This window comes from Mesoplodon bidens (assembly GCF_964165515.1).
Source record: "Mesoplodon bidens genome assembly, chromosome: 15".
Taxonomy (NCBI): Eukaryota; Metazoa; Chordata; class Mammalia; order Artiodactyla; family Ziphiidae; genus Mesoplodon; species Mesoplodon bidens.
Window position 1 is genome coordinate 87,209,015 of NC_138171.1, and position 137,764 is coordinate 87,346,778.

Sequence of the window (137,764 nt, forward strand, 5' to 3'; positions counted from 1 at the left end):
CCACCGCCCACCCCCGCGCATCCCTTAGCCTCACCAGGGCCCTCGGAGACCCCACCCTCCCCAGGAGTGGTCGCAGCGGAAGCCCGTGTCTGGGGACGGTCTAGTGGTCTTATCACAAGAGGAGATATGGGTCCAGGGACACACACACCTCCCTGTCTGCGGGGTAGGCCGGCCCCACAAATGAGGAAAGGGCACCTGCCGTCCCCTCCTGATAGGCACCCCTATCTTTCTTTTGATTTCCCGTCTTGACCAAGATATGAGTAAAGAGAACTATTTCTCTTCTATTGGAAAGAGAACAACATAAAATGGTGATAAATGGCTTCAACCCATAGCCTCTATGTCTAGGGGTCCAAGACCCTTGGAACAGTGCCCACCTAAGGCCCAGCTGATGGTTGCCATGGGAAAACAGACCCAGCAAAGGCAGAACCAGGATGCTGCCCCGGCCTCAGGTCAGGGCCACCCCGGGAGAGGAGAGCCTCTGCGTGCTGTAGATGGAGGTCAAAGCTGGGGAGGTGACCTGTCCAGTCACCCGGCCTGGCCCACTACCCCCTTCCCAGCACTTGGATGGGAGGCCAAGCCCCTGGATGGTTTCTGGATCCTTCTCAGAAATAATAATGAGGCCGCAAGTCTGAGTTCTGAGTAGAGAACGGGGAAAAATGCCGAGGCTCTGGGAGAGGGGGGCAGGCCTCCCACCATCTCAGGCCCCTCAGGGAACAGAAGAAAGTGCTGAGAGGTTTGTGGGTCTTGCGTTTGCAGTCGGTACCACGGGTGGGCTTCCTTCTGAGAGACCTGCTCTGATGGGGCGCCCTGGCCTCATGGGGCAACCAGGCACACTGGAGCTTGCCGCCAGCCTCAACAGAAACAGCTGCCAATAAACACAGCGGCAGCAGCAGTAGCCCATCTCTCCAGGATGTTTTCAGAGCCGGAATTCGAAAGGTGTTTCCCCTTCCCTTAGCCCACACCCTCTGTCCTCAGAGGCTGTTGCTTTGTGGCCCTCTCAGCAGGACACCACAGTGAGTGATCAGTGTAACTGACTCCTCACGGTCCTCATTTCCCGAACTGGACTGTGGTCTCTTCACATAACCTTTGGTTACTAACAGCACCGTCTGAATAGTCTCATCAACACCATGAAAGCGGGGCCTGGAGAGGCTGCATTAGGTGGACCTGGGAGAGAGAGATCACACCTGTGCTGGAGCCATTCACGTCGGTTCACTTCTGGGTCTTAGTTTCCTCGACTGTAAAATGGGCTTGGTAAACAAACTTATTTACAAAACAGAAACAGACTCACAGACTTAGAGAAGGAACTTATGGTTACAGGGGGCGGGGGTGGGGCGTCGGGGAAGGAGCTGGGGAGGGAAAGATTGGGAGTTTGGGATTCACGTGTACACACTGCTATATTTAAAATAGATAACCAGGGGCTTCCCTGGTGGCGCAGTGGTTAAGAATCTGCCTGCCAATGTAGGGGACACGGGTTTGATCCCTGGTCCAGGAAAATCCCACATGCCGCGGAGCAACTAAGCCTGTGCGCCACAGCTACTGAGCCTGTGCTCTAGAGCCCACGAGACACAACTACTGAGCCAACGTGTCACAACTACTGAAGCCCACGTGCCTAGAGCCTGTGCTCTGCAACGAAGAGCAGGCCCCTCTCACCAGAACTAGAGAAAGCCCGCTCACAGCAAAGAATACCCAACGCAGCCAGAAATAAGTAAATTAATACATATAAATAAATAAAGAAATAAACTCTACTTATTCAATACAAAATAAAAAATTTTTAAAAAAATAAAATGGGCTTGATAAAATCAAATGAAGATGGGCTTTTTAAATAATGATGTTGAGACAAGATGATAACCATTTAGTAAAAGATAAAGTTGGGTCCACGGTTTACCCACACGGTACAGCAGTATTATACATTTTGAATGGATCAAAGAATTAACATTTTAAAAAAGAAACCATGAAATGATGAAAAGGTTCTGGAAATGGATGGCAGTGGTTGCACAACAATGCGAGTATACTTGATGCCACTGAACTGAAACACTGAAAATGGTTAAAATAGTGAATATCACGTTATGTGTATGTCACCACAATAAAAAAATAAGATTAAAAAAGCATTAAAATATTGAAGAATATGTGAGTGACTTCCTTTAAAACTTTGCAACGGGGAAAAGTTTTGCTAATCATGATTAAAAATCCAGACAGGGGCTTCCCTGGTGGCACAGTGGTTGAGAGTCCGCCTGCCGATGCAGTGGACATGGGTTCATGCCCCGGTCTGGGAAAATCCCACATGCCACGGAGCGGCTGGGCCTGTGAGCCATGGCCGCTGGGCCTGCGTGTCCAGACCCTGTGCTCCGCAACGGGAGAGGCCACAACAGTGAAAGGCCCGCGTACCGCAAAAAAAAAAAAAAAAAAAAAAAAAATCCAGACACATATAAGTGATTTAAGGCAAAAATCACCATAAGCAAGTCACAACACAAAGTATAGACTAGGACTGTCTTCCTCATGTACAGAGGGCTCCTAGAAATGTAAAAGAAAAAGACAAATAAAAAGGAGCAAAGGAGAGATTTCCCTAGTGGCCCAGTGGGTAAGACTCCGTGCTCCCAATGCAGGGGGCCAGGGTTCAATCCCTGGTTGGGGAACTAGATCCCACATGCCGCAACTAAGAAGTCCGCATGCCGCAACTAAGAAGTCCGCATGCCGCAACTAAGAAGTCCACATGCCGCAACTAAGAAGTCCGCATGCCGCAACTAAGAAGTCCACATGCCGCAACGAAGATCCCGTGTGCCGCAACTAAGACCTGGTGCAGCCAAAATAAATAAATATTAAAAAGGAACAAAGGATACGAAGAGATCCTTCATAGAAAAGGACACCTAAATGACAAACACAGGAAAGATGTCTGTCATAAGAGAAAACGCACGTGGTAATGGCGTTGCAACGCCATTGCTCATCTGTCAGAATCCAAAAGTCAGACCACTTCCTCTGATGGCAGGGCTGGGCGAATGGGCCCTCGAGTACACTGCTGGTGAGGGTGCAGGAGGGGCATCTGGCAGCTTCTTCCATACTTACCTTGGACCTTACTTGTCCTCTGACCCAGCCATCCCACTCCTGGAAATCTGTGCCATACGTGCACCTGGTCAAATGTGAAATTGGGGGTGTACGAGCTCAGCATTGGGGCAGCGGCTATAATAAAGGAAGATGGGAGACCACCAAGTTGTCCTCATCAAGGGACCAGCTAAATAAACTGTAGGACGCCTGTATGACAGAGTACTACACAGCCATGCAAAAGGAATGCAGGAGATCCCCGTACACTGATACTGAAGACCTCGGGGTCTGTTGTAAATGAAAAATCAAGGTGCAGAACTGGGGGTGTGATGTGCTACCTTTAGTGTAAGGAAGGGAGGGATATAAAAATGTATACTGTCCGTCCTCTGTGCCTTTGGGTTCCGTGTCCTGGGATGCAACCAATCTCAGACTGAAAATATTTGGGGGAAAAAATTCTGGAAAGTTCCAAAAAGCAAAAACTCGAGTTTGCAACACACTGGCAACTATTTACATGGCATTTATATTGTATTATATGTTATAATTAATCTAGAGATAATTGAAAGTATACGTGCATATGTTTCACACAAATACTGTGTTATTTTATGTAAGGGGCTTGAGCATCCTCAGAGTTTGGTATCCGTGGAGGGCCAGCGACTGTATTCATGTCTGTACCTGCAGAAGGAAGCCTGGGAGGATAAAAAGGAAACTAAGGAAAAGGGTTGCCTTTGGCCATTGGGGGATGGTGGGGCGCGGATAGAAACGAGATTGCTGTGCCAACTTCTTTATGTCATTCTGACTGCCAGACTGTGAAATGTATTAGCTATTCAAAACCACAGAATCAAATTAAAAATGAAATAAAATGGAGGGAACTATGCCGACCTCACAGGACTGGTGTGAGAATGCAGTTTCTAAATGGCCGTGAAGACCTTCGCACAGCACCGGGTCCCTGGTTGGCCTTAATAAATGGTCCTTTTATGACCGCTTTATGGCAGAGATGGCGCTGCTTACCCAGATACACTGCTCCTTTTTGCCCTGGGAAGAGTCTTGTGACCGTCAGGGCCCACGCCTGGGGGAGACAGACCTGCCCATCGCCCAGCTGGGCAGAGTTGGTTCTTAGGGAGGAGGCTGGGCCCCCCTCCGGGCCCACGGTCCACCCTGCCCCCTCCTTCCGGAGAGCTGGAGGTCGGGCGTGCCGTGGGTAGACTCAGGGGACCCTGGCCAAGGTCCAGGGAAAGGGAGGGACACTGGGGCCCCGAGATCAATTACTCAGCAGGGAGGTGAGGGGCAGCTCTGGCCGCAAGGGGCTCCCAGCACTTACTACCCGTCAGGATCCCCACAGTTGCCCCCAGAGTACCGGACCCCAGAAAGGTAGGGGGCTGGAACCTTGGATGGGCCGGACCATGGGGCACCTGCTGCAGGCCCCACCCCTCCGCAGGCAGGCCAGCGGAGCTCTCTAGGAACTGAAGGGCCGGTATTGGCACCCCATGCCCGTGACGCGGCTGCCTTTGCGGGGGGATGTTTGCTGACCCAAGAACAAATGACTCCTGCCCTCGGCCCGGCCAGTGGTGCCCTCCCCTTGCCCACAAAGCCGCCCTTTGAGGAAGAGGGACCTGAGGCTCGGGGAGGAGGGCACTGGCCGGGCAGAGCCAGGTCCCCTCCTTGGCCTTCCACCACGACGCACCTGCCCTCAGGGCCCTGCTGGGCTGCAGCCGTCCCTGTGCCTCCCTCCGGAAAGCTTCCCCAGGGCCAAGGCCCCTCCTGGGGGGCAGGGCTGTGGCAGGGGTTGGCGGAGGCTGGGAGCCTGCCTGCTCATCCCCTCCTGGCTTCTGGGGTGAAGGAAGTGGTGGGCAGGAGCGGTCTGGAGCCCTGAGTGCTGAAAGGGTCTCCTCCTCCCCTAGCCAAGGGGAAAGGGGCCCCTCGGCATCTCAAATCTAGGAGGGGAGCGAGGGGCCCTGGAGAGGGAAGAAGCAGAGTTTGGCTTCCAAAGGCTCCTCTGTGTGGTCATCTCTGGGCCTGTCTCGGCACCCTTCAACTGGGAATAGGATTGACTGAGGATCACATGGGGGGAGGGGAGCTCTTTGTAAACGGCCAGCTGTTCTCAAAGGAAAAGACTCCCGTTATCATGATTATGATTATTGTATGTTCATGTATTGTTAAGTAATACAGCCGATTCCCAGTCACAATTTGAGAACAATTCTGTCAAGATTCCTAACCTCCCTCCCCCCTGCAACCCCCTGCCCGACGGCCCGCGACAGCAGTGTCCTCTGCAAAGCGCCACCCTCCAGGTGGGGCTCCCCCTAATTTGTCCAGCCCATCAACTGCCGGCCGGCCAGTTGGAGAGGGCATACTGGCTGCTCTTGGGGTCTGCCGCCACTCCTCAAACTGGTACCCACGGCTACACAGATGCAACTTGGTCCCATTTTCTAGGTGGGACACCTGAGACCCAGGTGATGGCAAACTTGTGCTCGTGGCCACCAGTGTGTCACTGAACTTGCTCATTCCCTTGTCTGAGGGCCTGGGGCCCAAACCCTGTGAATTACAAAGGAGGGGGGGGCCAGCAGTGACCACGGCTCTGATACCAGGTTCTTACCAGGTACCCTTGGGGCAGGGAGACCCGTGCTGTGTTCCCTCCCCCACCCCAGGAGACACGCCTTTTATTCTTCAAATAAACAGCCTTTCCTGCCCCTGGAATTTAGAGACGCTGGAGGGCAGGGGTTCTCATCCAGGATGATTTGGCCTGGGGGACACTTGGCCGAGACAGGACACATTTTTGTATTCTTGGTTGTCACAGCTTGGAGAAGTGACGAAGACTGTTACCAGAAGTGCATCTCTCAATAATTGCACTTGACTTTAGGATCCAAAAACAAATTTTTTTTTTTTTTGCCAAATCGTGCCTTTCGTTCTGGAATCGTAAGTGAACACGATAATGGTACCTGTCTACACGGTGATGTGGATTTTGTTACAGAGAACACACCAGAGGCTCTCTCACCTGTGAAGCCAATAATGCCTTGTGTATGTGCGATCTGCGGAGAAACACCTGTAGTTTTCCCTGCAGATGCTGTGGGTTATTTAAGAGAAAAATCTGAATGGTTCTTCACCCTGTTCTACTGAGAAAAAAAATTGCTACTGGCATCTAGTGGGTCGAGGACAGGGATGCTGCTAAACATCCTACAATGCACAGGACGGCCCCAGAAAACAAAGAATTATCCAATACAAAATGTTAAGGAACTGCTCGGGGGAAATGCAAGCCACCTGCCTCCCCCCACCCTCCCACAACAGCAAGGATATTAACAGCTGCGCTTTGAGTCCTTCTCTGCCACAGACACGGGGGGGGGCACTTAGGTGCATTCATTAGCCACCGCCCACAACCCCCGCTGAAGAACCCAGCAAGACAGCTTCATCATCTCCACGTTAAGGAGGACAGAGACCCGCGCCTGGGCGCTCGGGTGCTGTGAAGTCGGTCCAAGGGACAGGCCTGTGCACAGGTGTTTATTCTGGCCTTATTCGTCATCTCCCCAAACTGAAACAGCCCACGCGTCCACCAACCCGCGGGCAAGGCTCATTACCGGATGCCGTGGTCAGCGGCGGGCCAATCGCCAAATCACGATTTCATGACTGTAGCGCCGTGTGCCCCGGGACAGCCCTGAAAACATCGTCCTCCAACTAGTGGAGCGGGTGTCCTCTCCCCGGAAACCGGGCCAGGCCTTCATGACAGCTTTGACCCACAGAGGATGGTGGAAGTGCTGTGCCGTCCAGGCAGGTAGGTCATAAAAGGAACTGCTTGGTTTTTCCAAACACCAGCCAATCCTGTGACTCTCCGACGCCAACGGGGCATCCTACGACTCGATTCAACTCCACCACTAACTCCCCTGGGTGAGAGCTCAGTCCCAAGAGGTCCCCCCACAATTTCAGGTGCCCTTTCTGAGCCCCGGGGTCCTCAGGCTCTCCCCAGTCTACCTGGCTGACTACAGATTCAGGGGTTCCCGTGAACCTGACCTCAGGTTCAATAATTCACTATATGAACAAAGCACAGAACGCAGGAAATCATTATACTCAGGACAGGTGCATCGCAGAGGCTTCAGCTCAGGAAGAGCCCAATGGAAGGGGTGCACAGGCAAGGTGTGCGCAGAGCCGGGTTGGGGTGTAGAGCTCCACATCCTCCTGGAGCAGCCGCCCTCCCCGCACGCCTTGTGTACGCCAACCTGGACGCTCCTAGGATCTCTCCTTCTAGAGTTTTCATCAAGTTTTTTTACATACACAAGATCGATCCAGCCACTGGCCATTGGCCATTGAACTCCATCTCCAGTGCACCTCCCCTCCTTGGAGTCAGGGGTGGGTGGGGTGCAGCTGAAAGTTCCAACTCTCTCATCACGCGGTCGGTTCCACCAGCAGCTGGCTAGGGGTCCCATCCTGAGTCGCCTCATTAGCATAAACTCAGGTGTGGTCCAAAGGGGCTTGTTAGGAATAACCAAAGACAGCCCTGTCCCTCAGGAAATTCCAAGGGCTTTGAGCTCTGTGCCAGGAATGCTGGAAGAAGACCAAACACATTCTTCTTACTACATTGTGTTGCCTGGCTCTGTCTCTCGGACCTTCTGACCTGGAAACCCGGTGCCATGCAGTGAGGAAGCCCAAGCCACGTGCAGGTGCCAGTGTGAAGGTCCCAGCCTGTGGCCAGACGAAACGCGGATGTCTGCAGCCCATCTGTCAGCACCTGCCTCTCCCCCGACCACGCACACACACAAGAACCGCCCAGCTGAGCCCAGTTAGCCCTGGACCAGGAGAGATAATAACACGGGCTGTGAATAATCCATCCCATGACCAATGCAGTCTGGATGTCACCCACCTGGAGGCTGGGCCTCCTCTCCCTCCATTGGCTGGCATTTCCTCAGCCTGAGAACGTCATGGTGGACCAAGACAACCTGGGAACATCTGTCCCTAATTTCTGAGCCAAAGTTTGAACACGTGACATAGTACGAGTTTGTAGCGGTGCTTCTTGAAGAAAAGTGTCGACAGGGAAAAGTGGGACTGGGATGTGTGTTAGAATCTCTGGGACTTTTATTTATGTATGTATTTGCTTTTAAGAAAAGTGCATGAGGGCTTCGCTTCCCTGGTGGCGCAGTGGTTAAGAATCTGCCTGCCAATGCAGGGTACACGGGTTCAAGCCCTGGTCCGGGAAGGTCCCCCATGCTGCAGAGGAACTAAGCCCGTGCGCCACAACTACTGAGCCTGCGCTCTAGAACCCGCGAGCCACAACTTCTGGAGCCCATGTGCCACAACTACTGAAGCCCGCGCACCTAGAGCCCATGCTCTGCCACAAGAGAAGCCACCGCAGTGAGAAGCCCGCGCACCACAAGGAAGAGTAGGCCCCGCTCACCGCAACTAGAGAAAACCCGTGCGCAGCAACGAAGACTCAACGCAGCCAAAAATAAATAAATAAATAAATAAATAAATAAATAAATTTATTTTTTAAAAAGTGCTTGAGGGTATTTTTCTAATTTCAAACCTAATATATGCTCTTTGCAGGAAACTTGACAAACCCAAACAAGGAAACTAAATCCTGCGTAGCCACCCCACCGGCAGTGTTGGGGAGATTTTGAGGGCGTGTCGGGACAGTGAGATGGAAGAGGTGAAATCAGGGCTGCCCTGTCCGGGAGGGACGCGGTCATTGTCACAGTGCCCTCCATCCCGCTGTACCAGCCTTAGGATGGGAGAAAAGGGGGGGCTGGGACTGAGGGTCTCCGTCTGCTGCCCCCAGAGGAAGTGCTGTGCCTGGAGAAGAGACCCTCCCCATCCAGGCCCCCTTTCAGTTGGCCGTGACCCCAGTGACCCCAACCCTGCCAGCCCCTTGCCCTTGACCTCTGACCTCCTCTCCCCACTATAGCTGACTGGGTGCCCCTGGGGCTTCCTCAGCCACCACAACAAAGGAAACGAATACCCGTCCTCCCCTCCTGCTGGGCCTCAGCCATTCTGGGGAGCCTGGGATCTGGTGAGGTGCTGGATGGGAGGGTGGGGCTGGGCCTGGGGGTCCCTACTCCTTAGTCCCCTTGCACTGGTTCTCCAACTGTGCCCCCTGTAACCCCAGGGTTCTGCAGGAAGAAAGGTCCAGCACCCGCCGCGCCCCCATTCAGGGGCACCTGGCTCCTCTGTGCCCCACTCTCTGTGGTGACACGAGCCTCCTGCCCCCTCGCGGTCTCTGGAAGGCGTGGAAACAGCGTGTCCCAAGGTGGATTGTGTCCCGAGGTGGATCTGCTTTTGCAGCAGAAGTGGGCCCTGGGCTCAGCCTCGTCCTGGGAGTGCCCAGCCTGGGCACTCCGCAGAGTGTGCCAGGCCTCCGGCCCTCACTGGACGAGGGGGCGAGCAGCGACACAGCTGGGGCCTGGCAGGAAGCGTGCCCTCTGCGCGATGCATGGGGGCAGGGGGCGGGCTGCACCCCAGGCCTGCTTCCTCAGCTCCACTTCCCCAGGCGAGAAAGAGGCCTCGGGGCCCCCGGGGGTGGGAGGCTGGGAGCCCCTCCCTGGTCGGCAGGCTTCCTGCTCCACGTGCTCCCTTCCCGGGGCAGGGGACTCCTTTCCTCGGGAGCCAGCCCGTTCTATTTTCAGACAATTGTTGGAAAGCGCTTCCCCACCTCCGGCCAGAGGCGGCCCCTGGGGCTTCCGCTCCCGGCCAGGATCTGCCCGGCACAGTCCCAGCTCTTGGCCCCCAAAGCCGGCTTCAGGCGAGGGGCGCTCGGGGCACCCGGCTTCCCGGCCCAGTGTCCCCGCAGCAGCATCACATGGGCAGACTCCAGGGCCACGCGCTCTGGACAGGACTGTTCATTCCCGGAGGAGATTCCCGAACGCTCCACATGAGAGCAGACGGGCACCCAGCTGCCCCTGCCCGGCCGCGGGTGTCTGAGTCCCACAAACACTGACTCATGGCTTTGAAACCCAGTCACCAGGCTGACGGGGCTTCCAGTGCGGGTGAGGCAGTTTCTAAATTTAGGAGACCAGGTAGCTGGGAGCCCACCAGCCCCCGGCCCCTCTGTGGCCGCTCCAGGGGGTACCCAAATCCCACTCCCCTCGCCGTGAGTGCTGGGAAGGGCCAGGCCTGGCTGGGCTGACCCGGGCAAGGAGACCTAAGCCCGGAGACACCGCCCGGGCTGGAGCCCAGCTTGGGGCCCAGGTCCCCAGCCGGGAGCAGCTGCTTCCTGCCCAGAGGCCGTTAGACACACACAGCTGCAGCCCTGCCCTCCGCACCCACCCCCCCGGGGGCCTGGGCTGGTCCCTCTCACCTCTGACTCCCATCTGCGGCAACCCCAGCCCTGGCGCCGGTGGGTTCCTTCCCCCCATGGAGCCGCGGGGGGCCCGGCAGACATGCGTGCCCCCCACGCAGTCGTTAGGTCCGGAGGCTGGGAGGCAAGGCTCTTGCGTGGCTCCGGGTCACAGTACAGGTGACCTGGGACTGCAGGGGTCAGAGGCCTGGGCTTGCCCGCCGGACGTGTCTCTCCAGGCTGAACCCAGCTCCTGACCATCGTGGCTTCTCTGCTTGGGGTCTCCCTCTGCTCCGGGGCTTTGCACACCTGGTCCACTCACCCCGCCCACGATGACAGTGTGGCCTGCGGCCCTGGACCGGGCAGGGGACACACAGGCCAGGTGCTGCTGGGGGCTGAGTCAGGTGGGAAGCAGGCCTTAAAAAGGAGACCAGGGGCTTCCCTGGTGGCGCAGTGGTTGAGAGTCCGCCTGCTGATGCAGGGGACACGGGTTCATGCCCCGGTCCGGGAAGATCCCACATGCCGCGGAGTGGGTGGGCCCGTGAGCCATGGCCGCTGAGCCTGCGCGTCCGGAGCCTGTGCTCCGCAACGGGAGAGGCCACAACAGTGAGAGGCCCGCGTACTGCAAAAAAAAAAAAAAAAAAAAAAAAAAGGAGACCGGTAGGTAAGGCATAGGATCTCGGGGGCGGCGAGGGTCCTAAAGGGAGCTTTTGGGGGCAGCAGTTCCCATAGGGCCTGGGCTGTGGTTCTGGGGGCTAGGATGGCAGCACCTGGGCTTCCTGACATAGAAAGAGCCCGAGCAGAGGCCCTGAGACAGGAGCCTGGTGTGTCCCAGAGAAGGCTGGGGTGCTGGGTGGGATGGAAGGGGGAGCGGCTGGCCACGCAGACCGGGGTCCTGCAGCTGCCGTCGATGGGAAGGAGGCCCCGAAACACACGCCACCAGGACCCTTAGAATGGACCTTGTCGGGAAATAGGGTCTTTGTGGCTATAATTTGGGCAAGGATCTCGAGCTGAGATCATCCTGGGTTAGCGTGGCCCTAAATCCACCGAGAGAAAAGGAGACACGCAGAGAGGGGAGGCCTGGGAAGCCGGCAGAGACAAGGACGCGGCCTGAGCCCAGGAGCCCAGGGCCCCCAGGAGGGACCCTCCCCCAGAGACCTTGGAGGAGCGCGGCCCTGGGACACCTGGTCTCGACGTCCAGCCTCCAGGACTGTGTGAGGAAATGTCTGTGGTTCTGCCGCCCGGCCTGAGGTGCTTCCCCAGGAAGCTAACGCAGTGGGGTCTCAGGGAGGTCTGCAGACCCTGCATCTTTGGGGAGACTGTGGAATGCAGATTCCTGGGCCTCGCTGGACTCAGGATCCTGGGTGGGCTGCTTGGTGGCCCCTCGCTGCCCCTCCTGGACCAGGCGTGGTCGATCCTCCGGGTGGACGGGCGGCGCCGTGGGGGACAGTCCTCCGACGCCGCTTGTGCATAGGAGTCCCTGGCCTGCTGCTGCCCCAGAATCTCCCGAGGGAAAGATCCCTCCATCTACTCCTTGACCTCTGACCTCCATGACCCCGACCCCAGCCTCGGGGCTTATCCAGAAAGTTCAGGCAGGCAGGAAGGCAGGCAGGCAGGCTGCATTCCGCAAGGGCCAGGCGCTGTCCCTTGGGGGCACTGCTCTTGAGCAGAGCCGCACAGGCGTGTGAATCGCTGTGGGAAGGTGCCATCAGGAGGGTGGCCGCCACCTGCCCTGGTAGGGGAACCCCTGAGGACTTCACGGAGGAAGCGACTGAGCTGGGAGGCTGGGTTTGGAAGGAAGAAGAGGCTGTGTCCGGTGAGAAAGAGGATGGAGGAAGCATTCCGGGGGGGACCCGCACCGTAAATGCCAGCCTGGACCATGCCTGTCCCGTCCTGGGACAGAGAGGGAGGCTGGGGCCTGAGCAGCCCCTGCGGGAGGATCCCACAGGGCAGGCGCACTGCTCTTCATTCCCTAATGGAAACTTCTTTTTCTGGGACATTCACATAATTGCAAAAATGAACCACACAGAGAGGACGGCTTGCATGGCTGCCCCACCCATCCCCGTAACCATGGGGACCACTGGGTGTGTTTCGTTCCGGACTTTTCCCACTTTTAGATAGATGTGGTCACTTCCTACATCCTGGTGCACGAATGGCTTCTTTCCCTTCACCACCGATTGGGCTGTTTCATCACAGAAGGGTCCATGTGGTCCTTTTGCAGAAGCTTCTGAGAAGTGTGGTGTCTGGATGCCCCATGGCTGCACTGATCAGTCCAGGTGGCTGGACACTGGGTCTCCTAGAAGATCAACCTGGTGCCTACATTTCTGCACAGTTGGGGTCAAATCCTAGGAATGGTGGCTGGGTCAGAGGTTGGCCACAGCTCACAGAGCCTCTCATTAGACGTCCCCCCCTCCCCACGACGGTTGTGAGTTCACACAGCAATGGGGGCTGGCTGGACGCCCCCCGGAGGAAGGCCAGCACTGGGCAGAGTCTCTGCCGGAATCTGGCCCGGTTTTTTTGTTTGTTTGTTTGTTTGTTTTTGCGGTAAGCGGGCCTCTCACTGTTGTGGCCTCTCCCGCTGCGGAGCACAGGCTCCGGATGCGCAGGCTCAGCGGCCATGGCTCACGGGCCCAGCTGCTCCGCGGCATGTGGGTTCTTCCCGGACCGGGGCACAAACCCGCGTCCCCTGCATCGGCAGGCGGACTCTCAACCACTGTGCCAACAGGGAAGCCCTGGCCCTGGTTTGATGGCTCCCTTTGACGGTCTTCCTAGAACCCAGCTGTCTGCAGCAGCTGCAGCCCAGCTCCCACTCGAAGGTTTGAAAGGAGGGTCTCTGCAGAGCCACCAGGGGCAGCCTTGATGGGGCAGGTTGGGGAGGCCGCCAGGAGGCTAATGCAGAGGGGGCATTTCCTGACGCATCCACCCAAACTCATCCCCTAGCGGTCCGCCCACCCCTGTGTCCTCCCCCCACCTGTCCTCCCCCCTCAGGTGGCGGGCACCGTTCTCCACTCGCTGAGCGTCACCTCCCTCGCTCCCTCCTTCGTTTGTCCTGCACTCTTTCCATCCTCCCTCTGAGTCATCTATATCAGTTATTCATTCCCGTGTAACCAACGACCTCAAAATTTAGTGGCTTTGAAAAGTAAGGAAGGGAGGGAAGCAAGGAAGTGTTTCAAGAGTCACATCAAAAGAAGACAGGAACCAGCTGGGTGAGGCCCCCCGCTGACCAAACCTAGGACAATCTGAGAATCAAATAAATAGTAATAGTAAAGGACTATAATCTGCTGAATAAAGAAGCCAAGCGTCCAAACCGATGGAAAAAATAAGTGAATAAATGGAGAAGACATGACAGCTCTTCCTGACATTAGAATGCCAGCTCAGGAATGCGGAAAGAATAAGGGAAGAAGAGCACCTCTTCCCGGTCATCACCATCACCACCACCACCATCATCACCACCATCACCACCACCACCATCATCATCACCATCACCACCACCACCATCATCACCACCACCATGGTCATCACCATCACCACCACCACCATCATCATCACCACCATGGTCATCACCATCACCACCACCATCATGGTCATCACCATCACCACCACCACCATCATCATCACCACCATGGTCATCACCATCACCACCACCACCATCATCATCACCACCATGGTCATCACCATCACCACCACCACCATCATCATCACCACCATCACCACCACCATCATCATCACCACCACCATGGTCATCACCATCACCACCACCACCATCATCATCACCATCACCACCACCACCATCATCATCACCATCACCATCACCACCATGGTCATCACCATCACCACCACCACCATCATCATCACCATCACCACCACCACCATCGTCATCACCATCACCATCACCACCATGGTCATCACCATCACCACCACCACCATCATCATCACCATCACCACCACCACCATCACCACCACCACCATCATCATCACCATCACCACCACCACCATCATCATCACCATCACCACCACCACCATCATCACCACCACCATGGTCATCACCATCACCACCACCACCATCATCATCACCACCATGGTCATCACCATCACCACCACCATCATGGTCATCACCATCACCACCACCACCATCATCATCACCACCATGGTCATCACCATCACCACCACCACCATCATCATCACCACCATCACCACCACCATCATCATCACCACCACCATGGTCATCACCATCACCACCACCACCATCATCATCACCATCACCACCACCACCATCATCATCACCATCACCATCACCACCATGGTCATCACCATCACCACCACCACCATCATCATCACCATCACCACCACCACCATCGTCATCACCATCACCATCACCACCATGGTCATCACCATCACCACCACCACCATCATCATCACCATCACCACCACCACCATCACCACCACCACCATCATCATCACCATCACCACCACCACCATCATCATCACCATCACCACCACCACCATCATCACCACCACCATGGTCATCACCATCACCACCACCACCATCATCATCACCACCATGGTCATCACCATCACCACCACCACCATGGTCATCACCATCACCACCACCACCATCATCATCACCACCATGGTCATCACCATCACCACCACCACCATCATCATCACCACCATGGTCATCACCATCACCACCACCACCATCATCATCACCACCACCATGGTCATCACCATCACCACCACCACCATCATCATCACCATCACCACCACCACCATCATCATCACCATCACCATCACCACCATGGTCATCACCATCACCACCACCACCATCATCATCACCACCATGGTCATCACCATCACCACCACCACCATCATCATCACCACCATGGTCATCACCATCACCACCACCACCATCATCACCACCACCATGGTCATCACCATCACCACCACCACCATGGTCATCACCATCACCACCACCACCATCATCATCACCATCACCACCACCACCATCATCATCACCACCATGGTCATCACCATCACCACCACCACCATCACCACCACCACCATGGTCATCACCATCACCACCACCACCATGGTCATCACCATCACCACCACCACCATCGTCATCACCATCACCACCACCACCATCATCATCACCATCACCACCACCACCATCATCATCACCATCACCACCACCATGGTCATCACCATCACCACCACCACCATCATCATCACCACCATGGTCATCACCATCACCACCACCACCATCATCATCACCATCACCACCACCACCATCATCATCACCATCACCATCACCACCATCTCCATCACCGTCATCCTCATCGTCACAAACCACCATCACCATCACCACCATCGCCATCACCATCATCATCACTGATTCTGGCTCAAGCCATCCAGGGCGCTGAAACTGAGCTGGTAAAAGTTTGAGGGGGAAGCAGACATCTGTCCAGTCTCAAGGCATGTTCCACTTATCTCTCATGCACTTCTTCATCACAAACGCAAAGTGGTAACTTGACAAAGGAGAAATCCAGCAGGCACCACCTTAACCAAGTAATCCAATTAACTTTGCCAGTAATGAGCTCAATTAACATCATGTAGCTCCTGATAAGACGTACAGAGAAGAATTTAGTATCACCACGACATTTCTGCCAAAAGTGCATAACCTGGACCTGTTCATGAGGCCGCATTGGACAAACCCGAATGGAGGGGAATTCTGCAGAACAGCAGTTCTGGACAAGGAGGCCTGTCAAGGTCGTGAACTACCAAGCAGGACTCAGAGACTGTTGTAGACGAAAGGGTCTCTGGGACGTATGGCAACGGAGTGCACTGCAGAGTCCTGAATGGCCTCCCGCCATAAGGGGTATTATAGGAGCAACTGACAAAATCTTTTTTTTTTTTTTGCTGTACACGGGCCTCTCACTGTTGAGGCCTCTCCCATTGAGGAGCACAGGCTCCGGACGTGCAGGCTCAGCAGCCATGGCTCATGGGCCCAGCTGCTCCTCAGCATGTGGGATCTTCCCAGACCAGGGCACGAACCCATGTCCCCTGCATCGGCAGGCGGACTCTCAACCACTGCGCCACCAGGGAAGCCCCAAAATCTTTTTTTGAAAAAAATATTTATTTATGTATTTATTTGGTTGCACCAGGTCTTACTTGTGGCAGGCAGGCTCCTTGTTGTGGCTTGCCAGCTCCTTAGTTGTAGCATGCGGGCTTAGTTGTGGCACGCAAACTCTTAGTTGTAGCACACGGGATCTTATTCCCTGACCAGGGGTCAAACCTGGGCCCCCTGCATCGGGAGCATGGAGTCTTATCCGCTGTGCCACAAGGGAAGTCCCGACAAAGTCTTAATAAGGCCTTAGCATAATGAAGAGTATTGTTTTGATGTTAATTTCTTGATTTGATAATTGTACTGTTGCTGTTACATAACAGAATTCCTTATTTTGAGAAAATATACACTCAAGAATTTAGGAGTTAAGGGGACTCTTATGCAATTCTTAAATAATTCAGGGGAAAAAATCTGAACGGAGAGAAATGAATAAATCAAAGATAGTAAAATGTTAACCTTTAGGGTACAGGGTGAGGGATATATGGGAATTCTTTGTACTATTCTTGCAAATTTTCCATAAGTTTGAAATTATGTCCCCCAAAGGTTTTTTAAACCTTAGTGACCTACAATAATAACAATCACGGTTTCGCTCCCGCGTCTGCAGTTTGGGCAGGGCTGTCTCTGCTCCACGCTGTGATGGGTGGGAGAACTTCCAAGATGGCGCGCTATTGTGGATGGCGGCTGGTGGGGGCTTCAGGGTGGAGAGGGGACGAGGAACACATTGCAGAAGTCAGGCCCTTCTGCACGCCAGGCTGCAGGCAAGCACGGCCTGACTCTTGGACTGGGTCTCAGTGGCTGGAAGTCGGTGAGGCCGCCTGCCCTAACGCCTCTGGTGGCCTCTGGCCCGCGAGCGTCACGCCCAGACGTCACGTCACCGGCTGCAAGTTTTCACCTGGGCCCACCCCCTCCTTCTCCCTTTAAAACGCAGCGCTTTCCCCGCCGCAGTTGTTACTGAGTAAAATCCATTTCACAGCTTTGGCCCACGTCCGGCTTCGTTTGTCTGCGATGCTGCCTTTCTGATGCACTTGGTCTGTGAGGAGCACCTTGCCTTTCGCGCAGGGACCCCGCTCCGCTCTGAGGGACCCATCAGGGCTGCCCTCGAGGGAGGCTGCCCGCTGCAAGTGGCGGGGTGCAGAGCCCCAGGACCGCATGAAGACCCCCAGTAAGAGGAGGACGCGAGGGTCTGAGCATGGACCCCAAGTCCTCTGTCCCTGAGCAGACCTGGTGAATATCACCGTGACCCACTGCGCAGGCCGGCACACTGAGGCTGATGGATGCCCTCCGTGCTGCTCTGATGAGGGCCTGGCCTCACCTGGGCCCCGCCCTTCTGCCGGCTTTGTCCACTCGCGGCCGCTGGGCTCCCTCCTGGACCCCACCAGGGGACCCAGAACCTGCCCTTTTACCCACAAATGGGAGAGAACTCTGAAGTTCCAGCACGTATGGGTTAGCATCCGAGGCCAACCTTCCTGGCTGTTTGTTCTTGGCCACGTCACTTTCTAAGGTCAGCCTCACCTGAAGGAGGGGGTGACAGCGTCCGCCTCGCCAGGTAGTGATCAGCGGCTGCGAGGCCCCTCCGGCCTCCCGCCGCCAGAGAGCGCCGCAGGCCCCTCGGAGCCTCTCGCCTCCTCGCCGTCCCGCCCCTGCCGCGCTGTTTTGCTGCCGGGTGTTCCGGAAGTCGGGCTCCGAGGGCGGCTTCCGGTTCCGGGGCGGCCGTGGCGGTGGCGGGCCGCCGGTGCGATGGGCCAGAGGTGGTCTCGCTAGAAGTGACTGGGCAGCGGCTGCCGGCGAGACAGGCCCTCCCGGGGTCCGAGGCGGGGAGGCGGGGTTGCGCGGCCCCTTCGGGATTGGCTGCGTGCGGCGGGGCTGGCCGTTCGCCCCGAACTCCAACCCCGGAGGGTGGATCCAAATGAATGGGCGAACGGCGGACGACTGACTTGCGCTGGTCTTCTCCTAAGTGAGGCGTCGGCAGCGAGCAGCGGCGAAGGGACGGGGACAGAATGAACCGGGCCAAGCCCACCACCGTCCGCAGGCCCAGCGCTGCGGCCAAGCCTTCGGGTGCGCGGCCTGTCCCGGCGGCGCGACTTCGGGGCTTCCGGCCCGGCTCCTCTGTCGGGTCGCGGCTTCGTTACTCCGAGCCGAACGCGGTTTCCAGGAATGGGGTCTCGAAGAGCAGCCCTTGGTCCCGGCGGCTCTGGGAGTCGCAAGCCGGGAGGAGGGGGCAGCACAAACACAGTGGCTAAAAGCAGGCTGGAGCCAGACTGGCCTCAGCCCCGCGCTTTGCCACTCCAAGCTTTGTGGCCTTGGGCACGTTACTTAACCTCTTTGTGCCTGGTTGTCCTCACCTGTAAAGTGAGAGTAATGTTGCCTGTTCCAGAAACTCGTTGAGGATTAAGGGACTGACACTTGTCCACTAGAGGTGGCCTGGTCTGTAGTAAGCTCCGTGTGACTGGCTGTTGTTGCCCCCGTCATACGGTCCCAGCTCTGCTGTGGACTTGCTGGGTGACTGGTTTCTTGCCTCCCCCAGCCCTTGTTTAATCCCCTCGGAAATCGCAGGAGGTTGGAGTTGGTCTCGGACACCCTTTCCACCTCGGCCGCTGTGTGAAGGTGCCCGTTTCTCCATGTCTCTTCTCTGCAGGGCACCCTCCTCCAGGAGACTTCATTGCTCTGGGCTCGAAGGGTCAGGCGACTGAATCGAAAACGGCATCCACCCTGCTGAAGCCTGCCCCTTCCAGCCTGCCCTCGGAGCGCAAGCGGGATGCTGCGGCTGCTCTGGCAGGTGCCTCGGCCCTGACCGGGCTCACCAAGCGCCCGAAACTCTCCTCCACACCCCCTCTGAGTGCCCTGGGACGCCTGGCTGAGGCCGCAGTGGCAGAGAAACGTGCTATCTCTCCCTCGATTAAGGAACCGTCTGTGGTCCCGATTGAAGGTAAAGTCAGCCCCTGACATCCCCCAGAGAATGTAGCCCACGCCTTGTCTGTGCACCAGGGGTTTGGAACGGCCACTTCCGGCTTAGCACTGTAGGTGGAGTGTAGGTTCTTTGGAGACTGGAGGACAAGAGTCATCTGTGAGTTTGTTTTTCAAAGCACCTCTCATAAGGGTGCCTTCACCCCACTTGTGCTTCAGATTCTGTGACAGCGATGGGAGGTGCTTATGTCACTCAGGGCAAGATGGCACAGGTAGGTCTGGGGGCCGAATGGCCTGCTGCCACGTAGCGGGAGCAGCGTTGACAGCGCGCGTCTCGGTGGCCTTCTCTGTGAAGCAGACGGGGCACGTGCCAGGGCCTCCTGGATTGGAAAGCCTTGTACGGATTTCCATTGTCCCAGCTCCAGGGGCGGAGCTGGTGTGAGGCTGATGCACTCCTGGGGGCCGCCAGCGCCTGCCCTCTGGGAGCGGGCTCGCTCCACTGTGACAGGCTCTGCTCTGAGCATGGGGGATACAGGGCAGCGCACCCAGACAGGTGCTGTTCTCGTGGGCTGTGCGTCGCGTGAGGACCCCGTCTCCCCCGGGACAGGGAGGTTTGTGTTGCCTCCTCCTTTCTCCTGACAATGAAGGGCTTACCTCCCTGCTTTTATCCTCTTAGCTGGAAAGGTAACACAACAGCATTAAAGACAGATTAGAGTTGATCCACAAGCCCGCTGTTTACACCAAAGCTTTGATTTTGTGTGCACCTAACGTTCCCTTACTTTTCTGTACCATCTTTCCGTTGATTATTTCTGGTGGCCCCACGATGCCCTGTAGATCAGGTCTGTTAAACATCACACCGGTCCCAGGTGTGGAGCGTACAGGTGCTCACGGGACAGCCTCGGGAGAGGGAAGACCCACCAGGGAACCGTAGCGTGAAATTGAGCCTGAAAGGCTGGATGGGATCTTAACAGGCTTGCAGGCTGTTGGAGGAGAAACCACCGAGGGGAGGCCCGCGTCCTGGAGCGGGACCTGTGCTTGGGGGACAGGGCACGCCATGGCCAGAGCCGAGGCGGAGGATGGGGCCGGAGCAGCGCTCTGAGAGCTGAGTCAGACCCTCGATTCAGGGCCCTCCCCTGGTGGCTGGTGCCGGTCAGGACTGGAAGCGCTTGCGGGGCCGAGTCCTGACTCAGGCCACAGTCCTCTGCGCTGCTGGCTGAGCTTCGGTATTGTTTTACCATCGCGTGACTCCCAGAAAAGGTGGCTTTGAAGGTTGGATGGAATACGAATACGAAAAGCACGTCCAGAATGATAGCGTAGTTTACAAACACCTTTAGCAAAACGGAGAAAGGGCTGGCTTGAGCTACTTCTAGTGCCTGGTGCTTGGAACATCTCCACGGCCAGGACCTTCCGTAGCTCTGGTCCATCTTTCCTGCCTATTTGTCATTTTCCCCGGCACATAGAAGGCACTCGGGCTACTGTTGAATTCTCTGTCATCAGTGCAGTTAAGTTAGAAATCAGTAATAACGCCTCCTTCCATTGTTTGGGTATCTAAAAACACAATCCTAAAAAACCAGAGAAGGTATCGTAATGGAACTGAGAGAATAGGTAAAACGGAACAATCACAAACGCAGCACAAAGCAAACATGGGATGGAGCCGAAGCCTGGCCGAGAGGGACCCTCAGAGGAGCGGGGACTCAAGTGCGGGCAGGGGCTGGGCAGGGGCTGTGCCAGAGCTGTGGTTCCCATCGGAGAAGGAAGGTGGGGGACAGAGGACGCGCGAGGAAGTGAAGAGGAAAGGAGTGGAGAGCAGAGCGGAGGGCAGCTGTGCCGGAAGAGGGTCGAAGCCCCCAGTGGGTTCCCTGCAAAGACTTAGCAGAAAAGCCTCTGTGGGACAGACCCGGGGAGGGACGGCAACGAAGCAGCCACGACAGAAGAGAAGGAAGGCTGCGGGTACATTGTGCTGGCTAACTTAAAAGCTTAGAAAAGATGTCCAACTTGTAGGAAAGTAGGTGTTTCAAGAACAGATCACCCTGGGGTAGCCATGTGGGTGTGGCGAGAGGGCTCTGGTGGCACCTGGCTAAGACCGACCCTTCACGGTCTTGGTCGTTCTCACGGGTCGGGGCAGCATCTGCCCGGCGTCGTGCTCCTGGGAGACCGGCTCAGCCCCGAGACCCTCGCTGGCCAGTCTCTAGTGGTTGGCCCAGTCAGCCCGTGGCCTGGGGCCCCCACGAGGCAGCCTCTGCTCGGAGCTGCCCCCCTGACAGGGCCCCGTTTCCCCCGCCAGTCCCGCCCACGGTGCTGCTGGACGAGATCGAGGCGGCCGAGCTGGAGGGCAATGACGACAGGCTGGAGGGAGTGCTGTGCGGGGCCGTGAAGCAGCTGAAGGTCACGCGGGCCAAGCCGGACAGCACCCTGTACCTGAGCCTCATGTACCTGGCCAAGATCAAGCCCAACATCTTCGCCACGGAGGGGGTCATCGAGGTGAGGGCCGGGCGTCCCCCCCTCCGTCCTGGGAAGGGGCAGGTGGAGGCGAGACGGGCCTCCCCGGCCACCACGCCGTCTCTTGCAGGCTCTGTGCAGCCTCCTGCGGCGGGATGCCTCCGTCAACTTCAAGGCCAAGGGGAACAGCCTGGTGTCCGTGCTGGCCTGTAACCTCCTCATGGCCGCGTACGAGGACGATGAGAACTGGCCCGAGATCTTTGTCAAGGTGGGGGGGCCTCTCCCAGGAGATCGCTGTTTTGGTGAAGGGGGCAGAGGGCCATGGGAGGTGGGGTGCGCTGCTGGACCCCCGGGGCGAAAGGGGGGCAACTGACCGCGTTCTTTCCGGAGGGCTGTGTCTGGCGGCCCTGCTCCTGTCCGCTGGGGCCCTGGGGAAGCGCCCGTCTCGCTCCTCCCTGTGGCGCCGCTGGGATGTGGCAGAGGGCAGGCGGGAGGTGCAGACCTTGTCCTCGCAGGTGTACATTGAAGACTCCCTTGGGGAGCGGATCTGGGTGGACAGCCCGCACTGCAAGGCCTTCGTGGACAATATCCAGACGGCCTTTAACACCAAGATGCCCCCCAAGAGCGTGCTCCTGCAGGGGGAGGCGGGGCGCAGCGGAGGGGAACTCAGTGCCGGTGAGAGATGCCGGGCGGCCGGGCCGGGGTTCCCCGCGGGAGGGGCCGGAGCGGGTCGCCTCCCTCCACGGAGCCCGGTACCACCGGGGGCGTGGGTGCCCGAGGGCCGGCTGGGCACACGTATCCACGAGGCGCTCGTGTGCAGGGAGCAGCCCTCACCCCTCCCTCACCGAGGAGGAGGACAGCCAGACGGAGCTCCTGATCGCGGAGGAGAAGCTCAGCCCCGAGCAGGAGGGCCAGCTCATGCCCAGGTAGGTGCGCCACGCAGCCCCCGGCCCGGCCCCGCCCCGCGGAGAGCCCACCCACCTGCCTTCCTGCCTGCCTGCCTGCCTTCCCCCCTCTGGCCTAGGTACGAGGATCTGGCGGAGAGCGTGGAGGAGTACGTCCTTGACATGCTGCGCGACCAGCTCAACCGGCGGCAGCCCATCGACAACGTCTCGCGGAACCTGCTGCGGCTGCTCACCTCCACCTGCGGCTACAAGGAGGTGCGGCTGATGGCGGTGCAGAAGCTGGAGATGTGGCTGCAGAACCCCAAGGTGAGGGGCGCCGTGCGCGCGGGGCCCCCCGTCCCGGCAGGTGAGGCCGCGGGGCTGACGCGTTTCCCCCCCGCCCCGGCCGCCCCACAGCTGACCCGGCCGGCCCAGGACCTGCTCATGTCTGTGTGCATGAACTGCGGCACACACGGCCCCGAGGACATGGACGTCATCTCCCACCTGATCAAGATCCGCCTCAAGCCCAAAGTCCTGCTCAACCACTACATGCTCTGTGTCAGGTGCGCCCGGCGGGGAGGAGCGGGGCGGGGGTGGGCGGCAGGCGGGGGCGGCTCGGCCACTACAGCGCCGCCCGCTTGGCCCGCGTCCAGGGAGCTGCTGAACGCGCACAGGGACAACCTGGGCACCACCATCAAGTTCGTGATCTTCAACGAGCTGTCCAACGCGCGGAACCCCAACAACATGCAGACCCTGTACGCCGTGCTGCAGCACAGCTCCGCGCTGGCACCCAAGGTGGGAGCCCGGCGTGGTGCCAAGCCGTGTGTGAGAGGCTCGGGGGTGGGGGGACCAGGGGCCGGGCCTGGGCGTGCAGCGGGAGCTGGCGGGGGCTTCGTCCGGGGGCTCTGGGAAGACCTCCTGCAACCTGGTGACGACGGAAGCTGGCGGGCGGCCCCAGCAGCTGCTGGCACTCTGTCTCCCCCAGTTCCTGGCCATGGTGTTCCAGGACCTGCTGACCAACAAGGACGACTACCTGCGGGCCTCGCGGGCCCTGCTGCGCGAAATCATCAAGCAGACCAAGCACGAGATCAACTTTCAGGCCTTCTGCCTTGGGCTCATGCAGGAGCGCAAGGAGCCCCAGTACCTGGACATGGAGTTCAAGGTGGGCAGCCTCGGCCCCCCAGTCCCCCAAGCCCGTGCAGGCTTCCTAGTGCTCAGGTCTCGCCCAGCGGTTTCCCCTGTGCCGTTCGGAGTGCACCGGCCTGTGATGGGTGTCCCGCGTGCACGGTGGCCCATCCCGGAGGCAGCGGAGGCTCCATCCTGCGAGGTCCAAGGAGGGGCTGGCCTGGTGCCCCCAGGGGAGCCGGTGACCTCGGGGCTGGGTGTGGAAGTGGGTAGAGCTGTAGCCGGCGGGGCTGGGGAAGCCAGGGCACGGCATCAGCAGCCAGGGCACGGCATCAGCAGCCAGGGCGACACAGACGGTGCACAGAGGACCGTAGATTTGGGGGTGTGTGGGGGCAGTGGGAGGTGCCGCTGGAGAGCAGGACCTGGGGCCGCGGGTGCAGGGTCTTGAGTGCCCCGTGGGCAGGTCGGCAGGCAGCCCGCGGGGTGGTCCTCTTCTCGGGAGGGTGGGCTTAGTCCAGCTCTGTTGGCTGAGCCTCCTCCCTGTGGCCCGGCCTGGCCTTGCTGCTGGCCGGTTCTTGGTCCCAAGGCCTCCTTCCGTCCAGCGTCCTCCTGTCCCGGCGGCTCGTGTGCCCAGGGCCTGGGCAAGGGACGCAGACCCCGCTGAGCTGCGCTGTGCTTGCAGGAGCGCTTTGTGGTGCACGTCACAGACGTGCTGGCCGTGTCCATGATGCTGGGCATCACGGCCCAGGTGAAGGAGGCCGGCATCGCCTGGGACAAAGGAGAGAAGAAGAGTAAGGCTCTGGGCCTGGCAGTGGTGGGTGCTTCCGTGGCTGTAGGCCGTCCCCGAGGCCCAGGCAGGGGGCGGGAAGGGGCGCTCCCACGGCACAGCTCCTAGAGACTGAGGGAGCTTCTGGAACCTGCTGGTTCCTGTTCCTCCCGTCTGGGCTGAGAACACCAGCTCCTGGTCCAGCCCTGTTCTCTGCTTGGACGGTTTGCTCACGTGGTTCCTGGTGCCATTGTGAAGGCGTTTTGGGCTCATGGCCCTTGGGCCAAGGGTAGGTGGGGCAGCAGGGTGGTGGTGTTTGGGGCAGCCGGCTTTGGTTCACGGCTAACCCTGGGGAGGCCTGGCTGCACAGGCCCCGTAAGCGATTGGCTGGAAGGACGCTTGGAACCTGAGGGTTTCCGTTCCCCGAGTCGCCCTGGGCCTGTGAGGATGGTCAGGTGTTCGCTGAGCCTCATCCTAGCCGAGTTCCCCACTCCACCTCAGGTCTGCCTTTCTAACCTGCAGACAGTGCAGGATGCTTGTGCTGTCCAGGCCTCCTGGCCTTGAACCAGACCCTCTGGCTGCCGTGGGGCTCTAACTCTCTCGTCCCCCGCAGACCTGGAGGTGCTGCGCTCCTTCCAGCACCAGATCGCCGCGATCCAGCGGGACGCCGTGTGGTGGCTGCACACTGTCGTCCCCTCCATCAGCAAGCTCGCCCCCAAGGACTATGTGCACTGGTACGGCCAGTGCTCTTCTGCTCGGGATGAGCGGCCACTTGCTGGTCTGACTGGTGACGAGTGACAGGGCTCACCACATAGGTGACGGGTCGCTGGCTGGCACTAGCCTCTTAGGAACCAGAGGGGCCAGTGGGCAGCCGACCCTTGTGTGGTGTCAGGGCCTCGGGCAGAGCCTTCTCTTACAGGGGAGGTAGGGTCCTGTCTGACCAGGGTTGGGAGCCCCCTGCTGGGGGGCTCTGTCACCTGCCAGCCCCCAGGCCGTATTGGGGGCGGGCTGGAGGCCCTGCAGAGGTGCCGTGGGGTTGCCGAGCGCAGGAATCGGGCGGTGCCTCTGCACGTGCGGCTTCGCAGCCCATGGGGGCTGACAGCGTTGTGGTGGGGGCCCTGTCCGCTCCAGCCCTGACGGCTCTCTCCACTCTGCAGCCTCCACAAGGTGCTCTTCACAGAGCAGCCCGAGACCTACTACAAATGGGACAACTGGCCGCCCGAGAGTGACCGCAAGTGAGCGTGCCTTCTGGCCCTGGGCCATGAGGGCTGCCCAGGCCGGGCTCGCTGAAGCCAGCCCAGAGACTCTGTCTGGTCTTGGTCAGGGTCACCATCCCTGTCCCGCCCCACACACCCTGTGCCGCTTTTTCCAAGGGTGCGGTGTCTCTGCTAAGTCACCTGCAACCCTCCTGGGGATTCAGCTGGTGCCTGTGCCCCGGGACTCCCCAGCTCAGCACCCCCGGGATGTTTCCAGCTCCCTGCCCCTCCTCGCTTTCAAGCAGCTGCACACACGTTTTTCCTCCCGCAGCCAGTGTCGTGCTCTGTCCCCTGAGCCTGGGGACACCCTGCCCTGTGCTTCTGACAGGTCGCTCCCGTCCGTCCCCACTGTGGGCCCGGTCAGCGTGCTCATCTCACACCCGCCTGTGCTCCACGTCTGTCTCGTGTCACAGCTTGGGGGCTGCGGGACGAGGCTGGGCTCCCCTCACATTCCTCCTTGGGACGGCGGGGCATCGGGCACAAGTGACCACAGGGAGGGTGGGCGGCTGCCCCCTCCTCGCCCGCCGTGGGGGTGGGCGGCCCCGGTGGGTTTGGGGTGGGCTCCCGCCAGCCCAGCCTCTCCCTGCTGTGCCCGCAGCTTCTTCCTCCGCCTCTGCTCAGAGGTGCCCATCCTGGAGGACACACTGATGCGTGTCCTGGTCATCGGGCTGTCACGGGAGCTTCCGCTGGGCCCTGCCGATGCCATGGAGCTGGCCGACCACCTGGTGAAGCGGGCTGCAGCCGTGCAGGCTGACGGTGAGGGCCTGGGGCTTTGTCCCGCCCCCTGTGGGTGATGGCCTCCCGCCACTGGGTTCCCCCCCTCCCCCCCCGCTGCTAACCTCATGGGCATCGGGCATCAGGCTGTGCGTGTGTCTTGGACGGCAACCTAGTCCTTAGGCTGATTCTGGAGCTCACCCTGGACTTGTGCCCATTCCCATGTGGTTGAACTTCGGCAGGAGTGTGTGTCTCTCGCGTGTCTAATGGGCCACCGCGGTGGCCTTACGCAGAGCGGTCCCTGTTCTAGAGCGTACGTATGTCCCGTCGCCGATGGGCCTGGAGCCGACCCCTCAGTGTGGCGGGGCTCGCTGCCTCCCCGGGCGCTCTGCCCTGGCGCTTCTGCTCCAGCCACGGGCGTGGTCACGTCTCGGCCCTGCCCCGAGCCCGGCTGTGCTGTGCTGCCCACGGTCCTGCCTGCTCCTCTCCAGCTCAGATGCCACGTGGTGGAGACGTGCCCCGGCTCCCCGGGCCAGCTCGCGCTGGCTGCGTGTCATTGCCTCCTGCGCTGTGCCCGTGTCGTCCCCGGCCCCCCCGCCCTGTCTCCTCACTGTCTGGCGTCCACAGCCTGAGAGAGCCGTGTGTGGTTTCTGGGTTTCAGACGTGGAGGTGCTGAAGGTGGAGAGGACCCAGCTGATCGACGCCGTCCTGAACCTGTGCACCTACCATCACCCGGAGAACATCCAGCTCCCGCCTGGGTGAGGCTCCAGGGGCCCGTCCACAGACACCCGTGAGGCCGGGCCGCGCGGCCAACGACCCAAGGCCTGGTGGGCTGCCGTCGCCTGGGTCTCTGTGACCTGCTCCCTTTTTGGTCTTTGTCACTCAGATGCTTGTTTCCTGTGTGTGTGAACACATTCACGGTGTTTTCTAGACAACAGTGAGCTCGTGCTGTGTTTCCTTTAAGCCACTCGCCTGAGATGCAGTTCTCATTGCTCACGTGCTTCACTCATTTAAAGTTTGTGATTTGGTGCTTTTAGTACATTCGTGGGGTTATGCAGCCATTGCCAGCCTAACTTTAGAAGCATGTCCGCTTAAGGAACCTGTTCCCGCAGGCTGCTGCTCCCCGTCCCCCCGCCCCCAAACACACAGCCCTTACACCCCACGAATCAACCCTGTCCCCGTGGATTGGACGTTTTCGAACGCTTTGTGTAACCAGAATCATGAAGCACGTGGGCCGTGTGGCTGGCTCCTCCCACTGAGCGTCACGTGCTCGGGGGCCCTCCGACTTTCAATTTTCACCTGTACTCTGTCCCTCTCTGTGGCCAAGTGCAGGCACCGCGTTCTGTTGGTCTGTTTGCTGGTTGACGCACACTTGGGTTGTTTCCACTGTTGTTAACCGTACTGCTGGGAAAGCCGCGGATGCGTTTTTGTGAGGATGTGTTTTTAGTTCTCGCAAGGATACCCAGGAGTAGAATTGCTGGGTCACGTGTTTAACCTTTTGTGGAACCACCCGACTTTCCCGCAGCAGCTGCGCCGTTTCACTTTCCCAGCAGAGGGTCCGAGGGTTCCTGTTTCTCCACATCTTTGCTGAGACTGATGGTCCATCTTTTTATTTTAGTCATCTTAGTGGGTGTGAAGTGGCATCTCATTTTGGCTTTTTTTTTTTTTTTTTTGGCCGCAGCATGTGGGATCTTGGTTCTCTGACCAGGGATCAGACCTGTGCCCCCTGCAGTGGAAGTGCAGAGCCCTAACCACTGGACCGCCAGGGAAGTCCCTCATTTTGGCTTTGATTTCCATTTCTGTAATCGCTAGTGTCATCAAGCAGCTCTTCACGTGCTTGTGGCCGTTTGAACACCTTCTTTGGAGAAATGTCTGAGTCCTTTGCCCAGTTTTAAACTGGGTTGTTTGAATATTTGTTGTTGGATTGTGAGGGCTCTTTATAGGTTCTGGATCGAGACCCTTAACATACCTATAATTTGTAGATATATCCCTTCTTAGTGCCGTTTGAGACACAAAAGCTTTTTTTTTTTTGCGGTACGCGGGCCTCTCACTGCTGTGGCCTCTCCCGTTGCGGAGCACAGGCTCCGGACGCGCAGGCTCAGCGGCCATGGCTCACGGGCCCAGCCGCTCCGCGGCACGTGGGATCCTCCCGGACGGGGGCACGAACCCGTGTCCCCTGCATCAGCAGGCGGACTCTCAACCACTGCGCCACCAGGGAAGCCCGACACAAAAGCTTTTTAATCTTGTTAAGGTGCAGTTTATTTTTCTTTGCTTTCTTGGGTCTTCGTGTCACGCATAAGAAACCATTGCCTCGTCTAAGGTGTCAAAGATCTATTCCTGTGTTTTCTCCTAAGATTTTTATAGTTTTCGCCTTAATGTTTAGGTCTGTTGTCCATTTTGAATTTATTTCTGTATATGGTGTGAGGTGCGGCTCTGACTTCGTTCTGTTTCATGCGGATGCATCATTGTCCTTTATGGGTAATCAGTTGCCCTTAAACATATGGGCTTATTTCTGGAGCCTCAGTTCTGTTCCATTGACATATAGGCCTGTCCTCACACCCATACTTCTGTCTTCATCACTGTAACTTTGTGCTGGGTTTTGAAATTGGGAAGTGTGAGTCCTCCAGTTTTATTCTTTTTCAACATTATTTTGGCTTTTCTGTGTCCTCGCATTTCCATGCGAATTTTAGGGTCATCTGGTCAATTTCCACAAAAAAGCCAACTGGGATTGTGGGGGGATTGCGTCCAAGCTATAGACGAGTTTGGGGAGTGTTGCCAAGTCATCACATCAGGTTGATTTCATTTTTCCCAGCAGCTTCTTAGCTGCTTTCTGTTGCGTCATCTGAAGGGACCGTAACCGTGGTAGCGTGACGCCTGGCTTCTGGAAGTCACGGTTACACGCCGACGGCTGCTGGGGTGTTTTCTGGTTTTCTGATGCGAAGACTAACAACAGTAGTTAGCGTTACCGAGTGTTCATTGCCTTCCCCTGTCCCCGTGCTGTGGGGTGGGAGGCCGAGGCTGAGGGAAGTAGGGCACGTGTCCCGGAGCCCAGGGCTGGGGTGTGGGCCTGAGCGGTGTGCTGGATACAGCCACGCACATCCCGGGGGTGCAAGTCCCAGAGAGGAGTTACTGAGGCTCCAGTACTGACATTTGGGTCTGTGAAGTGGTTGCCGGCCTGGCCTGGACCCGTTCCCGTCCAGGACCTCGTGGCCCGAGGCTGAGCCATCGACACCTTGCATCCCAGGTACCAGCCTCCGAACCTCGCCATCTCCACCCTCTACTGGAAGGCGTGGCCCCTCCTGCTGGTCGTCGCCGCGTTCAACCCAGAGAACATCGGTGAGCCCCCTCTGGCCAGCCGTGGTCCCCTGGGCCGGTGTTGACCTTTCCCCCTCCTGGGCGTCCTGCATGTCAGGACCTGGAGCCGAGCCCGGCTGGGGACTGGAGGACGGGCGGGGGAGGGGGCGGGTCTTTGGCCGGGAGTCCCAGCCACCACCTGCTGTCGCCTTGCTCCCTAGGCCTGGCCGCCTGGGAGGAGTACCCCACGCTGAAGATGCTCATGGAGATGGTGATGACCAAGTAAGTGGCTCGCCGCTCTGGGACCGGGAGGGCGGGCCCACCGGTGCCGTGCTGGGAACAGGGTGCACTGGGCCTCCCGCTGCTCTGCAGTCTCCCTGCTCTGCGGGGCTGCCCCCTCGCTGGGCTGGGGGCAGTGGCATCAGGTGGCGCCGTGTGCCTGTGGGGCCCTGGGCCCTCCTGGGCGGCACTCGTTTTGCCGTGGGCGTAGGAACGGTCAGGCTGATGATGCTGTGACATGGGAGGTGTAGAGCGGAGGGGTCCGGAGCCAGAGGGTGCAGCAGGATGGAGACGGTCCAGGTGGGGTGTGAGCGCTGCCCGGGTCAGCAGCAAGGGACTGGACGCGGCGGGCGCCAGGTGCCAGGGCCGCTGTGACCGTGCTCGCTGCAAGCCGTGAGCTGAGGAAGCGCCGTGGGCGCCTGGGCGGGTGGCATGTGTGTGCTGCGCTCCTGCGGCGGGGATGGGTGCAGCCTGCCGGTGTGCTCGGGGGCTGTGAGGGCCGCTGCGGGACACTGGCTGAGGTGGAGTGGAGCCTGAGGCCGTGGCGTGTGGGAACCGGGCGCGTGGGGTCTGGGTGCAGCCCGAGGCTGCGCGCGGCAGGGCCGTCCTGTGGCTGTCACAGGAAGCTAGGTTAGATTCAGAACACGTGACAGGAGTCCAGCTGCTCATGCCCCCAGAAAGCCACGTGTGTCTTTGAAGCAGTGAGTTGGCCTGGGGTGCCCTGTGCGCCCTGGGCCACCTGGCCTGTTGGAAAGGGTCCAGGGGTCCTGTGTGGCCATCCCAGACAGACGCCGCTCGGGTCCAAGATCCTGACACATGTTGGCTGATTTTGGAGGCGCCCGCCGCACTCGGCTGTGTGGGAAGAGAGCGTGGCCGGCTGCGGGCTCTGAGGGCTGCCTGGCTCCCTCATGGGGGTCTGACTGTGACCATGTTGCCAACGCCCCCCTGGGTCCCTTCCACAGCCTGACGGCTCGAGCTGGGCCTGGGCGAGGGACACCGTCCTAAGTTCTGACCCCCCACCCTGAGCGCCGCCTGGTGGCAGCCAGCCTCTGGTGGCCTGGCGACAGGTTCCTCCTGCTTGGTCCCAGCAATTACTCGTACCCGCCGTGCACCCTGACGGATGAGGAGACCCGGACTGAGATGGTCACCCGGGAGCTGCAGGTCTCGCAGCGGGAGAAGCAGGAGATCCTGGCGTTCGAGGGGCACCTGGCCGCTGCGTCCACCAAGCAGACCATCACTGAGAGCAGCAGCCTGCTCCTGTCCCAACTCACCAGCCTGGAGCCCCAGTATGCGCCGCGCGGAGCTCGGGCCGGGCCTGGGCTGGCAGGGGCGGGGTGGGGGGGCCCCGCGTCCTGGCCACTGTCCTGGTTCTCCGCGTGGCCAGGCTATGGTGAAGCCAAGAGCCCCCGTGCCTGGGCCGGGAGGGGAGGGACCGCAGGCCTCGGGGAAGACGGGCAGCTGCCCACAGGTGGGAGGCAGGCGGCCCCGCCCTCACCCGGCACTGTCGCCTGGGGAGCAGTGCGCATGCGGCTTTGACACGCTTGGGTCATGTGGAACTTTCAGAGGGCCACCCCGGAGGCCTCCCCCTCACGTCCTGGATCAGGTGAAAGGCCTCAACCAGTCCCTCCGCCTTGGGCACCTGCTGTGTCGGAGCCGGAACCCCGACTTCCTCCTCAACATTATCCAGAGGCAGGTGAGTCCCGCTGTGGCCTGGGAGGAGGAGGCTGGCTGCAGGCGGGCAGGCGGGGAACCTTCTAGGGGCGTCAATGGGCTGCGGTGTTAGATGAGACCGTGGCCAGAAGAGGGTACACCCGGAGACAGGGCTACACGGCCACGGGCTCCTGGGCGTGCACGTCGCTCCAGCACAGTCGGCGGCCGTGGCGTGTTGCCGGCGGGGCGCACACAGGGCCGCCTCGGGAGTCCCCTCTGGGGGCGGGCAGGTGGGTCGGGGGGCCGTGGCAGGCTTAGCCGGAAGGAGCCGTGCGGCTGCCGCCCCGCCCAGGCTTCCTCCCAGTCCATGCCCTGGCTGGCCGACCTGGTGCAGTCCAGCGAGGGCTCCCTGGACGTGCTGCCCGTGCAGTGCCTGTGCGAGTTCCTGCTGCACGACGCTGCCGACGAGCCCGCCTCCGGGGAGGAGGAGGAGGAGGAGGGCGAGAGCAGAGAGCAGAAGGCCAAGAAGCGGCAGGTGGGCGCCCAGCCCCCAGCCCCGCCCAGCCCCGCCCACCGGCCCTGGAGACCCACCCTGAGGGCCCCCTGTCCCCGCAGAGGCAGCAGAAGCAGCGGCAGCTGCTGGGCCGCCTGCAGGACCTGCTGCTGGGCCCCAGGGCCGACGAGCAGACCACGTGTGAGGTGCTGGACTACTTTCTGCGGCGCCTCGGCTCCTCCCAGCTGGCGTCCCGGGTGCTGGCCACGAAGGTGAGGCGGCCGCCTGCGCCCACTTCTCCCCACGCACCCCTGCTCTCCCTGTTTTTGTTAAGATGAGAATTTTTGCTCACCCAGGCTTGTATTCTAGCTGACTCCTGGGCACAGAAAGGATGCAGTCATGAACTTCGCAGGGCTCAGAGCCCTTTTTCCCCCGGCTGGGCCCCCTCTCCCTGGGTGGTACTGGGAAGCGTCCCGAGAGCAGCTCAGTGGCCGTCGTGCCGTGTTTCCCGAGGCGCTGGGGGCAGTTTTCCAGGGGAGCCGGCCCACGCTCCTTCCGCCCCAGGCGTGGTCGCTCCGGGAACACCACGCCTCTGCTGGGAAGCAGCCCTTGCGCGGGGCTCTGAGGGAGGGGTGGCCCCGAGACCGGCACGTGTCTGCGTGCAGGGCCTGTCCCTGGTGCTCTCGGAGGGCAGCCTGCGCGACGGGGAGGAGAAGGAGCCCCCCACGGAGGAGGACTCGGGCGACTCGGATGCGCTGCAGGGCTACCAGTGGCTGCTGCGAGACCTGCCCAGACTGCCTCTGTTCGACAGCGTCAGGACCACCACCGCCCTGGCGCTGCAGCAGGTGAGGGGCCGCAGGACGGGTGGCGGGCAGCACTGCCGGGGCATGCTCTCACACGCCCTCCCTCCCCCCACTCCCCAGGCCATCCACATGGAGACGGATCCGCAGACCATCAGCGCGTACCTGGTCTACCTGTCCCAGCACACGCCCGTGGAGGAACAGAGCCAGCACAGTGACCTGGCCCTGGTGAGGGGGGCGGGGCTGGGGGACACTGACCAGCCCAGTCGGGATTCAGGGCCAGCAAGGCCACACCTTGGCTGTGGGCTCTAAGCGCACAGCTGCCTTGCCGGTGACCTTCTGTCTGAAGCAGGGGTCGAGGGCAGGAGCCCCCAGTGCCCTTGTGATGATCCAGGCCTGGTTGCCTCTGTGGCTCTGTGGCTTGGCCAACCCAGGAGGCCAAGGGGCAGGAGGCCAGCCCAGGAGTCTGCGGCTGGGGCCCGCATCCCACTCTCTGCTGGGGAGGCCCTGTGAGCTGAGCACATGCCCGTTTTCTACTTCGTCTTCCTCTTTTCTGGCCATCTCTCTTCTGACCTTGCTCCCCTGTTAGCGTGTCGGCTGGCAGTGACGGAGGTTCTGGAGGCCCTGGGTCTTTGTAGAATGAGTCAGTGGACGGAGTGAGGGAACAAGCTGAAGACAGAGGTCGGTGGGCAGGGGGATTCTGTGCAAGCTTGGGTTCCTCGTCGAGGGGCTGGACACAGTAATAAAAGTCCGGGGCTGGAGGCCTCGCCCTTCTGAGTCTGGTCCAGGGGCCAGCCTGCCCCGCGTCACCGCTGCAGGTTTCAAGTAAATGTGGGGTCCGGCTGTTTGCAGCCGGCCTTTCCCTTCGGGTCTCGAGAAGCGTGTGTTGCTGCTGCTCGAGGGCAGGTGGCGCCTTGCCCCGGGCCTCGCTCTCCTCTCCAGGGAGCCTGTCGCTTCCTGCTGCCCCTCCCACCCGCTTGGCAGTTGACAGCCCTGCGCGGCTGCGGGGCTCTGCGTGTGGGGCCCTTCCGTCCGTCATCGGCCTGCTGCCCGGTGGCGGGGGGTGGTTGTGCAGAGCGGACGTGGCGTCGGGGCGGCCTTCCGAGGGGATGGGGCTGTCGGCCAGGCACGACCGGAGGAGGGCCCCGCACCCTCTGACGCCGTGCTCCCCCAGGACGTGGCCCGGCTCATCGTGGAGCGCTCCACCATCATGTCCCACCTGTTCTCCAAGCACTCCTGCAGCGCCGAGTCGGACGCCGTGCTGGCCGCCCTGCTCTCCATCTTCTCTCGCTACGTGCAGCGCATGCGCCAGAGCAAGGAGGGCGAGGAGGTCTACAGCTGGGTAAGGCGGGCGGGCACCCCGGGCCGGCCCCGCGGCCCTCGCCTCCGCCCGCTCACCCCCTTCCTCTCCCTCCAGTCGGAGTCGCAAGACCAGGTCTTCCTGCGCTGGACTAGCGGGGAGACGGCCACCATGCACATCCTGGTGGTCCACGCCATGGTCATCCTCCTGACGCTGGGGCCGCCCCGCGGTGAGCAGCCTGTGGGCGGTGGGGCCTGGGTCTCCCGTAGAGGTGGACACCCTTCCCTGCCCGTCCTGGGGGCACACACGAGAGCCTCCACGCGGCGGGACTGCATGCACCGCCGACCCTTCCGATCCACAGGCTGGGGGTTTCCAAACTCCTTGCCGCCTCAGCCCACATGCCGTCCTGTCATCGTGAGATGCACATGGTTTATTGCTGGGCACCTCTGTGCCTGCTCCTCTTTTTTTTTTTTTTGCCGTACACGGGCCTCTCACTGTTACGGCCTCTCCCGTTGTGGAGCACAGGCTCCGGACACTCAGGCTCAGCGGCCATGGCTCACGGGCCCAGCCGCTCCGCGGCATGTGGGATCCTCCCGGACCGGGGCACGAACCCGTGTCCCCTGCATCGGCAGGCGGACTCTCAACCACTGCGCCACCAGGGAAGCCCTGCCTGCTCCTCTTTGCACTGTGGTTTCTGGAGGTGGAGGTGTCCACATGGGGCTGCCCAGCTGAAGGGACACTGGTGCCCAGAGCAGTGAGCTCCAGGTCCTCCCCACAGGCCTGGGGTGTGGCCGTGGGCTGTGTCCAGAGCCGGCTGATCCTCCGGCCTCCTGGAACCTCTGCCTGGCAGCCTCTCCTTCCCTCCTCCGTGGCTGACGCTGTGGGCTGCTCTGCCACTTACTTGTGTCCAGGGGAGGCTGGCCTTGTGCCAGCCTGGCCTACTGGCTGCCCAGGGCTTTGTGCAGCCTGAGCCCTGGAAGGAGCCAGTTTGGCCAAGCCCACAGAGCCCAGAGAGCGTGCTGGCCCCAGCCTCACACTGTCCCCTGGGCGGCCTGGCCAGCTCTGCACCTCCATTTCCTCAACTGAGACGGGGCGATGCCGCGATTGTGAGGATTACACAAGTTAATTGTGCAAAGCCTCTGCCGCTGGGCCGCGCTCAGCTCTTGGTAGATCCTTCTCCATCCTCTGAAGCCCCAGTTCGCACCTGTAAACCAAGGACGTGCTGGCCTTGGCCTTCAGCCTTTGGTGCAGCCGGAGCTCCTCGGGTGGCGAGGTCTGGGAAGGCCTCGCTGAGCCGGCCCTGGTGCTTGCCCTGTTGTCTCTCCCGAAGCTGGTGACGGTGAGTTCCGGGCGCTGCTGGACATTTGGTTCCCAGAGAAGAAGCCCCTGCCCACAGCCTTCCTGGTGGACACGTCGGAAGAGGCGCTGCTGCTGCCCGACTGGCTGAAGTTGCGCATGATCCGCTCGGAGGTCCCGCGCCTGGTGGACGCTGGTATGGCCTGGGCGCAGCTCGGGCGGGGAGGACCAGGCCTTGTCTCCTGCTGTGGGCCTGGGCGTGTGTTCTAGCTGTTGCCGATGAGAGAGGACGGCTCAGGGGCCTCTGGTGGGTTCCGGGGCGTCTGTTATTCAGCAGATGTTTGTGGAGCTGTCAGTGTGCTGACAGCTGCCCGCGAGCCCTTGTGGTTAGGCGTGGAGGCCGAGGGCCTCCAGTGAGAAGCGGTGCTGGAGAAGGAACGAAGAAGACCAAGTGGTCCAGGAATTCGGAGGGGAGGAGGAGGGGCTGGGGCCTCGGAGCTGGTTCTGGGATGCAGAGTGGCCTCAGGTAGCCTGCAGCAAGGAGGAAGGGCATCCGGCGGTGGTCAGTGTGGTATCCAGGGGGGGTGGCAGGCCGGGCAGTTTGGGGGTGGCTTGGCTGGGGGTGGCTTGGCTTGGGAAGCACAGCAGGACACGCTCAGGGGAGCCTTGACTCTGAGCTGGAGGGAGCACAGGGCTGGCCCGCAGCCTCAGGACGCAGGGTGGGGGGCCCGAGGACCCACCACCCACACTTGGAGCTGCTCTCTGGGCCCTGTGCCCCGCCAGGCCCCGCAGGCCAGGGTCACCCGGTGGCAGTCGCTGAGTAAGAGCCACCCTCAGCCCTGCAGGACCTGGAGCCCCAGCAGCTGCTGCTGTTCGTGCAGTCCTTCGGCATCCCTGTGTCCAGCATGAGCAAACTTCTCCAGTATCTGGACCAGGCAGTGGCCCACGACCCCCAGACCCTGGAGCAGAACATCATGGACAAGAGTGAGAGCCGGGGTCCTCGCCCGAGCACCCTGGGCCCGCCGTGGGGCTGCGGATGGGGAGCCAGGCTGTGGGTGGAGTGGAACAGCCCCGTGGCAGGGGCTGCGATCAGGAAGCTGGAGCTGCGTCCACACCTCGGGTTGGAGGGTGGAGGGAGCTGCGGGCGCTGCCTGATTCTCTGCGGAAAGACCCTGTCGCCCAGCTTCCTGGGTCCTGGGGAGGCTTGGGGCTCTCCGGACGCCATGCGGAGGGCTTCCCTCCCCCCTGGGGGCCCGTGTTTACCCGTGGCTGCCCCCCCGCAGATTACATGGCTCACCTGGTCGAGGTCCAGCACGAGCGAGGGGCGTCCGGAGGCCAGACTTTCCACTCCCTGCTCACAGCCTCCCTGCCCGCCCGGCGAGGTACCCACCCGTCCCGGCTCGCACAGCCGCTTGGGAAGCATTGGCTTCTGGCTGGCGTCCGGGCTTCTGTTTATGGGCCCTGTTCCTCGTGGGCCTTGGCAGGCCTGGCGAGGCTGGGGGTCCCGGGGCGAGAGCCCTCTGCAGGGCCTGGGAGCCTGCTCCTCTCTGGGCGGTGGGCCGCCGGGCGAGCCTGGCCGTGGTCGGCATGGTCCCCGCCGCAGCCGGCCGTGACGGCTCCTCAGCCACCCTGCTCCTCCTTCCCTGCAGACAGCACGGAGGCGCCAAAACCCAAAAGCAGCCCAGAGCAGCCACCAGGCCAGGGCAGGACCCGGGCTGTGACACAGGTGCAGGTTCTGGGCCCCGAGGACGACCTGGCCGGCATGCTCCTGCAGGTACGGGACGCCCTCCCTCCCCGGTCCCTCCTCCCGCCTGGAATCCACGGCCAGGGGTTCCCGGGGCACGTGTGTTCTCACCCCCTCCTCAGTGACAGGCGCTGCAGAGCAGCGGTGCGTGGTTTCCGTCTTCACGCTTACACGCCTGTATGTGCACGTGTGTGCACAGGTCCACGCGCTCTTTCCTGGGCCTGTTGCCACGGGCCTCGTCCCAGTCCTTGGCCCCCACCCTACGCCCCGCTGGAGAGTCTGCTGGGGACCGGGCACGCCAGTGCCAACTGCCGGCAGCCTCCGTGGGGTCGGGGTGCGGGGTGAGAGGAGGGCTCTTCAGGGAAGGCCCCACCTGCCAGCCGCGCGGTCCTGATGGCTGCCTTTCACCAGATCTTCCCGCTGAGCCCGAGCCCACGGTGGCAGAGCTCCAGTGCGCGCCCTGTAGCCCTGGCGCTGCAGCAGGCCCTGGGCCGGGAGCTGGCGCGAGTCCGCCAGGGGAGCCCCGAGGTGCCGGGCGTCGCGGTGCGCCTCCTGCAGGCCCTCGCCACCCTGCTGAACTCCCCGCACGGCGGCGCCCTGGTCATGGTCATGCACCAGAACCACTTCCTCGCCTGCCCTCTGATGCGCCAGCTCTGCCAGTACCAGGTAGGCCCTGGCACGGCCCTGCGCCTCGCTCCCCGAGTCCCCGCGGCCCCCGTCCCCCATCCCGCCCCCCAGGCTCGGGGCTCCCGTGGCCAGGCCTGCTTGGGCCCCGGCTGACTGGGTGCCCTGACGCTGTCCCGTGGCCTCTTCTCTTGCTCCTAAGTGAAGAGACGCAGCTTTTGCTGCGGATCTGGGGGTACATCCCCCGCTTCTGTGACAGAAGCTTCCCGTGAGCAGGGCAGGAGCGTGTTGGGCTTTCACCACGCCCCCCAGCTGGTTTCAGTAGTTTTGCCACGTTCACCGTACTTGCCCCCGTGTGTGCCCGCGTGTGTGCTACCTCCTCGATCGTTTCTCTCTGAGCCCCGTGAGGACAGGCAGCAGCAGACCCCTCTCGGGCTGCGGGTACGGGTGCTGGAGGGGCCCCCGCTGTGGCCGGCGGGACGGCTCCGCCCGGCCCCGGCCCTGTCTGAGCCGTGCTGCGCTGTCCCCAGCGCTGCGTGCCCCAGGACACCGGCTTCTCGTCACGCTTCCTCAAAGTGCTTGTGCAGACCCTGCAGTGGCTGGACAGCCCCGCTGTGGAGGCCGGGCCCCTGCAGGCCCAGCTCAAGCTGTTTGCCGCCCAGTACTCGGCACGGCGCCGGATCAGTGATGGTGAGGCGGGGTCGATGGTGCCGGCGGGGGTCCTGGGCTCTCTGCCGTTGTGTCAGGGGGGACCGGGGCTTTGTTCCCAGAGGGGTCCCGGGTGGCGTCGGGGTGAGTGGGGCCCAGCGGTTTGAAAGGGGTTGGGGCACTGGGGAGGCCCCCCAGGGAGGAGTGTACGTGTGGGAACCGAGGGGAGTCGCCTGCCCGGCACCCCTGGCAGGAGTCCCGTGGGTCACACGGAGCTCCCCTGCAGTGCGGAGCGGGTTCCTGCACCTGGCGGAGGCCCTGACGTTCCGCGGGGACCCGGAAGTGGTCAGCTCCACCATCCGCGCCATCGCGGCCACCCTCAAGTCTGGGGAGGGGTGTGATGTGGAGCCCGAGCTTATCAGCAAAGGTACTTGGGCCCCGGGCGCCGTAAAGACCCCGCCTCCCCGCCCCACACACAGGTCCCTCTCCTGGGCGCCCCCAGAACAGGGCCCAGGGGCGGGGCTATCTGTTCTCACGTCCGGTGGCCCCCCGAGCTGGAGTGACACGGGTGCCCTCTCTGCCCACCTCAGTCCTCCGGGGTCTGGTCGCTGTGAGGTCGCCTCACCTGGAGGAGCTGCTGGCCGCGCTCTTCTCCGCTGCCTCCGCCTTCCCGGCCTCGGGGCCCGTGGCCGTGGTGAGCTCACTGCTGCTGCAGGAGAAGGGGGAGCCCCCGACCCTGGGGAAGCAGGACTCTGACGGCTGCAGGTGAGCCGGCGGGGCGGTGGCCGGCTGGGAGGGGGAGCGGGGGGCGGCCCTGGCCGGCCGCGTCTGAGCCCACCCCGCCTTCCCCGCAGCCTGGAGGCTGTGCGGCTGGGACCCTGCGCGGGGCTCCTCGTCGACTGGCTGGAGATGCTGGACCCCGAGGTGATCAGCAGCTGCCCTGACCTGCAGCAGCGGCTACTCTTCTCCCAGGGCAACAAGGTGGGCCTCACTCGCGCGGCACAGCGCCCTGGGCCCACGGTCCGCCCGGCAGCCCCAGGGTGGGGCTGGCTCTCTGTCGGTTCCAGCAGATCCAGGCCTGAGTCTCAGTGGCCAGACAGGTCCCATGTTTCCTCTGAGCGGGTCACCACAACTGGCCAGAGCTGGTCACGGAGGTGGGCGGGGGGTGGGGGGGCTGGTCCTTTGTGGGCTCAGGTCCTCACGGGGCACGAGGCGGTAGTGGGGGTGGAGCTCAGCACCCCCTGACGAGGGGTGGCGTCCTCGGAGGGGTCGGAGCCCATGTCAGGGCTCTGCGGGGGCGGCAGGGTCCCCCAGCTCATCTGGCCGTGGGGAAGGTGAGGAAGCCCTGACCGGGTCGCCGGGGAGGGGCTGGGCAACCCCTGTCTGTGATCCTGCCGCGTGCTGGAGGGTCTGCGCTTCTGAGAGCGGCCGTCAAGCTCCCGCGCCCCAAGCCCGCCCAGGCGTTCCCGCACTCAGGGTTTTGCTCGCGTGTCTCCTGGTCTCTGAGGAGTGGGTTCGGTTCAGCCCATGTTTAACCTGCGGAGTGACCGGCCGGGCTGGGTGGCTTCCCGGGCAGGAGCCTCGGATCTGCCTCGAAACGGACACCTTCCTCTGCTCTGTGCCGGCACACGTGGGCTGTCACCTGCTGACGCTACCCGGCAGAGCCGTCAGCCCGGCGGGGACCATCCCAGATTTCCTCCCTCCCCAGGGCAAAGGCCATCCTGGCCCGCAGGTGCCGTCTTTCCGACCCTACCTCTTAGCCCTGCTCACGCACCAGTCCAGCTGGTCCACGCTGCACCAGTGTATCCACATCCTGCTGGGCAAGAACCGGGAGCAGAGGTGAGTCCGTCAGACCTCTGTCCCCAACCGGCAGGTCTGTTCCTGCCACAGGCAGCGTGGGCCTTGGGGTGCCATGTGGCAGCCGCCCTACCCAGACTCCTCCGGGAGCCAAGTTCAGAGGGCACCGTCGGGGGCCTTGGGGGTGATCTGATCCAGCACCCTTCCCCCCGGCTTCCTCAGGAACCAGGGCTCTCTTGCCTGGCTCGGTGTCCCTTCTCTGGGTGACCAGCAGGCAGATAGTCGGTTTCACTGTCCTCCGGTCGTGTGAATGGCTGGCGTCCGTGCTGTGCTGCGGGGATGCCAGAGGCCCCTGTGCGTGGCTGCAAGCGTGGGGCGGGGCGGGGCCGACTTTAGCTTTGCCACCGTGAGCTGCAGAGAGGTCAGGTGGGGCAGCCCGCGTCCCCTGACAGCTGACCTGGGCCCTCGGCCGGCAGGGAGCGTCTCGCCCCATCCCCTGCCTCCCTCTGCCTGGAGACGTGCCTCGTGCTCAGCCAAGCCGCCTCGCTTTCTCCAGGTTTGACCCCTCGGCCTCCCTGGACTTCCTCTGGGCCTGCATCCACATTCCTCGAATCTGGCAGGGCAGGGACCAGCGTACCCCTCAGGCAGGTTTTGGGGTGTCCCCTGCCCGCAGGGTGGGGTGGCAGTTGGACGTGGCGAGATGTGGGCGCGCCCGTCGCGCCCGGGCCTGACGGGCGGTGCCCGGCTGCAGAAGCGGCGGGAGGAGTTGGTGCTGCGGGTCCAGGCCCCAGAGCTCATCGGCCTGGCGGAGCTGATCCTGGCGGAGGCAGAGGCCAGGAGCCAGGACGGGGACACCAGCGCCTGCAGCCTTCTCCAGGCCCGGCTGCCCCTGCTGCTCAGCTGCTGCCGCGGCGACGACGAGGGCGTCAGGAAGGTGACGGCGCACCTGACGAGCTGCATCCAGCAGTGGGCTGACAGGTGAGGGTGCTGGACCCCGGGCTCCGGAGCCCCCGCCTGTCCCCTGGCCCGTATGATGGGAGGCCGTGGCTCAGACGTGAGCACCGGGGAAATGAGCCCAGGCCGCCAGCGGGGGCGGGGTAGGGCTGAGGGGCCTGGCACGGCAGCTCGGCGCGCAGCCCGCGGTGGGCACAGCGGCTCCTCTGTCCCGCGGCCACCCCGACTCTGGTCTCTGGCCTCTCGCAGCGTGCTGGGCAGGCGTTGCCGGGACCTGCTCGTGCACCTGTACCTGCAGCGGCCAGACCTCCGGGTGCCTGTGCCTGACGTCCTGCTGCACAGCGAAGGGGCCGCCGGCAGCAGCGTCTGCAAGGTAAAGCCCTACGGGGTCATCGGGGCCGCCTTTATCCTTCACTTGAAGGTAGAAACGCCAACTGGGAGGTAGAGAAATCCCTTTTCTCAGATCTAAAGACAAAAAAAGGCACCTGCTGAGTGTCGATGGCATGTCTGAGGGCAGAGCCTGCCCCGCCACCCTCGCCTGTCCGACCTCTCGAAGGGTCTGGAAACGATCTTTTCCTCCTCCAAGAAGTCCTCTGGGTGTGGAGCTGAGGAGAGTGGGTGTCCCCCTCGTTCCCTGTTAAGGGACCGTTGACTACAACAGGCCGCGTGGTGCGTGTGTGACGGTGTTGCATGTGTCCCAGCACCCCCATCCCTTTCTGGCTGCCTGCCGTGGCGCCGGCCTTTGGCCCAGCGTGGGGCCTCCGTGCGTGGGTCTGTGTGGCATCTGCCTTCACCTCCCTTGGGTGATGGCGGGGGAAGGGGGGTCTGCTGGACCCCCTGCCCATGTCCCCTGGGCTGGACCCTGGAGTCGGATGTGCTGCCTACCCTGCTTCTCGGGATGGGGAGGGAAGTTGATGTTTTTCCAGCTGTGCTTCCTTCCACTCTTGTGTGTTACTTGTTTTACACACCTGAAATTATGCCTTATTTGTAAGGTTGGTTTTTCTCGTCCGAGCTAATGTAGGGCTTTTATTCTGTTTGTGTGGAGAGGGTGACCTCACACACCACGTGCTGAGATTGTCTGGGAGCTCTGGCCACGGCCTGTTTGACCCCCAGGAGTACCAGAAGGCACTGGGGGAGCAGGTTTCTCTGGGTCGCTGCATAGGTCCTTAGGGACCATGCCAGGGCCTTGGGGTCCGGGGACCTTGGAGCAGGGGTCCGCACACTGCCCGGTGAGCCCCATCGTAGCCCCTGCAGTGGCGGGCAGCGGACTCGGCGGGGGGCGGGCAGGTAGGGTGCGAGGGCTGCAGGCGTCTCCGGCTCTGACCACCCCCGTCCCTCTCAGCTGGACGGCCTCATTCACCGCTTCATCACCCTCCTCGCGGACACCAGCGACTCCCGGGCCGCCGAGAACCGAGTGGCCGACGCCAACATGGCCTGTCGGAAGCTGGCTGTGGCCCACCCCATCCTGCTGCTCAGGTACCGCCTGGCCTGTCCCACCTGCAGCCCGAGTGGGCAAAGCTCGCTGGCAGGGTGCCCTCCCTGCCCCAGCCTGGAGCGGCTCCCACACCAGGCGTTCCTGTAAGGCGGGCTCTGCGGCTAAGAGCAGGTGGACGGACACCGTGGTGGTGTCATCACGGGCGGCCAGGGCCTCAGCTGCTTCCTGACTAAGCTGAGTCTCGGGGGGAGGGGCCAGGTGGGCACAGGAGAGGGTGGGTCAGGTGAGTGGCCCAGGACATCGCGGTGGGGGTTAGCGGGCGCCGGGTGGTCTCCAAGTGCAAGTTGATGTCGGCCCTGGGGTCGGGGGGAGACGGCCCAGGACCACCGAGCACACGCGTCGCCCCCGTCGCCCCCAGGCACCTGCCCATGATCGCCGCCCTCCTGCACGGCCGCAACCACCTCAACTTTCAGGAGTTCCGGCAGCAGAACCACCTGACCTTCTTCCTGCACGTGCTGGGCATCCTGGAGCTGCTGCAGCCGCACGTGTTCCAGAGCGAGCACCAGGGGGCGCTGTGGGACTGCCTGCTCTCCTTTCTCCGCCTGCTGCTGGTGGGTGCCCCGCCCACCCTCGGGACGCTGGGCCCCAGGCATCCCCAGGAGTCGGGTGCCCCGGTCCCCCTCCCTGCGCCCTTCCCAGCCGGTGCCCCTGCTCTCCCTGCTGCCCCCGCCACCATTCTGAGCTCGTCCCCCTTCTGCTCCACGACTCTGGCAGCCCCGGTCCTCCTGACCAGGACTGAGGGTCCGTCCCCTTGTCCACCTGAGGCGGCTGGGTGAGGGCACAGCCCCTTGGCTGCATCAGGGGCAGGGCCAGGCCACCTGCCTGTCTGATAGCTTCACCCGGGGAAGGCCCCCAGCTGCTCACATGCCTGGGGAGACCCCACGCTCCTCAGGGTTCATGAGGGACAAGGCCACTCCTGACCCTTAGGGACCTTAACGTGCTGCCCGGCAGAGGGCGGCATGTTGGCGGTGTCCAGGGTGTACTGTGAGGCTCCAGAGGGAGCGACGCGGCCAAGACGGGGGATGCTTCAGGCCCTGAATGCTCCCCCCCCTCGCACTTCCCTTTGCAGAACTACAGGAAGTCCTCCCGCCACCTGGCCCCCTTCATCAGCAAGTTCGTGCAGTTCACCCACAAGTATATCACCTGCAATGCCCCGGCCGCCGTCGCCTTCCTGCAGAAACACTCCGACGCGCTCCAGTGAGTGTGCGCGTCTGGCACGGCTCCTCTCCGGCCAGGGTCCCGTCGTGGTGGTGCTCAGGGCTGGGAGCTCCCAAGGGGCGTGGTGGCGGGGATGGACACTGCCCATGGCGCCGGGGCCCGGGGCAGCAGGGCTGTTGACGCTGGGTCTGTGCCGGGGCCATTCTGAGCTGGCTTCCTCCTCCCTCGGCTCCCGGGGCACCTCCTGAGCCCCTGCCCACGGGGCCCTGCTTGCCTCCCTCCTGTGGCGTGGTCCTCACGGAGAACCTTGCTCCCCCAGTGACCTGTCCTTCGACAGCAGTGACCTGGTGATGCTCAAGTCACTCCTGGCGGGGCTGAGCCTTCCCAGCAGGGATGGCAGGGCCGACCGAGGCCTGGACGAGGAGGGCGAGGGTGAGTGGGGCCGGGGCTGCGGGCTGGACTGCACTGGGCGTCCCTCGGGCATCGTTGGCCCCGGGTCCATGACACGCGCAAAGCACCGAGTCGTGTTGTGGCCAGCGTGACCTACAGCACCTGCCTGCCGTCTGTGGGACCAACCAGGTCCCTCTGTTCTCTGTCCTCGTCCCCGTCCCCATCCTGTGGCCCCTACAGTGGGCCGACCCGGCACCTGCAGCATTGTGTCTGGCGGGCACGCGGTGGATTTGTGAATGGGCCGAGTGCCCGGGGGCCCAGGTCCGGTGCTGGCCCTTCACGGCCACTCTCCCCTGGTTTTGCCGAGTCGCTGGTGTAGAGTGTGACTCTCGGCCGTCCACGGACGTGCCTGGCGCAGGGCTCTGCATGCAGGCGCCTTTATTGAGCACCTGCTGTGTGCCGGGGGCAGCAGGGAAGGCCACGCGCACAGTGGGGTGGGTGAGAGGCTCGAGAGAGAAGTGCCGCGTCTCCCAGCAGCTCCCAGCATGCTCGTCGTTTCAGCGCATTTATTGAGCGCCCGTTGTGTACCAGGCACCGTGCTCAGCCCAGAGCAGGGGCCGCATCTTTGGGGGTCTGGTGTGATTCTGGGCACTGCTCAGCAAGGCTGTCCGTCGCTTACGTACATGGATCCTGCGGCCTCGGTGTCGAGTGTGTCCGGGGCTCTCAGGCCCTCTGGACGGTGGCCTGGGGCAGGCCATCCTCGTCTCCACCCGACAGCACTGGCCTCCTGTCTTGCAGACGAGAGCTCAGCTGGCCCCCTGCCTCTGGTCAGCATCTCCCTCTTCACCCCTCTGACCGCAGCTGAAGTGGCCCCCTATGTGAAGAGGCTTTCCCGGGGCCAGGCGGTCGAGGGTAAGTTTGGGGGTTTGGCTCCCCCAGGCCCTGTCGGCCCCGCGGTGGGTGGTGGCCTCCCTTTCTGTCCCTGCGGCATCCTGGGTCCCACAGCGGCCCTTGGCCGTCCAGGCTTCTCCTGGTGGGGGGGCATCCAGAAGACAGCAGGGCCCCTGCCAGGTCCCGGGAGGGGCTGGGCTCTTCCCTCAGAGCGGGAATAAGGGTGGGTAGAGAGGGGGTTGGGGGGAGAAGCGGGGCTGGAGACTGGGGGTGGCTCTTCTGCTGGCCAGTGGCGCTGGGGAGCCCCCTGGAATCCCCGTGGGTACCGAGGAAGAGGGGCCTGGCGGGGAGCTGGCCGACAGCCCCTGGTCCCCTACGGGGGAGCCAAGGGCCTGGGTGGCCACCTATGGGGAGGGGCAGGGCCATGTTTCTGCAGTGTGGCTTCGGGGCAGCTGGGGCAGACATCTGGGGAGCGTGGTGCAGATGCAGATCCCTGGGCCCCTCAGAAACCTCTGAAAGCCTGGTCGACCAGCACCTCCGGTTTGGGGTCGCTGGCTGGGTAGTTGGGAAGGCAGCGGAACCCCCAGTGCTTTCCGTCCCAAGGTGCTGGGGGCCCCCTGGCCTGAGCAAGCACTAGGGATGCTATGGAAGCTCCAGGAGGCACTGGCGCTGATGTTATGAGCAGCCATGCTGCACCTGTAGAACCAGGTCCCTCCGCCAGAGCCTGTGCTGAGGCCGGGCCAGGGTCCCTGCCTGGCAGGTGTGCTGTGGGGCAGCGGGCCCTGACCCCGGGACTCCACCACTCCTGCCTCTGGGCTGCGTGGGGGACAGGTTCGCCCCCGAGCCCAGCAGCTGCAGCCCAGCCCTCACAACACGCTTTCTACCCATCTTAGATCTGTTGGAGGTTCTGAGCGACGTGGACGAGATGTCCCGGCGGAGACCTGAGATCCTGGGCTTCTTCTCGGTGCGGAAGCTGCCACGTGTCCAGAGGAACTGAGACCGTGTCGGAGGCTGGGGTGGGAGGGCAAAGCCACGCTGGGCCCCCCGGGACAGGGACGCCGCCCCCACCCTCCTTCCTGCTGTGCACCCTGCTCAGCCCGCAGTGGCTGGGCTTTGGGGGCGGGCACCACGTCTGAGTGCGGCCCCGCCCCAGTTGCTCAGTCCCGCCCAGAACTGAGGCTGCAGCTCCTCCACTCTGCGCTGGGGCTCCTATGTGCTTCATGGGTCCCGAGGTCCCAGGGCCCAGCAACAGGGGTGTTGAGGGGCTGGGGACTTAGGGAGCGGGATCCCCTGGACAGGAGGGTGGCCCTGCTGACACCGCCCCCGCCCCCGCAGACCAGTCTGCAGCGGCTGATGAGCTCAGCTGAGGAGTCCTGTCGCAGCCTGGCGTTCAGCCTGGCCCTGCGCTCCATCCAGAGCAACCCCAGGTGAGCCGGCGTCACCTGCCACCACGGGCCGCCCGGTGCCCTGGGCCAGGCCTCCCACTCCTCCTGTCCGGTGGGGCCCGGCATGGGGCTCTGGGGAGGCGTCGGGGCCTTGGCCGTCTTGGCACGGGGGAGGTGCCAACCTGAGCACGTGGCTCTTTCAGCATCGCAGCTGACTTCCTGCCCACGTTCATGTACTGCCTGGGCAGCCGGGACTTTGAAGTAGCGCAGACGGCCCTCCGGAACCTGCCGGAGTACACCCTCCTCTGCCAGGGTGAGTCTGCCCCGACCCCACCCACCCAGGCCCTGGTGACCCCGGAGGCCTTGGTACCCGGGGCCGGGCTCTCGGGCAAAGACCAGAGGCTCCACTTCTGAGGGCTGCCTGATGACCTGGCTGCCGCGACCAGGATGTCAGGGCCGTGCAGCCTGACAGGGTCTTCGTCTGTCCCCAGAGCATGCAGCCGTGCTGCTGCACCGGGCCTTCCTGGTGGGCATGTATGGCCAAATGGATACCAGCGCCCAGATCTCTGAGGCCCTGAGGATCCTGCACATGGAGGCTGTGATGTGAGCCCGGGCCGCAGCCCGACTGCACACCTGGTCCACTGGTGGTCTCCTCCGGGAGCACCAAGCAGGCAGGGCCAGCACTCAGAGCCCACCCTCAGCCGCCCCTGGCCAGCAGTGCGGGGGCCATCTGCCCCGGAGGCTGTCCCGCCTGCGGAGTGACGGGGGCACAGCCCAGCTGGGAGGGGATGCTGACATCCTAGCAAGTCGAGGCGAGGGGCTGGGTTCAAATGAAACGTTTTGAACTCCTTGATGCTGCTGCCTGTGTAGTTTGCCTCCTTGGAGACCCTGGGAGTGAGTGGGACCTGGGAGCTTGGAGCCCTGCCCCCACGGCCCGTCCAGCCTGCCTGCTCCTGGGTGGGCACGTGGTGGTGTCCATCTGGAGACAGGAGGGCGCCTGCCTGCTGGGCACAGTCTCGGCCCTTCCTCCAGGCAGCATCGGGGGAGAGCTAACAGTGCCCGGGCGCCCCCTGCCCCTGAGCTCTCTGCCCACGGGCTCGGCCTCGTCAACTCCCGGAGGGAGCAGGGCTCACTGGGGGTCGGCAGAGCAGTCTTCTCTCCCACCCCAGAAAGGACCTCAGCTCCCCGAGACCCTCAGCTTCGGGCATCGCTCCAGGAAGCCCCCGCGTGCTGGCCGCGGGGTGAGGGCTGGCGCAGTGCAGCCACTGAGGGGCGCATCCCCTGCGGAGCTGCAGTGCTGGGGCAGGGGACGGGGGCTGGGCTCTGCCTGAGAACTTGGCCTGGGGACTCTGAGGGCAGGGGGCAGTGCTCCCTCTAGTGAGGGCCCCGGGGCCCCCCCAGGCGGCACTGGTTTCTCCAGGCCAGTGTCCTCGTTTCTGGGGCCAGTGCCGTCCCAGCCCCATCCAGGCTCGACGCAGATGGCGTCCCGCCCATCCCTCCCATTGCTCCCGTTGGCGCCCAGTGCTTGGCAGAGCCCCAGTCTCCCCGATGGCCCCTGGGTTCCGGTGCGTGACCCCCTCCTCCTTCCGCAGTGTCCCCGTCTGCCTGGCTCCTGCTCAGCTGGGGCCACCAGGGGGCGCTGAGGCTAAAGACAGACCCAGGCTCTTCAGTCCGGCCTGCTTGAGGCTGGACAGACCCTTGTGGGGTGGGGGGTGGTCACTGCTTCCATGCCCACCAGGGACAGGGCTGTGCCCCTAGCCCCACAGGCCCCTGGTCGGCCACGGCCTTGCCAGCCTCTCTTCTCCCCATCCTTGCTTCTCACCAGCCTCCCTGCTCCCCTGAGCCCCTGATGGGTCGGCCACCACGCCACTGCCCGTGCGACAGCCCTTCAGTATCCAGATCCTGCCCGTTCCTTGGTGGAGCCCCAGGATCCCCTGTCCCATCTGCCTTGTTTCTTGGCCCCCGTTGTGTGGCTCTTGCTCAGAGGCACGTGGAACTGGCCTTTGGCAGCTCCTGCCCCACTGCAGTCCCTGCAGAGAGGGACATGGAGCTGAAGGGCCCCCTCCTGCCTCCTGCCCTGGGTGCCCTACCAGGAAGTGCCGTGCCACTGGTAGGATGCCACGGTCCTGCCCGTCTGGGCTTGGGTGACAGCTGCTGGGACACCTGCACGCCCCAAAGTGCCACTGCCTCGCCCAGAGCTAGGGGAGCCCAGGCCCCCTGGGGTTTGGGAGGATGGAGGCTGGGGCAGTTCACCCATGATGCTGGGCTGCGTGAGGGCCCAGCAGGCAGCGAGGCAGGCTCTGGGAGAGCCCTTGGACCACCCTCCTGCCCAGTCCCACCAATGTCAGGGCCGGGGCCTGGCTCTGGGGGAGCGGGGATTCCAACCACCCTCCACTTTCATCTTTCTGCGGGCAAAGGCAGACATCCTGGCAGGGCTTCAGGTGGGTGGCTGGTGCACGGGCGGTACCCACGGAACCTGCGCTTGCCAGCCTGGGCGCTGCAGCATTGCCTGGCAGGTGGGGGCGGGGGCAGCGGGACCCTTGGGGACGGCCCGTGGGAATGGGCGGTGGTGCGTGGAGGGTGCGGGCAGGGCGGGTGTGCAGGGCAGCGCTCCTTGGATGGTCCCCGTTGGCAGGGACACCACCCAGCCAGCTCCATTTTACACAGGTGTGCCCAGCCCCGGGCCTTGGGGAGAAGGGGCCCAGGGGGCCCAGTGGATGGCGGGCAGGGGCGTGTGTGTGCACGTGTGTGGGGTGAGTGTGGGCTTGTGGAGGCCGGGTGAGCCCCCCTCGGGCTCAAGGCCACCTGACCTGCTCCTGTCTACACAGCGTGAATGGGGAGCTGGAGTGCCAGCTCCCTGTGTGGGCCTGAACCCGGAGCCTGTGCCCCGCAGAGCGCCATGGGGCTTGGCTCCTGAGCGGGGAGGCCCAAGGTACAGGAGCACGGCCAGGTAGAACCTTCTGAATCCCAACTCTTCTGCCTCAGCTCAGCACCCAGCCACGTCCACTGTGAAGCCCAAGCTTGCCACGTTCTCTCCTGCCACAGGGCCTTTGCACGGGGCCTTTGCTCTCCCCCTCACTGCCCCCTGTGCCAGCTCCCACTCCATCAGCTCTCAGCTCCTGTGGCACCTCCTCCAGGAAGGCTTCTGGCACCCAGGGTCAGGTGCCTTCTCCCTGCAGGTGCTGTGTGTTCTCAGTTTGTCGCTCTATGCCACACTGGGAGGTGGGGGCTCTGGCTGGGTGGTTGGAGTTGTCTATCCAGCCAGGGTCTGCCTGGCCTGGGGTGTGCAGAGCAGGTGAGGGAGGAAGCGAAGTCCAGTCTCCTCCAAGAGCCCAAAGCCCCGGAGGGAGCCGGGGTGGGGTCGGGCCGGGGGGCTGGGGCAAAGACGTGAGGTCAGCCCGTGTGTCCCACCCCAGCCCCCAGCCCCGGGCTCTCCACGGGGGCTGCTCTGGCCTGGCTCGCAGCCTGCGAGGCCTGGGAAGTTGACCCATCCAAGGTCAGGTTGGGGAAGGGGCTCCTCGAGTATCAGGAAGGAGGAGAGGTGGAGGGGCGGGGCAGAGCCCACCTGGGCTCCTGTCTTGGCACCTGACGCTGGCAGCTGAGCTCCCCTCTCTGGGCCTCAGCCTCCCTCTTGTTAAGAGGGGCTGTGCTCACCCACTGACAAGAAAATAAGACGTCCCGCCGAACCCCACAGTCCCCTTGGCTCTGGGGGAGGGGAGGCCCCCCCAGGGAGGATCAAAGGGGACCCCGTCAACCAGCTTCTGCAGGTGGAGAAGGGTGGGACAAGGAGCAGCGTTGCCATGGTGATGAGCTCGCCTGTTTCCTTCACGTTCAGTCCTGGGAAGGGGTGAACCCTGACCTTCAAACAGGCCAGACAGCCAGCAGCCGGGCAGAGGGCCAGAGAGGCGTGGGCAGCTGGGGCCCCAGGGCCACCAGGTCTCCCCACAAGGGTTCCCAGCACTAGGGCCCCCACGTTCACCCTGGGAGGGCTGGCTTATGGCCCCAATTCACAGATGAGGGCAGTAAGGGCTACCCAGTTAGTTGTCCAAGGTCACATGGGGTAGAACTGCCCAGGGGTTCCTGAACCAGGACCCTCCCCTCTCCCCTGTTTCTTCCCTCAGAGCCACTTAAAACTCTGACCCAGGCCGCGGTGGGGTTACTTCTGGTGTCGTGGCAGGGAGGGTTGTGGCTTGAGGGCCCTCCCAGGGCCTGCCCGCCCCATCCCTCCCTGGGGGAGGAGGACAGGCAGAACTGGAGTCCAGGTCTCACCCTGGAGCCCTCTCCCCAGTCCAGGCCCAGGCTGGGCCCCTAGGGGGACCAGAGGTCAGACTCCACAAGGCTCGTGCCTGGGGGAATTGGGAAGGGCTATTTCAAGAAGGTGGAGGGTCGAGTAGGAGCTTGAGGATGAAGTAGGAGTTGGAGGGTGAGCAGGAGTTTTCCAGGTGAGGACTCAGCTTGTCAGCTTACATCAGGGCACAGAGCTCTCGTCACGTATGGGTGGTGAGCCCACAACCCTGGTCTGTCTGTGGCCTCTGGGTATGAAGTGTGGCCTGGAGGGGACTGTGGGGCTCAGCGGGAGTTTGTCCAGTGAGTGGTCACAGGCCACATGCAGGGAGAGGAGCGGGACTTCTGGCTGCAGAGCCCAGGGCCCCACTGACCCCTGTGATGGAGGAAGCAGCTGCTGACTGCCACCTGCTTGGCACACCTGGGCCAGACTCCTGGGGGCCTCCCGAGACGCTGGGTCTTGACCCTTGGACCCCTTCATCCTGGGTCCACATCACAGACGGCACCCCAGGCGCCCACAGGCCAGAGCGTGAGCCAGGAGAGCCTTTGGGATGGCAAAGCACATGGCGGCAGGAGGTGGGGGGCTGCCGGGTCAGAGGCCAGAGTGCAGGTCCCCCGCCCCAGGGCACCCACCCTGGGTCCCCCCACTCCGGGCGCCCTCACCCTGAGTCTCTGTGTTCCACCCCTGGAGTCCGCCAGTCCTCCTTTCAAGGCCAGGGGCAGCCTTGTCTGACCTCTCACCCCCAGACCTGGGGCAGGCAACTCTGGAGGCACCCCAGGGCTCTGAGGCCAGCCCAGCGCTCGCTGACTATGGCCTTGGGGAAACCACTCGCCTCTGCTTCCACATCTGTAAAAGGGGTGTGAAAATAACGCCTGAGTCTCAGGGGACCGTGAGCACGGAGGAAGTGCTCAGTGAAGGGTGTCTGTCATTGTGACCTGCTTTATGAACAGAGAGGCGCTGTGATCTGGCCAAGGACACACAGCTACTGGAGGCAGGGCCAGGCTTCCTTCTGCTCCATGGCGCCCCTGCCAGCCCCCGCGTGCTGGTAATGGGACAGGAGGGCCAGGCCCCATTACAAGGGGTTCCTATAAATGGCGTGAGAAGGATTAATAATGTATATTTAACACATCGTCATGGTAGCCAAAAATGATCTATAAATGTGTGGTAAATGTTTTATAATGTTTTTGTAACCCGTTATAAATGATAAATGGCAGACTATAGATGCCGGATCAAATATTTATAACGCATTGTGTGCAGCGTTGGGCTGCTACAGTTCGGGAAAGCCATTAATAATAAAGTGGATGGAAATGTAAAAGTTACCGACATGCCCAGCAAAGCCATTTATAATGAAATGTAAAATTTGGCTGTTGGAAGCAACCCACGAGCCCTAGCCGAAGCACCGGCCAGGTTCCCCTGGAGCCCGGGGAAGGAGTGGGTTGTGAATTATTTGTGAGGTGTTCGGACTAGAATGTATACTATCCATAGCACGCTGTATAAATATGCAGAAGGCAGCATGCATTATTCATTGGGCCTAATTAATTAATGGGTGGCCCCTTAAAATGGGGTGTCGCAGCTTCCAGCTCCCTCCTGCCTGGGGTGCGGGCATCCACAGCCGCCTGCGTGAGCCATCGGCTGACCCAATCATGGCCTTGGGAACTGGGGAATGAGGGGACGCCCCTTGTATGCTCTGTTGTGAAGCCAGTGTGACCCCCCAAGGTGGTTCCGCTGCAGGCGGCAAGGGGCTGGCATCCCTCTGGGGGGCTCTGCTTACCACCCTCCAGCATCCGTCTCTCACAGCCACAGTGGCCATGAAACTTAATTGTTTTTCATGGATCGAGCTTGAGGAAAGCCAAACCTAGATAGCGCTACTTGCCTTTTTCACTTACTTATTAAAGGTGAGGTGCTCAGGGTGCGATGGTGACGTGAATGATATTCTTAACTAGTCCAGACCAATCAATGTAAAGACAGGCAGCATCGATCACAATTACCTGGCTAGGTAATACTGTGACTGCGGCAGGGAGCCACATTTCCACAGCTCAGCCGGTGCTACTGGGGATGAGGGCCCCCACCTTGCTGTGAAGGCTCAGAGAAGTGAGGGTGACAGGGCAAAGCTGCTGAGCAAGGCTGCCAACCCGGACCTGCCCGCTGGAGCCCAAGCATGCCTTTTGCACAAGCCAGGGCTCCCGGTTCTGTTGTGTGTGGCACTCGTTTCCTGAGACGCCCCTGCAGCAGAGGTTCTGTGGGCAAGTCAGTTTGGGAACCCCTGTGTAGTGTGGCTGCTCCCTTGGGAGTCATGGTGCACGGCAGGGGATGAAGGCTCTGAGAAGTCCTGGGGGAAGGGCCGCATGGGTGGATGCCGCCCCCTTTTTTCTCTCGCCCCCCCACTGCCTTTCCTGGTTTCCGTGCTCTGCCTTGAAGGCTCAGGGCACCGCCAGGTCTGCTGTGTTTGGACAGGCGCCTCCGACTATGTTCCAGCTCAGGCTATCAGCCTTGGTCAAATCTGTTACTTGGGGTTCAATCTACCAGTTAAAGGGTCTACAGACGCCACCCCACCACTCCAAGTTGTCGTGCCCATTCCCACCACCAAGAACCATCCTGGGGCCCAGTAGGCGTTGCATCCTCCAGGAGCTGGCTTTTTGGATGCCAATTAGTGCTGCCCTGGTCCGGATTGTCCCTGGGTCCCCAGCAATGTCCTTGCCAGCCTTCCTCCCGGGGAGGGGCCCCCATCACCACCGAGGGGTCTGAACATGTGCTGGAAAGCAGGAGGGGGGCGGGAATTGAGACCACCTGGCCTGGAAGTTCCGACCCAGACGAGGGTGGCCGCTCGGGCAGGGCAGTGGCCTGGGCTGACCTGGGTTCCTCAGGCCCTCCACTATGCCGGGTCCTAGGTCCCAGCTCTGCCTGGCGGATCCACTAGTCTCTCCTCAGAACCTAATTTTCTTGAGCTGCAGGATGGGTAGGGTCAACCCACTTTTAAAGAGTGGCTTTAAGCATTAAGTGAGAAAATGGGTGTGAAAATGCTAGAAGCCCTTCCCGACCCTTTCTCCAGCCGCACCGCGCCTCCTGCCCAGTCCCTCCATTCCCCGGACACTCCTCTGTGACTTCGTTCCTGCTGCAGGGCCTCTGCCTGGGACACTCTTCCCTTTCCTCTGTGACAAGCCAATTCCCACTTACCCTTCAGGTCTCAGTTCTCATGTCCCCTCCCCAGGGAAGCCATCTCCGGCCTCTGGACCAAGACAAGGGCCCCTTCTTCACCATCTAATGGCATTGTGTGTCCCTTGGAGCACTGTCACGGGCAATTGTGCGTTTATCTGTGTATGTGTATCAGTCAGGGTAAGAATGCTAGCTGCTGTAACAAACAGGTCCCAAAGTTCCAGCAACTGGACCCAGCCTGCATTTCTCACTCACCCAGAGGCCAATCTGGATGTCCCTGGTCAGTGATGACCTTCTGCCTGACCCTGCAGTGTCCAAGCTCGTCCACCTGTGGCCCCATCATCTAGTAGGTCCTTTGCCTCCATCCAGCAGACCGGGGAAGATTTAGAGTGTGAGGTGCATCCATCACCTCCATTGGCCAGAACTCAGCCACAGCAGCCCCACTGACCTGCAAGGGAGGCTGGAAACATCAGACCAGGCATAGGAAATGGCAAGTGCTGAGGTCCTGGGGCAGTCGTAGGAGGGGAGATGGGAGAGGTAACAATGGCCCATGCTGAGGACAGTGCTTTCCTTGTGAGGAGGAGGGGCTGGAGAAGTGGCAGGGCAAGTTCTGGCTCCCGTGATCATCAAAGATTTTGTGTTGAGAATAGACTGCAGGTGGCAAGCCAGAGGCAGAGCCATGGTTGGAAGATTCCTGTAGAAACCCAGGCTCACACCAGCTGGTGGCTGGGGAGGTGGTAGCAGTGGTCAGCTTCCTGCAGGACGGGATGTGGGCAGTGAGAGGACAGGGGCCAAGGGGCTCGCCCAGGCTTGTGGCCCCAGCAGCTGGCAGGACGCCATGGGTCGGCTGTGGGTGGGGCTGGTTGGGGGTCTGGGAGGACCAGGAGTGGCTGAGTGCAGGAGGCAAGAGGGGTGGAGGCTCTGAGGCCAGCAGGGCAGGGCAGGCCAGGGAGCAGCTGGAGATGTGATAAGGGGCCCGGATGGACTTCATTCAGAGCGCTGCAGAGGCCAAGCAAGGAAGGGCTTGTCCAACTGGCTTTCTAGAAAGATCCCTCGGCTGCTGGGGAGGGGTGGACTACGGTGGCCAGAGGGCAGGAGGGAGCTGAGGGAGACTGGCCAGTGGCCAGGGGCAAAATGTTGGTGGCCGCAGTGGGGAGAAGTGGGCAGGCTGGGGGTGTCCTGGATTGGGGGGCCCTGGAGAGGAGCAGGGCCGGCAGAGGACGTGCTGTGTGTGAGGTGCTGATGGGGACACCACCACAAATGCCGCCTCCCAAGTCACTGTCCCCAGAGGCGGCCACGTGGTGGCCAGTGGGGGCAAGCGTGCAGCTTAAACTCCTCAGAATCAGCTCTGGCCGCCACCCCCTCTTCCTTCTGAGCCCCCAGCCCTGTCTGCCTCTTGTCCAGCCCTGTGACCACCGCCCCCCCCACCTTCTTGACCTTGGCCTTACCCGACCTCACCGGCTTTTCCAGTTCTCCTAAATGCTGCCCTGGGGGTCAGGAAAACCCACTTGGCTCCTGGTTCTGGGACTAGCCACCAGTCCAACTGAATTGGCAGGACATTGCCCTTTGTCCTCTAGCTGGGAAACCCCAGCAGGTCAGGGCAGCATCCACAGCCAGCAACAGTCCCAGGTCACAGTGGCTCCCTGTCTAGCACCTGCTTGCCCCCTGTGATGGGGAGCTCATCACCACAGGGTCCAGCTGCAGGAAAGAGCTGGCTCTGGACTGGAAGACTGTCTCTGCTCCTGCAAGTGGGCACAGAAGCCACCCTGTCCCCCTGCCAGGCCTATCTCAGGAAAACACCTTCCCTCCTGCCAGGCCCTGTCTGGACAAGCCCTGGGCCTGGTGCCGGGTGGGCGGGGTCACTTCACTTGTCTGGTGTCAGTGTTTCTGGCTGTCTGTCCTCATGCCCACAGACAGGTTTCCCCGAGAATGTGGAGGGGAGCAGCCCAATAACTGAGGTCCCCACAAGAGGTACTTTTCCTTAATGACTTGGGTCACAGATGCTCAAAGTGGAAAACTGGGAAACAGATCAGGACACCAAGACCCCCGAGGGGTCTCAGGCCCAAGGGGCAGCCCATGCGCACAGGCCGCAGGCGGGGAGACTCCTGGAGGGAGTCGCCCCACCCGCAGGGCCAGCTCGGGGACCATGCCCCTTCCCCAGCCTCCGCTGCCTCTTCCGTGAATCTGGGAGACTCACATGCCCGCCGGTAAGAGAGGGCGGATGGGAAAGTCCTTTCAAATCCCAGAAATGCGACGGGCGTTCCTGCTGCGCTCCGGGCGGTGGTGGGGGCCACCGGCCGGCCTGCCCGGCTGCACCTCGGGCAGATCTCAGTTTCCCCGTCTGTAAAGTGGCCTTGACCGCACTGCTCCAGGAGGGTGGGGGTGGCGGAGGCTTTGAAAAGAAAGACAGTCTTGAGGCCTCCCGCGGACTCCTGGGAGGGAGGGAGGCGAGTGGCGGGCGGGGCCTTGGGCGTGGTCTATAGGGGGCAGGGCCTGTTCGAGGCGGGAGCCTTCCCCTGGCCTGGTGGGGCCGGGGCCGGTCCTGGCTCGGGGGCGGGGCCTCTCCGGGGCGGAGCCTGGCCAGGAGGGGTGGGACCTTATGGGGCGGGGCCTTGTGTGGCGGGGGCGTGGCCGGGAGGAGCGGCGCCTGGGGGGCGTGGCCTTGCCGGGGGCAGAGGCTGGCGGGCTGACTCCCGCCGCGCTCCCGCCGGCTCCTAGTCCTCCCGGCGCTCTGGGGCGGGCTCCTCGTCTGCCCCGGGCTCGGGCCGGGCCTCAGCCCCCGGGAGCGCTTTCGGAGCCCCGGCGCCGGCCGGGCGCACGCCGCTGCCCTCATGGCGGCCATCACAGCGCTGCAGCAGTGGTGCCGGCAGCAGTGCGAGGGCTATCGGGACGTGAGCATCACCAACATGACCACGTCGTTCCGCGACGGCCTGGCCTTCTGCGCCATCCTGCACCGCCACCGGCCCGACCTCATGTGAGTGCGCCCGCTCCCCGCGCGCCGGCCTCCGGCGGGGAAACTGAGGCCGGGCTGCTCGGACGGGGGGCGGGGCAATGGGCCGCGGTCAGAACTCCCGGCCCGGGGCCTGGTGGGACGAACGCTCTGGGGCCGAGCGGAGCCGGACCCTGCAGGCACGCCCGCCCCGTGGTCCCTGCAGGACCTCAGTTTGCCCGGCCACCAAGTGGAGCTGGGCCGGAGCCAGGACGTGCGGCCGCCCCCGCTGGCTTAGTCAGTCCATGAGTCAGGCCAGCGTCCTGGGCTCCGGCCACAGCCAGCCCTCCCCGTCGGTCTCCCTGGGAAAGGGCCAGCATATTCTGGGCCCTCTGAGGCCCCCACTGTCCTGGGACATACCTACCAGATCAGGGGGTGGGGGGCACTCGGGTCTTACTGTGTGGTACTGGCCGTCCCCCAGCCTGTCCCGGCACCTTTAGGAATGCAGCCCAGGGTCACTGTGGGGGAGGGGCCAATGCAGAGCAGGAAGCTTGAGACACCCACCCCCCAGGTCCCCTTGCCCGGGCCTCCTTACCCTGGGGTGATGGGGCATAAGATGGGAGCCGTGGGAGGTGGGGAGGGGAGGGGGCTAGGTCATCTCCCCCCAGGAGGGTCTAGGGGTCGAGGCTGGGAGGTTGGCCCTGCCTTGTTGCCAGATCTTGTCCCCGCCCTGGACCCGCTCCGTCTGTTATTCACTCAGCAAACGCTCTTTGGCTGTGACTGGGACCCGGCTTGCTGGGACAGCTCTGTGCTGTGAGGCCCTGGCCCCCTGCCTCGTGAGAATTCACAATGAGTAAAGCTGCCAGGGAGGGTGCCTGGGCTGGGTGGATGGACGCTCAGGAAGGGTGTCCTTGGAAGATGCCTCCTGGAAAAAGCATGTTGTTTGTTAAATGTTAAAAGTGTTCTGAAAAGTCATGGCTGGAACCAGGGGTGGGTGGAGCGTGTTTGCCAGGGAGGGCTCTGGCTGGGAGCAGCCAGAGGCAGCACCTTCTCCATGCTGCCCTTGGGCCTCTTGCTGTACAGACGGGGAAACTGAGGCCCAGAGAGGAGACAGCCTTGTTCAGGACACAGAGCATGTCAGGCAGAACCAGGGCTGGCACATGGGGCTCGTCCCCTGCACCCAGATGTCCGCTGTACCCCCAGGGACTGTCCCCAAGCACCGCCTTCTATGGGGAAGCTAGTCTTAAGAAAGAGGCCTGCATGGATTTCCTCCTCCCGCCTGGGGTTGTGAAATGCATCTGTGGAGCCGCGTGGGGAGTCCTCTCTGCTCCCTGCCCGCGGATTTGCCTTAGTTGCCCTCAGAGCCAGATGTCGGGGCAGCATGCGCTTCCACTCTGAACACCCGAAGCTGAGCTTTGATTGTGGGGGGCCGGGGTGCTGGGTGCTGGAGACTGGGAGACTGAGAGACGGACTGGCAGTGGAGCCTGGGGCAGGCAGGGTCCCCGGGGGGCTGGCTGGTGGCTGATCCCAGGCAGCCTGGACCGGGTCAGCGGGAGAAGTCTACCATTGGCGGGAAAGAGGGTGCCGCCCTCTGCCAGCCCAGCAACCTCAGGACGCTGTGCGGGTGTAAATGGAGATTTGGGGCCTTTCCGAGTCCCGGGAGCTTCCATCTGTTCCCAGCTGTGCTGGGGTTAGAGGCCTGTGTGTGTGTGTGTGTGTGTGTGTGTGTGTGCACCTGTCCCAGCACGCACTGCCCGTGGGTGATCACAGGCTTGCACATGTGGGTGTCTCCACATGCTGGCACAAGCTGGTGTCTTACAGCAGTTCACATAACCATTATTGAGTGCCTGCTGTATACGCAGCACTGTGTACTGTACCGGGTGGCCTTGGCCCCTGCCTCAGGGAGTGACGGTTTGGGTACAGAGACAGACAGCAAACAGATAAATGAACAGAAGCTCAAGGCAGCTCCAGAGGGTGGTGAAGGCTGGGCAGGGAGGACGCTGGGAGGAGGAGGAGGCCGCACCCTCGCACACCGCAGTGAGTTATCTCACTTACTGCTGGCTTGGTCATTGGTCACCTGCCCCCACTGGACTTTCAGCTCCAGAGGGTGGGGATGTCTGTCTGCTTTGTTCACTGCTGTGTCCCCCGTGCCTGGAGGACGTCTGGCACGTGACAAGTGCTCAGTAGTTAACAGCACGCAGTCGGAGGTCTGTGGATGAGGGAGGTCTGCTTGGGGCCCAGCAAGTATGGCCGTTGCTTCCAGGTGAGGGCTCTGCAGGTGCCTGGGAGCAGCAGGCAAGGGGAGGAGGAGGCCACGGGGGCAGAGATGGAGGCACGTGGCCACAGTCAGGGAAGGCCACCAGAGGCTGGGAGGGACAAGGAACACAATCCCCCCCTGAGCTTCCGGAGGGAGCTTGGCCCTGCTGACACCTTGATGTCAGACTTCTGGCCTCCAGACTGGGAGGGACGGAATAAATGTCTGTTATTCTAAGGCGCCCAGTTTGCGGACAGTCCTTGAGGCAGCGGTGGAGAGCCGGTCGGGCTCCCATGCGTGGCGGGGCCCACAAGGGGCTCCACAGGTACCGGCTGATCGAACCCCGTGCGTGTGGGCCCACGTGTGTCACGGGCCTGTGTCTGTGCCTTAGAGACCCCTCCGCCACCTCTGGTCCCAGCGACGCCTCTGGGCAAGTTGGTGGCTGGGGGAGGGGTGGTCTCACCAAGAAGCCCTGAGCCACCCCACTGGCCCCCAGTGGTGCAAGAGGGGGAGGAAACACGCAGGCACCTCGTGGGGTGGCCGTCCTCCCAGGGGAGCCCCCGAGCTCAGACCCGGTGACACTCACCCCCACCCTCCCCATCCTGTGAAGACCCTCCGGCAGCAGGAAAGTGGACATCCTGTCTCCCTGTCTCCTAGCTTCGCCACCAGGAAGTCCTTCCCTTTCTCTGCTCCTGTGAGCCTGTTTCCTCCTGGCCCCCAGTGGAGGGGAGCGGCTGTGAAAGGAGGAGCTGGGCGCTGAGCCTGCCGGGTGGGAGCTCCGGCTGCCTGGCTGTCCTCCTGTTGGCTCTGTCTACTGCGAGTTCACCTGTGCCCTGCAGTGGTCGCCCCCCAGGGACACAGACAGGTGTGCGGGTCTCACGCTCACCCACCCCGCCCCTGGCCGGCCCACCGGGCCCACCCCATAGCTGTAGGTGCCCACCCCATAGCTGTAAGTTTCGCAGGTGGGCCTGGAGGTGCCCGCCTGCCCGCAGGGTCTGTTTCCCCAGTGACGCCACATCCGCTGAGCAGCCCAGCAGCCAGGTGAGCTGCAGGAACCGCTCAAAACAAACACACCCTTCCTGCCTCGGGGCAGTAAACCTGTGGGGCTGGAGTGTTCCTTCCCCTCCAGCCAGACCAGGAGGGACTGAAGCTCCAGGAGGCCGGGAGGGCGGGAGGAGGGTGGGCAGGCAAGACGCCAGGGCGGCAGCCCTTCCCAGAGGCAGGGGCTGGGCTTCCTTCTCCAGGGCCTTTGGGGCGGGAGGGGTGCTGGAGGCCGGCCCTCTGTGGGAGCCGCAGAGGGGTCAGGGCTCAGGGAGTGGGTTCTGTGTAAACTCGCTGGGCCTCCCCCACTCCTCAGTCCCGTGGGGGATGACCTGACCTTTCCCTGCAGCTCTGGGGCCCCCGCCAGGCTGGGCCACAAGTGGGGGGCGGCTCCCTGGCTGCTCTTGGAGACGCACCCGTCGTGGGGTGTCAGCAGACTCACCCCTGGAGACCCGCACCCAGAAGCCCCTTCCTGGGCCAGAGCAGAGTGGGCTGGGCCCCCGGTACGGGCTGGCCTCCCCCGCCACGCTGGCTTCATGGTCAGCAGGAAGCCGCCTGGGGACAGAGGCCTCTGTTCTTGGCCTGAGGGCCTGCGGCTGGGCTCAGGCCCGACGCCCCCCTGATTCCCCCTTAGGCCACTGCAGGAGCCCTGGGCTGACCCCTCCTGGCTGGGCCCTGGCCGGGGTCGGGGTCTGCGCCAGCCTGAGGAAGGCCTGCAGCAGGGGGGACCTTTCCTCCCCGCCTCGCCTCGGGCACCTCCTCCGTCCACTCCCCCCTGGCTCTGTCCACCCTCTCCCTGGCCTCTTGCAGAGTGTCTGCCTTGGTGTCTCTGTCCCTGAGCCCCGCCTCCCCCCCTCCACCCCCACCCCCCGCCTCTGCCCTATGGGCTCTCCTGTCTCATCTCTGGGCACTTTGGTCCCTATGTCTCTCTCCATCTGTATTTCAGCCTCTCTCTCTGTCTGTCTGTCACTCTCCCTCTCTGCTCCCCTTCCTGGTGGAATTAACTCCAGATGTGCTGGGGATGCCCGGAAAAGAGGCTGGGCTTCTCTCATCTCCCCCCGCACCCCACTCCGCCCCCAGTCCCAGCACCCACCCCCATGCAGTTGCATTTAGTTCCAGTAAATAAACAGCGTGAGATCAGCTCTCCAGGAATTTGGAAGGGGGTACACATTCCCAAGAGCCCCCGAGGCGTTGGGGGCAGGAGGAGGTCAGCAGCCCTGGTCAGCTGTGGCCGGCGGGAAGCAGGCCGGGAGGGGCCGTGCGAGCCTCGGGCTCTCTCAGCCAGGCCCGGCGCCGGCCAGGGCAGGGCACACAGACCCAGTGAGCTCATTCATTAGGCCGGTGCTGAAAGAGTAAACAGATGCCACCGAAGGCCCCTCACTCAGCAAGCACTGGACAGACTAACTCATCAGCAGTGTTCACAGAGTGCCAGCTGTGTGCCTGGCCCCAGGCAGGTACCTTGGAGTCATAGCAGAACATACCTGATTTTTATTTTTTTATTTTTATTTTTGGCCATACCAAGTGGCTCGTGGGATCTTAGTTCCCCGACCAGGGATCGAACCCGTGCCCCCTGCAGTGGAAGCACGGAGTTCTAACCACTGGACCACCAGGGAATTCCCAGAATATCCCTGATTTTAAATACAGGAGTTCACCTAAAAAAATGATCTACCTGGGGAGTGTGCCCTGGGTCCCTGCCCGCCGGTGTGCAGGTTCTCGGATGAAGATGCTGATGCAGTTTGATCCTGCAAGACCTTAAACACAAGCCGGCCACCTCCCTGAGGTGAGCCCAAGGTATCAGCCCGGGAGGCCCGCTGATCAAGGTCCTGCAAACGGGCAGCTGAGACGACAGAAAGGAGCCTTCCACCCGTTCCGTCCAGGAGCCCAGGGCGGTGTCAGCAGGGCTGGTTGCTCCTGGGGCCTCCGCCCTGGGTGTGCAGACGCTGTCTGCTCCCCAGGCCTCTGCCTCGCCCTCCCTCTCTGCACATCTCTGCGTCCAAATTTCCCCTGTTTGTGAGGACACCAGTCATTTTGGATTAGGGCCCCCCAGTGGTCCACTTTAACTTGATTCTGTAAAGTCCCCGTTTCCAGAAAACGTCACGTCCTGAGGTCGTGGGGGTTAGGACTCCATCAGGCCTCTTTTGGGGGACACTTCAGCCCATCCCATGGGGGGTCGCCTGCTGGCGGAAACCTGGTCCCGTGGGCTTCCTGGCGGGGACGGGCGGGCCTCTCCTTGGCGCTCTCTGAAGGGATTTGCGAGGCAGCTCTGACCCCTCGCCCGTCTCCGCCAGCCCGCTGGCTTCAGAGCTCCGGCCCCGGAGTTCTCAGGGACCGAGTTGATGCTGGCGAAACCCCCTGCCGAGGGGACATGAGCTCAGGCCTCGGGGGGATGGGCAGGGCCACTCGGGGCTCGGGGAGCAGCGCGAGCCAGGGCCCCAGGGCGCTTGGAGGGAGCTCAGCCTGGGAGGGGCGTGGTAGTCCTGGGACTGGCCCGGCTACTCCGGCCCAGCCGTGGAGCCTTGCGGGTCCAGGGAGGCAGCTTGGCTTTGGTGCTGAGGGTGGCGGTCCTTGAACTTGAGTGGAAGGGCAATTCTGCCCCCTCTGGCCAGCACGCCTTTGACCCTGCTCAGGGGGGCTGGCACCGCGTCATGGGTGCCCCGATTTACGCTGAGACCCTCTGAGACCCTCACTCTGGGTCTGCAGGCAGAGAGGGCGCTGGGGGCAGCTGGCTGCCCCAGATCACGAGACGGAGCCGTTGCAGCCCCCCGGGGGGACCGAGGCCAATGTGGGGGCGCAGAGGGCTTCCTTCTCCTCCTTGTTTGGAGACAAAACAGACCTTGTTTATCCTGCCCTCCAGCACCGGGCATCTTGCTGAGGACACGGCCGTTTCGGTCAGTGACCCTGGGCAGGTCTGGAGAAGAGATTGAGCTTTCAAAGGGGTGGTGGGGGGAGGGAGGGAGAGGCGCTCCTGAGACCCCAGTCAATGAGGATGGAGGGGCCTGCGTGGCTGGGAGCCCCCCCGGGGTGGCGGACGTGCCCGCGGACATCGCTGGGCGTTGGGCTGCCACGCCCACCCGCCCACTCCTCTGGTCATTTGTCCCCCACAGACAGGTCTGTCCGCCGTCCTGTCCTGGGCACAAAGCACCCTCTGTTCTCCTGGGGTGGTCTCACATCTGGAACATGTTACCTGGGAGGTGGTCCAGGCGGAAACTGGGAGGTTTCCCGAAGAGCCGGGCAGGTTGATGAACGGCAGCTGGAGGCCGATGGGGCCCCTGAGGCGGGAGGTGGGCAAACTGCAGCCCCTGTCCTCCTCCCACCCCCAATGTGTGGCCAAGGGCCAGCCGCTGCCCCAGCCTCAGTTTCCTCATCTGTGTAATAGGCCTCCCGGGGATGTCACAGGGTCAGGGAGGTGGGGTCAGTGCATGGTCAGGGCTGGGAGCCAGGCCATCCTAGGCCAGGTGGCCGCAGGGTCTCCCCTCCCCCCCTCTGTCTGCCACCTGCCCGGCCTTGAGCCAGCACCCTCAAATTCACCATGAGAAGCCGTGGTCACCCTCTCAAGACGGGGACCCTGAGGCCCCAAGAGAAGAGGGGGCCCGCCCGGGTCAGACAGCACGGCCGGGATGAGTCGGGATGCGGCCCCCCTGCCCTGCCCCCAGCTCTCTCCTGTGCCACGAGGCTTCCGGAACAAACCAGTTGACCCCAGAGTGGCAAGGCTGCCACCCAGGACATGAACAGACAGACAGATCTGTATTTAACCAGCCCTCCCGAAGGTGTTGGGCCGCGTAGCTGAACGTCCGGTGCCGGGCCGGCCGCCTGCTAGGGTCTGGCTGTGTTTTCCGGTCAGAGCATCCTCCCGGGTGTGCTGTGCCGGGCGTGTGTGTGGCGTGCGGGGACCGGCCTGAAGCTGGCGCTGCGCTTCTCCTCCTTTCGGAAGGATCGCTGCGCTCCTGGCCTCTCCGGGCAGGCGTACCATTCTGGCTGGGCCTGGGGCCCCTGCACCCCTGTGGTCAAGTGTGTGGGAGGCACTGGGGGCTCTAATATTCTCAGCCTTGAGGGTCTGCCCCCTCGGGAGGACGACTGGGCACCTGGTGGGCACGTTCGAACCCCAAACACCTGGACGCTGGGGCCGTAGTCCCCGCTCTGGTCCTGTTCCCCCACTGTGTGGCCTCAGGCAAGTCATGGAGCCTTTCTGTGCCACGTCGCCTCATCTGTGGGAGGGGGGCATTGACGGCGTCTGCAGGTGCAAGTTGGTATTTTTATTTTTATTTATTTTTTTATTATTTTTTTTGCGGTACGTGGGCCTCTCACTGTTGTGGCCTCTCCCGTTGCGGAGCACAGGCTCCGGACGCGCAGGCTCAGCGGCCATGGCTCACGGGCCCAGCCGCTCCGCGGCATGTGGGATCCTCCCGGACCGGGGCACGAACCCGCGTCCCCTGCATCGGCAGGCGGACTCTCAACCACTGCGCCACCAGGGAAGCCCACGAGTCGATACTTTTAAAGAGCTGAGCACAGCAGCGCTCATGGGAGGCGCTGGGTACATAAAGCAGTGGTGGGAACTGGGAGGTGGACCGAGGGCCCGGCTCGCCCTGACCGGTGGGCAGCGTGGAGCTCTGCCCACAGGAGCCCCTCAACCCCAGGGCATCGGCCTCCCGTGACCCACAGGCCCGTGAGCTGCCCAGGGGGATGCAGCCCACCCCAAGCAGGGCCCTGGCTGGGCCGCCTGCTCGGCCACCCAGGGCCCGCTTCCAGCTACACCTAACTGGGCGGCGCAGAGGTGGGGCTTGGCCTCTGCAGGGCGAGGGGTGGAGTCTGCAGCCGGGGGCCTGTGTGGGCCGTTGGGGCCCAGGTCTCGGGAGGTGCTGGACGGCATCCCCGGGCCCAGAGCAGGGCCAGAGCCTGAGGCCTGGTGCCCAGCCCTACCCTCCTCTTGGTCGCTGTGTGACCTCGTTCCTTCACTGCCCCACCCCTGGCCTCGGTTTCCCCCTTTAGGCAAGATGACATCTGAGGCCCTTGTGGCCCCTCCCTTCCTTCTTGGACCCTGAGCTACTTTGAACACCTGTATTTTAATTTTCCAGAAACTTCGATGCCCTCAGGAAGGAAAACATTTACGAGAACAACAAACTGGTGAGTGCCTTCTCAGCCCGGTTTGCGCCGTCCCCAGCCCGTGTCCCAGGGACCCGAGTGGGCACAACCTTCCCCAGGGTAGCCGCAGAGTCACTGCTGCCCATAGGTGGGCAGGGGGAGGCCGGGCACTCGCCGCTGGGCTCTACAGCCTGTCCCGAGCTGGGCAACCCCAGCTCCCCAGAATAGCCCCTGATCTCACAGCCAGGCCTCCTGGTCCCTCTTTTTCTTGGTGGGGAGGGGAGGGGAGGGCCGGACCCTCCTTCCCACCCAAGGCAGAGCAGGCTCCGAGGTAGCTCTGTGGCACAGGGTCCCCGGCTGGGTCTTGGGATGGACCCGCTCTCTGGCTGGCTGCGTTCAAGTCCTGCCCAGCCATCGTGCTGTGGGACCCCACCCCGTGCCAGCCCGCCTCAGCTTCCCTGCTGCAAAATGAGCTCCATGACCCCACGGGGCTGATGCCCAGAAACTTGGCCCATGTTCTCTGCGCTTCCGCTGTGGTCCCTGCCGGGGTGCAGCCGTGAGCAGGACGCCCACCCCCATCAGGTCTGCGAGTCTGGGGGCAGCACCCGCAGCGCTGGCGATTGGAATTTAAATTTAACTTAACTGAGATGAAATAAAATGACACATTCAGTTCCGCAGCTGCACTGGTCACGTTTCAGGCACTCACTAGCCATGCGTGGATGGCTCAGAGTAGGATGCGTCCACCGTGACGGGGTCGTCGGACCACACTGACCACGGCTAGTGCGTGGGCGGGAACGGGAGCCGTAGGGAAGAGGTGGGGTGGGGGCGTGGTGAGGGGCAGGGATGCTGGGTGAAGACGAAGGAGAGGGGGCTGCTAGGGTGAAGGCTCTGGGGCTGGAGGGCACCAAGCTTGTGGGAAGGAGCAAGGGGGGTGCGGCAGGAACAGAGGGGCGGGTGGCTGGGGTGGAGGCTGGGACAGAGGGTGGATGGGCGGCGGGGAGGCCGGGACAGAGAGAGGAGGCTGGGGTGTGGGGGGACTTGGCTTCTTCTCTGAAGGCTGCTGTGCTATAGGAGTGGCCAGCTTCTGGGTATGTTGGGTTGGCTGAAAAGTTCGTTCAGGTTTTACTATAAGATCCTACGGAAAAACCCAGACTAACTTTTGGCCAAGTCAGTGTTTGGAAGGACTCAGAGGCAATAGGAGGCCTGTGTTCCTAGGGCGGCGGGGGGTCCCTGTGGGGGCCTCAGCTTAGATGCACAGAGATTGAGGTGGGGGTCCTGGTAGTTTAGGGGAGGGCTAGAGTGTGAAGGCAGGAGCCCGGCTGGGCTGGCAGGGCAGGGGAAGGGAGGAAGGGATGGGGGAGGGAGGGAAGGGAGGGGAGGAGAGGGAGGGAGGGGAGGAGAGGAGGGGAGAGAGGGAGGGGGAGGGAGGGGAGTGGGGGAGGAGGGAAGGGAGGGGAGTGGGGGAGGAGGGAAGGGAGGGGAGGGAGGGGAGGGAGGGAGGGGGAGGGAGGGGAGTGGGAGAGGAGGGAAGGGAGGGGAGTGGGGGAGGGGGAGGGAGGGGAGTGGGAGAGGAGGGAAGGGAGGGGAGGGAGGGAGGGGGAGGGAGGGGAGTGGGGGAGGAGGGAAGGGAGGGGAGGAGAGGAGGGGAGGGGAGGGAGGAGAGGGAGGGAGGGAGGGAGGGAGGGGACGGCGGAGGAGCCCCCACAGGCCACTGCAGAGTCGGGGCAGAGGAATCAGCTGTGGCAGGGGTGGGGAAGAAGCAGCAGCAGAGATCTACAAACCCCCGGGGCGGGGAGCCCACCCGGGGAGCCCACCCCCACCCCCACCCCCGCCCAGTGAGTGTCCCTTGCTGGGCTTTGTCTCCTAGGACACAGGTGTCCCCCCTGGCCTGGGGAAGGCTCCTCCCATGGAGAAAGCTGCCCCCTGACCTGTAAGGTCAGTGTTGGCCAGGGGCGTACAGATTTAGGGGTGTGGGGGCCGTTGAGGAGGTCTCCACGTTGACCTGGGGCTGAAGTCCCAGAGCAAATAGCCCGAGCTGGGCAGGGCCCCCTCAGGACCGGGCTGTGGCCTCAGCTGCTGTTACCGAGGACCCGCCGGGATGGGCCCCAGAGCTCCTTCAATCCTGTGATTGGGCTGTGCTCTCCATGGTACAGACGGGTAAACCGAGGCCAGGGAGGCCATGCGGGCCGAGCAGAACTCGAACCTTGAACCCAGACCTTTCTGGGTTCCAAGCGGCTCTGTTGCCTTGGGCCCCTCCCACCTTCCTTCCGGGGGAGCTGGTGGCCTGGCTGAGGTGGGGGAGGGGCCTCCCAGCCCACCCCACTGACCACGCCCCCCCCAGGCCTTCCGTGTGGCTGAGGAGCAGCTGGGCATCCCGGCCTTGCTGGACGCCGAGGACATGGTGGCCCTGAAGGTGCCCGACCGGCTGAGCATCCTGACCTACGTGTCCCAGTACTACAACTACTTCCACGGGCGCTCCCCCAGTGAGTGCCCACGTGGCCCTCCGTCCCGGGTCCGCGCCTGGCCCCCCAGCCCGCACCCAGCACTGCCGTGGGTGCCGCCACCTCCTCCACGTCCTGCTGCAAGTGACAAGCGGGGTCCAGGCCCCCAGGCCTCCCATTGCCCCTGCTGGAGCAGGCTCAGCCGTCCGCCTCCCTGTCCACTGGGCAGACACCCAGCTCCCCGCCTTACCCTCTCTGTGCGCACAGCTCTCGCCTCGGGCGGCGTGGCTGACCCCGTGTGGGCTCCCAGGCCCTGCTGCAGAGGCCCCCGCGTGCTGCTGATGGTCAGCTGGCCCTGGCAGGGTGTGGCTGAGAGCAGGCCGGTCAGGGGAGGGGCCGGCCTGGGTTCATCATTCCAGCCACTTTGTGCACCAGCAGCTCAGCGCCAGCCCCCCGCCCCGGGCCGACATGCCTCACCCGGGCTTAGAAATGCTTAGAAATCCCCAGAATCGCTCTGGGCACACGGCCAGCCTGACTTAGAGCCCTACTTGGTGGAGAAACAGAAAGTGCCTTTTCCCTGGCCTCAGATCGGGGCTCTCGGAGGGGAGGAGCGTGGGGGAGGCCAGGCCCCTGCTGGGAATGGATGCTCACTGGGGCTACCCCTCCCCCCTCCCCAGCCCCCAGAGAGCAGGGGCTGCCCATCCCCACCCCCCGCTCCATGTTCCGGGCTGGGCACTGGCACCTCCAGGGAACCCGGACCAGGGGTGGCCCCAGAGTCTTTCAGAGCCAGCATGCGGGGCCGGGGCCCCTGACCCTGTGTGTCTTGTGCCAGTTGGGGGCATGGCCGGCGTGAAGAGGCCCCTGTCGGACGCCAGTGAGGAACCGTCTGGAAAGAAGGCCCCGTCCCAACCTGCCAGGCCGTCGCCCACCCCAGCCCGGGGGCAGCCGCTGTCTCCGGTCAGCACAAACCCCACCATCCAGCAGAAGGCTGTAAGTGCCCTGGCCCGCCCTCCCTCTGGTTCTTGTGTTTTCCACCAGCTTCCACTGAGTGGGGCTCTTGGGCCTGAGTGTGTCCCTAACCCACAGTGCCCAGGGTGGGGTGGGGTCCCCTCGGGTCCCAGACACGGCCTCAGCTGCCCCCTGGACTGGCTCCCCGAGTGGTGGTCGGGATATGATCCCCGTTGTACAGACAGGTAAACCGAGGCCAGGGAGGCCCCGAAGGCCAGGTAGGGCCCCGAGCGGGTGTCTTGCCTAGGCTATCCCCCCCCCCCGCCCCGTAGGGCCAGGAGAGCACGTGGGCATGTCCTGCACTCCCAGGCCAGCCCTGCAAAGTGAGGTGGAGACGGGACAGGGTGATGACTTGGGGCGGGGTACTGGGGATTGGGTAGGATTTCTGCACCTTGGGGTGGGAATAGGAGGTGCCAGAACCTGTCTCCTGGCTCCCGGAGACCCCCAAAGTCAGCCTCCAGCCCGCTGCCCTTGGGCCAGGCTGGAGACCCTGAACGCAGAGTCCGGTGGCCTGGGCACGAGCCTCCTCTGGGACCTCCACTCTCCGGTCTGTACAGTGGGATCTTCTGGCCCCTGACGGGGTGGCTGTGAGGAGGGAAGGTGGGGCCGGCCCGTCAATGGCTCCCCCCGCAGGGCCAGGCTGCGGTTGGTTCTGTCAGCAGCACCTGTGGCGTCTGTGGGCAGCACGTGCACCTTGTGCAGCGGCACTTGGCAGATGGGAAGCTGTACCACCGGAGCTGCTTCAGGTGGGCCTGTGTGCGTGCGCGCGTGAGTGTGCACCCATGTGCGTGCTGACGGGATGAGCAGCCCTGACGAGGGCCCTGGGGGAGCCTGGGAGAAGAGGTGTTTATGGAGTGAGCCGCCACCCACACGAGGGCACCCGGGATCCACGTGTGCCTGCCCTGGGGAGGCTGGAGTGAACACGCCTGTGGCTGGAGCCCCCTCTGGTTTCCCCGCCCACCCCAGGTGTAAGCAATGCTCCAACACGCTGCACTCAGGGGCCTACAAGGCCACAGCAGAGCCCGGCGTCTTCATCTGCTCCGGCCACCACCCTGGAACCGCCTCTGCTGGCCCCACGTTGCCGGGCTTGACCCCCAGGCGGCCTGGAGCCCTGTCCATGGACTCCAAGACCCCTGGATCCCCGAAGAAGGCCCAGGAGGCGAGCGGGCAGAGAGACGCAGGGCCAAAGGCCAGGCCGCCCGCGTGGGAGCCTGTGGTGGGCAGCCCGACTGCCAAAGGTTCCCGTCCGGCTGCAGGTGACCCTCCGGCCACCGCCTGCTCCCACGTCCACGCGGGGAGCCCAGCCGGGGCCAGGCTCTCGGTGGGCCCCGTGGGTGGCAAGGCCAGCACTCACGTGACCAACAGCTCTCCGACGGGGTGGTCGTCGCCGGCAGGCAGCCCTCGTTCCGCCGTGACCCCGAGTGCCCAGGACTCTCGCCCGGCCACACCACAAGGCCGGGTAACCCCCCGAGGGGCAGCCCCTCAGACCAAGCTCAGCTCAGGGCCAGCGTCTCCGATCCCAGTGAGCACCCCGGCCTGGACCCCATCGTCCTCCAGGACGCAGCAGGCCCGGGAGAGGTTCTTCCAGACGCCTGGAGCCGCTCCCCGCGCTGGCCCGGCTGGCGGGGCCCCAGCTGCAGCGGACGCTCCTTCCAGGGATGGCAGCAGGGAACAGGCGCTGAGCGTCCTCCGCAAGGCCCTCCACGAGCTGGGGGCGGCTGGCGCTCAGGCGCCCGGCAGGTGGGTGGAGAAGGAGGGGCAGGGGGTGCGAGCCCAGGATGCCAGAGGGGCTGGGGCGGCCGGGGAGGGCTTCTGGGCTCTGGCCCTGCGGGGCCGTGTGACGGCGGGGCTGCCTGTGCCCCGCCTCAGTGTCCTCGTCTGGGAAGTGTGGCGACGTAGACAAGGGAGCAGAGTGCCAGGTGGCCGCCAGGGCGGGGACGCGGCTGTACACTGTAGAGCCGGTCTGACGTGCTTGGGGGCACGGGTGCAGTGACGCTGCCGCCCGGGGCCTGGCCACACCGGATCCTACGTGAGGACACATTTCACAGATGAGGAAACTGAGGCCGGGGGTGGTCCGAGCCCCCCAAGTGGGGCTGCCCAGGGCCTCGTGCCTTCTGCACAATGGACACGGAGCAGCCGGGGTGACGGGGTGAAGGAGGGTCGCCGTGCTGCTGTCCTGGGGCTGCTGGACACAGCACCGAGCCTGGGTGGCTGGAACAGCGGACCTTATTCCTTCACAGAGCTGGAGGCCCAAAGTCGGAACTCCAGGTGTGGGCGGGGCCCCTCCCTCCGCAGGCTCGCGCGGGCTCTCTCTGCCTCTTCCGGCTCCTGGGGGCGCCCACGGCCCTCGATGCGCGTCTCCTCCGTCTTCACAGCCTCCTCTCTGTGCGTCTGTCCTCTCCTTTTCGCGCTTGTTTTCGGTGTCAGGGCCTCCCTAGTCCAGGATGACCTCGTCCTAACCTGATTTTACCTGCCAAGAGCCTGCTTCCAAATCAGGTCACACCCTGAGCTTCCAGGGGGTGGGGATCTGTGGGGACACCATTGGCCCCACTACAGTCGCCCAGCAAGTTCCCACACCAGGCTGACGACAGGGCTGCGCCCACTGCCTCGTGCTGCCCCTCCTGTGGGGGGCCTTCCTGGCTTGGAGCTGCTGGGCCAGCTGGTGGTGCCAGGGGCTCCCAGGGAGGGCACAGGGCGGGGAGAGCGGGCCCGCCTGCCACCCCAGCGCTGAGGGGTGTCCGAGGCTGTCGGGGGTGAGGGTGTGTAAGGACTGCCGGGAGTGCTCCCTGGGGGTGCATCTGGCCCAGCTCCGCCTGGGAGCCCAGCCCCTCCTGGGAGCCCAGCCCCTCCTGGGAGCCCAGCCTGGGATGGCGGAGGAGCAGGGGGAGAGCACTTGGTCGCATACGGGGCCCGGGGCCCCCGGAGGAGCCGCCCTGCCTCGCGGAGGCGCCCGGGGGCCCTGCTGACAGCCTTACTTCCTGCACGTGTGCACGTTGGGGGACGCAGGGTGGCCGTGTGCGGGCCTCCTGGATGTGGCTCAGGATGGAGCTCGGCCTCCACGCTGAAGGCCCAGCTGCTCCTGGGCAGGCGGGTGGGTGGAGGAGGGATGCCCCGGGGGGCAGAACCCATGGCAGCGCCCTAGGCACGGTGGGTCTGGGGGGGTGTTAATGTCAGCTGATACCGGGCTTGAACAGGAGGGTGACGTCTGCCTACGGCCCGCCTCACCCCTCGGGAGGGGAGGGTGGGCACTGGGGAGCAGCTGCTAGGGGAGGCCGAGGGGCTTCTGCCTGGGGGTTGTGGGGGGGCTTCTGGATGCAGCCGTGCCCGACACCTGTGCCCTCACCCACAGGCCCTCACTCGCCACCGGCCCTGCTCCCGGTTCCCATCCCAGATCCGAAGCGCCAGGCGCAAGTCCAGCAGCCAAGCGGTCACAGTCGGCGTCTCTGCAGGCTCTTAGCCCCGCTGCGAGGACCGTGCCGCCGGCCCCGCCGAGTGTGGGCAGCACCTCGCAGTCGTCCGCGCCGCCCCAGGCGGGCAGGAGAGGCTCGGCTGCACCCTCAGGGGCCGTTGGGGCGGGTGCTGGCTCCAGGCTGAAGCCGGAGGCCCCGCGGGCCCAGGGTAAGGGCCCCCGCATCGCGGGCGGAGCCGGGGTCACCGCGCCCAGGCTGTCGCCGTGCGTCGCGGCCACTCTTCTCCCCGGCCTGCGGTTCTGCCGCGGTTTGCTGTTGTGGAGTCTGGCTCCCGGGGTCCCGCCTGGGGATCCGTCACCCTGTGTCACCATCACCCGCCTGCCGGACGCCCCCTGGCCCAGTCCCTGCAGCGCCGCTGTTCCCTGGTGACGGCGCCCGGCGGGCAGCCAGTGCTACTCTCCCTCTTTGCCGCGCCCTGTGGGGTCTCCCCTCTCCTGCGGGGTTTGCCGCCACTGTCCGTGTGCGTCTGTCATCACTGCCCTGTCCTGGTGACGGTGGCCCTGTGCTCTGAAGGCCCTGAAGCCCCCCTGACTGCCCTGGCCTTGGGCTCTGGGCTGTTTTGGACACTTCCTGCGGAACTGCAGAGTTGGTCCTTTCTGGGTGCCGGGGCTTCTCTTAGGGGCACCGTGGTATCACTGAGCTGGCGGCATGCACCACGCAAAGTGTTCTTCCCACTCTGCCCCGTGGCTGAGCCTCCAGCCTGACGGCCACTCTCCCCTGAGCCAACAGGCCTGCAGATCGTCACCGCCCCACACACAGACGGTCTATATCCTTGGGGCTCACCCGCCATACCCTTGCCTGTTTGGCAGCAGGGGAAGTTGGGGCCCAGAGAGAGGCAGTGAATGGAATCCCCCAGGCACACACAGCACAGGGTGGAGTCCTGTCCCCAGCTCAGCCGGTGCTCCTTCCCGGGAGCCAGGCTGGCCACAGGGGTACCTGCGGGTGGGATGGCAGCAGGAAGAAGGGGTGGGGGAGGTGCAGCCTTTCCCAGCAGACCCCCCCACACCCCCACCCAGGCCCGAGTGCCAGCCCCCAGGAGGGCCAGGAGGACGGGCCGGCAGGATGGAGGGCCCGCCTGAAGCCCGTGGAGAAGAAAAGCCCCGCTGAGAGGTGAGGGGTGCATGGTCTGCTGGGCGCTGGACCTATGCCCGTGCCATGGGTTTGTACACACAGGAGCCTGCGTCCGGGGCAAGCACAGGGCCTGGCACACAGTAGGCGCTTCACACCTGCTTGCAGGTGAATGACAGCAACCCCCCCCCCCCACAAACTGACATCCACAGCAGGGCTGTGTGCACGTCTCACCGTGCGTGTCAGCTGTAGAAGCAGAAACCAGCTCCTGCCGGCCTGAGTGACAGGCCAAGTGCCCTCGTGTAACTGGACTTGGAAGGTCAGGGAGTGTCCATCACGACCCTCGGTATCCTCGCTCTGAGCCAGTCTGGAGGCCCTGGGGAATGCGAGCACGTTCGCTGGTGCACATCCACCAGGCCTGACCCTGGTGCTGGGCTGGGACCCCCATGCGCTGTGGGGAGGGGGCAGCCCCCCCAGAAAGCTCAGGATGGAGAGGGAGAGAAGGCCACTGCAGCCTTCTGCGGATGAAGTCAGCCGCTGGGGTCACACAGGAGACTTGAGCCCGTGTTGGTACGGGTCTGCTGCCCTGTGTGCCCTGTGGGAGTCCGTCACGCATGCTCAGAGTCCCAGGTAGGGGTGGGGCCGGTGCCCATGTGTGCATCGGCTGTGGGTACCTGAACACATGCTCACACCTGTGATGTAGGTGCACCTGTCAACATGCACCTGTGCTCCTGGAGGTGGGAGAGTCAGGGACGTGAGCCCGAGGGGCACCACGAGGCCTCTCCTTCGGGCCGGCATGCTTCCCCCAGGCTTGTCTGCACGGGGGTGCTGGGCAGCCTTTTCCCCCCTCCCCTGACCTCTTGCCTTCCATTCAGGGCTCTGGAGCTGAAGGAGCCTCAGGTCCTGGGAGAGCCGAGGGCGGGTGATGCACCCCAGAAGGTCTCTGGGAGATCCGAGGGTGGTGTCCGCATCACCCTGACCCCTGTGCGAGTGGACGGGACACCAGGCCCGGTCGGGGCCAACCTCCTAGGTAATGCCAGACAGAAGCCCCCCTGGCCATCCCCAGCCAGGCAACCCGGGTCTAGGTGGTCCTCTCCTTGGGGGCAGTGGCCCTGCTTGGCCAGGGGAGCTGGTGGTCCTGGCGGGTGGGTGTGTATGTGTAATGCGCGTGTGCGTGCCTGTGCACGTGCGTGACTGTGCGTGTCTGTTCTTAGCACTCAGCCGTCTTTGCGCAGGTCACCAACCCACTGGGCTCGTTTCCCCGTGTGTTGTCGGGGGTCAGGATTCTGCCCCTCCCCCCTCCCGTGGACATGACCCCTCCCGTCGGGCAGGACGTGGCTGTGAGGGCTGACCCCCGTGTTGGTGCCCCTCTGGGGAGGCCCAGCTCAGGGGAGCAGTCGGGCGGGCGCCGGGCCTGCTGACCTGACATGTGACTCTGTCCCCCACCCGTGGGCAGCTGCATCCCCCTCCCCGTTCCAGTCCCCATCCCGCCACAGGAAGCTGGTGGTCCCTGCCAGCCTGGACGTTTCTGGCAACTGGCTTCAGCCGGAGCCCTCGGGGAAGGAAACACCTGCCTGGAGCCGGAGGAAGGAGGAGAAAGCCCCTCCCCAGGGTGAACGAGGTCAGCCCAGGGATGCGCCCGGTTCCTGCTTGGGGTGCAGATGAAGGGGGCTCCTCTAGGAGGATGTGCCCGGTGGGGGTTTGGAGGATGTATAGGAGCCCGCGGAGCCTAGAATGGAGGGAAGACGAGCCTGGGGGCGAGCAGCCGCGCGCACCTGGAGGAGGCTGCGCCCCAGGCCCTTTCAGCGTAGGGACGAGAGGACTGAGCAGAGGCCTCCCCTGCCTCCTGGTGCCTGAGCCTGCAGGCGCTCGGCGACCATGGAGCGTTTGCTCCTGGCAGCTGGTGGGAAGGGTGTCTGATGCCGCTGACCTGGAGGAGGGCAGGGGCCCGGGTGGGCACGGGGGCTTCGGGGACGGGGCCTGGGTCTGTCTATGAACTCTCGCCCTTTGGACACCAGCTGGGGCTGCCCAGGGGCCTGCTGGGTGCAGCAGGGAAGCCGGGGTGCAGGGGGTGTCCCGGGAGGATGGGGCTGGGTGGGGGTCGGGCCCCCTTCCAGACCACGCCTGGGTCACGCTGGGCCGGTGCCTGAAGAGGCCCGTCCTGCCCCTCCTCCAGGGAGGCCCTCGGGCCCGGCCGGCATCCCTGTTCCGCCTGGCGAGTCAGTGCCCTCCCCGGTCAGGGTGAGTAGGCTGGGGTGCAGGTGGGTGAGGGCTCAGCCCCAGGGGTCCCCCGCCCGCACCCCCCTCACCACGCCCTCATCCCCAGCTGCACCCTGACTACGTGCCCCAGGAGGAGATCCAGCGGCAGGTGCAGGACATCGAGAGGCAGCTGGATGCCCTGGAGCTCCGGGGTGTGGAGCTGGAGAAGCGCCTGCGTGCGGCCGAGGAGGGTGAGCCCCGGGCCAACCCCCTCCCCAGACCCCTCTGCCAGCTCCACCCTGGGCCCTGGCCCTGCCCCGCGCGGGCCCCGCCCGCCCCGTGCCCAGCCAGCCCCTCTCCGCAGACGCCTCGGAGGACGCCCTCATGGTGGACTGGTTCCGGCTCATCCACGAGAAGCAGCTGCTGCTGAGGCTGGAGTCCGAGCTGATGTACAAGTGAGTGGTCCCCCCGAGGCCTCCCGGAAAGTGCTCCTCTCCGCACAGGCCTGTCTGGCGCAGGGAGGCCAGTGGCCGGGCCGGGCTCACATCCGTGTCACCTCGGCAGGGCCAGGGATCAGCGCCTGGAGGAGCAGCAGCTGGACCTCGAGGGGGAGCTGCGCCGGCTGATGGCCAAGCCGGGTGCGTCCCCCGCACCCAGCGTGGAGCCCAGGCCGGCGGAGATGGGAGGGGGTGTGAGGGGGGCTCAGTCCCAGGAGGCGGGTACGGATGCGGGCTTTCCAAGGCCCTCTCACGGCTGGCTGCCAGGAGGAGGCAATCATGGCACACTCTCTCTCGAGCCGCAGTGGAGTTTCAGCTCCTCCACTTCCTGGCTGTGTGTCCTTGGCTGAGTCACTCAACCTCTCTGTGCTTGGGTTTCATCCCTGCAAAGTGGGGGCAGTTCTAGCACCACTTCCTTCAGCTGTGGTGAGGACTGAGTTAATGTGTGCAGGGGGCGGGGAGTGAGCGTCAGCTGTTCATTCACTCACTTAGTCATACATTCACTTATTCATTCAACCAGCGTTGCCAAGAGCCCACCATAGGCCCCAAGACCACACCCCCTCCTCCAGTGGAGGAGCCTGACCCTTGGGGAATGGGGTCACTGTGTCCCTGAGCAGGGTGGGGACAGCAGGGCTCCGGCTGATGCCAGCGGTCCCTGCAGAGGCTCTGAAGTCCCCCCAGGACCGGCAGCGGGAACAGGACCTGCTGAAGCAGTATGTGAACACTGTCAATGACCGCAGTGACATCATCGACTTCCTGGATGAGGACCGGCTCAGGCGAGGGCGGGGCCCAGGGGAGGGCGGAGCCCAGGGGAGGGGCCCAGGTTCTCACCTCACGCTCAGAACCGTCCCCTCCCCATCATCCGATCACCGGGAGGGGGATTCCCGCCAGGTACACCTTGCAGGTGGGGCCAGAGGCCGAGGGCAGGCCCTGCCCGGCAGCCTGTCTTTGAGTTTCTCCCCCGACGAGGCCTCTTGTGTGCCCAGCCCCCTCCTGTCCCCAGGCCACTGCTGAGGGGCTGGGCCCCGAGGGGGCAGGCACCTGCCCCAGGAGGGGAGAGGGTGGTGCCAGGGTGTGGCATATGGGTGGGTGAAAGGGCAGGTGCCCTGGTGTTGGGTGGGCGCAGGGCCCTGGTGTGACGCCAGCCCGCCGTGGGTGTGGTCCTCACGGCCCGTTCTCTTCCAGGGAGCAGCAGGAGGACGAGATGCTGCAGGACATGATCCGGAAGCTGGGTGACTGGGTGGCGTGGGAGGTCGGGGCTGGGCTGGACCCCGGGGGAGTTGGGCGTCCTGTAGGAGTGGGTGCTGGGACCCACACGGCAGGCTCACCCTAAGGGAGTGAGTTACCCATCACTTGAGGGATCCAAGAAGCATGGATGGCCCTGTGGTCAGGGTGAGGGGACTTCTTTGCCCTCCAGCCGTGCCCAGCCCAGTGGGCACTCTAAGGGCAGGTGCACGGTGGTTCCCCCGAGGAGGGCAGAGGGTTGGGCTCTGCTGGGGCCCGGGAGGCTCTGCGGGTGGCAGGGAAGGCCGCAGGGCACCGGCCATCAGGTGGGCGAGTGACCCCTCTGTGTCTGTCCCCCAGACCTGCAGAGGAGTGGTGGGGACCAGAAGAAGAAGCCCAGGTTCCGCTTGTCCAACTTCTGGTCCCCGAAGAGCAGAAGCAGGACCCCCGAGTAGCTGCCTGGCGGGGCTCCAGGACCTTCACCCGCGGGTGGGGTAGGAATGTGGGTGGCGGGACCTGCACCGCCCTCTCTGTGGGCTCTGAGTAGCCTCAATAAAGAAACTGACCATGTGGCCTGGGTTCCCTCTCCCGTGTGGTCACGCGCTCCTGGGCAGCCCAGGGGTCTTGGCCACGTTCCATTTCTGCACCAGCGTGGATGTGCCCATGGCCTTGAGAAGATGCTGACCCTCTGGGCTTGGCTCGGGCCCTCTGAGACAGGCATTTTAGCCACTTCCTGACCTGGCTGCATGGACAGGCTGGACATGAGCCTTACAGGAGCTGGGACAGGCCGGGTCTGTGGAAGCTGCACTCGGTGCTGGCCCTACCCCCATGTGGGGATCTCAGTCAAGATCTGTGACTTTGACCTTTAGGACGGAGGCCCGCTGGGCCCTGGGACCGAGTTCCCGGCGTCCAGCAAGGGAATGGGGCCCAGCGCCCTTCCCGACTTCTGGCGGGGCGGCCACGGCCGTGCAGGGAAGGACTGAGGGAGCAGAGTGTCCTCGCGGCCCAGCCCTGAGTCCTCAGCGGCGCTGCCCCCCACCCTCGGGAGACCTGCGGAGTAACCTCCCCTCCGGGCGTCAGCTTCCTCACCTGTGCACGGCGCTGTAGCTGTGCCTTCCTGTGCTGTCTGCAGCCACTGCAGAGCCCTTCGTGGTGGTCCCGTTGGACCCTCAGCGATGGCAAAGTGCCAGTCCTCCCCCACCTGGTGGCAGGCCGGGTCAGGACCCAAGGGTCCTGGAAGGGACAGGGCTGGGAGGTCCTGGCCGAGTGTGCTGGGCCCCAGGGGCTCTCGCTGCTCCTGCTTCCTTTGCTGGGCGGTGGAGGGTCTCAGGTGGGGATTTTTGGAACTTGAGGTCGGGATGTGATCTGGGACAAGGAGGGCAGCTGCCTGGCATGGAGATGGATTCACAGTCATGGCTGTGCTGCTCGGCTGTGTGGCCTTGGGCTAGGGCCCTGCCCTCTCTGAGCCTTTGGTGACCGATGGGCTGCTTGTTGCCTGTGAGGTTGAGGGTGTCACGTGGCTGTGTCTGGACCAGCAGTGATGGTGGACGAGCTCAGAAACTGCCTGCTGCCCCCATCACAGTGAGCACCCGCCCCAGGAGGGTGGGGTGATAGAGGGAGATGGGTAGCCCTGAGTAGTCGGTGGGGCCTGGACTGTGCAGGGACGTGGCCAGGTGGGGCAGCTTGGCTTCCTTCCTCAGGCGCTGGGTGCCATGGGCGGTTCTGAGCAGAGGCCCTGGTGGGACTTGCGTGTTAGGAGGAGGGCCGTGGAGGGTGGCCTGGACCAGCCTGCCTGACCCTTCAGCTGAAACCCCCGCCCCCCACGCTGTCCTTCCAGGCATGCCCCACCTAGGACCTGCGGCAGTGTGGCCTCTTCACCACCAGGGGGAAGCAGAGGGCCACTAAGGAAAGGAGCTCCATTTTACAGATCAGGAAACTGAGGCTCAGAGAGGCAAGGCAACCCCCTTGGAGTCACACAGCAAGTTAGCTGTGGCCTGGGACTGGAGCATGAGGCCCGCCTCCAGCACTCCCAGGGCTGTGCCCTCCACGTGGTCCTGGGAGCCCAGGTGGGCTGGGGTGTACGAGGCATCTTTTATTTATTTATTTATTTATTTATTTATTTATTTTGCGGTACGTGGGCCTCTCACTGTTGTGGCCTCTCCCGTTGCGGAGCACAGGCTCCGGACGCGCAGGCTCAGCGGCCATGGCTCACGGGCCCAGCCGCTCTGCGGCATGTGGGATCTTCCCGGACCGGGGCACGAACCCGTGTCCCCTGCATCGGCAGGCGGACTCTCAACCACTGCGCCACCAGGGAAGCCCCCGAGGCATCTTTAAGACAGGGCAGGGAGGATTCCACCGACCGTGTATTGTCCAGCCCATTAGGCTGTGGGCAACTGGGGCTGGTCCTGCTGGGGACACGCACGCTGCCCTCCATCACGGCTGCTCCCTGGGACCCCAGAGGCCGCCCCGGGGGTGCTGGGTGGGCTTAGGGTAGCAGAGCCCCTTCTGGTGGTCACATCCCCAGGCCCCAAGCCGCCAGCAGGGTTTCCTTGCTGTCCACCGGGGGCCCAGCGCCTTCAGGCCCCATACAACCCGGTCACGGCAGGGCAAGCACGGAGGTGTCCTCAGGGGCAGGGGAGTTACCAGGTCATGCAACGTCCATTCAGCCAGGGGGCAGGGCAGAGGGGACCATGGGACCACCCTTGAGGGTACAGGTGGGGCCTGGCTTCCCTGCTGCCCCCAACTTGGAAGAGAATCAGCCAGTGCTCACCCACCCCAGGGACCCTGACAACTGCAAGGGGGTCCACACCCCAGAGGGGAGCTGGGCATGGCAGGGCACGGCAGGGCATGGCACTGAGTGGGAGGCCCAGCTGGACGCAAGCCCCTGTCTGCTGAGTGGTTCCTGGGGCTTCGAGATCCTGCTTGCGCGTATAGGAGGCACTTAATACGTGTCAGGGCCTTTCCCCAGACATGGCCCAGAGGAATCATGTTCCCATCCGTGGACGGGGTCCGGGTGGGGGGTTCAGGGAGGGCCATTCCCTGGGCAGCACCCCTCACGCCCACACACCCCCCGCAGCCCCGAGGGCCTGGGGCCTGAAATGAAGGACGCTGAGGGCAGAGGCGACCCTCGGACTAAGGCCTGGCCGTGTGGAGGGTCTGGGCTGTTGGGAGCTCAGGGTGGGGGTGACCCAGCAGGGGCTCCTGCCTGCCCCAGGGGAGCTGCCCGGCTTCCCGCCGTCCCTCCGCCCTGGCCTCCTCCAACTGCTGCCTCTGCTTGCCGCGGTCCAGGAAGGCCTCCAGGAGGACATGCCGCAGGCCCTGCCCTTGCAGCCCCTCCACCTGGAGCCCCGCCGTCCACAAGCCTGGCTCCTTAGGCCTCTCCTCGGAGAGGCTCCCCTGAGCCCCTGACTGCCCATCTCCCGGGCCCGTTTGCAACACTCAGAGGTCACCTTTGGAACTGTGGTGTTTTGTCTTCGGAGATGGATGCTCCACGTCCCCCAGTCAGGGAGCTGAGCTGTGTCCCCAGCACGCGGGACGGTGCCTGGCACGTGGTGGATGGAGCTCAGCACACTTTGTCCGGTGAGTGACTGAGTGAACGGATGAAACCTGCATCTCAAGCTGTGACGCTGGACCACTCGGCTGGCCTTTCCGGCCTCAAGTTTTCTCACCTGGAAAGGGGGATAGCGATGCTGCTGGGTGTCCATAGCGCCCCCGGGGACAGAGCCTGCCTGAACCCCGGGCTGGGCACAGACCTGCTGTGGTTGGGGCCCACCGGGGCTGGAGAAGTATGTGGGCTCAGGTGGGCAGAGCGCCCACGGGGTGTGGGAGGGCACACCGCAGGCCCCTCCCACCCCGCTTGGACCTGAGAGAGACAGGAAGGATGCAGGCAGGGGCTCAGGAGCTCGGGGGCTTTCGGGGGCATCTCAAAGCTGGTGGCCCTGCCTCCCAGGCCCAGAGGGAGCTTGGCCCACAGGATGCTGCGGCCCCGTCCCCAGCCTCAGTTTCCACCTGCTGTCCCCTCCGCACCTGTGCAGGGGTCTGCACAGCCTGCGGGCCCCCACCCCCAGAGCATCAGAGAGAGGGGCTCCCTTAGGCGACCCCCATCCGACATGGCCCCTGGCCAGGAGCCGGGGATTAGCAGGCACATGAGGCCCCAGCGGCTGTAAGTAATTGTGAGACCCCGGGGGGTGTCCCCACCTGCCTCCTTCACCCCTGCATCCCCCACTGGCTGGTCCCAGCCTCCCCCCTCAGCCAGGGCCTGGGGGGAGGCCAGGGGCTGTGCACAGGGCAGTGGACTCAGTCTGTGACAACTGAGGCTGGCCTGGCCCTCCCCGTGGGTGGCACCTGACCTCCCTGTGCCCACACCACAGCCAGCTCCCCTCCTTTCCCAGAGGAAAGGGTTGAGGCCCAGAGAGGGCAAGGGCCTTCCCTGGGTCACACAGCACAAAGGACAGATGCAGGACGAGGAGGGGACATGTCCTTGGCTGGGCAGGGCTGGCAGAGGGGGACCACTGGGATGGGGACGCAGGGGTTGGCCCCCCGGGAAGCAGGGGTATGGGCGGGGCCTGGGGTTGGTGTCGTTGGTCTCCGTCTGGGGGCTGCGGGGAGCAGGGCCTGGACTCACCCAGCGAGGGCCCCCTCCCGTTCGGGAGCTCCCCAGGGGAGGAGCCCTGTTTGGCACAGTTGCCCCACAAACAGAATCTCTGTGTGGTCTTGTGTCTTCACATCCCAGCATCTCTCGGTGTCCCGGAAAGAAAGGGCTGCCCAGGTCTCTACGTGACACATCGAGGTGTGACCCGGCTTCCTCCCACCCACCAGGTCCCTCCTGCGCCACTGGCCCCAGGGCTGGCTGTGCCTTCATAGCAGAATCACTGAGAGGGCGCCCAGGGGTCGAGCCGGGCCTGCTCAGGGGAGGGGCCTCCCCGGGGCCTGCGGGCCACCCCGTTCGCTTCCCACCAGGGCCTGTCCTGCCCTGGGAGGGGTCTCCCTGCCCATGGTGGATGTGGGGTAGGCCTAGGGGTGTGCACACGAGTGGTTGGGGGCTCATGAAGCCCCAAAGGAGGCGTTGGGGCCATGCGGTCAGGTCACGGCATTCTGGAGCCCGCGTACCCACCCGGAGCTGTGCAGTGGGTGGTGGACGTGAGCTCAGGGTGGTTGAGTCCCCTCGGCCCAGCAGGCCCCCAACCCCCCGGGAGGGGTGCAGCCAGAGGACAGGGCTCCCAGCCCCTCCTCCTACCAGGCGTGTGCTGCAGACCCCGCCTTCTGCACGCTGCCTCTGCAAACTGGGACCTCCCCACCGAGGGTGCTTTGGCTCCCATTCACCCCCAAGTCAGGAGCTCTGACTTCTGGGCTCCCCCCACCCTGGGCCTCCGCCCCCTACCTCCCCCCTCAGCAGAGGCCTGTGCCCAGGTGGCTGGGGCAGGTCCCGAGAGCCCTTCTGCGGGTCCATCTAGGTGCCTCCCCAAGCCCTCCCATCCCAGGCCGGAGTTCCAGGTTCTGCGCTAATGAGGTCTCTCAGGTGGGCCCAGGAGATGCTGATGAAGGCGGATGGCGTGAACACCGGCCCGTTACGCTGTTAATAACGAACATCCCCCGCACCTCCACCTGCAGCTGACACTTCACAAAGTCCGCGAGGATGTAATCCAATCGAAACGCAGTCTTGAGAACATCTTATCTCATCACAAATTGAAATTATATCATATTCCTCTTTCCTTAAATTAAAAAGTTAAAACCTTTTCGTTTGCCTCGCACTGGTTGTGTAAAACTTAAATCAGTGGTTTTGGCAACAATATTTCCATATGGGCCATTTCTATTCTCATTTATTGATGAGGGAGAACTTTCTGGAAAGAGGTGATAGGGTGGGTGCGCGGAGGCGTCAGGCTCTGGGGCCGGCGCCTGGGGTGGACCCGTCCCCTCTGAGAGCGTGGGGAGGGGGGCTGGGGTCAGGACCCGAGGCTCCGCTCGGGACGGGGGCAGTTTTAGCTATAAAATGCTGTGTCTAGGACGGGGAGCGGGGGGGACGATGCAGGAATTGGTGGCACAGTGAGAGACAAGCCGAGGGGCCAGCGAGGGCACAGGAGGGGGGCAGAAGTCCAGGAAGGAAGGTCCCCAAGGCTGGGGGCAGAGGGTGGGCTGGTGCTTGAACATCGGTGTGACCTTGAGGATGGGGCCTGGCCTGCTGGGCTTCCTGGGAGCAAAAGACGCTCTGCTGCAGCCTTGGTTCCGACAGAGCCCCTGCCTGTCAGTCCGTGGAAGAGGGGGCGTTCAGATGGCCCTGGGGGACGGTGACAGCGGGCGCAACACGTGTGGCCATCGGGCACCTGCGGTGCGGCCGGTCCGAGGTAAGACGCGCCCTCAGAGTGAGAGACACGCGGGATTTCCAACACTGCGTGCCCAGAAAGGATATGAGAGCTCGCTTATAGGATTATATATTGATCACATGTTGAGATGGACACATTTCATATACATCGAGTTCACTGAGATATGTTATCAAAACTAATCTCGTCTTTTTTTTTAATATTTATTTATTTATTTGGCTGCACGCAGGGTCTTTAGTTGCGGCATGCGGGTTCTAGTTCCCTGACCAGGGATCCAACCTGGGCCCCTGCATTGGTAGCGTGGAGTCTTAGCTACTGGACCACCAGGGAAGTCCCTCTTACTTTTCTTTTAAATGCAACTACTAGAAAATTCAAAATAATACACACAGCCCTTGCAGTCGTGGCTTGCATTCTCTCTCTGGTGGGCAGGGCTACTGACCATGTCAACGGCCCATCACGATCTTGTTTGCCAGTTTTGGGGTGTCCGCCTGCGCCAGCTCTGCGTCCCCTCATTCCTCATCGCTTTTGGGGGTGTGGGCACTGCCGTCTCCCCCCGCCCCGCCCGGCTCCGCTCTGTCCACTGCCTGTCCATTTCCTCTCAAAATGTTTCCCGAATCTGAGCTTTCTTCTCCCTTGGTCCTCTGGGCATCTCCCCGCGCTCCCAACTCGCCCAAGATGCTGAAACCCTTGGGGTCTCCCCATTACCCTCCAGGGAGTCCACCCTCGTGCTGAGACCCCCGCCCTGGGGGGAGAAACCTCTGCTTGTTGTGGGGGAGACTCCATGTGGGGCTCGCACCGCCACGCCCTGCTCATCCAGCAAGAGGTCACGGGCACGTCCGTCCGTGCACCGGGCTCCACCTGCAGACCAGAGGCCAGCTCCTGCCTTGAGGGCTCAGTGCACGGAGGGCGAGCTCGGGGAGCTGCAGTCCCAGAGGGGGCTCGGCGGAAAAGGACGGCCCAGGAGAGGCGAGTAGGGTGAGTGGGGTCAGGGGACGGATGCGGGCGGCAGCTGTGCAGGGGCCCTGAGTCAGGAGCAGGGTTCTGGCTGCAGCTTGGACTCAGCTGGGGAGCAGCTTTAGGTGGGAACCCCGTGATCAGGGAAAGGGGGAACATGTGGGGGCGCTCGGGTCACCCCCACCCCACCCAGGGCTGCTCAGCGTGACATGCTCTATGCAGAATTTCGCAGCGCGGCTGCGCCGGGCTGCAAAGGCACCGGGGAGTGTCGTCTGCATCCAGGCCTCCACGCAGGCCGCAGGATCCTGGGGATTCCGAGTGTTCCGGGGTGGGGGGCAGCTGTAACCAAGCACCCTAGGCTGGGGGGCTTACAAGAGGGAAAGTTTATCCTTTCCCAGTTCTGGGGGCCAGAAGTCCAGGATTGAGGTGTGGGCGGGGCTGCCTCTGCCTGAGGGCTCACGGCCGCCTCGCTCCCGCCCACCTGTGTCCTCGCACGGCCCTCTTCTCCCTGCGGGTATGCGTCCAGACTCCCCTCTTCTTATAAGGACCCCGGTCATCGGACTGCAGCCCTCCCAAGTCCAGCGTGTGGCCATCTTGACCAATCACACCTGCAAAGACCCCGTTTCACAGCTTCTGGGGGTTGGGACTTCAACATATATTTTGGGAGGCAAGTCAACCCCTAACAGGATAATTTGCAGGCTTGCTGAGGCCACAGGCCCTCCCTGCCTGCTCTGGCACCCGGGGGCAGTTGTGGGACCCAGATGGGCCCTGAGTCCTGAAGGTGAGCCAGAGACACACACGGATGATTTCGTGGTTCCCTCGGGCAGGTGTGGGTGATGGTGCCGGGGGTCCAGGGGCCACGCTGTCTGGCGGCGAGGGCGGCCAGTGCCCAAAGCCAAGCTCTGACTAGGCTGCAGCGGGCAGGGCTGAGGGTCTGCTGCCCAGTCACCCACAGGGGACCTATTTCTACCCTCCTCTCTCCACCCCCCAGAGACCCCACAACGCTCCCCTCCTGCCTCTGTGCGCTGCGGTCTTGTCTGCCACTCACTTCCGGGACGCTGGGTGTGCATGATGGCAGACATTGCTGGGTTTCCCTACTTTGTTTGGATGCCGCCCCCCAACCCCACCCCGTCCTGTAGGCTCAGGGGACGTGGCCCCCTCCCCAACCCTAGGAAATGATTCATATTTAACACAAGCCAATCATGGCCCTTCTCATTCCCAATAAGGGAGGCACCACCGGGAGGACACACCCTCTGTTTTGCTGGATGATAGCACACCTGTCTGAATGCATGGTGCCGCAGCAGCTGTTTTGTGACCATGAGGGGGACCATGGCTGATATGTTGAGGATGACAGGGCAGAAACATTGAAGACACCTGGGTCTTTCACGACATCCACGACATCATTGAATTAGCTAGTCCTAGAACCTCCCTACCTCTGGATTTCTTATGGTGTATGAATTTCCTAGGGCTGCCAAAACAAAATACCACAAACTTGGTAGCTTAAAAAAAAACAGAAATTTGGGAATTCCCCAGCGGTCCTGTGGTTAGGACTCTGCCCTTCCACTGCTGAGGGCCCAGGTTCGATTCCTGGTCAGGGAACGAAGATCCCACGAACCGTGTGGCACAGCCAGAAAAACCCAGAATTAATTTTCTTGCAGCCCTGGAGGCTAGAAGTCTGAAACCAAGGTGTCGGTGGGGTTGGCTCCTTCTAAGGCTGTGAGGGAGAGTCTGTTCCAGGCCTCTCTTCAGCTCCTGGCGTTGCCAGCAACCCTCGGTGTTCTTGGTTTGTGGCTGTCTCCCTCCAGTCGCTTCCTGTGGCCGTCAGCCTGTTTGCATCTGTGTCCAGATGCCTCCTTTTTACAAGGACACCAGTCACAATGCATTAGGGTGCACTCTAATGACTCCATTTCCAAATAAAGTCACACTTTGAGGTTCTGGGTGGACATGAAGTTTTGTGGGGGGGGGCACCATTCAACCCACCACCTATGGGAAAATAATCCGCTTTCTGTTTAAACTTTTACTCAGGTTTTCTGATATTTGTAGATGATTTGGAATTTATTTCCAGGACTGGGGGTGTGACAACTAACAGAACGTCAAATGTGGAATTGTCTAAGGGAGGGCCAGCGGGTACCGGGCAGCGGGGCTCATTTTCCGGTTGGGAAGCTGGTGATCATTGTGATGATCTCACGTAAAATTAGATACAGCTGTTACCTGTGGTACCATGGATCCCAGACCACAAATTCATCAAGGCTGTGAAAATAGTAGGAAAATATCCAGAATATCAGTATGAATTGACGACTTCTAGCGGCTTTTGGTAAGTCATACAAGAGAGGTGAGTTTGGGGTGAAGGCAGCCAACCTGCAAGCTAGAGGAAGGACATTTTGGATTTGCTAAAAGAGCACTTTTGTCCAAGGCGAGGCATCTAAACTGATTAAGCGTTCCACAAAGGACCTTCGCTGTGAGAGGAAAGCCAGTTCCTTTGGTCCAAGTTAAAGCTCTTGCCAATAGCGGAAAGGAAGTAGGAGGCTCAGCAGCAGAAAACCTCGAGTTTCTAGGCCTCTCTGCAATTAAGACAGACAAATTATTATTATTATTTTTTTTTTATTATTATTATTTTTTTTTTGCGGTACGTGGGCCTCTCACTGTTGTGGCCTCTCCCGTTGCGGAGCACAGGCTCCGGACGCGCAGGCTCAGAGGCCATGGCTCACAGGCCGAGCCGCTCCGCGGCATGTGGGATCCTCCTGGACCGGGGCACGAACCCGCGTCCCCTGCATGGGCAGGCGGACTCTCAACCACTGTGCCAGCAGGGAAGCCCAAGAGAGACAAATTATTGTCTTAATGGGCCTAGAGAGGCCCATTAAGACAATAATATGATTATGTGGGACACTGCTCCCCTCCAATCTTTGCTGGATGTCTTCTGGGATGTGGGGTGCCATGGTGGGACTTGAGATTCACGGCGCCACAGCAGCCAGCTTGGGACCATGTGGGAAGATATGGTCACCAAGCAGAGACTGGCAGGGCAGAAACAGGGAAGCCTCCTGGGTCTTAGCGGACGTCCCATGGCTGTCGCTGAGCCCTGAATTAGCCGATCTAGAACCTTCTTCCATGTAGACTTCTTGTTCTGAGGGATAATAAACCAGGATTGTTTGAGCCTCTGTCTTGCATGTTCTGATAGCCAAGTTGAGAACCCTAAGGGTGCCCAGCTACGTGGTGCTGCCCTTTCCCCTTTCCTGTGTGTGCTCCCACCCAGATGTGAGCCCCATGAAGATGAGGACCTGGCCCTGAATGCACAGTCACACACTCCCTCAGGGCCTGCTCAGCGAGCAGAGCTGCTGTCCCAGCCCATCCGGGACAGTGTGGCTCTGGGCTCCACGTCTGTCCTCCTGCTTCCCGCCCTCCACAGGGCCTGCATCTGGTCTGTGGCGTGGCCTCGAGCAGGGCCCTGGCTTCCCTGGAAAATGGAGACACCAGCTGACAGTGATACACCCCATGCTGTACTGTGTGCAGGTGACTTTGTATGCAGGAGGTGCTGTTGGCTGGTCCCAGGGAGTGTGGCCCGTGGCGGGGTGGGGAGCTCAGCAGCTCCCCCTTTCCTCTGGTCTCAGATCTACCTGCCACCAGGTGGGTGGGTGGCATGGGGCCTTGGGAGGCTTGGAGCAGAGTCAGAGAGCTTCTCCAAACCCAGCTCCGTCCACCCCATCGATGTCAAAGAGCTGGGCTCACAGCCCCGCTCCACCGTCCTCTCTCCCCCTCCCCTGCTCCCACAATCTCCCGTCATTCTCTGTCATGTGGGTTAATCTATTCTGACTTCCAGTGGGCCCAGGAAGTCCTACCTCCTATCTGACCATTGCAGAAGGCTGAGGTACTGCCAGGGTCACTTCAGCCCTTGGGCTTAGATGTGGGGCTGGGAGGGGTCCCCCCAACCTCCTCCGGCTTACTCAGGCTGACCTTTTTTTTTTTTCCTATAAATTTATTCTATTTATTTATTTGGCTGCGTTGGGTCTTCGTTTCTGTGCAAGGGCTTTCTCTAGTTGCGGCGAGCGGGGACCACTCTTCATCGCGCTGCGTGGGCTTCTCACTGTCGCGGCCTCTCCTGTTGTGGAGCACAGGCTCCAGACGAGCAGGCTCAGTAGTTGTGGCGCACGGGCCCAGCTGCTCCGCGGCATGTGGGATCTTCCCAGACCAGGGCCCGAACCTGTGTCCTCTGCATTGGCAGGCAGATTCTCAACCACTGCGCCACCAGGGAAGCCCACTCAGGCTGACCTTTGAGTGACCCCAGGCCAGCTCTCAGGCAGGGGCTCAGTGTCAGGGGGTGGCTGTCACTACCGACAGGAGGGGGGAGGGGGAGGGGGAGGGGGAGGGGGAGGGGAGGGGAGGAGGGGGGAAGGGTGGGACTGGCCAGCAGTGCTTGGCGGGGCTCCAGGCAGCAGCCAGGTAGCCGGCTGCGTGCCTCCCTCCCCTGGAAGTGGGGGGCCCCCGGGGGACCCCTGTGTCACATGACCCGTCAGCTGACAAAACAGGATGACTCAGCCGGCAGCTGTCGGCCCCTGAAATAATGACAAAAACAATTAGCAATCCAAGCAGTAGCCTTTCCTTAATTATCTCCTCCGAGTTTAATTAACTAGCTAAATTATCAGCAGTAATGTAGGCATTAATTATGTCAAATTACAGTGTAAAACTCACAAAGTGTGGAAAATGTCAATTCAGCTTGGCTCACCTGCCAGGCGAGGGTGGCGGCGTGTGCGCCGTACCTGCGCTCCAACCTGCGGGCGCTGGGCGCGGGTGGGCTGGGGGCAGTGGTGGGGGGCAGTGGCCACCGGGCTGGATGCGGAAGGCGTGGGGAGGGGCAGGTCCAGCCCCAGGGACACTGGGCGGGTGCAGTGGGGACGCTTCGGCTGGGACTGAGGGAGGGGAGGGAGCTGCTCCAGGACCAGATGGCCAGGATGCTGAATTATTAAATTATGAATATTAATACAAATCAGACACAAAAGAGGTAATAATTTTGCTGCCCTACAGAAATAATTAACATAATTTTGATAAATTACATGATAAGAGAATCTCAAAATTGAGGTAGATTTATCTTAATTAATATCTTGGACCGGCTCTGAAAGGTAAATTGTTCCTTGGAGGCTGGGGCAGGGTGAGTCCAGGGTGGGCCGCAGCCCCAGGCCCAGGCTTCTTTTTGTCACGAGGCTGGGCGGTAGGGCAGGAAGATGGGGGACCAGCTGACCCAGGTGCACTGGAGCATCTTAGGAAAGGGCAGGCCCTCTTGGGGCCTCAGTTTCCCTTTCTTGAAGCCAAGTCGGTGGGCCCAGCTGGCCTCACAGGGCCAAGTTCTCCCAGCAAAACACTGTGCTGTACCTTGGGACACCCGCCCACCAGGTAAGCCCCGCACCTGCCTACCAACCTGTACACACCTGGCTGAGGAAGCAGGGGACCCAAGAGCTAGTCCCAGCAGCTTGTTCTGAGTTTCTGAGGGACCTGAGCCAGGTCTTATGCCTCTGGGCCTCGGTTTCCCTTTGGTACAACGGGAGTTGGGCTGTGCAGACTCTCAAGACTGTTGGCCGCCCCTCCTGTCCCACCCCTGCCGGCCTCCATTTCCCTGCCAGTCCTGTGGTGGGGTTGGTGGGGGGGGACATTCACCAAACCAGAGGCACCTCTGAAGATGGTGGATGAGCCTGGTGCAGTTGGTGCCCATGACACCCAAGGTCCACCAGCTGGCCAGTCCTTAGACTCCAGCAGCCTGGTCTTTGGTGGCCTGTGACCACCGGTGTCCCCCTGGGGGGCTTTTCACCCAGGAGGCCCTGGGGTTAGTAGCCGCCCTCACCACTCTCCTTGTGTCCCCTCACTCTGCTCCAGCAGCGCCGGCCTCTCTGCTGTTCTCAGAGAGGGCAGGTGAGCTCCTGCCTCAGGGCCTTTGCATCTGCTCTTGCCAGCCTGGGATGTCCCTCCTGGAGTTGTTGCTTGGCTCCCTCACCTCCTCAGGAGGTCTTGGTTTTTCAGGGGGTCTCCCAGGAACCCTCTCATGACGTCCCATCCCCTCTCCCTCCTGTGTTCGGTCACACACCTCCAGTCAGTATATCATGTGCCTGCTTGCTTACTGTCTGCCCCCCGCCCTGACACAGAACACAAGCCCCACGATGGCAGGGCCTTGATCTGTTGCTGCTGTATACCCAGGGCTTGGCGCATACTAGGTGCTCAGGAAAATTTTGCCTAATTAATCAGTTGATGGATTGATTGATTAATATGGTGTCCTTCACCCGAGTGGGGAGAGGAAACAGGGCCCAGAACACAAGGGCCTGACAATTTCTTCCAGCCAGGCTGGGCAGGAGGCTGCGTTCATGGCCCCTGGAACATTTCACAGGTGGGAAACCACGGCTGGGAGGGCAGCGTGGTGGAGAGCGCTGGTCCGGGGGACAGACTCTGGACTCTAGCCCACATCCCTCTGATCACTGGGCAGCCTCAGCTTCCCCATCTGTGAAATGGGAGAATGATGCCTGCCTCACAGGTGACCCCCAGACCCAGGCCTGGGGGTGGGGAGGGCTTCGTGAACCACAACCAGTAATGTCCAGTGAGGTGACCTCATGGTAGGCTGGGACCTGTGACCCCTCCCTGCCAAGGCTGAACCTGCCAGAGTTGCAGACGGGGAGCCTGGTCCAGGGGCCAGAACTGGGCGGAACGGAAGGCACGGGGCCCTGCGTGACATCAGGCGGCCAGACACTGGGATTGGCCAGGCCCTGTGTGATGTCAGGGGCAGAGTGGTGGATGGGAGGGTCCTGGTCTGTCTTGTGGGCGGGGTTAAGAATTTTGTACTTAATCCTAAAGTTCAAGGGAGACTTTGGAGGGTGTCAGGCCGGGGTGACATATTGGATCTGGGTTTGTTTTTTCTTAAATGTTTAATTCTGAGACATTTCAAACACACGGGAAACAATACAATAGATACTTATTGACCCACCACAAAGATTAAACAACTGTGAAAATTTCACCATACTTTAATCAGATCCCTTGTATGTACCCTCTCTCATTTTGAAACAAATTTTTATTTTACAATATTTTAGATTTACAGAGCAGTTGCAAAGACAGCACGGAGGGTCCCTGCGCACGCGCACGCCATTCCCCCTCATGTTAACACCTTACGTCACTCCGGTGTGTGTCAGCGCTGAGACACCCAGGCTGGTACCTTCCTGGTAGCTGATCCCACGCTCTATTTAGATTTCCTCGTTTTCGCTAATCCCCTTTTCTGTTCCAGGATCCCACGTGCATTTCGTCCTCACGTCTCCTTGGCCTCCTTTGTTTTGTGACTGTCATTGCTTTTGAGGACCTTGGCAGGTTTGAGGAGCACTAGTCAGGTATTTTTCAGGGCGTCCCTCGATTTGGGTTTGTCTGAGCTTTTTCCTGTGGTTAGACTGGGGCTCTGGGTTTCTGGAGGAAGATTCCCACCATCAGATCTGGGTTTTGAGGACATGATTCTGGCTGCCTGGGGAGGAGGTCGGGGGGAGCAGAAAGCCAGTGTGGGCAGTGGCTGTGTCCCGGCCCTTTAGGGTGGAGTGGACGGGACTCGGGTGCGGGAGGGGAGGGGGAGAGGGGCTGGGGTGGCCAGAGGACGGTGAGGGGAGGGGCAGGTGGGCGGCTCCGGAGCTGAGTCTGGAGCAGATGCGGAGTGGGGCCAGGAGGGCCTCGGTTTCTGGCCTGGGCGCTGGGATGGGTGTGGGTGGCTGACGGAGCTGGGGGAGGGAGGGGGCCTGTGGAGGCCGTGAGGGTGGGATCTGCTGTCCTAGAATGTCTCCCCCACTTGAGAGCTCAGGGCCACCACTGCACACTCAGTGGGGAGGCTGAAAAGTTGGGGGGTGTGGTGTTCTCGTAATTAATTCATCAGGCACCGTGCTGGGGTGTCTGATGCCCAAGTGTTTAATTACCAGCTCCTGTGCAATGCTGCGCTGTGATTGCCGTGGGCGGGCAGAGCTCCTGGCCTTCATCCCACCGTGCCCTGCTTCTGAGCCCCTCGTGTCTGGCCCATGTTGTGAGGGGGGCTCTAGAGAGGTGGGTGGGGCAGGTCCTCAGGTCACTGAGGCCTGACATGCAGGCTCAGAGGAGGAGGTGGCCCGCCGGGACAGAACTGCCGGAGGTGCCAGAGTGGGTGCCCATCTGTGGTCTCAGGGGATCTGCGTGGCTGTGGTGCTGACACCACCTGTGCCACTTAGGCCAGGCGGGTGCCTCCCTGAGGACTAGGTCCTGGGCGTCACTGAGAGCTTGCTGTATGACCCTGTGCCAGTCACTTCCTACCTCCTGCCTCTGTTGCCTCATCTATGAAATGGGCTCATAGCAGGCCTCAGAGTAACCCATCTCCACCGGGAAACAAGGGGGTGTGAGCAGTGTACTCTGTCGCTCTTAGTTTTAGTCTCTCTACCCACCAGCCACTCTTCCATTTGTCCATCTCTCTGTCCCTCCTGCCCTATCTATCCTTCCATCCATCCAGCAACTGCAGTGGATGTTTGTAGGGTTATATTGGCTGCTCAGTATCTGAACATACAAAAGTAGGTACCTGACCTAGCTCAGCCTAGCAGGCACACCTGTGGTGGGTGGGTGAGCAGGTGTGAGCCTGGGCACACCTGTGTGCATGTGTGTGCACATGTGTGTGTGAGGGGGATTGGGCAAATGGTTACAGCCTGGAGGGACATTAGTTCTGAGCCCTTGGTCTCAGGCCTCGTTGCCCTGAGCAGGCTGGGGACTGAACCCAAGGATGGAGGAAAGCAGGTGCCCGACCTCTCTGCTCCTGCTGTTCTCTGGGGCCCCAGAGGGGCCTGTGCGTCGGTGTGGGGATGTGACCGTGGTGAAAGGGGCCGCATGTGCCACATGCCGGGTGCTAGCGGGGCCGGGTGGCCATGCCGCCCATGCTGTGTCGACGGCGGTGGTCTTCAGAGGCACGCACACTTCGGGCTCTCCCCCCAGCTCCGCCTCAGCCTTGGGCTGCCTGTCCATAAAATGGGCTGAAGGGCTCAGCTGCGCCCCTGCCTGGGAGGAGGAGCCACGTTCCAAGCATCTGAGAACTGTGTGGACTTCCTCTCTCCAGGAGTCCCAGAGTCCAGTACCCGGGCCAGGCCAGATGTGAGACTGGGGGATCCCTGGGCCTGAGGATGGGGTGCAGTGATCCACTTCGAGTCCCGCTTACAGCTGACTTGTCACCTCCTTGCGAAAGTCGCAGTGCCTGAGCCTCCATTTTCCCGCCTGTCAACTGAAGGCACTCTGGCCTGACCCTTGGGCCAGTTGTGAGGACGGAGTGGACAGCAGTGACCTGCGTCCGACGCTGCACCAGTGCACGGTGCGGCCTCCTGAGACCTGCCGTAGTCAGACCCGGGGCTGCAGAACTGCCCTCCTCCGCTCCAGGCTCTGGTTCTGGGCCCACACCCTGGCCAGAGCCAGCCTAGGTGTTAGCGCAATTTCCAGACGAGGCCGTTGAGGCTCAGAGCAGTGAGGCGACCTTCCCAAGGCCACACAGCCAGTCAGGGGCACAGCGGGGTATGAATGGAATTGTGTGTGACTGGGCCCCCGAGTGACACGGTAGCTGGTGGGCAGAAGTTCGGCTAACAGGGGCCCGGGGCCCAGGAGAGGAGGCGGCCAGGCAGAGGGCCTTGCCCAAGGTCAAGCTTGTCAGGGATATGGCTGAGCTAGGCCGGCAGTTGACCCTCCCCCCCACCTCAGGGTCTCCCCAGCATGACCCCCCGGCCCCCCCCGGTGCAGGGCTCACCATGCACTTGGCAGAGGCTTTCTGGGGCAGCAGGCTCTGCCGGCTCCTCTGGCGACTTCAGCTGGGCCGGCACCGGGGCGACGCCACCTGCCCCGGCAGCCCCGTACCCTCGGAGATGCCTCCTCCTTGGAGGGGTATGGAGGGGGTGGGGCCCGGGCAGGAGGTGCCGGCAGAGGCGCTCAAACTTCCCGTCAGGGACAGCCATGGGCGTGGGGAGGGACCCCTGGGGGGGCCGGGCCAGGGCACAGACCGCCCGAACCCCAGTCCCTGCACCAGCGCAGTCCTCCATGGATCTCTGGCATCCTGCTCTGCCTTGGGGGTGGGGGGCGAGCCGCAGGGACAGAACCTGAGAAACTATCTATTCTAGCTCCCCGTACCCACCCCACTGTACAGTGTGGAAACCGAGGCCTAGAGGGGGTCAAGCACTACTGACTTTGCTCTAAAATCCTACCGTTCCCACCCGCACCCCAAATTCCTGCCCACGTCAGGTACTGGAGACTGCCCAGAAGGGGGGGGTGAGTCTTGCCAGGTCACTTCCAGATACAGGCCATTCTCAGCACATCACTCCCGAAGTGGCTGTCAGCACGCCTCTACGAAGCGGTGTGAGGGCGAATGGGTTCGTTAATAGTTAATAGTTAACAAACACATCTCAGTTTGCTGGTCGTGGTTGAATGCACACTGCACCCAGGCTGCCGGGCTCAAAGCCCGCTCGGCCTCATCCCCCGTGGGACCTTGGCGGGTGACGTTTTCCGCATCTGTGAAATGGGTCCATATCGGGGCGGTGCGCTCACTGTCCCCCTGGTGCGCGCTTAATCCTCGCAGTTGTCCCCACTTCAGCCGGGACCTCAAAAGTCCAGACCCAGGTGCCCGCCTCTCCGAGGCACCAGTGGGCCAGGGTCCCAGAGCCGCCTCCTGAGCCACGTCCCCAGGGGCGAGGGCGGGGCACCGGGAGGTGTGGCCTGGTGGGGGGCGGGGCCTCGCGCCCCGCCCCGCGCCCTCTGTGAGGCCCGGAGCGCGGCCGGCAGGTGGCGCTGCGGCATTTCCTAAGGGGCGCGGGCGGCGAGGCCCTGCCAGGTCCGCGAGGCAGGTATTCCTCGTGCACAGCCGGACACGATGTACACGGGTGCTGCGTGCACCCGATCGCATGCACACGTAAGCCGCGTGCCTGCCCAACCATTACACACATGCACACACGGGCGCAGACCCGCGCAGCGCACGGTCACACTGGTTATCTCACACAAACACCTGCTCTGTCCTGAATCCCAAACTCAGGCTGTCTGCAGGCCTTTGTCCTCACCGTGTGCCCCGTCGGGGTGGCCTCCTCCACCTGCATTCCGGGTCCTGGAGTCTTTCCCCACCCGGACTTCAGCAGACCTGGCCTCTGGTTTTCTCTGTTCGGGGCACTCAGAGTCTGGGATCCCCTCTGCATCTTGCAGATGGGGAGAAGAAAGCCCAAAGGATGCCCCACCCAACCTGGAGCGAACAACTCTATTTGGCGCACCGGCGGGCAGGCAGGTCCTGAGCTGGGACAGGAGCAGTGATGACGGCAGCTCCAAGCACCCGCCCCCACTGGGTGCCACTTGGGCAGGGCTGGCGGGCAGGCAGCGTTGCTGTGATGCTCTCCTCACCCCTTCCTCCCAGGGAGTAACTGAAGTCGCAGTGGGCCGGGCGCTGGCCAAGGTCACCGCACATGGGGCCAGGGCCTCAGGTCCAGGGGTCCCAAAGCTGCCCTCGAACTGAAGGACACTTATTTTCAGCCTCCAGGCTGTGGGCCGCAGGGTCAGGAAGGGCCCAGCTCTGCCACCAGCTCGCTGTGTGTCATGGACAAGCCCCTGCCCTCTCTGGGCCTCGGTTTCCCCGTCTGTCCAGGAGGGATGACAGTTTCACCTGGGCCTGCGCTGGAGGGTGGGCTGGGTGTCTTCACCTGACCCGGTCCGAGCCCAGGCCCAGCCCTCCCAGACGTGGGTTTGTTGTGGCACCCAGTGGCTGCTCAGAGTCAGCCAAGCTCCCACCTGAACACACGCAGCACAGGCCTTGGCTTCCCCATCTGTGTAATGGGTCAGTACTCGCACCTCGCAGACACCGCAGGGAGAGGGCTGTTGAGACAGGAGTCGCCCGGCCAGGGAGGCCTAGCTCCCATGTGCATGTGCACGTGTGTATACACAGAAGTACACACAGAAAACCGCTGCTGTGATAAATGCCCCCCAGTGAAGATGCCTCTGCCACCCACACACAGGGGTGAACCGTAGGCAGGGAGGCTGGTGCCCCAGCAGAAAAGAACAGCCGTGTGCCCCCTGCCCGCCACCCCCAAATCCTCCGCAAGCACAGTTTATCTTGCAGGTCAACAGTTTGCATTGTCTACTCGGTGGAATTGTTCCAACGCCCCGGATACGCGGAGAACACGCCTTAATTAGATTCTGCAGAACCCTGACACACAAACAAAAGATATTAATATCAATCGCTGCGGCTTCAATTGCAGTTTACACAGATCAGAGAACATTTTGGGTGCAAAGAGGTTGTGCGTGTGACAGGTTGTTACTTTACAAGTTGGGGACGTGGGCGCCTGACAGGCCTGCGGGGGGGTGGGGGGTGGGGGGAGGGGAGGGAGGCGTCAGGAGGGTGGGCGTGGCCAGAGCTCAAGGGCAGGCCGGGGGCAGACCTTAGAGGAAGGCCTGGTGATTCAGGGCAGAGAAGGAGGGGGGACCAAGACGCAGGCCAGGGATACGGTTATCACTGCTGCTGTTCTCAGGTACGTTATTCGAGAAATCACAGAGACCAGGATGGCAGAGGTCTCCCCGGTGGCGTGTCCCGTCTGCTCTGTGAGGTCACCTCCCCAACTGATTCAGGCTCCGTGCCCCTACACTGGGATATATTTCTTCTCTCTCTTTTTATATTCTATTGTTTAAAACTTTCTAGAAGAAATAACAGCTTTATTGAGATACAAATCACATATGCGGTAGGGTGAACTGTGACCCCTGAAAGATATGCTGAAGTCCTAACCTCCAGTACCTGTAAATGGGACCTAACCTGAAAATAAGGTCTTTGCAGAGGTAATCCAACTGAGATGAGGTCTTTAGGGTGGGCCCTAAAACAGGGTGACTGGTGTCCTTACAAGAAGACGGGAAGCCACAGGAAGACGCAGGCAGAGATTGGAGACACGCGGCCACTAGCCAAGGATGGCCCCTGCCCCCCAGGAGGCAAGCAGGCAAGTCAGGACCCTCCCTTAGAGTGTCTAGAGGGAGGCTGGCCCTGCCGACACCTTGAGCTCAGGCTTCTGGCCTCCAGGACCTGTGGTTTCAGGTCACCTAGTTTGTGGTGCTTTGTTACAGCAGCCCTGGGAAACTCACACACTGTACGGTACAACTCTCTTCTCTGAAGTGTATATAGTTCAGCGTTTTCAGTGCACACACAGCAGTGTGACCATCACCACTACCTGATCCCAGAACACCGTCATAGCCCCCGAAAGAAGCCCTGCTCCCCATCCTCCCCAGCCCCCAGCCCTCTCTGTTTATGTAGATTTGCTTATTCTGGACACTTTTTTAATAAGTGGGGTATGTCCTTTTGTGTTGGCTTCTTTCACTTTTGTGTATACGTCTTCAAGGTTCATCCATGTTGTAGCGGGGTCAGTGCTTCCTTCCTTTCTGAGGCTGAATCATATTTCCTGGTATCGCTGGACCACATTTGTTTATCCAGTCACCCTGTGATGGGCGTTTGCGCTGTTTTCCATGTTTTGGCTATTGTAAGTCACACTTCTTTGAACACCCGTGTACAGATCTTTGCATGGACAAATGTTCTCAATTTTCTTGGATGTACACTTAGAAGTGCTTGAAATTTATTTAAAAAGAAAGTAACACAGGTACATGGTAAAAAACAATCTCGGGCACAGAAGGGATGGGCTGACAAATAAGTTTCTTTTTCACTGTGGATCCCAGGCTGCCAGGCCCGCCAGCGGTCTCTTGTGTATCCAGAAGCACCCTGTGGTTGTATGAGGAATAAAGTTGACCTCCCCCTTTCCCCATGGTGACAGCGTCCGTCCTGCGTCTTGCTGGCCGGCACGTCCTGTCTGCAGCCCCAGCCCACCAGCCCCTCTGTGAGTCGTTTCCAGGTGGTTACCGCCAAACGGGGTGTGCGGGGATCAGCTGGGGCACCACTTGGGCCCCGTGTCCGAGAGCATCGTGGGATACGTTCCCAGAAGCAAGGGTGCCAGGGTGAGGGGCACATGCCATCTGAGAGCCTAGCCCCTGACCCAACATGGCATCCCCCGCAGTGTGGACAGGGAGACAGGGCTGGAGGGGGGGGCAGGGGCTTGTCCAAGGTCACCCAGAGAACGAGTGTTTATGGAGCCCTGGCTCTGCACCCGTGTGCCACAGATACGGCCTCATGGGACCCTGACACAGACCAACACGGCCTGCGTCCACCCACATCCAACCCACCGGCAGGCTCCCCCCTCTCTCTCCCAACAGCCCGAAGCCCAAGGAGGTTGAGGCCACCCCAGGCTGGTCTTCGCCGGGCCCTGCCCAGTTCCCTGGGTGACCTCAAGCACGTGGCTTCCCCCAGGCCTCGGCGCCCTTGCCTGTGCTCTGGGGCAGCCTCCTCTCTCAGCCCTCACAGAGGGATCAGTCGCTGGCATCACTTTGATGCCATTGTGTTAACTGTGTTTTCTTATTTTCTGTATGTTTGGTGCGCTGACATGGGGCCTTGCTAAGCCTTCCCCGGGGTCAGCCAAGTCCTAGACACAGTTACGACTCACCTGCCAGAGTGTGTTTTCAGATGCAAACACGTAATGCAGAGCCTGCCCACCCCCTTCCCCACAGGCTGGCACACTCCCGGCCACGGTCCGCCTGCCCTCAGCTCCGGGCAGCTCCCAGACGACCAGGGACACAGGCCCGAAATGCCCCTGCATCTGCCTCCGCCTCCTGCCTGACCCCGGAGCTTCCTGGCGTGGCCCTGTGTGTGTGCGGCCTCTTGTTTCCAGGGGACTGTGATCATAACACGAACTTCTTCTTTCAGGACAATCATTTCTGAGTCTGTGTGTCCCCCACACCTGATAAAACAGACCCCAGTACTAGGTGCCCGTGCTGCGGGCTGGGTGGCTGGACACCGAGTTCTCCCAGCAGGATGCTGCCCGTGGGCACCACCCCGAGGGCATTCTAGGCATTATTGCCTTTAAACCTCACGCCAGCCCTTTGAGGCAGAGGCTGTCACAGATGAGAAAACTGAGGCTCAGAGAGGGTAGGCACCTAGCTCGAGGTCACACAGCGAGCAGTGGTGCCGCAGGGGCAGACCCACAAGCGTTGGATTTCAAAGTCCCCTGTGGGTGAGGCAGTCGGGGGGTCTGCAGGCCTCCCCCGTCCTCCCAGGGCCAGAAAGTTCTCACCAGGGGCACGGAGGCAAGGGGTGAGGAAAAGCCGCCCGTTGCTGGGGAAGGGAAAACATGGCTGTTTAAAAGAAACTGGTGGATTCAACTATATGTAATTTTATATAATGGTGGCTGCAGTTTCCAGCCAAAATATAATAATAATAATAATCGCATGACTTTCCTTCCAGGGCCCAAGAGACAAATTAAAATAATGTAAAGTGAGTTCCTAATTGGCGTGGGCTGTGGGAGCCTGGGCGGCCTCCAGGTGTGTGACCGACACCCCAACGCCAGGCTCCCCGGCCGGCCCACACATGCACCTGTCTGCACCTGGGTAATGCGACAGGGCTCTCCTTGTCCACAGAAGCCCCCAGCCCACCTGCCCGTGTCAGAGGATGGAGACTAAAGCGTGGCCATGTGGCTGCCACTTCCAGCCACCTGACTGGCTGACGTGTGGCCCCGCCCCTTCTCCATCACCTGCCCACAGCCCCTCCCACCCCTGCTGTCCTCACCCCGGGGGGCTCTGGGACTCACCCCTGCCCAGAGAGGGGAAAGCTCATTGGAACACCTGATGAGCAAAACAATCCTTTCTTGCTGCTGGGAAATAAAATCCTCAAACAACAGCCAAAGGTGACCACTCAGCCCTGGAGGGGGACATGCAGAGGGCCCGTGTGACCTTGAGCAATATCCACCCCCGGCCCCCCAGCCTCACTCTCCCCACCTGTAGAATGGAGCGAGCCCCGAGCCTGGGCATTTGGACCCTTGGGGGCCACAGACTCCGACGCCAGGTGGGCACGGACCCACCTGCCTTCATGAGTGCTTCGCAACGCCTCATCCGCGGACATGTGGCCTGGGTGGCCTCGGGTGGCCGCCGTGTCTTCTGGCCCTGAAGACCCTGAGCCTTTTTGTTCCTGGAAAGCATGGCTGTGATGCCCCCATTTTGCAGGTTTGAAAGCGGAGGCCAAGGGGGTGAGGCCTGGCTCTGGGACTCATGAGGAGCCAGGCCCATTGGGGCCCCAGCAGCCCCCCATTTTCCTGCCATGTGATGCCTGGCACCCCACTAACCCACACCCTCCCCCCAGAAGCCACCTCCCGGGGCCTGTCCTCTGCCCTCAGGTGCGCAGGCTCCCCCAGGGCCCTGAGCTCCATCAACAGTGTGCAGGTCAGGGGCTCAGCACCCAGGAGCTCAGCCAGGGAAGGGGAGTGACAGTCACCTTGGTCCCCGGGGGTGAGGTGCCACCACGGGGGGCGCAGCTTGTGGCCGCCGGTGGGTTAATGAGGTGATGTCACCTTCCTTCCAGTTTGGAGCAAGGATGGAAATGAATATATTTTAGGTGAATCAATAAGTTGAAAAATAAACAAATGCGTGAACGGAAAACACCCAGGAAATGAGGAGGGAAGGACAGGACGGGAGAGAGAGGAGGGTTCCTTCCCCGGGAAGAGGTGGCTTGTGGGCCCCTATGTGTGGTCCTCCTGGGGACCCTGCCGCTGCCCTACTCTGGGGAGAGCCATTCTCCAGGGGGCTGGGTGCCCGGGGTGGGGGGAGCTGGGCGCTGATGGGCGGGGCTAATCAATCAGCTCCTTCAGTCCTCCCCAGATCAATCATAAATGAACAAAAAGCTCCCTGGCTAAGGAGACTGAACTCACCCTTCTAAAAGGTGGGAGGGTGGGAGATGGGTGGGGGTCCTGCTTGAGCCGCCTGCCAGTCCAGGGCCCGTGGGGGCAGCTGCTCCAGCGCCTGCCTGTTGGCACCCACTGTGTACAGCTCTGGGCCTGCTCCGATCCCCCGGCTCTGGGTCCTGGGCCCACACGTGGTGTGTGCATGGGGGGTGGTCCTCAGAGAGGCTGCTGGGGGGCCGGCCCTTCCTAAGTCACCTCTGCCTCTTCCCTCACCTCCTCTGGCCACGGCCCTCCCCCCTCCCCCACCCCTCCCCCACCCCACCCCCGCACCTGCCTGGCCCCTCCCACCCGGCCCCGCCCTCCATCTGGCCTCGCTCTGCACCCACACCCTGTCCCCCCTCCCCGCCCCCTTCTCCACTTCTGTCCTCACCCCTCTCCTGTATCCAGCAGCAATTACAGCTAATCAGGTACCTGAGCGCCTTGGAAGCTATTAGCAGCTCTCCCTGCCCGGTGGGAAATCAGCCGGGCTGGACAATTAGCTTTATGTTGCAACTCAGATTCTGATGCAATAAACAGCTCAGCTCGTGCTGCCCCTCCCCTGCTCCTCTGCCTCCCACACGGCCCCCTCCTCCCTCTTCCCTCCCCCCCGCCCCTCCTCCACCTTGGCCAACCCCCCCCAACCAGGCAGATGCCCAGGGGCGCTGGGGGAGCCCTCCAGCTGTCCCTTCTCCCTGCCTGGCCTGGTCCGGACAACTGACACTGTCCACAGCGCTCACCTCCGCGTTGAAAGGCTGAGCCCCCCAGATCCATGAAGGATGGGGGTGGGGATGGTGACCTGGGCTATTTGGGGGGGATCTACAGCCCTCACCACCCCCAGGCCGGCCCAGGCGGAATCCTCCCCGCCCGCCGCGCGTGTTTGTGTGTGTGTGTGTGTGTACGCATGGGTGTGCGTGTGCGCCTGCCTGTGCACGCGCCTGTTTGTAATTAAGCAGTTAATTGCGCCGGGTTCTTGATTAGCTTTGGGGGATGGTAATGTTCTAGCGAGATGAGGTGTTGTGTACAGTTCAGAATCATTTAGAGAAATTGGAGCTAATTTTGCTGTCTGCGCTTATTACTGCATTAATTTAATTTGGGTTGCTTTTAGCTCATTAACACATCTAATTAATTCGTTGACATCACTATTAAGATGTCTCTTTGAAATTGGCGTCTCCAGATAATCAGGATGGAGAGGCTGACACATCAGGCGCGGAGCTGCCTGGGAACGCGGGAGGGTGGGGGGGCGGCCGACCACTAATGAATTTTCCATCAGAACCGCTTGGTTTGTCAGGAGGTGCAGGGGCGGAGGGGAGTGGAGACAAAGGAAGGGGGAGCCCGTGAGCTCAGGCAGCGGCTCGCCGGGTCTTAAATATTGAATTGGTTATGAAAACAAACAGACTCCGCGCAGGAGCTGGGATGTACACGGGGCAGGGATGCCGTCTGCCGCCCACCTGATGCTGTGTTCCGGGTGGGGACCCTGGACGGCGCTGGCCAGGCCAACACTGGGGCCAGGAGGGCACTGAGGGCAAACCTGCTGGGGGTGGGGAGGCTGAGCTGGGGGAAGTGACCAGGCTGTAGGTGTGACCTGTGTTGATGGGGCCTGGGGTGGGGCGGTGAGCTGAGGCCCAGAGCCGGGAGAGGGGTCACCCGAGGTCGTAGGGGAGCTTGGGGACATCCAAGCTCAGGGTCACGCAGGAGAGCAGCCCCATCCAGGGTGACTGGCGGGAGGCCCCGAGGCCCCCTGCCTACACTCACACCCCTCTGTCTCCCAGAGGCCCCTGTTCGGTGTACACAAAGGTGACCCTCCAGGGTTTTGAGGATGGGGCCTGTGGGAGGGTGGGGACTGCAACGTGGGGTGCGGCATCTGCCAGTGTGGGACGTCGTGGGGGCCCTGGGCAGCCCCCGCTTCCCCCTGCCAGTCTCGTCGCCCACCACCTCACTCCCTTTCCTCATCTCAGGTAGGGCAAACCTGTGCTTCAAAGAGTGGTCTCAGGTGTCGCTTCCTCTGGGAAGCCCTCCTGGATTCCCCCTGAGATTCTGGTGGACAGCAGGTGCCCATAGCAGGGCACCAACCAGCCACATTCTCCTTGTATTTAGCCAAGTGAGGACTTGTTCGTCTCCTTAAGAGTAAACTCAGAGACTCAGCCCAGTTCCACTGGACCAAACATCTGTCCATTCATCCAACAAGCATTTATTAAGCACCTACTGTGTGCAAGCCCCTGTGTCAAGTGCTGGGACACAGAGATGAACAAGATTCTTGGGGGCTCACAGCCTCTTGGGAAGACCTTCCGTTGCTCTGTCCCTTTGTTTAGGGGCCAACAGTGGGAAGTGACAGGTGGGTCATGCAGGCTGGGGGCCTTCCCCTCTCTTTGAGAGTTGCTGCCAAACTCCCAAAGTTTGGGAAGGGAAGCCTTTGTGGAGGAGGTGACTCCTGAGCTGGGCTCGGAAGGATGAATAGAAGTTTGTCTGTCGTCATGTTGGAAGCATGTGTGAAGCACACAGCAGATGCTCAAGCAATGTTAGTCTGCCCCTGGAAACCTGGCGCTCAGCAGGGCTGCTGTGCTGTCTGCTGGGGAGAGGGGGAGGGCGCTGCTTGGATACACGGCTGTGCTCCAGGTTCAAGGTGCTGAGATGGGCCTAGCAGCCCCACCGAGGGCCTCCGCTGGGGATATACCAGGCCAGCTTCCACCGCGCAGCTCCTTCCCCCAGCCCCCAGGCGACAGATGGGACCCTGAGGCCTGGATCATTCCTGCTGGAACCAAGAACCACAAATCCGGTGGCTTAGAACAATGGAAATGTGTCGCCTCTCAGTTCTGGAGGCTGAAGTCTGAGATGGAGATGTCTGCGGGGCGGGTTCCTCCTGGACCTTCTGAGGGAGGGTCTGCCCCCGGCTCTCCCCTTGCTGCAGCTGCTGGACCCACCCATCTCGGATGTTCCTCGGCTTGTGGATGCGTCACCCCATCTCTGTCTTCCCCTTGACGTGGCCTCTCCCAGTGCATGTCTGTGTCCAGATGTCCCCTCTTCTAAGGACAATGGTCGTTGCATCGGGGACCAGCCCCACCCCAGTGGGACCTCATCTTAACTCCTTACATTGGCGAGGACCCTGCTTCCAAATGAGGTCACAGCCTCGGGTTCGGGGGGTTAGGACTTCAGCATGAATTAGGGGGAGGGGAACACAGTTCAGCCCGTAACTGCCTGGGAAGGACAGGGTCTCGCCCACACACACAGCTTCAGTTACCCTGACTTGTACCTTTACCTCCCAGACACAAGCCCTAGACCCACATGGCCAGCTGGCTGCCCCCCGGGGTGTCCCAAGGTGCACCCCAGGTGCCCTGTCCCCAGCCTGTCCTCCCCCAGCACGCCACAGCTCAGCCAATAACCCTGCCACTGCCCCCCAGCTCACAGCCCTCCAGGACTGCCCCTTGCGCACCTCCCCGTGTTCAATCCCACCCACTTTGGTGACCCGACCCCTAAGCTTGTCCTGAATCCTCCCCCTTCTTCCTGGTCTCCCCCACCACACCCCACCCCGCCCTGGCCTCTGTTTGGACAGCAGTGGCTGCAGTGCTGGAGTGTCCCAGGGCCTAGTCCTCAGTGGGTGTATCAGTTACGCATTGCGGTGTAACAAGCCCTCCCCAAACTTAGTGGCTTCAAACAATAGCAGGTGTTTACTTTGCCCTCACATGTGAGGTGTGGGCGGGGCTCTTGGCTCTTCTCCATGTCGGGGCTCCTTCCCAGCATGGTGGTTGGCTTTGAAGAGAACAAGGTGGCAGCGTCCAGCATTTTTATGACCTTCCCTTGGAAGTCGCTCTGGTGCTGGCTGAGCAGCCACTGAGGTCCACCCAGGTTCAAGGGGAGGGGACATGGGCTCGACCACTTGACCAGGAAGGTTCTCGAGAGCATGAGGATGGCAGCCATCCTGGGCAAACGCAGCCCACTGTTCCAGTAAGAACACGTATGATGTATGAGCAAGGAAATACAAATTGTGTTATGTGGTGGTTTTGCATATGAGTTAAATGTCCTTATATTTGCATTTAAAACTGACATTGTGCAATATAAAGGTGAATGGTAAAATTCACGATAATAACTGAAATTTAAAAAGATTTTTTTTTAACCTAGAATGACGTTAAATAACAAATAAAACCCACTATGGTACCAAGACCATTCAACTGGCAAAGGACAGACAGTCTTTTCAACAAATGGTGCTGGGAAAACTGGAAATCCACACGCCAAAGACTGAGGTAAGGGTAAGTTGAACCCTTACCTCACACCAGGTACAGACATTAACTCAAAGTGGATCAAAGACCTGAACAGAACAGCAAAACTATAAAACTCTTAGAAGAAAACAAACGGGAACACCTTTGTGGTATTATGTTTGGCAGTGATTTCTTGGGGATGACACCAAAAGCACAGGCAACAAAAGGAAAAGTAGACAAATTGGAATTCATCAAAATGAAAAAATTCTGTACATCAGAGAACACTATCAATAGAATGAAGAGCTCCCACAGAAGGGAGAAAATATTTGAAAAATCATATATCTGATAAGAGGTTAATATCCAGAAATATATAAAAAACTATAACTCAACAACAGCAACCCAACCCAATTACCACATGAGCAATAGAAAATTTCATATTCTTATTCAATGACTTGAATAGACATTTCTCCAAAGAAAATATACAAATTGACAAAAGTACATGAAAAGATGCTCAGCATCACTAATCATTAGAGAAATGCAAATCAAAACTACACTAAGGGCTTCCCTGGTGACGCAGTGGTTGAGAGTCCGCCTGCCGATGCAGGGGACACGGGTTCATGCCCCGGTCCGGGAGGATCCCACATGCCGTGGAGCGGCTGGGCCCGTGAGCGATGGCCGCTGAGCCTGCGTGTCCGGAGCCTGTGCTTCGCAATGGGAGAGGCCCCAACAGTGAGAGGCCCACGTACCGCAAAAAAAAAAAAAAAAAAAACTACAATGAGGTACCACCTCACACCTGTTAGGATGGCTGTAAAAAACAGATAAATAAAATTGAAAATAACAAGTGTTGATGAGGATGTGGAGAGACTGGAACACTTGCTGGTGGGAATGTAAAATGGTGCAGCCACAGTGGAACACAGCACGATGCTTCCTCAAAATATTAAACATAGAATCACCATATGAGGCAGCAATTCCACTTTTGGGTCTACACCCCAAAGAATTTAAAGCAGGGACTTGAAGAGATACTTCTATGCCTATGTTTACAGCAGCCAAAAGGTGGAAGTGTCCATCAATGGGTGAATGGATAAACAAGACACGGCCCATCACACAATGGAATATCACTCAGCCTTAAAAAGGGAGGAAACTCGGACGCCTGCTACAGCATGGATGGACCTTGAGGGCAGGATGCTCAGTGAAATAAGCCAGACACAGAAGGACAGACATTGTGCGATTCCACTTCTGTGAGGTCCCTGGAGCCGTCAGGTTCACAGAGACAGAAAGCAGAGGGGTGGGTGCCAGGGGCTGGGGGAGGGGGATGGGGAGTGAGTGTGTAATGGGGACAGAGTCTCAGTTTGGGAAGATGGAACATTCTGGAGGTGGACAGTGGTGACGGCCACACAACAGTGTGAATGTGCTTAACGCCCCTGAGCTCTACACTTAAAAACGGTTAAGGTGGTAAATTGTAGGCTGTGTGTATTTTACTACAATAAAAATGTTTTAACATCTCTTTGCATTATTGTGAGAGTATCTGACAAGTAGGAGAGAGGCCATGGAAGGTTGGGAACAGCCGTGGCTGCTGGTCCTCCAGTGTCACCTTTTCCTGCTTTTGGATGAGAGACCTGCTTCTTCATTTCTCTCCAGTCTCCGCCAGTCACGCTGGATTCTGGGAGATATTTCTGGAGACAGTTTGTCATGGATGATCCACAGCAGGACTTTCAGGTTTTCTGGAAAATCCATGAATAATGGAAAGTGCTTCTTAGTCGGGCCCCTCAAGGACGACCCCCCTCGCCCAGGCCCTGCTCGCTGCCATTTCCTCCCGAAGCTGCAAAATTCACTGCCCCAGACGGCCTGCCTAGTGGAAACCCCGTTTGTGCCTTATTTCCTTGACTCAGTTTACCCCGGCTCCCGGGGCCTCAGACCCCACTGTAAAGGGGGTCCCCCGAGGAGGACGTGCTTCCGGGGGGCTTGTTGCAGGGACTCAGGACTGAGCCCTTGTGCTGGTACCCCAGCTCAGGGTGGCCCCAGTGCCTGCCCTGGAGCGGAGCCTTCACCCCACCGGGCGCCTGCAGCCCAACAGCCGGGTCCTCCTTCGGCATCTTTGAACAGCTTGGAGGTGTAATTCACATGCCATGCCATTCACCTTCTAAAGTGTACAATTCAGAGGTTTCTAGTACATTCCCAGAACGCTGCAATCCTCACCGCTGTGTGATTTCAAAGCATATTTGTCTCCCCTAAAGGAAACCCCATACTCATTTGCAGGCAGTTCCCACTTGCCGCCATCCCCCATCCCAGTCCCTGGAAACACTAATCTACTTCCCGTCTCTATGGATTTGCCTATTCTGGACCTTTCCTATAAATGGAATCACACAATATGTACCTTTTGTGCTGGCTTCTTTCACTGAGCATCGTGATTTCAAGGTTCATCCCGGCGGAGCAGGTGTCAGAGCTGCATTCTTTTTTATGGCTGAGTAATACTCCATTGCACGGAGACATTACGTCATGTTTATCCATCATCAGCTGATGGACATTTCGGTTATTTCCGCTCTTTGGCCGTTATGATCAGTGCTGCTATGAACATTCACATACTAGGTTTCGTGTGGATGTATGGTTTCAATTCAATACACCTAGGAGTGGAATTACTGGGTCGTATGGTAACTCCATGTTTAACATTTTAAGGAACTGCCAAACTGTTTTTCAGAGCAGCTGCAGCATTTTACATTCCCGCCAGCAATGCACAGGGGTTCCACTTTCTCCACATCCTCACCAACATTTGTTATTATCTTTTTGATTTAGCCACCTTAGTGATGGGCGAGGTGGTATCCCACTGATGTTATGATTTGCATTTCCCGGGTCCTTTAACTGACACCTGCTGCATCCATTCAGGGCCGTTAGTATACCAGACTGGTGTTGGCTGAATCTGACAGAATGAAAATGTGTGCTCAACTTTATACTTTTGTCCCCCAGACTAACTGTGTACATTTATATTTGTGCATCATCCTGTATACATTTATATTTGTGCATCATCCTGTAAGCCTTCACAGACGTGCAAAGGCCCCTAGTGAAGGGGGCCATGACTCACTAGACCGTGGGCAGCTGCGGGGGTCTTGGCTGATCTAGGACTCAGTCATCATTAGAATCACCTGCAGAGCCATACGTGCTCTTACGTGTACAGGACGTTTCTGGAAGGACTCCTAGGGCAGTGTCAACATTTACTGTCTGCGAGAGGGGAGCTGGGGACGGAGTGAGAGGAAATCTTTTCTCTGTAAACCCTTCTCTGCTTAAAAAAAAGCCAAAAAAGGCCACATCCCACAAAGTACCTGCTTCCCAGGTGAGCAGCTCAGTGAATCCACCAGACGTGGCCTGTCCTGGGACGCCCTGTGTGGAGCTCCTGTGAGGCCGCTTCACTCAGAGTTGTGCGGTGACACCGTCCATTGGGCGCGGGCAGCCGTGGCCTTTTTCACTACCGTGTAGTATTCCACTGCACGAATACCCCATGGCTTATTTATCCATCCTCCTGCACAGGGATGTTTGGTTGTTTCCAGTTTCTGGTGATTATGAAAACCTCGTATAGAGCCATTGGCTTCTTTGTGGTGCACACCTAGCCCCTTCTCTCCATTTAAAATCTGAAATGTTGTGAATACATTAGCTGCTCAACAAGTAAATAAACTGGGAAATGTTCGTGTGGAGCCCAGGCCCCTGAGCTGGGGGTGGGCCCTGGAATGGGCTTTGTGGGGGTCAGGGCAATGGGGAGGCCAGCACTGGAGGACCATTGAGGGGACAGTGTGAGGATGGGGACCAACGTCAGGCAAGTGTGAAGGGTCTCTTCCCCTTTCCCAGGGTCCCCCAGCCCCCTCCCCTCCCCCACCTAGGGTGGGGTCCCGGGGGCCTCTGGCTGCCCACCCTGCAGAGCAGACCCACGTGTGGGACCCGGACAGAGGCAGCAGGAGCGGGGGTGCTGAGGGGCCTGGTCGGGGCCAGGCCTCAGCCTCGTGGGCCGCGTGGCCCCTGGAGGCCGGCAGGCGGGTGCTCACCTGCATGGGTGGCGAGCGGAGCTCTGGGCCCTCTGCCGTTTTCCTGGGTTTGGGGGAGTCCCTCTGTGCAGAAAGGAGCACTCTTCTTCCATGAATCGGGTTCTCGGAGGCTTGCTGGAAAGGGCACTGTTTAGCACTTCATCAGCCACTTTAGTCTGATAACAACCTGGGGGGACTCCCCATGGGCGGGGAGCAAACAGCCGCATCAGTTAACCCTGTGCTCTCTGGGGCTCACTTAGGGGCAGGGGCCCCTCGCGAAGCGCACGTCCTGCAGTTACAGTCCAGACGCAGAGGGGCTGCTTGCCGCTACCGGTGCCCCATCGATCGGGCTGGTGGCTCTGGCTGCCATCAGCCTCCTCCCCGGACTCATTAATAAGTTAGGCCGTGCTTAGAACTGGTCTCCGGATGAGGCCGGAAGGGTGAGGCCGCTGAGGAGACCCCACCCCTGGATGCTGGGGCCAGAGAGGTGCCCTGGTCCTCCACGGTGGGGACGCTGAGGCCCCAGCCCTGGGCCTGGGCATGGCCTCTGAGGCGCCTTCGGGCCTGGGTCCCCGCCTCTCCTTCCCCCACTGTTCCTCCCCTCCCTTCTACAGCCAGACGTCTGCCCGGAGAGAAAGCGGGGCGGGGGGCCTGGTGTTGACAGGCAGGGCTGGATACTAGCCCCACCCTCGCTCGCTGTGCAGCTCTGGGGAAGAGGCCCCCACGGCCCCTGCCTCGAGGTGGGGCAGGACCTGTGACTCGACCACAGACCAAAGACGGTGGTGCCCCCCTCCAGGTGAGGGCGCATAATGGAAGTGCTCCATTGCTCTGGCAGATGGGCTGGTGAGACTTCCTCTTTTGTCGGCTTTGGAGAAGAGGCTGCCATGCTGGGAGGGGCCACGTGGCCAGGGACTGCAGGACCTGAGAGCAGCCTCAGCAAGGAAGCTGGGTCTCCGGCCTGCACCTGCCAGGAGATGAAACCACCAACACCCTGGGTGTCTTCCCTGGTTGAGCTGGCAGATGAGAACACAGCCCTGAGCCCCTGAATGGAGTGCCCGGCAATGCCAAGCCAGAGTCCTGACCCACAGACACTGGGAGATCATAACAGTCCTGCCTCTGCCCTCTTGGGCTCCTGAGAATCAGTCACTTGCACCTGCGCTAGGATGATGGAAGCAGGACAAGCCCACCTTCCCGCCAGATTCAAGTCTCACTCACGGGACCCCCGTTCGGCTCTCACTGGCTGCCTCCGAACCCCCACTGTCAAGAGCATCGCAGAGTCCAGTTGCCGGGGACCCAGGAGGGGCTGCTGATGTGTCCCCCTCAACTCCTCATGGTTTTTGGAAATCACAGGGACCCCAGGGGAGGAACAACCTGGACCCAGGACCGGCTGGACGGCCCCCACATTGCGCAGCCAGAGTGGGCACATTTGTGAGGTCTCAGACCTCAGCCAGCCCAGCTTCACAACCCCAGCACCAGCTCCCTCTGCCCCCCGGGCCCCGGCTTGTAGTAGGGCACCTGGCTCCATCCCACGCGTAAGGCACAGTGGTCCTCCCGGGGCTGCGGGAGGCCTGGTTGCAGTGGCTACGGTCAGAAGAGATGCAAACAGCTAGACCCCCGGCCGTAGCGGATGGGAAATAGGGACCCGGCTTCGGTGCTGTACACCCGGCCACAGGCTCATTAATTCCAGGCCCTGCCGATGGGCTGGTGGAGGCCAGAGACGTTTCCCCAGGCTCACCCGCTTCGAGGCAGGACAAGGACGCAGGCCCCTTGGGGACAGCATGCCCTGGCCAGTTGTGGGGACCCATGTCCGTGAAACCCCCGGGGGAGAAGCGAGTTACGGTAGCCAGCCTCTTAGGTGGTTCCCGGAGATGCTCGCCTCCTGGTCTTGATGCCTCTGCATAGCGCCCCCCAGGATGAATCAGAGTCCAGGGACCTGTTGGCATGTGACTCCTGACACAGGCCACAGAGGACACTGTGGTATCCACCTTGGTCTTCTGGGTCACTGGCTCCAGGGAGGGCAGCCGGCGTGCCGTGAGGACACACAACGACTGTGCAGGGGCCGCATGGGGAGAACCGAGGCCCTGGGCACCAGCTGGCACTGACCCTGAGCCACCTGGACGGGAGACTCCAGCCGCGGTCGAGCCTTTGGATTATGCAGCCTGGGCTGACTCCTGATGCAGCCGTGGGAGACCCTGAGCCAGACCCTTAACCAAGCCTCTCGCACGTTCCTGACTGCAGAAACCTGCGGCGATAACCAACATTCACTGTTGCTTTAAGCCACTGAGCTTGGGAGCTGCTAGCTATGTGGCGACATTTAGCTGCTGCACCAACGTTTACCAGCACCGAACACACGCTCGTTTCCTCCTCTGGCAACGTGGCTGAGTTACTAGTGGTCTCGTTTTTAGTAGCTGAGGGAAACCCAAGATCAGAGAAGTTAAGTGGCTTTACCGGAGACACACAGCAGGGCCCAAATTTGAACAGTGACCTGCCTGACGGTAAAGCCCAGGCCTGTCCTCCTGCCCCTCCCTCATCCTCTCCATTCTGTGGGCCCAGGGGACTCGGGGCCACCAGCCAGGGTCCTATTTTCCCCTAATTGGCTCCAGTGGAGGGAAATTTCAATCCAATAATAGAAAGCTGCAATAACCATTATAATTAATTTATACAAAAGACATTATAAAATTACACTCTGTGCATTCCAATCCCATCCATGAGGTGTGCCCACTTCCCAGTTAAGCTATGGGGCCTCATGAAGACAGACGGGAAGAGGTATTTCAATATTTCTTATAATTTTATATTCCCTCTAATATCCCTCATGCTAATTTCATTATGCAACAGAGTCGGCACGGTGATATTATTGAAAAGTAATTTTACAATAAATGGATTGAAATGTGTTGGAGTCCGCTGTAACGTCAATCTCATAGTGAGGGTGGCGGGTGCAGGCAGGAGGTGGCGAGGGGACCAGGCCCCAGGTGGAATCGGAGAGGTCCCGCGTGGCCCCGGCTGGGAATATCCTTATACCCGCCAGCAACAAGCAGGGCCCCCAAAACCTGAAGAACAGCCCTCCCTGTCCTGCTCCCGCAGTGCCCCCACCGGGGTCCAAGCTGCCCTCAGTCTCCCCCCGTGACACCCAGACCCTCTCTAAGCTCCTGCCATGTCCCCTCCCGAGCAACCTCCCACGGCAACCAGTGGACCCCAGGCCACTCCCTCCGACTCTTGCAAAGACCCCAGAATAAAGCCCAGACCCCTGTCTCAGCCGACCTCCTCCCCCTCCTCTCTATTCCGAGCTCTCCACCCAACTCTGACCCGCCCTCTCTGATCTGCGTGTCAGCGTGCCCTTCTGTCTGCTCCCGTCCCACCTCAGGGCCTTTGCACGGCCATTCCCTCTGCCAGGAAGCCCTCCCTCCAGCTGCCTCAGGCCCGGCTCCTCTCCAACGCCCTGCACTCTGGCGGCCCCGCTGGCCGTGCGAGCCCGTCCCGGCCACTGGGCAGCACTTCCCTCCCTCAGAGGTCACCTTAGGTGTTCACTGTGGGGCTCTCCTTGGCCTCTGCCCCACCCTGTGCCAGCCCTGAGGCCGCCCCCAAGGTGCCCCTGGCCAGGAGGCTTCCAGGTAACCTGAAAGCAGAAGGGGGCTGGGGAGCACCCAGGCAGGGTGGGGGGCAGCAGAGGCAAGCTCCTGGTCTGTGGGGAGCGGAAGGCAAAAGCAGTCTCTGACTCGGCCCTCTCTTCCTCTTCCAGGGAGCCCTCCTTGACTGACCCAGGCCACAGGGGCCTCGCCTGACTCGTAAGGCCGAGTCTTCCTGGGTCGGGGGCTAGGAACGGGGTTCTTAAACAGAGATGCCCACAAAGTGGTGGGGACAGAAAGTGAGGGCCATCGTGGTGCATGTGGGATTGTGGTGTGTGGAGCCAGGGGGCCAAGCTCAGGTCCCGCCACCCTCTCTGGGTCTGGCGTCCTCACCTATGAAGTGGAACAGAAGGACACCCTGTGTGAGGAGTGAAGCATGGCATGTACACAGTAGGTGCTCAGGAAAGGCCCCGCTTACCCCATGATGGGCAGGGGGAAGCAATGGGTCCCACCGCAGCCAAGAGCAGCACGTCATCCCATTCCATCCCCAGCGGGGCCCTGGCACCCACCCGGTGAGCCTCTGCCGTCACCTGGCCGGCACAGGTGAGAACTCATTCATTCACTCGCTTGTTCATGCACTCCTCCATTTCCCTCCCCCGCTCCAGCCTTCCCGCCTCTGTGGGAGCAGAAGGGAGTGGAGAAGGGCCCCAGCTGCCCCCGCCCCGTCACTTCTGGAACTCTCTCTGCCTGGGCTGGCACCATAGCCCTTCCTGTCACAGGCCACACTGAATCTGCAATTTGTTCTTGGGTATAGTGTAAATTGGCACCTCATTGATTATTAATGAGGTGCTAATTGCTCTTTACAACCAATTTTGATGCAAATGCAGCTGGGGCGGTTGGTACAGTTTTGTAGATTGCGTATTACTGACTGCGTGGGCTTCACAGCGGCTGGGACCTGGGCACCAGATGGGGACACAGGGGCACTTTACAGTTTGCGAAGCCCAGGCGGATGATGACGGAGCGCCCCGACTGCCTCACGGGTGGGGTGGCCGAGGGCCACGCAGAGACGCCCTCCTGCCCTCGGCTCACAGGGATAACCGAAGGGCCTTGAGCGCCGGGCTGGACGCCATAGGCCCGCTGGGGTCCTACACGCCCTGTGGCCGGGCCAAGGGCTCCCACCATCAGGCTGCCACGTGGACCCTAGTGCGACATTTGACCTGTGAGGCTGGGAGAAACCAAGGGTCCCAGAGATGGGACGGGAGGCTGCTGCCGCTCTGGGCTGCTCTGTCCTGGCCCCCGGGGCCAAGAGGCGCTGACGCAGTGGGAACATGGGGGCTTTGGTGAGATCGGGATGGCGGTTGCCCTGGTTGCACCAGGCGGTTGCCGGGCAACAGGCCTCAGGGACGTCCCCCGGTGGCGAGAGGGTGGCTCTGGGGACCAGCTCCCTGGGTATGGGAAGCGTTATCTGGTGGAAGACTTTGGAGGCCAAGAGAGAAGCGTCCTCGGAGCAGGAAGAGTGGGGTCGTGACTGGGCAGCCACGGGATCCCTGAAGCCCCCTGCCCTCTGGCAGGTGCCTGGAGACACAGTTCCAAGCAGGATGGCACACGCCTCGCTCCCTGTCCCCCACCCCCCAGTGCCCAGGGAGGTGGTGTGAGAGGGGCTTCCTGAAGGGAGGGTCTGAGCACAGGCGAGGGGGGACGGGGGCCTAGAGCGGGAGGCTGAATTCCGGGGTTTTCAGGCCATTGCAGCAAGGCCGACAGTCAGTCCCTCCCCTGGAGTGGGGCGTGGGATCGTGGTCTCAGAGGGCCCTGCAGCGTCACCCTTCACCTGCTCACCCCTGCACCGAGCATCGGGGACAGCAGGAGGGGTGTGGTCGGCAGAAGCCTGGGGTAGGGATTCTGCACAGTGACGGCTGCAGCCCAAGGCCACAAGGCATTGTGGGAAGATCTCTGGTTGGGTTCGCATCCTGGGCTCACATCTCCTGTGAGGAGGGGTCTGTGCAGGCCCCGGTGCTGCACCCTCCCAGCCAGACCCCTCCCATGTTGGGCCAGGAAAGAGCCCACACACCCTGCAAATAACTGACCAATAAGGCCGCACCATTGGACGTCAACAAAACGTTTGCCAAGAGTCTGGCAGATGGGAAACCTCAGACCCCAGTAACGCAGCTCAGCACAGCAGCCTAGCTGTGGAGTGGAGTCTGGGGGTCGAGGGAGAGGAAAGGAGAGCAGGAGGGTCCCCTTGCAGCCTGACCTCGTTCCCAGAGGGTGCTGGTGGGGGACAGCTGGCATCCGGGGCTGGAGCCCAGCTCGCCTGGCCTGCTGGGTCCCAGTCTGTGGGCAGCCAGGCCCTGAGGTCATGAAAACAGGTCCAGGAGGCTTCCGGGCCCGGGGTGGGCTCCCGCACCACCCCTCCCTCACCCTCAGTGCCCTAACAGTGCCCTGGCTCTGAGGCAGGACCCCCTCTGCCCAGCCTGGCTGGGTGTGACCTCCTTCCTTCCAAGTCCCCCACCGCCGACGTCCCCATCAGCACGACGGTCCCTGGGGTGCCCACTGCCAGCTTGCCATGGCTCCTGGGCCGTCCAGGGCATCCACAGATGGGCCTGCGTGGGAATCACCCACCTTCTGCTGCTCCCAGGTGGTCTGGGCTCGTCACACTTCCCATGGGAGCCTCGGTTTCCCCGTCTGAAGAGGGAGGTGGAGTGTGTGCAGGCCCGAGGGCACAGGTGGTGTCTCGTGAGCTGGTGACGTGTCAGAGAATCAACGAATTCAGGGGAAACCCATCTTCTGGGCATAAGTTTAATTCATAGCGATTCAGCTACAAACATGGGGAGGGGAGAGAGACAGAGATAGACAGAGACAGGAGAGAGACAAAGAGAGAGAGAGACAGACAGAGAAAGCAGGAGAGGAGAGAGTGGGAGAGTCAGAGCCGGCTGGTCGCCCACTGTCCGGCTGGGCGTCAGGTGGCCCTTGTCTCGGATCAGCTGTCCCTCAAAACCTGCGTATTTGTCACAAACCAGCCCTGAGACGCCCAGCTGCGTCGGCCTCTGCTGAAGGCCCGGGCCTGATCGGGTGCCAGAGGCCAGAATGCTGATGGGCCCCCGCGGTGCTCCAGGCTCCAGTGGGCGCCCCGGTGGACGTGACGGCATGTGAGGCCCTGGCTGCCGAGTTAGCGGGGCCAGGACGACGGCCAGGTGGGCAGGTGTGACCCAGCATCAAGGTCAGAGAGTTTAGTCCAATATTTAAAATGCTCAAAATGAATACACAAAGTCCACGATGAGCCATGTTTCCAATTTCCTTTTGGCCTCAGGCTGCAGTGACCACGGCTCTGGGTTAGCCTCTAACACCCCTGAGAGCCTCGTCAGAGACAGAAAGCATCCCCACCCCCAGCCGGCGGCTGGGAAGGGATGGACAGGGCACTGGGGAGGGGCTGGCCCATCCCAGGGCAGATGAGGGACAGGAGGGGCGGGTGGGTGTGGGGGGAACGGGAGATGAGGAGGGCCGAGGCCCCTTCTCTGCCGAAGTCCCCAGGCAGGGTCCACCGCCCTCCAGGCTTCCCCTCCCAGGGGAGACAGCTATGCCCCAGGCCGGCAGAGGGAGCTGGGGGGCGCCTTCGAGATGCCTTCTCACGAGGGGCCCCAAGCCGGGGCCTTACGGTCAGCACGTCGGAAACACACCTGCCCCCTCACCCCCGGAGTTCACCCGCCTGGCGGTCTCACCCACGGAATCAAGAGTAACGGGGCCGTGGGCTGAGCTTTTTCCTCACTGCCTAGGCCTCCGGCCCCCGCGCCTGGCACCGGGTTCGCTTCCGGTCTCTGGCCACGTGGCCGGTGCAGCTGAGCACGTCCTGAGCACGTGCAGGGGCCACGCTGCGGGAACGGACGTGGCTCCCACGGAGAGACAGCTGCGTCTGGATGGGGCCGAGGTGCCGAGTGCCCTGTGGTCTGAACCCCCTGGTTGGGCGCTCAGATCCCTGGGCCCCAGGCCGGGTCCTGGCGGGCTCCTCCGGTGACCACGTGACCCTACCTTTCACCCGATGCCCCTCCCCCCTCCCTCCGCCTCCCTGGCTATTACTTTTGTCATCAGAAAACACAGTTTCTATAGCAGGGGTGGGGGTGGGATGCAGGGACGCAGCAGGCTTCAGCTGCAGAGGGGAGCTGGGGGGGGTTCCCACATGTGGAGATAAGGTGTGACCCCGAGTCCTCGGACCCCACACGTCCTCAAGACGTGCCCACTCTTGGTCTCTGGGCTGGGGGTGGAGCTGTTTGGGGGTCGCCGTGGTGCTCCGAGCCTGGGGTCTATGCAGCCCCCATCACACCTGCCCATTTCCTCTGGGAGGGGAGCCCCTGCGCCCGCCATCCTGGCCCAGCCCAGCCCAGGCACCTGGCCAGCGTGGCTGGGGCCTCAGTGGCCTTTGGGAATGGCGGCTTCGAAGGTGGCAGGTGGGGCAGGTAACAGGAAAGCAGAAAAAGCAGAGACCTCAGACCTTGGGAGGCGCCTTTGGAGCCTCCCTGGTTCCCGTCGCTCATCCGTGCAGCCGGCCCTGCTGGTCCCTCCTGTCTCGTCCAGTCCCCATCCCGGGTGCCTGGGCGTCTCTCCTCACCTCCCCACCTCCCCCAGCCTCGTCTCTGCCTGGCTCTGGTTTCTGAGAGGTGGGAAGGGGGTGTCCTTGGGGGTTAAAACCTTGGGGGCGGGGAGGGGGCGGGGGCCAGTGTGGTTGAAGTACAATGCATACAAAAACGTCATAACTGTTTAATTTTATTTTATTAAGTACCACATGGGTGACGGCTGACACTTTATTACAGTGTCTAAGTGAGTGTCCGCACCGTCTAATTACTTATTCCAACAAGGCGGGGGGCCCGGGCGTGCGGGGAGCTGCGGGTGGTGGCCGGCGCCCCGTAAGTCACACCTATTAAACTAGTATTTGCACCTAGAGACATCTCATTAATACCTCAACCAGAGCCTTCACGTCGCCCCCGCAGGCTGACCCCGGGCTCCGAGGAATGAGGCCGCCCGGATTCCGCCCGCGGTGCGGCCTCCAGACCAGCAAAGCCTATAAAATTAATACCGGCTTTCCCACCCAATTGAATTCCTGACAAACGGTAGGCCCGCCGCCGCGGGCTCCGTGATTCTGGGACTGGGGGGCTGGTCCCAGGCCAGGGGCTCCCCCCCACATACCTCTGGGCCCTTCTGTCTGTGGGCCACCTCTTGGGAGTCACCTGTCCCCCCGTCTTGGGAGAGCTCGGGGAGGTCCCGCTGGGCTCACCCCCACTGCGTGAGCTTGTGCCCCTTCTGTGAGGGGCACCATGAGTGACCCCGCCGGTGCTGTGGGGAATAAGAGGGAAAGCGGGCCTGGACCAGCACAACACCCTGACGTCGCCTTCTGGGGCTTTCAGAGGCTTGCCCCCGGTCCTGGGCTTGTAGGAAGCCCCCACTTGGCTCAGACCTGCCTTGGCCCAGATCTTCCCTCCACCGTCTTGTCCGGCGCCTCTGCTGGCCTCGGGGCACAATGACCTCACCCCCTTCTCTCTCCTGCTGCCCCTTTGACCTGCTGGGCAGAGCACTAACCCCCCACTCACTCTCCCACCTCTGCCCTTTGCCCTGGTCACCTCCACCTCCGTGAGGAGCTGGGGCTACAGCCGGGGTTTCAGCGCATCCAGAAGGGAACCTACCTGCCAGCTATCCATCTACGTATCACCTGTCCGCTTATCCATCTGTCAGCTGTATCTGTCATGTAGCTGTCTATCTATCATGTATTTATCCATCTATTATGATCCATCATTTATCCATCTATTGGTCATCTCTCATTTATCTATCAATCATCTCTATTTATCCATCAATCACCTATATCTGTCACCTATATCATTTATCTATCAGTCATCTATCTGAGGGTAAGAACACACGTAATGTCTAGCTGGACACCAAGGAATGTGTGTGCCATGATGCTGCGTCAACACAAGGACCAGCTCTGACTGCTGTGGCTTCCTGGACCACTGAGGTAAGAGGGAGTCTGAGGTCTAATCCAGGTGTGGATTCATCTCCAGGAGATGTCCACGTCCTAATCCCCAGAACCTGTGAAAAGTTACCTACGTCGCAAAAGGAACTTTGCAGCTGTCAGCGAGTTAAGGCTGTTGCGATGAGGGGATGAGCCTGGGTTGTCCAGGTGGGGCTGATGGAGCCCAAGCGTCCTCATGGTCAGGAAGGCAAGAAGAGGGAGGAAGGGGCCCTGAGCCGAGGAGTGCAGGCCGCCTGTAGGAGCTGCAAAAGGCAAGGCAAGGGATTCTGCACGAGAGCCTCCAGGGGAACCGGCCCTGCAGGTTCATTTTAGACTTCTGACCTCCAGAACTGCAAGAAAACAGATTTCTCTATTTTTATCTTGTTGTTTTGAGTTACTGAGTTTGGGGTAATTTGTTACAGCAGCAGTAGGGACCTGATACCCAAGGCTCGGCCAGAAAGGGTGCAGGGTCGGTCAGCGACCTCTGCCCCGGCCGCGGGATGGACAGGAGAGGGTCGTTTGCTGTCATCCGTCAGAGGCTTTCTTTGAAGCGTACATTCCCGTGGCCTTAAGGACATTCACAATGTCGTGCCAACATAAGCGTCCGTCTCCAGAACTTTCCCGCTTTCCCAAACTAAACCTCGGCCCCTATAAGCACCACACCCCACTCCCCACGCCAGGCCCCCGTGATTACCCTCAGGATGATCACCTGCAAACTTGCCTGTGAGGCCCAAGGCACCTGCATTTGTAAACCTGCCCCCATGGGTCCTCCAACCGCCCTCGGAAAGGCCAAGCCGGCCTCCATCACCTCGGCCGGGCAAACAGCCAGGCCACTTCCCCGACATTCGATCAGTCCTTTAAACCATTGCCAACTTGTATGTACACATCTCTGGTTATTCCAAAAATCAGGATCTAAAGGACACGGAGGTGGGGCTAGGAATCTGGAAGACGGATCCAGGAGGCATCCTGGCCGACTTCAGGCTGAGAAGGGGGCAAAGGGGGAGCAGGGGAGAGGGCTCCGTAGTCCACTGTCTCTGGCATGGAGGGTGGAGAAGCCAGCCTGGTCTCCCGAAGAGCCCGCAGCCCCTGAGGGGCAGCCAAGGGGGCCGGAGGGAGGGAGAGATGGAGGGGCAGGGCAGCCAGGCGGCAGGGCTGGGCTGGCCCGAGGGAGCTGAGCCGCCAGAAGACGGGGCTGCCCCTGGGGGGGCCACGGGGCGAAGCTGGACACGCATTCCATCCCTGATTTATCCGCGTTCCGCCCTTTATCCCTTTTCCTCTTTCATCCATTTAGCAAATATTTTCTGAGTTCCCACTCTGCACCAGGCCCGTGTCCAGCACAGCTCCTGCCCTGGCGGAGTTCACGGCCAGTCAGGGAGCGGACAAAAGCCAAGAAAACACCCCGTTAGGGGTGGAAAGTCACAAACACCCCGTTAGAAACTGCGGGCTGTGTGGGCAGCTGGGTGCTCCTGCCAAGAAAATGGTGTCCTCGTCTGGCTTTTGTCTTAGAGGGGAAAAAAAATCATCATCTTATAATTACAACAACTCAAAGCCACCACCCCTGCCCCAAATGAAAACCACTAACTGCTGGGTCAATGAACCACTTAAAAATCACAAGCGCTGGTTGGAGAATCAGAGGCAATCACACGCAAATGGCCCTGATGACAGGACCAGCCTTCCCGAGACACCTCGCCCCCCCAGAGAGGGTCCAACCAGGAGACGCCAGGGGCAGGGAAACAGGATGTGTAAGAACACCCGGTTCCCCCTACCCCTGACTTATTTCACTGTGGTGAAATACACACGACATAAAATTTACCTCCTTAACCTTTTTTTTTTTTTTTTTTTTTGCGGTACGTGGGCCTCTCCCGTTGCGGAGCACAGGCTCCGGACGCGCAGGCTCAGCGGCCATGGCTCACGGGCCCAGCCGCTCCGCGGCATGTGGGATCTTCCTGGACCGGGGCACGAACCCGTGTCCCCTGCATCGGCAGACGGACTCTCAACCACTGCGCCACCAGGGAAGCCCATTCCTTAACAATTTTTAAGTGTGCAGTTCAGGGACATTACGCACATTCACGTTGCTGTGCGACCATCCCCACCGTCATCTCCAGAACTCATTTCACCTTCCCAAACTGAGACTCTGCCCCTATTAAACACTGAATCCCCTCCCCCTCCCCCAGCCCCGGGCCCCCACCCTTCACTTTCTGTCTCTGTGACCCTGATTCCCCCAGGGACCTCGTAGAAGTGGAACCACACAGTGTCTGTCCTTTTGTGTCTGGCTTATTGCACTGAGCTTCATGTCCTCAAGGTTCGTCCCATGATGTAGTACGTGTCAGAATTTGATTCCTTTTTAAGGCTGTGTGAATGAACCGCATTTTGCTTAACGATTCATCCATTTATGGACACTTGGGTTCCTTCCATGTTTTGGCTACTGTGAATAATGCTGCTTTGCATATGGGTGTACAAATATCTCTTTGAGATCCTGTTTCCAATTCTTTTAGCTGTAGACCCAGGAGTGGAATTGCTGGATCATATTGTAATTCTACATTTAACTTTCTGAGAAACTGCCACACTGTTTCCCACAGCGGCTGCTCTGTTTTCCACGCTCACCAACAGTGCACAAGGGTTCCAGTTTCTCCACATCCTCGCCAACACTTGTATTTTCTGTTTTTCCGGCAGTGGCCATCCTAATGGGAGTGAGGTGGTAGCGAGCACCTGGTTTTAATCCTGGATCCTGGTTGTGTCCCAGCCCATCTGTGTGACTTGGGGCATCTGGGTGACCTCTCAAAGCAAGACTAGACCTTTCCCTTCTCTTCCCGGGCACCGCATCTCTCAACCCCCCTTGCAGTTAGAGCAGCCACATGCCTGGGTTGTGGCCCATGAGGCGTAGCAGAGGTGATGGAAGCTGCCTCTGGGCCTGGCCCATAAGACCCTTCAAGAGTGCTCCCCCCGCCCCCGGGCTTGTGGCCGGCCGGGCAGATCCAGTGATTCCAAGGCCTTGGGGGACTGTGGGACCCCACGATGGAGGGAGCTCAGGTCCCTGAATCACCATGTGTAGACAGGCTGCCAAACACCTACCTGGACTTCACATGAGCAAGTAATGAACTCTGATTTTAAGTCAGTGTCATTTGTTGGAGGTTTATTTGTCATAGCAGCTAGCATTATGTGTCCTAACTAATACACAGGCTAGTGACAGAATCTATTTCATGGTGTTGCTGTGAGGATTCAATGAGCTAATCCATTCACAGCCCTTCACTTAGTACATTCAAAGCACTGGATAAATGCTGGCTCTTATGATAATAGTGGGTGGCCCTTCCTTTACGTCCCTCCATAGCACTCACACATTTTAAATTAGGAATGTTTCTTATGGACAATAAACCCTTGGATATTAGGGTTCTTTAGGCTGTAGAAAACTCAATTCAAATTGGCTTAAGCAAAAAAAGGAATTGCTATTTCACTTAAGTAAAAAAAATTCAGGACCAGCTTCAGGCATGGGTTGATCCAGGAGTTCCTATGATGTCATCAAGACCCAGTCTCTTTCCATCTCTCAGTTCTGATACTTTCTATGTTGGCATTTTTCACAGCCCCACCTTGATGGTTGCTGTGGCTCCAGGCCACAGTCAGGTCACATGATCATTCTTAAACCTTTCATGTGGCCAAAGCAGGGTCTGGCTTGTCCCAGGTGCCTGGTGCCCAGCACAGGGCCCTAACTCCTCTGAGTCTTATTTTTCTCCTCTGCATAGGGGGGATGGTGATGATAATACCCTCCCCACATCGTCACGAGGGTGCCTGAGATCTGGCACAGCAGGATACTGAGTCAACCCTCGCTCCCTGCCTCCTTTGCTCTGGCCTTGTGGGGCTTTCTCCTTTAATGCCTCATTCCAAGCAATGGCTTCGGCACCCACAACATTCCCCAGTACACAGTAGGTTCTTGATAAATGCATGTCAAAGTGATATCTGTGGTGTGCATGGTTCCAGAGCTCAGTGTTGGAAACCAGGGTGAGAGGGGCTGAGAGGGAGGAGGAATCCTCTTCAAATAAGAATGGACTTTCTAATTCTCGGAGATGCCCAGAATTACACTTTGGGCTGCCTCTAGGGGTAGTGACCTCCCCGTCAGTGGGAGCATTCAAGCAGAGACCAACATCACCTCCAATGTCCTTCTCACGACTGCATCTCTGCACCTCCACAGCTGGGCAGGGTGGGTGCTGGGAGCTCTGGCCCAGACCAGGTGTGTTGGCTTGCTGGCCTGTGCCAGACCCCTAAGTGAGCCTCATCCCTCCCTGGTGCCCCAGGCCCGTGTGGGACAGAAGTATCCAGATCTGTGCTCAGACATCCATATCGGGGCTGAGAGAGAAGACTGGGCCCGCCGACCCTCCCTGGGTCCCAGGGTGGTCACTGCTGGCTGCAGTGGGCTGAGCCTGGGCGGTCTTAGACAAAGACTGTTTGAAAATCCTTTGTGCAAATACCCCAGGGAAAAACCCTTTGAACATCTTCCCTGAAACCCCTCCTCTGTCTGCTGATGCCGTCCCTCTCTCCGCCCCATCTGTGTAAATGTCTCTGGGTTTCTGTCTCTCTGTTCCTGAGACCCTGTCTGTGTGTCTGACTCTCGACCCCTCCCTCCGCCCCTGCTGCTGGGAGGGGGGGGGCAGGCAAGGGCGTGCGGGGGCAGCGCCCACAGCTGAGGTGTTGCGGGGTCTCTGGCCCTGCTCCCCTTGATTTCCCGCCTTTGAAGCTGTGTCTGTGTGGGGAGCGCCTCAGCCTGAGGGTGGTGGGGGTCTTCCTACTCTATTCCCAGAGCCACCAAGGACCCCTCTTCCCACGTCCGGGAGCAGGTGCAGTGGGGAGGGTCCAAGAAACCAAGCAGTATCTGCACCTGACCTGAGGGCTCATGAAGCCCCAGGGGTCTCCATTCACCCTCCCCTCCCCCTCTCAGCCGCGCCTACACTCAGCTGTCTTTGCTGTGCCGTCCACACTGACCCCTGGTAACCCCATCCCCCCTGCAAACTGGGCCTCATGCTGCTGGTGGACAAGTGACCAGAGCACAGCTCAGAGAGAGGAAGCGACAGGCTCCCCCCCTACTGCCCTGTGCCTCCTCCCGCGGGGCCCCTTCCCGAGGCTCTGTACCTGGGCGACCCCCCGCAGGGCCTCAGTGGCCTCACCTGTGAAATGGGATCAAGGCGCGGGCCGGGGAGGGGCGGTCCCGCGTGCCGCCGGCAGGGGGCGCCCGCCGCCGCTCCGGAGGCCCCGGACGGGGATCGCAGTGAATTTGCTTCTTTTCATCACCCGCGCGCGTCCAGCTGCTCCTGTCAACACCTTCTTACAGAGTGTAATTCATCGCCTGGCTGACAGCTGGAGCCGCCCGGCGGCGCTGCGCACCTGGGGCTTGGCCTGGGGGTGAGGGGTCTGCAGGGAGGCGGGTGCAGGGTGTCCACCTGGGCCAGAAGGTACCAGGGGTGGGCCCAGGACGGGGCCTTTCTCCATCCCTCCCCACCCCACCCCACCTCCTCTCTCCTGGGGTACCCCAGGGGGAGGGTACAATTCCATCTGCCAAGCCCACCCCCAATTCCCTCCGCCTGGATTTCTCACCTAGCTTGATTTTATTCCATTTGGCACTCCCCTCTGGAACCCACCCAGGCAGGACCCCAGCAAATGAACAGAAATGTACACTCCAACAGGGCAGGGGAGCGGTCAGGGGGAGAAGCACGGCTGCAGTTCTCCCCCCGGGCCCAGGTCAGCCGGCTGGGTGCCCTCGCTCCAGCCTTGCCAGGCCCAGCCTCAGTTTCCTTGATTGTGAAACAGGGATGTTGTTAGCACCTGCTTCGGGGAGCTCACACAGGTGTAGCTTGGTCAGGTGCTGGCACCTGGAGGCCGCCCAGGAAGGGGGCTGCTGTGGTGTTCCTCCCACCGGCTCTTCTGGTCCACGGCCAGGCAGATTCCTTGAACTGCCGACCTCAGAGCTCAGAGGAAGCCAGTGGGAGGTTTGAGGGGATGGGTGTGGACCTGAGCTTTGCTGCAAGATGCTGTGTGCCTTTGGGCAAGTCACATGCCCTCTCTGGGCCCCAGGAAAGGAGCAGGTAGGGAGAGATGAGGTCTGGGGCTCCTGACACTGAGATCTCAGTTTTCCTGCTTGGCTTTGGCGAGGCTGCCTTTCTTCCCTGGGGGCAAGACTGAGACCCGGGAGAGAAGGAGAGAACAAAAGCAAACACACTTTAACGCACACCCAGAACGGGCGTTCCCCTCCCCAGCCCTCTCCTGGATTCCTCCAGAGTGGATGCAGCCACACGAAAGTGGACGGGACACTCCTTTGTCCCTCTGGGTGCTGGGGGTCGGCCTCGCATGAGGACACACGTGAGACACAGCACTGACAGCCCACACAGACGTATGCCCGCTTGACAGACAAGGAAACTGACAGTGGGGAGACAGACATGCCCAGCTGCCCCCGTGGGCAAGGCAGCGACCGGGGTAGCTGAGGAACAGACCCCAGCCTTCCAGGTCACCTTCCCACGCGCTGTCACCCTGAAGGCAAGGGTGACCTTGCTGCCTCCGAGCGCCCCCGCCCCCACTGTGATTTATGAGGGTTTCAGCAGTGTTTGTGTCTTCTTGGAAAGCAATTTGGGGATGGGAGCTTTGATTGTGGAATCCGGAGTCTGGGAACCTCTCCGTGGAGCATGATCCAAAAACCACACATCCTTTCGAGCACAAAGATGTTCAGTGTGGTGTTTATAACCGCGAAGAATTGCGCCCATAGAGGTGTCCAAGGAGGCCCTGGGGACAGACGTTTCGTGAGCTGGGAACAGCCCCAGGGAAACGCTAATCCTGGGAGTGAGAGGGGCAGGGTGCACACCCCAGTCTACACGGGGAGCTCGGCACGTGGAAGCCCCATGCACAGACCACGCAGGTGCAAGCGGGGCGGGAGGAACCGGTCCCCAGGGCCGTGGAGCAGGCTTGATCTCCTCCTTTGCTCTGTCAGCGTGTACTGTGTTGATCATAGGAGAAACCAACATCATTTTAACAGCAAATTATTTAAAGCCCCATTTGTATACTGAAGTATTTATGGGTGAAATGATATGGTGTCTGGGATTTGCTTTAAAACTCACTCCAGATGTATTCGTGCATTACTTGTGCAGTTAACAAGGAAGTTTAATAAAAACCCACCACGTGTGTTTGGGAGGGCCTGCACAGGCCCCGGCAGGGCTGGGGGCAGAATCCGCAGCTGCTGTTTCTCGGTCCTGAGCTGGGTTTGCATCGGTCAAGGGGCCTGACCTTCTAGGCGACAGTCTTACTCCCCCAGAGTCTGTGTGATGGGATTGGGACAGGGGGATGATAGTCCTGCTGCAGACGCGGGAAGCGGGGCCGGAGTGAGGGGCTCCGGGGCGCAGGGCCCTGGCCTTGCAGGGCTGGGGCCCAGGACCTGTCTTGGCTGCATCAGGACCTGGAAATCCAGGCACTCAGGACAGAAGGGGAAGTAGAAGCCTGAACTGGGGAAAGGATTCACGTCCTGGCTGCAGCCCCAGGATGGCCTGGGCCAGGAGGGCGTAGGGGGGGCGGGCTCACTCCCACAGGAACCCCCAGGCTTGTTTATGCTCCTGGGGGCCCCTGGGGATGCCCTTCTTCTAGCAGCTTGCAGCCTGGCTGATGGCAGTGCTGGGTTTAGGGAATCCACCCGCCCATCTCAGTGGGAGGGGTTCCCTGCTGAGCAGGGACAGCATGTGTGTGTGTGTGTGTGTGTGTGTGTGTGTGTGTATCTCCCCACGGCTCCTGGGCTGGGGCTCCTGGGCCCAGATCTTCTGACCCCACGGCCACCCCGAGGTTGAACAGGGCACAAGGATTCTGGAGCCAGTTGGCCCGAGCTGAGCATCTCTGCCGCAGGGATGTCTTCTCCCCTCCCGGCACCTGTTTCCGTGTGAGGTTGGTTGTGTTAATGCAGTTCACACCTGGGGGGCGTGAGTTGTCCCGTGGTCGTCCTCACAGCCAGGGCCAACGAGGCTCCACCTGGGGAAATCAAGTCTCAGGGGGCCTTGGCGTCCCCCTGCCCTCTGCCAGTCCAGGCCTGGGGTCCAGACACGAGCACTGCTTGTTCCTTCCCAGCGACCTCCATGGGGCCAGGCTGGGTGTCGTTCAGTTATCTGGGACTTTGCCAAGTGCCATGATTGTGCCCAGGACACAGCTAGTCAGGGGATTTGCCCAGGGGTGAGTGCCTGGGTGGCGGGTGGGGCTTTGGGACGTGGCTCTGGGTCCCAATTTCTAGCCTGGGCATGCTTTGCTGTGTGACCCTGGGCAGGTTGGGTTGCCTCTCTGGGCCTCAGTTTCCACCTCCCAGCCCCCCTGTAGGGGTCCAGTGAGTCCCCAGGACCCTGCAGCCATGCTGTGAGGATGCCCAGCAGCCACCTGGAGGCATCCTGGCCAAGAGGCCAGATGGTCAGATGGTAGCTGGCCGGGGCCCCAGAAATGTGAGGGAAGATGCCTCCAGACGGCTGGGTCCCCACCGCCGAGTCACCCCAGCTTTCGAGGCTTCGAGCTCTGGTCCTGACACTGGAGCAGAGACGGGCCATCCGCCCTGCGCTCCGTCTGTATTCCTGACCCACAGAGCTCGTCAGCCTGATGATGCTGTTGTTGGTTTAAGTTTGGAGGCCTTGACCTGCAGCTTTAGAGCCTCTGCTGGACTATTTTCTCTGTGTTTCTACCACTTACAATTACTTGTTTATTCAAGGTTCATATATTGTGTGTCTGTCCCTGTTGACTGCTTGCTCTGGGGACAGGGCCCATCTACCTTGTGGGTCACCATCACCCCAGTACCTACCATGCTCCCTGGTATACAGTAGGTGCTCAATACATTCTTTTCACATGAATATAGCCAATGGCCTGACTGCAAAATATACGTGTGCTTCCTCTCACCCCGCTGTGTATGTTTTGGTCTCTGGTTTGAAGCCCCCAAAAGCCGAGTCTGGTAACAGGAGTTAAAAGGATTCCTGAGAGGGCCCGGCGGGGGACGGGGGCCTGACAGGACGCTGGGGACCCTGGTGTGGGTGGCAGGACAGGGCAGCCCAGAGCGGCCGCAGGAGCCCAGGATAGCACTGCCCTGGGGCGAGGTCCAGCGCCCAGCCCTCTGCTCTTGGCTCAGGATGTAAAGGCAGGTGAACCAGTGGCTTTGGCTGGAAAAGGGTCCAGCCCCAGTTCCACTGGCACCCACTGGGGCTGACGTCACTCCTCCCACGTCTGATAAGGAGCTCTGGGGAGGGGGCTGGAGGCCGGGGCGCCAGTGGACACGGGTTCACCCTGTCCGTCCTGCAGAGGCGAGCAGAGCTGAGGCAGGGACCACCTCTGAGAGGCCGGGCAGGGCGACCAGAAAGCCAAGCGTAGTCAGGGAAGGCTCCCGCAGGAGACGTGGGGTTAGGGCCGAGGGCATGGCCTGGCAGGACAGGGTCGGGAGTGGGGGGGCCCCCAGGGAGCCCTGTCTGCACTCCATCCCTGGGGGGACCAGCTGAGTCTCTGAGGTCCCCCTGGGGGTCCCGGGAGCCACCTCCTGCCCCCTCCCCACCCGCCCTTGGCCACAGTGTTGCCCTGTGAGCCCAGCCCGGGAAGAGTGACACGCTGGCCTACCCCCAGTGACAGGCGGGCCTGATCCCCCGAATCCTCTTTTAATTATTTTGTTCTGGCGGAGACGCATGCCTCCCGCCTGCCCACAGCCCCTGTGGACAGCCCGCCCTGGAAGGCAATAACCCGCTTTCCCCCATGGAGACCCCACGTCCTGCCCAGAGGAAGGCTGGCAACGGGGCCATGCCAGGGGGCAGTGCTTGGCCTGGCCAGGACAGTGTGTAAATGCCAGGCCATGCGGGGCCAAAGTTAACCCTGGCTGGCCCTGGTGCGGTGAGCGTGGTCAGAGCTGGGAGGGAGACACCCCCCCCACCCGCCAGGCAAACTTGTGGGAGGCGGCCGGGTGAGCAGACGCCCCCTACAGAGGCGGAACTCGAGGCCCCGCGTGGGTCTCCATCATCACTCTGGCCAGCGAGCCTGGAGCCCAATGTGAACCACGGAGCTTCCAGCAGCTTTTCGCTCCCTGGGAAATGCCAGTGAGGAAGATTCATCCCAACGCTTTTGGGGCCCAGCACACCCCTGCCCCGCCGGGAAGGAGAGAGTTTGGCCGGGGCAGCATGTGGTCACCTGGGAGTCACCCCGCTCTCCTTTCCCGAGGGCGACGTGACCTCTCACCTCTGTGGGGGGAGAGGAAATCTCCACCCAGCCCCTGCCCCACCCCCATGTCTGTCCCCAGACCCTCCGCAGCCACCAGCCCAGCAGGCTCCACGGGGCGGGACACCCTTTCCTCATGCTCCAGCCTCGCCTCCTGGCTTCTCTCTGCAGCCTCCTCCCCTCTGGCCCCCACGGCAGCAGCAATCGCTCAGCCCTGTTCGGGGGTCCTGCCGTGGTGGCGTGAGGTCACGGGGCGGAGGTGGCAGCCCCTCGGGGCAGCAGTGCCTCCTGGCGCCCAGGTGAAGGCAGCGGCTCGCTCCGTGTTGCCCCTCCCTGCAAGCGCCCCGTGGTGAGGGGTGATGGGGGCAGACACGTCCCGGCCAACTGTCCAGTCCTGAGCCCCGCAGGCAGGCCCTCCCGCTCTGGGGCCGGGGCCCAGCTACCACCCCCAGGGAGGCACCCGGCTTCCTCACAATGATCTCGGGTGCTCCTGCTGGGGTCTCCCCAATGTCCTGCACTCTCAGAGTTGGGCGGCCCTCCTTTTCCTCTCCAGTGAGGATTTGTCACTTTGGGGTCCTGGCTGCCTGGCTGTCGGGCCCCAAGAACCCTCCCTGCTTTTCTCAGGGGCTTGTGCACATCGGGGTCTTGGGGCCCCGTGCTCATATCTCAGGGTTCCAGGCTGGGGACCCTGTCCCATAGCATAACGTCACGTAGCACATGACGTATGAAATATAATACAGACCTAATCATTTAATAGGGAAGGTATAATATAGGCGAGGGGCAATGGAGGGTTAGTGTTTAATGGGGGGCAGAGTCTCAGTTTGGGAAGATGGAAAGTTCTGGAGACGACAGTGGTGATGGTTACACGACAGTGTGAATGTACTTGATGCCCCTGAACTGCACACCTGAAAACGGTTAGGAGGGTAAATTTTTTTTTTTTTTTTTTTTTTTTTTGCGGTACGCGGGCCTCTCACTGCTGTGGCCTCTCCCGTTGCGGAGCACAGGCTCCGGACGCGCAGGCTCAGCAGCCATGGCTCACGGGCCCAGCCGCTCCGCGGCATGTGGGATCTTCGCGGACCGGGGCATGAACCCGTGTCCCCTGCATCGGCAGGCGGACTCTCAACCACTGCGCCACCAGGGAAGCCCAGGAGGGTAAATTTTATGTTGTGTGTTTTTACCACAATGGGAAACACACAGGTGTGCTACAGACTCTCTTGGTCCCGACACCGTGACCCCTCGCAGGTGAACACCCTGACAGGCGAGGCAGGAGTGGGGTCCCAGCGCCCCTACAGGTGAGAGGCGTGCGTGCTGACCCCACCTGGCAGTTTGGGTGTAGGAATGGCTCCCAAGGCCAGCAGGCTGGGCCTGCAGGAGGATCAGCCCAGAGGGAGGGTTCGGGCAGCCGGAGCGGGGACTGGCGTCTGGGGCAGGGGCAGCCCGGGCGAAGGCATGAGGCTGGAGCCAGCGGGGGTGTCCAGGGAACCGGGAGGGTGGCCCTGGCTGGAGAGGCCCCTGCGATCCCTGAGGCGGGGGAGGCTGGGACAGGGGAGACACCCGTCTCCATGAGACACCCCCTCCATGAGAAGACCCGGGAGGGTCAAACCTCATTTGTTAATAAGAGAGAGAGGGAAGGACATGGGCTTGCCATATTTCCCGTTAATATTCAAATGGATTGAATTTTTTAATCCTATAATAAAGTGACAATTTCCATTTTCCCAGGCAATTCATTTCTGCAAAGTGACCAGGGTCGTATCCCACTCTGGGGGATCAGCGCTCCGCGACTAAATCAAATACGTAAGATGCGTTTTCACGGGCATGTGTCTTTCAACGGGGCCTGGCTGTGGGCTCCCACCAGCCCTGCCCTCAGAGTTGGCGGGGGGAGGCGCGCCCCTGTGACCCGGGCCGTCAGCCCCTCTCCAGGGTCAGCTTCCTCAGTCATCCCGGGAGCCCCCTCCCAGAAGGCTGCAGGCTCCTTCCCTGAAACCTACTCAAATCTCAGCACCACCTGTGTGACCTCAGGCAGGTCCCGAACCCCTGGGCCTCAGTTTCCCCATCTCTGTAAGTGGGAGTACCAGCAGTGCCTCCTTCCTAGGGTGGGTGAAAAGTTAATGAGAAAAACATGTAAATCATCAAATGCTCAATTTTGATTGTTCTTTCTAATAATGGTTTGTTACTGTTACCTGGGCCCTGCCTGGGGAGTGGTTTTCTTTGGGGCTCTGGGTCTCTGGGAGTTCCCTTCCCCTTCCGGCCCCTCCTGCATCCCAGGTCAATGTGACTTCCACCGTCCAGCCCTGACGGGGGATTGGGTCCCTGGGGTGAAGCTGAGCCCCTCTCCCCGGCTGGGACCACCTGGGGGCTCCGGACCCTCCCCAGATGGGCGAACGTTTCCGGAGCACCTGCCGTGGGCCTGGCGGATGCGTCTCTCCCTGTTACCAGAAATCAATCTGGACCAGTGCCCAGGTGTGGTTACAGTAATAATCACTTTGTGGCTCTGTTTTATTAATACTTCTGATTTTCAGCATTTATGATCATTAGCACATGGAAACCTCTCCCCCACGCGGTGAGGCAGGCAGTTATCCCCACTTTACAGGGAGGCCCCAGGTCAGCAGTTGGAGGAGTCAGGATGGAAGCCCTGCCGTCTGGCTCTAGCCACCCCCTCCCCCTGCCCCGGTGCCCTGAGAGCCCTCCCTTGCAGCCTGCGCAGGACCCTGGCAGAGCTAGACCCAGAGACGGAGCTGTTCCAGACGGGCGGGGGCTCGTTCCCCCTCTGCAGATGCCGCATCCGAGGCTCAGAGCTGCCCAGGGACGGAGTGCCCTCTCTCCCCTCGGCCGGACCGAGGCCCTGGATCCCTGCGTGCTGCGTGGAGCGGAGCCCCGTTCACAAGGCTGCCCTCTGAGGGTCCGCCTGGCCCCAGCTGTCCGGTACCCTGCACCACCCAGGGCGGACCCACGTGGATGAGGTGTCAGGACACGGGACTCAAGTGTCTATACGACCCCTGGTATATGATGTACTACATGATCACATCCTGGTACGGTGCTCCGTAACCGTGACGGCTAAGGGGTGATGAAGCCCCAAGTCGCAGGTGACTGTAGGGCAGCCCCAGGGCTCAGTGCACGCAGAGCCTGGAACGGGCTGGCGGGCCTTTGCAGAAGCAGCTGACCACATCCCGGGCTGTGGCAGAGAGGCTGGCATCCCAAAGAGAGTGAAGGTCTCGAGGAGGGTCCCACAGGGTCGGTCCTCAATCCCTGGGGAACGAGGGTCCTCCAGCCCCGAGCTGCCCCCCATCTCTCTTCCACCTCCTCCCTGGGGTGGGGTGTTGGGGGATGGAATTTGAGGAAGGGCCTGCCCCACCCCCACCCTGCCCCAGCATCCTGGGTGTGGGCTCACAGTGGAAATCAAAGGACCTAGCCCACTCACCAGGCTCCTGCCCCCAGCCATAGCTTGGGCTGTGCCCTGGGGGCTGCGATATGGCACATGGGGCCCAGAACGGCCCTGGGGGCTCACCGCTGACCCCGTGAGGGGCTGGAAGCTCAGGGAAGGTCAGGTCCCGGTGAGGTTCCTTAGGTGCTGATGTGTGAGCCTCAGGGGCCAGGGACACACTTGGGGCTGGGGGCGGGACTACAGGGTCCGTGGGGTGGACTCAGGGCCTGGTGGGCGAGGCCAGACCACAGAGAGGGGGCCCCACCCTCTGGGAACCCCTCTCCCCCCTCCCCGCCCCTGGAATCCACCCTGCAGGTGAGATAACACAGGAGGAGTGAGGCTGCGTGGCGCTCACCTGGGCCATTAGTCTAAGTGATGAACACACCTCAGGGGCTGGATTTCCTCTATGGGCAGAGGAGGGCCAGGTTCTGGGGCGGAGCTGTGTCCTTGGGCCACATCTGCAGCTTGGCTGTCACCTTCCTGGGCGCCGCTCATCAGGCCGCTCACCCGGGTTTCACCACCTATCCAACTCGGAAATGATCCTGGAGCTTCCAGGCCCGCTGCATGGACTGCATGTCCCCCCAGAACCCCTCCTCTGGCGTCAGTGTGAAGCTGCCCGGCACAGCTGCTGCCCGGGTGCTAGTGGTTAAAGCAGCGGCCAGAGGGGCACCTATGGGCTTCAGGGATGGTGGAGGGGCCATGGGGGCGCTGCCTGGCACAGCAGACCCCTGGCCCCGGGATGGGTGGGAGGGGGCGGGCTGGGTCTGTGAACTTGAATCCCAGTAAAACGAGGATACCTGTCAACCCAACCCCCCACAAAGTTAGATCCCAAGCGAGGGGGCTGGATCGGCTTCTGGGCTTCAGGCCAAGCCAGCGCTGGAAGATGCCCTTGTGGTGGTCGGGGCCAGGTGGGTCCCGGCTCTCTGCCTTGGTTCCCCTCGCCATCCCATGAAGAGGCCTTCGTGGGGCTCTCCCAGGTACCCCTGTCTCTGCCTGTGCAGGTCAGCGGGGGCCAGGTCACAAGCAGGAGGTTGGCGTCATGTAGACCTGGATGCCAGCTCTGGCTCTGTTTGCCTCCTGGGGCCTCAGTTTCCTCATCTGGAAAATGGGAAAATCCTGTTCCATGGCAGGGTTCCTGCAAGGTTTCACAGAAAAAGGAGAAAATGCCCAGCTTAGAGCAGGTGCTCCATGGGGCCAGGATTGGGGCTGCCCTGGATAGAGGGGCTGAGGCACCCCTGGGGGTCCCGGAGGCAGCGTGGATGGCTGTTCCCCCCAGGGCAGGTTACAGCCCCTCCTCCACTTCCAGTCTCCCCACTCACTCCCACTGCCCCACCCAGAGCCCCCCTGAACTCCAGACTCTTCTAAGCAAGGTCTCCCGATGTTCTGCAGCCCCGGTGGTCCGCACCCCAAGCACACATTCCGCCAGCCTGCTTCTCCACGTGCACCCCCCCAGCTAAGCCCTTAGAATTGGGTTGTTTTACGCTTTCGGTGCCTCTGCCTTTGGACCGGCCGTGCTCCTGGTGGAGCAGCGCTGGGGCGCGGTGGCGGGGGCGGGGTCTGGGCACCAGCAGAGCAGCCCGGCCTTCTCTCCAGAGGTGCTCGGGGCCACGGGGAAGCTCCAAGCTGGAGAGGAACTGGATCGGATTTACCCTTTAGAACCATCCTGGGAAGCAGAGTGGACCTTGGAGGGACAGTTGAGAGGGGGCAGTAGACACGAGGGTGGGAGGGAAAGGATAGCGTTGGGGCAGCTCCTGGGCGTAGGACCGGAGCCTCTGGACGGACGGGTGGCTCCTGACGCCCAGGCGGCCTCTGCACCCCTGGCCCCCAACCTGCATCTCCCAGCCCTGCTCAGGGAACCCGCGTCGGGGGAGGGCGGATGTGCAGAAAATGCCCCACCAGCCTGGTGTCCCCGGGGCTTGGTCCAGGGAGGTCCCTTCCTCCCTGAATGGTGGGCATGTGTGTGGCGTGAGGGTGCAGGTGGAGCTCGACATCCCCTGACCTGAGGGGCCTCGTGGGGTCCCTGGGGCCTCATTCCAAGAGCCCTGGGGTTACTGCTGCAGGGCTTGCCCTGGGGAAACACAGTCAGAGTTGTGCATAGGAAGTTCCCTTTGGCGACTGGGGACGGATTCGGGGGGCTTCAGGGGCGTCAAGGCAGCTGGTGGAGGTGGACTTGGGGGGCTCGAGAGGGAAGCCAGGGGCCACCAGGCTGCAGGTTTAGGCGACTGGGCAGTCAGTGGGGGCCGCGGAGGGCGGAGTAGGTGTGGAGGGCCCACGGCCCCTGTTCAACCTGGAGACAGCCCTCCTGGGCCACGAGACCGCCCGCCCCTCCCCGCCCACGGGGCAGGTACCACTGTCCACTGGTAGTTCTCCTGATCCCTTTATCCTGTGCTTTAATAAATAATTTACCTGAATTATTCGCATGGAAATTTCAACATTATTAAAAATTAACCAACTTAAATGAGTCCATGGTAAATAGCTGGGGTGCTCTTCTGAGGTGAGAAGCTGCAGACAGAGCAGGTACAGGACAGGTGAGCAGGGCCGGGGCAGGTGGGCCTGGGCAGGCACCCCCTAGGCAGCCACAGGGTCAGCCGGGAGCCAGGCGGCTTGTATGCCCCGTCCCTCACAGGCTGAGCAGCCTTGGGAGAACGCCTGCGCCTCTCTGGGCCTTTGGTACAATGGGATGATCCCACCTGGCTCCGAGGACTGCAGGGGGGACCAGAGGAGGGGAACCCATGTGTGATGGGAACCCCAGGCTCAGCTTCGCGTCTGGAAGGTGGGAGCGCACTCCCAGCCCGGCTGGGCCTCGGGGGAGGAGCTCCCAGGGTGGGTGGGCTCTCCTGGCCACAGGCAGGCGTCCAGCTGCAGGGCCGGGCTGCAGAGGGTGGATGAGGGAGGAGCGAATCAGCACTCGGGGAAAGTCCCCCTATTGGGCTTTATCTGTTTTCATCAGAGGATGCGGGTGAACTTTGGGATACTGGGCTTTGGGGAAAGGGTCCAGTTACCTAAACGAGGTGTCTTTTACAAGCATCGTCTTCACTAAACAGGTGTGGCTGCAGACGGTTTGTGGTTGGCATGGTGCCTGTGGACAGGGTGGCTCCGGGGCAGCGCAGAGAGCCCGGCTGGGAAGTCACACCCACTGCTGCTGCCCCAACACCATCCCCACCCTTAAGCCCCAACAGTCCTAGGCCTCAGTGCCACTGTCCCCAAATCACAAGCGGGGAGGCTCAGAGAAAGGAAATGACAGGTTGCCCTGCAAGGGGGCACAGAGCCAGGGTTTGCACCTGGGGTTCCACCCCCTCCCCCTGCTCCACCCTGGGCCAAGCAAGAAATAGCTGTTGAGGGGCCGGTGACCACATCGGAGCTCCCTGGAGACAGTTTGGGGCAATCCAAAACACAACCCCAGCAGGCTTCCTGTGGAAATCAACATGCTGATTCTAAAATTCATTCAGTGGGACTTCGCTGGTGGCGCAGTGGTTAAGAATCCGCCTGCCAATGTAGGGACACAGGTTCGATCCCACAGATCCGGGAAGATCCCACATGCCGCGGAGCAACTAAGCCCATGTGCCACAACTACTGAGCCTGCGCTCTAGAGCCCGTGAGCCACAACTACTGAGCCCGTGAGCCACAACTACTGAAGCCTGCGCACCTAGAGCCCATGCTCCGCAACAAGGGTAAGCCACCACAATGAGAAGCCCGCGCACCTCAAGGAAGATTAGGCCCCGCTCACCGCAACTAGAGAAAGCCCACGCGCAGCAACGAAGACCCAATACAGCCAAAAAATTAATTAATTAATTTAAAAAAAAAAGAAGAAGAAGGTTGACATGGCCAATGGTGGTGAGGATGTGGAAGAAATGGAGTTTTGTACACGTTGCTGGCAGGAGTGGAAAATGGTACAGCTGCTTTGGAAAGCAGTCTGGCAGGTCCTAAAATGTTAACTATGTGTCCTTCTTACAACCCAACCATTCCACTCCTAGGTATTTATGTAAGAGAAAGAAAAGCATACGTCCACACACAGACTTGTACACAAATGTTTGTAACAACTTGGTGATAGCCAAAAACTGTGTCCATCCACAGTGGGTGGATAAACAGACTGTGGTACGTCCATTCGGTGGACTACTGCTCAGCCTCCAAGAGGAATGACTGCTGCAACAGCACGTGGGTGGACCTCAAAGTTATTATCTCGGGTGAAACAAGCCAGACCAAAAAAGGTACGTGCTGCCGGATTCTCTTTATATGAAGCTGTAGAAAATGCAAACTAATCTATAGGGACAGAGCAGGTTAGCAGCCACCCGAGGCTTCGGGGAGAGTCTATGGAGGGGTGGGAGGGCGATTACAAGCCACAGGAGGAAGCTTTGGGGTGATGGGTGTGGGGGTGGCTTCGCTGGCATACCAGGAGGTACAGGTCGCGTGGACACCCGTCAGTGAAGTTGTCAGTGGGCAGATACGTGGAGGCACTGACCCTCTCCTTCCCCGTCGCACCCGACGGCTTTAGCGTCCATCCATGACTCATTCTGGAACCATCATTTCTATGCTGGCAGCCAAAGGTGAATCCTCTAGTTCCATTTCTTTCTACGTTTGTGCCATTCTGTAAGGAGGCGCTTTCCCTCCCCTGTTTATTTCTGTGTGCCGGCATTGACGGGTGGACTCTTTACTCGAGCTGCTATAATCTGTCACCGCTTTGTTCACTCTGATGCTCAGACGCCCCTGCCTGTGGTCAACACTGGCCCTTCCTTGTGGGGCCTCGGTTCTGACTCCCTTCCAGCCAGGCGCTCCACTTCAGAGCAGCTTTGTGTAAACCGGGGTCTGTTTGGGGTGGTCTTGTGCCTGGGGGTGAGGTGGTGCCCCCTCAGGGCCGGGCTCCCTGATGCCAGAATCCTCTGGGCAGAGAACCAGCAGGCGGGGAGGTGGGGCGAGCAGGCGGGGGCCCAGGGAGGGACGGGACGGATGCTGTGGGGGAGGCTGCTGGAGATGCCGTCCTTGCCTCGCCTGAAAATACCATCAATGAACAAGTTTCCTCCCTCCAGGGAGTCTAGAA

General features: G+C 61.4%; 2 protein-coding genes across 5 annotated transcripts; both read left to right on the plus strand.

The window, feature by feature from the left end:
* The first annotated feature begins 18,085 nt into the window (after positions 1–18,085).
* Positions 18,086–47,548, plus strand: INTS1 (integrator complex subunit 1). Of its 3 annotated transcripts, none has more exons than XM_081255864.1 (47): positions 18,086–18,464; positions 19,045–19,335; positions 21,598–21,794; positions 21,883–22,020; positions 22,268–22,427; positions 22,573–22,678; positions 22,777–22,963; positions 23,054–23,199; positions 23,290–23,431; positions 23,622–23,798; positions 24,444–24,552; positions 25,141–25,261; positions 25,685–25,762; positions 26,382–26,539; positions 27,159–27,255; positions 29,742–29,833; positions 30,013–30,073; positions 31,138–31,356; positions 31,634–31,763; positions 32,073–32,255; positions 32,336–32,485; positions 32,879–33,058; positions 33,137–33,241; positions 34,188–34,355; positions 34,431–34,542; positions 35,644–35,805; positions 36,447–36,593; positions 36,893–36,991; positions 37,259–37,383; positions 37,765–38,019; positions 38,508–38,667; positions 38,912–39,052; positions 39,216–39,390; positions 39,480–39,606; positions 40,334–40,464; positions 40,979–41,066; positions 41,174–41,400; positions 41,626–41,749; positions 42,719–42,852; positions 43,230–43,422; positions 43,941–44,068; positions 44,349–44,461; positions 45,218–45,331; positions 46,204–46,274; positions 46,646–46,737; positions 46,899–47,008; positions 47,187–47,548. In XM_081255864.1, the coding sequence occupies exons 1-47, from the start codon at positions 18,407–18,409 to the stop codon at positions 47,300–47,302; spliced, it is 6,597 nt and encodes a 2,198-aa protein (XP_081111990.1). In that variant the 5' UTR covers positions 18,086–18,406; the 3' UTR covers positions 47,303–47,548. The 3 variants fall into 3 exon arrangements, with proteins under 3 accessions (XP_081111990.1, XP_081111992.1, XP_081111991.1); XM_081255866.1 differs by having other exon boundaries at positions 34,245–34,355; XM_081255865.1 differs by having other exon boundaries at positions 31,159–31,356.
* A 9,283-nt stretch (positions 47,549–56,831) lies between these two features.
* On the plus strand, positions 56,832–77,915 carry MICALL2 (MICAL like 2). 2 transcript variants are annotated; one of them, XM_081256850.1, is made up of 17 exons: positions 56,833–57,107; positions 65,430–65,478; positions 67,778–67,919; positions 68,710–68,867; positions 69,519–69,631; positions 69,852–70,625; positions 72,235–72,503; positions 73,372–73,465; positions 74,299–74,453; positions 74,880–75,044; positions 75,600–75,664; positions 75,750–75,873; positions 75,987–76,077; positions 76,187–76,260; positions 76,781–76,895; positions 77,305–77,351; positions 77,704–77,915. In XM_081256850.1, exons 1-17 carry the CDS (start codon positions 56,965–56,967, stop codon positions 77,796–77,798), a joined length of 2,673 nt encoding a protein of 890 aa, XP_081112976.1. In that variant the 5' UTR covers positions 56,833–56,964; the 3' UTR covers positions 77,799–77,915. The 2 variants fall into 2 exon arrangements, 1 of the variants encoding a protein (XP_081112976.1); XR_014017643.1 differs by lacking the exon at positions 76,187–76,260 and having other exon boundaries at positions 56,832–57,107; positions 77,704–77,795.
* Positions 77,916–137,764: the final 59,849 nt, after the last annotated feature.

Bases quoted from the DNA above. Each gene is read 5' to 3' on its own strand.
- MICALL2 (XM_081256850.1), top strand. From the start codon at position 56,965: ATGGCGGCCATCACAGCGCTGCAGCAGTGGTGCCGGCAGCAGTGCGAG. The intron at 69,632-69,851 runs GTGGGCCTGTGT...CGCCCACCCCAG, and splicing joins TACCACCGGAGCTGCTTCAG to GTGTAAGCAATGCTCCAACA. The intron at 74,454-74,879 runs GTAATGCCAGAC...ACCCGTGGGCAG, and splicing joins GGTCGGGGCCAACCTCCTAG to CTGCATCCCCCTCCCCGTTC.
- INTS1 (XM_081255864.1), top strand. From the start codon at position 18,407: ATGAACCGGGCCAAGCCCACCACCGTCCGCAGGCCCAGCGCTGCGGCC. The intron at 22,964-23,053 runs GTGAGGGGCGCC...GCCGCCCCACAG, and splicing joins TGTGGCTGCAGAACCCCAAG to CTGACCCGGCCGGCCCAGGA. The intron at 36,992-37,258 runs GTACCCACCCGT...CCTTCCCTGCAG, and splicing joins CTCCCTGCCCGCCCGGCGAG to ACAGCACGGAGGCGCCAAAA.